This window comes from Rhinolophus sinicus, chromosome 15, assembly GCF_057876585.1.
Source record: "Rhinolophus sinicus isolate RSI-liver-muscle chromosome 15, RSI-T2T, whole genome shotgun sequence".
Classification (NCBI taxonomy): Eukaryota; Metazoa; Chordata; class Mammalia; order Chiroptera; family Rhinolophidae; genus Rhinolophus; species Rhinolophus sinicus.
The window spans coordinates 30,337,173-30,481,351 of NC_142515.1; the positions used below are offsets into that span (position 1 = coordinate 30,337,173).

General features: G+C 39.4%; 1 protein-coding gene, 1 long non-coding RNA gene and 1 pseudogene across 4 annotated transcripts; 1 reads left to right on the top strand and 2 right to left on the bottom strand.

Annotated features, from left to right (window-relative positions):
* Positions 1 to 2,015: 2,015 nt before the first annotated feature.
* Positions 2,016 to 7,965, bottom strand: LOC141572797 (uncharacterized). The gene is made up of 3 exons (XR_012498292.2): positions 7,835 to 7,965; positions 5,108 to 5,200; positions 2,016 to 3,945 (listed from the first exon to the last, which is right to left on the bottom strand). It is a non-coding gene; the product is annotated as an uncharacterized LOC141572797 (long non-coding RNA).
* A 10,205-nt stretch (positions 7,966 to 18,170) lies between these two features.
* PCGF5 (polycomb group ring finger 5) lies at positions 18,171 to 121,112 on the bottom strand. Of its 3 annotated transcripts, none has more exons than XM_074339397.2 (10): positions 120,976 to 121,112; positions 72,305 to 72,601; positions 53,033 to 53,129; positions 50,387 to 50,442; positions 50,225 to 50,284; positions 47,354 to 47,502; positions 40,086 to 40,184; positions 37,320 to 37,409; positions 30,354 to 30,413; positions 18,171 to 23,860 (listed from the first exon to the last, which is right to left on the bottom strand). In XM_074339397.2, exons 2-10 carry the CDS (start codon positions 72,414 to 72,416, stop codon positions 23,813 to 23,815), a joined length of 771 nt encoding a protein of 256 aa, XP_074195498.1. In that variant the 5' UTR covers positions 72,417 to 72,601; positions 120,976 to 121,112; the 3' UTR covers positions 18,171 to 23,812. The 3 variants fall into 3 exon arrangements, with proteins under 3 accessions (XP_074195498.1, XP_019594723.1, XP_019594733.1); XM_019739164.3 differs by lacking the exon at positions 120,976 to 121,112 and adding an exon at positions 74,606 to 74,977; XM_019739174.3 differs by lacking the exons at positions 30,354 to 30,413; positions 120,976 to 121,112 and adding an exon at positions 74,606 to 74,980.
* A 9,584-nt stretch (positions 121,113 to 130,696) lies between these two features.
* On the top strand, positions 130,697 to 136,005 carry LOC109450827 (ADP-ribose pyrophosphatase-like; annotated as a pseudogene).
* The last annotated feature ends 8,174 nt before the right edge of the window (positions 136,006 to 144,179 follow it).

Below are 144,179 nucleotides of genomic sequence, written 5' to 3' on the forward strand. Positions count from 1 at the left end.
CCATTCAAGCCCTAAGGTGGTCCTGAGGCTAGAGCGTTTGTTCCTGCAGGAGGTAGGCTGCTAAACCCAGCAGTCTCTAGGGGGCATCTTCTCCAGTGCTCACCTCAGAGGTGGCCATGGAGGCCAGGAGGCAAGGGAGGTCCTCCAGGAGAGCAGAACCCAGGATAGCCAGACTGGCTGGGTCATGGGCATAGTACTTGCTGTTCCTATTCTGCAGGAAATAGTATGTGCTGTGCATCAGTGACACCGGTCACTTTTCTGAGTGGGAGTTTTATTGGATTTATCTTATTTCTTCTTGGTGAGACTTCTGGTTATTTTCACTCATGGAGGGACCATGTGTATTTTGTAAAAGTATGAATGTGCTTTGAACATGTATTGAGCATGAGTGTGTCTGGAGGGATGTGGGAAAGCCAAAGAGGTGAACTGCGTAAGACAGTGGCTGGGTTGTTTTCATCCCAGTGATTTTTCTCCCTTTTTTCTTTCCCAGCAGAGCCATTGTGTTGTTTGAAAGTGACTCAGGCAAGGGGACTCTATTCCTGATTTTAGGGACAATTGCTGTTGTTTTGTGTGAAGTGTGGTAATCCCACTCCCCCTGCCATTGGTTGGTTTTATCAGTGGATTTGAATGTCATTCTGGCTGATGAGAAGTGTTGGGTTTCTAAGGAAATTTTCCAGGGAGAGAGAGCGAGAGTGAGAGCAAGAGAGAGAGACAGAGAGAGAGAGAGACAGAGAGAGAGACAGAGAGACAGAGAGACAGAGAGAGAGAGAGACAGAGAGAGAGAGAGAGAGAGAGAGAGAGAGAGAGAGAGAGAGAAAGAGAGAGAGAGAGGACATCTTCTTTTATGCAGGAAGTTGTCATTTCTGTATTATTTCTGGATATGACTCCTGGAATGGCTTCAGACTCCCTGGATCTCTAGGGTATTCTCCTATGGGCAGTTTGATACAGAGAGAATCCAGATCCTTGTTGATGTCATTGAACCAAGTTAACCCATCTCCAAACTTCTTGTGATGAAAAATAATGTTTGTATTATTGTTTAAACCAGTTGATTTGGGCTTGTAATTATTTGCATTTTAATTCCCATGGAGCATAAAGAAGGAAAACTACATTCCTCAAATTGTCTTTTATATCCCTGTGACAATATTGTAACTACTAATTTGTGCTTTCTAATCCTTTTACCTTGGCCCCATCGCACCCCCATCTAGCAATGATCAGTTCCCCCAGCTATATCTTTGAGTCTATTTCTGTCTTGTTTGTTTGTTTAATCTGTTCTTTAGAGTCCACATATAAGAGATCATATGGTATTTGTCTTTCTCCATCTGACTTATTTCACTTAGCATAATATTTTCTGGGTCCATCTATGTCATTGCAAATGGTAAGATTTCATTCTTCTTTATGGCCAAGTAATACTCTATTTTATAAATGTACCACCGTTTCTTTATCCAATCATCTATTGATGGGTGTTTCCATTGTTTCCATGTCTCAGCTATTGTGACTAGTGCTGCAATAAACATAGGGATACATATATTTTTTTGAATTAGTGTTTTGGATTTCTTTGGATAAACACCCAGGATTAGAATTGCTGGGTCATCAGGTAGTTCCACTTTCATTTTTTTGAGGAACCTCCATACTGTTTCCATAGTGGATAAACCAATCTGCTATCCCACCAAACGTGCACAAGGATTCCCTTTTCTCCACATCCTTGCCAGCACTTGTTTGTGGATTTATTAATAATAGCCATTCTGACCGGGGTGAGATGGTATCTCATTGTGGTTTTTGTTTGCATTTCTCCAATGATTAGTGGCATTGAGCATTTTTTCATATGTCTGTTGACCATCTGTATGTCCCCTTTAGAGAAATGTCTGTTCATGTCCACTGCCCATTTTTTAATTGTTTTTTTTTTTGGTTTTATTTTGTTTTTGGAATTGAGTTATATAAATTTTTTATGAATTTTGGATATCAACTTCTTATCAGACGTATCATTGGCAAATATCTTCTCATCGATAATGTTGTAAAGATTACGTAGGGTGTCAGATGGGCATTGGACTTATTAGGGAGACTATTTCATAGACTGTGTAGATGCCTGACCACAGTGCTAAAGCTGAAGTTGAATAATATTGAATGTCAACTATAATTAAACATATGCATATAAATATAGTCATGGGAGTACAGCATTGGGAATATAGTCAATGGAATTGTAAAAGCTACATACGGTGTCAGATGGGTCGTAGATTGGGGGTGTAATAACTTGGTGAGGGGTGTAAATGTCTAACTATCACATTGTTTTCTACATCTGAAACTCATAAAAAAAAGGAAGAAGAAGGAAAACTACAGGTATTGATGGAAATTTTATTCAGAATCTGTATCTCAGGGCTGGTGAGGAAAGGTCTGATAGAAGAGTCCTGTGGATAAATTACTGTTTGCCTGCTTGGTAAAAAATTAGATGAATGGTGTTGTCTTCCAGAAATCATGGTATAAATTGCACTAAAGAGTTATTTATCTGTAGAGTCACGGAATGCTCTTTGCTGAAATAAACAATATACTGTCTGATTAGGTTTTTGGAAGGGTCACTTTTGAGGAGAGCTGTGCCATGGTTTTCTTTCAGAAGCTCTATTCTGAACAAGGATAAGAGGCAGGTCATTTGTTGTTTTTCCTCCTTCATAGGAAAGAAGCAGCCTGTGTCTTCACTTGAGCTGAGCAGTATAATAATCTCAATAAAACTTCCAACTTCGTTATGTGCAATTTCTGTCGGCTGCAAAGTTCCAGGCAGCTTGCTGAATTAGATCTTTCGCCATCATGATCCATATATCATCAGGAGAACAAACAGCTCCTCATACGAGGTCCCCAGTACTGATCTCCAGCCTACTTTCCGTCAGTAAAAATAAGATTTAGAAGACAAAGCTGGGGATGCTACTCAGCAATGACAATGAACTACAACCCCATGAACAACATGGGTTTGTCTCACACATGGAAAAAAAGGCGGACACAAAACAGAACATGCTGTATGATTCCTTCAAGTACAAAAAGAGGCAAAACTAAACTTATGTCAGAAGTCAGGAGAGTGGCTACCTTGAGGTGGGGATATACTGCTGACAGGATATTCTGGGGATATTCTTCTGGGTTGCTGGAAATGCTCTGATTCTTAAGCTGGTATAGGTGACACAGGTGTGTGTATTTTCTGAAAAGTCATGATTGCTCAGTGCTTTGGGTTTTATATTTTTTGAATGCTATAATTCGATTAAAAGTTTGCTTAAAAAATTACCTAACTGACCCTTAGAGGATATCTGTGGAACTTCCCCTGCTAAGAAAGACCCAGGGTGGCAAAAAATGAGAAGTTAGAACTATTGCTTGTTTTCTCTTTTGTATTCATTTTAATCACTCTAATGCTGTTCAAACACCTGTTTTGGTCGGGGCTGTGGTTACAAGGGACAGAGCCAGAATTCCAAAGAGCTTCATCTCAAAGAGGACTTGGCTGAGTTAAAAATCTAAGGAAATACTGAAAAAACCAAGCCTGGGAAAGAACAGGGATAATGCAGATGGGTCTCAGGAATAACAAAAGCCAGTTTCTCCAAAAGCATGGAGAACCCTCTTCCTCGTCTCTGGCGCTCTGTCTATGTGTTGTCAGCCACCTTTTCTTTCATTACAGACTGTATCACTTCATGTGGCCAGAAACATTTGCACCAAGCTTTGTGCTGTGTACCTTCTAGCTTCAGCCATCAGAGGGAGACTCTCAGTATCAAATCCCAAAGAATCCCAAGCAAAGAAGTCAATAGCCCACCTTGGACTGGGTGTCAACTCTTGTCAACTCTTATTTGTCAGGTCCCATGAGAAACATGGTGGGATGGGAGCCACTTTCTAGAAAAACAAATACGGTGAGTGTTGGGCAGACAATCCTATAGATCTTCACTATAAAGATTCGCCTATTGTTTCCAAAGTAAAATAGAATTTCTGTAAGAAAAAAAAGAATACAGAATTAGGTTCACCCAATCCAAATTTCATTCAAATAATGTTACATATTTGAAAATATTTTCCATTCTTTTGAGCAACTTTGTTGAGGAGGCTAGCTCAGGCTAGTATGGTTGATTTTCTTTTTGGTGTTTGTCCCAGAAGGATGCTTGTTCTTGAGGATTCCTGAGGATCAGAGCCTCGTCTACATGTCAAAGATGGGGATAGAACAGGCATGATGCATGATTCCTACACGCCATGAAAAATGGCTGCAAACTGTGCCCTGGGGATTCATTCAGCCAGGAGTTCTGAAGCATCTTCTAGGCACCAAGCCCTCTGCAGGTGATAAGGGTATGAACATTCAAGACCTACTTTCTTCCTCTGGTTTTCGCTTAGTCTAACCAGAAGCTGTTTGAATTCTGCCATCATCTCAACCCATTTACACAAACCCTAATTTTTAAGACAGTTTTCTTTTCTCAGAATTAGCTAGGAAATGTTTTCAAAATCTGTATCATGCCCTTTGCATGTTAAAAGTAGCACACGAAGAGACATGTTTACGAGGGCTGGGAGTCAGACGGACATGGCTTTAAATCCAGGTTCCCCACTTGCTTAATATGCCACCTTGCAATGTATTCACTCTTCGTAAACCCATTTCCTCATCTGTAACCTGGGAATAGTACTGGAACCTACATCACAGGTTGTTGTGAGGATTAAGTGTGAGGAGTAAGTGAGGTTGTGAAGATTTACACACACAGCTTCCTGCACTCAGCTTGGCACACAGAAAGTGCTCCATCAACATTAGCTACCATGTGATCTCAGCGTTGCTGTAACTCCACATCTCTCTGAAGGCCCTGGGATCCTGCCTTCTTGTTTGTATCTGTGCCCTGGGCCTGTTAGACTAGGTGCTCTTCAAGGCAGGGCTGAGACTTCCCTATCTCTGTAATGCCCTCAGCAGTAGCCTGATGCCTCAATAAATGTGTGTGCAATAAACGTTTGCTGAATTGAATGTATGTGTATGTGTGTGTGACATTTACTGACCTTTGGTTTATTCGCTCACTCAAGAACCAGCAGCTCTGCAGACCGACTTTGTATGCAAATGATGTCAGAGTCACCCAATCTGCACCTGGGAAGACAGAAACCTGGAACTTTGTTTTCACAGGCTTACCTAATTGATGGAGGTGATGGTAGAATTTGGAAGTCCTGGAGGTGCGGCAATCCAGAGCACGGGGCCTCCAAGTTCAGCGTGCTTTAGAATCACCTAGAGGGTTTGGTAAAACACAGATTCCTGGGTCCCACCTCAGTAGATCTGGAGTGGGCCTGAGAATTTGCATTTCTAACAAGTTTCCAGGTGGTGCTGATGTTGCTGGCCTAGGACGATCCTTTGAGAAACGCCGGGCAATTTGAGCATTGCTTCTCATGCCCTACTCCACTTTAGAATCACCAGGTAGCTCCAGCAGAGGAGTGAAATCAGAATCTCTGAGGAGTGGGCCCCAGGCTGTGGGGTTGACCCTTGAACAACATGGGTTTGAATTGCATGAGTCCACTTATATGTGGCTTTTAAAATTCTGCGTTTCAGTGGACCCACATAGTTCCAGCTGGGCTATTCAGCTCTCCATATGATTCCAATTTTCATCCAGATTTCACAACCACCACATTGTGTCAACCAAGACAAATGAAAATATCAAGGGGCAGAGATAAGGGTCTGGGTGAGAACCTTAGACCTATGGAGTATGACCCCAAATTCCTATATGTCAGGCACTCAGTCATGACCAGTGCTGACTGCCAAATAGCAAAAGAAGCCCCACATAGTTATGGGAGGGATGCTCAGGTGTTGAAACAAGGAAATTTTTCAATTAGGCACGTGCAGCTGTGGAGAAAGCTACCAATGAAGAGCCTTCAGCATAAATGGGAAGCTCCTGGGTGGGCAGCAGTTACTCTGTCAGTTAAGATAACGCTCTGGCCAGGCCCAGTGCGCTCACTGTGGACTCTACAAAAGCAGGGACAGCTCGAGCGCAGAGACCCAGAAGGTCAACCTCACGGCCCATGAAATTCCCCGCACAAGCCTGCTTTTCCAGGTGCCACCGGAAAACGTCGCAGTTTTGTGGCTCGGTAAGTGCTCTTTTTTTCAATTCTTTTTCTGTTAAGTTTCCAAATGTACTTTGATGAAAATTTATCTCTAGTTGATTAATAACAGCCTATGTGTATGCAGCGCTTACATTTTTTGAGGTATTGTTCATGCATTATTTTACTGAACCCTTCTAAAAGCCTGTGAGTTACAGACTCGTATTATTGCAATTTTACAGGAAATGGAGGTCCAAAGTGGGTAACAGGCCCAAGGTCACACACATACTCAGCAAGTAGCAAAACCAAGATTCCAACGCAGGGTCTGGCTCCAGGGGCTTTCACTATCCCAGCAGTGCTCACAGTGGTGCAGTCTGGGGGACCCTAGTGTCTTAGAGATCCTTAAGGGGGCTCTAGAAGATCAAAACTATTTCCTTCTAAGACTAAGATGTCATTACATTTCACTCTCATTCTCAAAGAGGAAATTTCCAGCAAATATGTGATGTGTGATGAAATCATCGCTCTGTATATGCACTTGTGTAGTCCTGTGTTTTAAAATGTTCTCAGTTGTAATTTCTCCTCTGGTAAATATTGAAAGATATAACCTATATGAACACAAGATATAACCCCTGTAGTTCTCAACACCTGTAAGCGTTGTGACGGGGGTCCTGAGGGCAAAAAAGTTTGAGAGCCGGTACTGCCTCTGTGGTGATGGTCACCCTCCTGACGTGTCAGCCTGGAGGGACTTTGGTTCTCATCCAGCCCAGGGCCATCATGTCACAGCTTAGGAAACCAAGGTCCAGATTTCATGTGGTTCACAAAGCGGTCACCAGGGGCAACACCAGAACTATTAAAAGCACTGGGCCAACTTCTATGCATTTTAATTCTGTGAAACGATAAACGGAGGCATATTAAAAATGCTAAGAGTTTATTTGAGCAAACATCGATTTGAGTAAGGCAATAGCCAATCTAGCAGAGAGAAAGGAGCACCGAGGAGCTGTATAAAAACAAAGCCCTTTTATAGGTAGAAGGGAGCAGGAACAAAGAAGTTAATATGGGGCAAAGAAAGCAGGCTGGTGATTGCAGGGTTACTTTCCTGTGGTGGATGCTGGGGTCTGTCGGGCAGGTTACCTAATTCACGCTGAGGAGGTGATTCCTGATGGGACGGGAGAGCTGAAACTCTGAGTCCACGCTGTGTGGTGACCTGGGACTTAGCATAAGCAAGTCCATTTGGGGCCTGTTATCTTGTTGTTGTTGTTGTTGGTTTTTAACAATCCCCACTGATTTGGGATAAGGAGACTAGGCCGACCCTTTTCCACAGGTGTTCCTACATTGCCAGGTGATGCCCCCTCTGCCGGGTGATGCCCCTCCCCCCTCCCCCCTTCTGCTTTCTGTGGCACATTCTTAGGTGGAAAAAAGGCCGGGCCCCTAGTGGTTTTGAAATCTGGCCCCGATGTTCACTGTGCTCACACCAATCTCTCCTTTTAAGTAACAGTTCTTTCCTCAGAACATTTCAAATCAAATAGAAATCAAATATATGTACATATATCACTGTGGAATGGCACGCAGCAATCAGTTCCCTATTCATGCAAGCTGGTGACCAAGAGGCCCTGGTGCCCTGTGAAGGCAGCTGGGTGACAGGGACACTGTGTGGGAGGCTGGCCTCACGATTACCTGCTGTAAACAGCCTTTCAGAATTCTTCCTTTGGAGGATTTCCATACCTGAGAGATTGCTGGCATGAGGTTCTGTCGTTCTTTCCAAAGTAAAAGAGGTCTGCAAAGTTAAAGCAGGGATGAAAGCGCTGCAGGCTTAGGAGGCGGAGTGTCTTACCTCAGCTAGGGTTAGCTAGCAGGAAATTCGGGCACCGCTCTGACGGGGAACACCTCAGTCTTGCACGGCCCACGGTGGGGGCACACATCCTCTCCGTCTTCACCTTCAAGGTCCACCGGCTTCCTCCCGACTTGCCAGCAAAGGCAACAGAAATATTGCAGGCTGCTGACACCCCCTGGAGGCCAGTGTGGTGAAGTGTGACTCATCCTGGCATCTACTTCCCCCTTCTCCCCACCTTACACAGGCTACTGCCCAGGTCAGACTCCGCTGCCTATGCTGTCTCTTCCAGAATGTGTCTCTGACTCCCCTCCCCTCCCCTCCCCTCCCCTCCCCTCCCCTCCCCTCCCCTCCCCTCCCCTGTCCCCTCTCCTCCCCTGTCCCCTGTCCCCTGTCCCCTCTCCCCTCTCCCCTGTCCCCTCTCCCCTCTCCCCTCTCCCCACTCCCCACTTCCACTCTATCTCCCTCCCACGCACTCTCTCTCTCAATCCCACTCTCCCCCATCTCTCCCTCTCTCCCTCGATCCCCCTCTCCCCCAGCTCCCCACTTTTCCTCCATCTTCACTCTCACCCCCTCACTTCTCCCTCTCTTAGCGTAATACCCTCAAGACCCATCCATGTTGTTGCAAATGGCAAGATTTCCTTTTTTGAATTACTGAATAATATTCGTGTGTGTGTGTGTGTGTGTGTGTGTGTGTGTGACATTTTCTTTATTCATTTACCCATTGATGGGCACTTCCATGCCTTGGCTATTGTAAATAATGTTGCAATGTACATGGGGTACCTATATTTTTTTGAGTTAGTGTTTTTGTTTTCACTGGACAAATACCCAGGAGTAGAATTGCTGGATCACATGGTAATTCTATTTTTAAATTTTTGAGGAAGCTCCATACTGTTTTCCATAGTAGCTACACAAATTTACATTCCCACCAACAGTGCATAAGGGTTCCCTTTTTTCCACGTCCTTACCAACACTTGTTCTGCTATTGATTGTTGCTTTGCTATTGAGTTGTATTAATTTTTTTAATGTATTTTGGATATTAACAACTTATCAGATATATGATTTGTCAATATTCTCTCCAACTCAGTAGATTGCCTTTTCATTTTGTTGATGGTTTCCTTTGTTGTGCAGAAACTTTTTAGTCTGATATAGTCCTACTTGTTTATTTTTGCTTTTGTTGCCTCTGTGGTGTCAAATTCAAAAAATCATCACCAAGATTGATGTCAATGAGCTTACTGCCTGTATATTCTTCTAGGAGTTTAATGGTTTCAGGTCTTACGTTCAAGCCTTTAAAACCTTTTGAGTTAGTTTATGTGTATGGTGTAAGATAGTGGTTCATTGTCATTCTGTTGCATGTGGCTGTCCAGTTTTCTCAAAATCATTTATTGAAGAGACTGCTCCTTCCCTCTTGTGTTTTCTTGGCTTATACATGTATATTTTTAAATATACAATCCCCAATATATATTCCTGTGTATTCTTTCTCATTAATTAATTGACTATCTGTTCATGGGTTTATTTCTGGGGTCTCTATTCTGTTCCATTGATCTATGTGTCTGTTTTCATGCCAATCCCACACTATTTTGATTACTATAGCTTTGTAATATAGTTTGAAATTAGGAAATGTGATGCCTCTAGCTTTGTTCTTCTTTCTTAAGATTGCTCTGGCTATTTGTGGTCCTTTTTGGCTTCATACAAACAAATTTTAAGATTGTTTGTTTTATTTCTGTGGGAAAAAATGGCTTTGGAATTTTGATAGGGATTGCACTGAATCTATAGATTGCTTTGGATTAATGGCTACTTTTCTTGAGCACTTTCATATACTTCTCAGAACAATGCTGTCTTTTTAGTGTACCTAATGGGTAGGTAAGAAAACTGTGTCTTAGAGAGGCAAATAACTTGCCCAAAGCAAAAGGCAGAGAAACATTTGTACCCAGGTCTCTGACCACAAAGCCTGTGTTTTTAACCGCACATATTTGACTTGTTTTGCATAAAATCTCTTATCTTACAAAAACAACACATTGCTTGAAATTTATAAGCATGTCCCCCAACTCTCATTCCAGTAATTTTTCCATAGTCTACAATTTATGCCCTCCCCCTTCTTTTCTGTGGCTTGGAATTTTGTTCTCTGATAAAGTACAAATATCCTCTGTAAATTTCCCAGTCCACCAGGGGAACTCGGACTTAAGCAACAGTTGTAACTTGAGCTGATTCTTATGGGGGGACCAATGGAGAGAATTCACAAGTGCTGGTTGGCCCTGATGGGGCAAGGATATGACTTCCTGAGAGAGCCCCCAAGTGCTGCATGGGGCCGTGTTAGCTACAGCACTTAGAGAAAACTATATAGATTTTATCCTTTCTGAATTCACTTTTTATCCCTTTGTGTTTATTTCCTGATCCTTGACATACATTCAAACAATTCAGAACAGAATGAAGCTAAAAGTGAAAGTTTCTCTCTCTTGCTTCCTCCCCATCTCGAATCACATGCCTCATTTAATTTTTTGTAAATATTCTTCTTAAAATAAAATTCAATCACATCCTTTTCTACTTCCTAGGCTTATTCTTATGAACTTGTTTTTTAAAGAACATTTAACTTTCATCCACATCGGATGAAATCACATTAAGCTGTCATCACAGGAAAAGACAAGGGAAAGATGACAGATTTGTCTTTTATAAATAAAGATGACAGGTACGATCTCTGATTTTATAATCAGGGATTGAGTTGGAAATTGTTTAGGCTGTTAGCATTTGATTTCCATTAGCTTCTGGAAGTTAAATTAGCAAATTACGTTTTTTCATGGATCTTAATAAGAATCAAGTGTGCCTGCCTTCTTCCATTAAGAGTTCATTGAGTATCTTTCTAGTTGGCCATGCCCGTAGCCTGTTGGTGCAGGAAGGAAAAAAGCAAAACCACAGAAGTCACATATTATGTAACTTGACATGCAAGAACTGAGGCTCCCCAAACCTGGAACCATTAGGTCCAGGTGATAGGGACAAACATGCCCCCTCATTGCCTTCTCTGCTGGTCCCAAAAGTGGAAACCCCTAAGTTTTGGGGTCCTTTGACCTGACCAATTTCTCTCTGCTGTGGGCCTCAAATTTAGAAGTACCTCCATGAAGAAAAGGGGAGTCAGACTGTGTGTTCTTGGGTTTTGTGTCTCCTTTGCACTGCTGTGCATTGGTTCTACAGTAAAGCAAAAGGAAAGTTAAAAATAAACAGTAACCACAGAATACAGTGGAGGGCACATTTTTGCAGATCTTTCCCTAAGCTATAATATATTATACTTTTGTGGTTTTATGCAATTCTTCCAACTGCCTTAAACTATTTGGTGGTTAAACAGTTGTGACTCTTCAGTTACTGAGCATGTAATGTGACAGCACAATCTTCCTTGTTTGTTACTCAATGTGTTCTTGTTTAGCTCCAATTTTTGAATTGATAAACTTTATTCCAATATCAAGGTTTCTCTTAAAAAGCCCCATTTTTTTGTTTGTTTGTGTTTTTGTTACTTGAAGCTTGATCAGCTGAGAACTTTGAGCCTGTCAGGCTTTTCTACACTCGCATGGGGGGGCTTTGCTACTCATTTGCCATGAGAACCAACAATGTGGGGAACCTTGATTCAGGGCTACCAGACGGATACAGAGAATTTCAGAGTCCTCAGCACCCAGTTGCACATAAGAACATGCAGTGGGAGATGTGGAAGACAGATTTTATTAAAATGGCATTTTGTTTTTGAAACATGGATTCGTCCTTCATAAAAAATATGCATTGAGCACTTGTGTCTCAGGCACTGTTCTAAGCACAGGGGCAGAACCATGAGAAAAGATGGGCAAAGTCCTGGACCACAAGAAATTTACTTCCAGGTGAGGAGAGACAGATAATAAACAAACAAATTTATTATCGACAGTGTTGGAGTTTTGAAGTTTGAAACACAACATGCTCTTGTCACAAGTTCAGAAAATGCAGAGGAATATAAAGCAAAAAATGAGGTCACCTTCCCAAACTCCCTCCATCTCCTTTCTCACAGGTAACCACTATTATAATTGAATGTGTATTCTTCTGGATTTTTACCAGGCCTATACGAATACTGTTTGTATACTCATATTTATTGTGTGTGGGTGTGGGGGGATCATAATGTAGATATTGTGCCTCAACTTCCTTTTTCTTCCTTATCAAGATATTATATATGCAACCTTCCTCATCAGAGCATATAGATCTGCTGTGTTCTCTATAATGCTATAGTAGGATTAATTAATCCTTTCCTTTGTTGGTGGACATTTATTTACATTGTTTCTATTTTCTCGCCATTACAAAATATGTGGCCGTAAATAGTCTTTTGTATTCTGTCATTTGCAATAATAATAGTATTTCTATCAGCTAGAATCCTTCAGCCTGGATGTCTGGATCCAAGGGCATGGATAATAGATTGATTTTCTGATGGCGAAGTCATTTGAAAATCACATATGAGAAAAAAGGAAGGATCAGTGAAGAGTTATAAAAACAAAATGTCAGGAAAAGCAGCTCTTAGGGAAGAGTGCAAACAGAACAAGATAAGGGAATAACTGACCACAGAATGTGGTTGTCCAATCTCTTTGTTAGCCTCTCATGAACCCCCCATAAATTCCACAGTTGGACCAATTTATCTGATCTTAGCACTATGAAACTAGTGTCAGATGGTTCTTACTTGATGCTATTTGCCTTCATTCATACTACATGTTTTATGAAAGCCCAGTAAGCATTGCCAAAGTCAAACCATCAGACATGTATCCAGCTCGTCTATACATTACACTGAATGTCTTTCATTCAGTAAATATTCCTGCTGTGAGTCAGGCCCTGTGGTGGGTCCTGGAGATTCAGCGGTGAATCCAACAGACATCAGCATGGGAGCTAGCTATTAATCCAATCCCATATGCATAAAGTTGCACTGTGACGTGAGGAGGTATTTGAATCCTTTCAAAGCCTCTAACCCCATCATGGAGGGCTGGAAAGGTTTCCCTGAAGAAGGGGCTCCGGTGTTGAGACGGGAAGAGTTGACTCATTAGGTAACGATGACTAAGCCGAAGAAGGGTTGTTTGGAGTTACTTAGGTAAAGCTGAGGGGCAGTATAAGCAAAAGCTCAATAATGGGGAGAAACCAGTAAGGATAAGAGACACAAGAGAGCCAGGTGTGTCTGCATGGACCTTGTAGATTTTGACTATGATATTGTGATGTATAATAAGAAATATATTTTTGATCTTCCTCTCTGTTTCTGGCACTGAGTTCCTAAAACCCTTGGTATTTCCTAAGCGATTAGAGCAACGACAAAGGTGTCTTGATACTCATAACAAACCCCTTTCAACCACACACCTGAGTTTATGTTAATGAAGTGACTTTTGGAAAAGAAGGGGGGCTGGTTGTCAGGGAAACCAATCCTGTGATTGGAACTTCAGTCCCACCCCTGACCTCCTGGGAGGGGAGAGGGGCTGGAGGTTGTATTGATCACCAATGGCCAATGATTTGATCAATCAGCCTATGTAATGGAGCCTCCATAAAAACCCAAAGGACAAGCCTGAGAGCTTCTGGGTTGGTAAACGCACGAAGATGCTGGGAGGGTGGCAGGCTTGAAGATGGCATGGAAGCTCTTCACTCTTTCCCCCACACCTTGCCCTATGCATCTCTTCCATCTGGCTGTTCCTAAGTTTTATCCTTTTATAATAAACCAGTAATTGAGTAAGTAAAATGTTTTTCTAATTTCTGTGAGTTGCACTAGCAAATTAATCGAACCCAAGGAAGGGTTATTGGAACCTCCAATCTATAGCCGGTCAGTCAGAAGCACAGATGGCAACATGGACTTGCGGTTGACATCTGAAGGGGTGGGGGCAGTCTCGTAGGACAGAGCCCTTAACCTGTGGGATCTGACACTATCTCCAGGTAGGTAGTGTCACAGTTATGTTGAATTGTAGGACATCCAGCTGGTATCACAGAATTCGTTGCTCCCTCCCCAACACACACACTGGAATTGGGCATAGAATTGTTAATGACCATGCATGAGGCAAGATGAGGCTGGAGAAGTGGGCAGGGAGCAGAATATGAAGGTCCCCGTAGGCCATGTTAAGGATGTTGATTTATCCTAAGACCAATGGGAAGCCTTTAAAAGGCTCTGAGCAAGGGGTAGAGGGAAGTAGAGGATGGAGTAATATAATCAGATTTGCAATTTGAAAACATTGTTCTGGAAACACAGAATGTGTGTAAGGGGGAGTGTTGGTGAGAGACCATATGGGGACCAGATAAAAGGTTTTTACGGCAGTCCAGTCAACAGAACACAGTAGATCAGACTAGGCAGGAGGTAGACCAGATGTAGGCCACATGCAGAGACATTGAGGAGGGAAAGAGGCAGTGCTTGGTGGATGGGATGAAGGGTTAGGAAGAGGACTGTGTCAAGGACGATGCCCAGGTTTCAGGGATGGGGAACTGGGCAGATGGTAGAACCTTTCCCTGAGGCTGAGAGTACTGGGAAAAGACTGGGGAGAGAGAATCTTAACTTCTGCTTTGAAAATGTTTAGTTTAAGCTGTCAATGAAAGATCCAAGAGGAGCTTCCCAGTGGGCTGTTGGATATTAGGCTCTGGAGCTCAGAGGAGTGACAGGGTATGGAGAGACCATTCTGCAGGTCCTCTGAATAGATGTGGTTCTTGAAGCTGAGGGCCTAGGTGAGATCATGTTGGGAAGAGAGTATAGAGTCAGAAGAGAATCCAGGGCCAAGTCTGGAAGACCCCCCACAATTAAAGCCCCAGCAGAAGAAGGGAGGCATTTGCATGACCCTGAATGTAAATGCCTCCTGAAAATTTGCACCCTAGACATTTTACTTACTTGCACCTAGTTCCTTCCCTGATGGCCAAAAAGGAAGAATGAGAATCAGGAAAGAGTTGCATCATGAAAGCCAAGAGAAGAGAATTTTTTCAACAAGGAAGCAGTGGTCACCATTGTTGAAACCTGCAATGGGGACAAGTTGGGCACTGAAAAACCTGTTTGGAATTACCTGTGTGCCCAGGCACGGCATTTTGTGGTAGGTGGAGAGATGGCTATGTTGGAGGTGACCTCATCGTGATCTTGGCCTTACACTATTTTAGAGATCCCCCTGTGCCCTTCTCTTCCTTCACGATTCCAGACTGAGAAGCCCCGAGTGCTTGCATCCCTTCTCCTGGTCGTCTCCCACCCACTCCAAGCAGAGCCCACCTCCCTGCCCCTGCTCCTGCCACCCTCAGTGCTCCAGGCTTCCTAAGGAAGGGGTGGGGGTTTGGATGTGGGGGATCCTCTCCAGTTCCATGCCTTCTTCCCACCAGATTGGTCTGAATTCCCCACCGCCATCTAGAGCTTCACCCATGACCTAAAATTTTTTTACACTGAATTTAGGCACATTGTGGCTGGGGTAGGGGAGGATTTGTGCAAAGAAATCAACATTTCTCCATGGCTGTTTACGTTCATTTGACACTGGTTTGGGTGTTCTTACCGGGACTACTGCTCCCTGTTTCCATTTCTATTCTAGGCCCTACCTCTTTACAATCTATATTCTTCACAAAGCTCCCAGAGTGATCATTTAAAAACGTAAATAAGAATATGTCAATATCCTGATTAAAACCCTCCTATTGTGGTCAGAATAAAATACAAGCTTGTAAATAGAGGCAGTCCCTGCCTTCTTCTCCAGAATCCTCTCCCATCACGCTTCCTGTCACTCCCTCTGGCCACACTGGCTTTCTGCAGGTGGCTGGGCTCCATGGAGCTTGAACTGCTCTTTTTCCTCAGGAACGTTCTTTCCACTGCTCTTTGCCTGTCTAGCTCCAGCTTCTCTTTCATGTATCCACTTAAATGTGATTTTCTCAGAAAGGTCTGGACCTCCCATTCTTTCTCCTAGAATTTATTTTCTTCAGAACCCTTATTGCTCTTTTATTACGTATTTATTGTGTGTAATGTCGAGTCCTTCGCCATCCTGGAAGCTTCATTAGAATAAGGGTAGACTCTGTTTGGCTCACCAACTGTATCCCCAGATCCTACCACAGTGCCTGGTATAGGGTAGGTGCTCCGAACAGTGTGTTGACCACAGGAAGAACGTACATGCTGTGTCATCTTGGGCACACCGTGGCTGCCAGGTATTTATCTGCTATCTGATCCATCCCGGAGGGGCCAGGAGGGCCTGAGCACAATCTTCTCGTTCTCTCAAGAGCCAGACAGCCCGTGGCCCTGAGAACACAATCCCCTTTGTTAAAAGAAAGACCTGTGTTGGAGACCCCAATACATCTCTGGTGACTGTGAGTTTAGATTCACTTTCATGTTATTAAAATTGGGCTATGCATGCCTAGCTCATAGGTTGTTGTAATGATTAAGTGGGAGTGAGAGAAAGGAAAGGGAAGACACTTGTAAAGTGACTGCTTTGTGCTGACCCTGTGCTGGGTCCTTTCTGTATTAGCACATTGAATGGGATTGAGTTTTATGAGCCACCGTGTGATCGGACTAGCTCTCTAGGTAAGCAAGTTTTGCGTTATCTGACCGTCTTCTGGCTCACAGCAAATCGGAGAACACTGAGGTGACCTTGGATCGCAATCTGCAGATGATCAGATAGAGATGGCAGACAAGTGTGCCGTGCTTTAGTGTTTCCTGCAGTGTTTCTCTGAGCACTGGCTATGGCCTCTCGTTCCTCCACAAACCCATGGGATAAGTTGTTACTGTTCCTGCTTTACCAGTGAGGAAACAAGAGTCAGCTTGGTTAAGTCCACGGCCCCAAGTTTCACGACACAATGACCCTGCACTTGACTCTGCACGTGGAGCACCACATGACTGGGATGAACTGAATCGTGTCCTCCGTCGTGTGTTGAAGCCCTAACCTCTAGCATCTTAGAATGTACCTGCATTTGAGATACACCTTTAAAGAGGTAACTGAGGTCAGATGAGGTCATCAGGGCCAGGCTCTACTCCCGTATGACTGACACCCTGATAGAACGAGGAATGACACCAGGAGGCTGTTGGAGACTGTTGTTAGCATTGCCTCTTTCTGAAATTTGGATTCTTTCACTATGGTTTCATGGGTGCCAGTTACTATGCAGATGTGTTGTGTGAGGGTTGGGCTGTATCACATTGTCAGCATCCCTCTCAAAGCTCATAATCTAATGGGAGGACAAACATCAATTATGATAGTTGCGATAAAAGTGCTAAGTCTTACAGAAGAGTGAGAGTCTGGACAAGCCTGCTTGAGTTGATGGGACCTGAATTGGGTTTCGAAGGAGTAGGGCTTTGATTGGTGGGAGCTGGGGTAATCATTTGCTGCCCATTTCTCCTTTCTGGGCATGATTTGATGGTTACGGTGGCAATCCTGGCACCCCAAATCCCATGGCAGGGTTCTGTGTGTCCTGCAGCATTCCACGTGGCTTCCAGCAATACTGTCTGCACATTCCCTGGCCACATAAAAAGCAGAGGCTGGCTTCCTACCTTCTCAGGCCTAGCTGGAGTACAAGACTCCTCCTTACCTTTGTAAACTAGTGGGAAGATCAGAGCTGAGCATGTGTTGACAAAACACTAAGAACTGGTGAACTGGACCCCTTTCCTCAGTGGAAGTGTGGCAGAGATTGATTAGCAGGTCACAGAACTGTTTTCTCCTGGGGGCTTGACTACGTCCTCCAGGCTTCCCTGAGGCCTTCACCTCAGGTACAGGCCAATAAGTGCATTGGCATGTGATAAAATAATGTGTTACATCTTGAGCACTTCCCCTGCACAATCTTCAGGGTTCCTGCCCATTTTGCAACAGCCTTTGGAGAGGATGAAGGTAAAAGATGAAAGGAGTCAAATCTTGCTAAGTCAGAGGATAGCTACTTTCCCTCTCTCACTGAATGCCTGGGGTTTCTAGCCACCTCTATGGCAGCACTAACTAGGACAAGCTTCAGGCATCAAAGTAACAAGGAGGCAGAGATAGGGATCATTGCAACCTTCCTGACTTGAAAGTCTTACTTCAGCATAACTAGATTTCCTGAGGCAAGTATACACAAAGGTATTAATGAAACAAAGCTATTATCTAACTGGCTGAAGAAAGCAGTCTTGTAGTTCACTTGGGCCTTTCTTTGATTCTCAATTACATTCAAAGGATTATTTGGATTTAACAAAATAAGAAATTGTTCTAAAGTGTATGTCTGTGCATACTTCACATATTTTGAGGGGCATCTGCCATCTTAAAGCTAAATAGCTCAAGAATATTTAGAAAATGCTTATGATCTCAAATACTCAAAAAATTTCAATAAAACTTACTAGGATAGTACTCAATGGATACTTTTAAACTGAGGTTGCCATCTACAACTACTAATATTAAGGATCACAAACAATAAATTATGCAATCAAGTTTTTAATAACAAAGATACTATTTTTAACATGGTCAAATATACTTGGCTAAGTCCAGATTTTAAAAAACAAAAGTATCTAGCCCAACAGTACGACCATACAGCTTTGTACAGAACATTCCATAGATCAACAGAAAATACATTTGAGCACAAAAATAAAAAATATTTAGAGAATCTCTAAGCAGCATTTTATTTCTGCAAAACAGACATATATCTTGTACTGATTAAATATCTACAAGTGCTTTTCCTTTACAAAAATACATATATTCTTAATAGACTAAGTCATTAACAATGACCTGGTAATCTTTCACTTCAATTTGAATGATTTATAAGCTAAATCTTACAACCACAAAAAGGTTTTTCTTTGTATTAAGATGTTACCACTTTTGACAAAAAAAGCTTAAAATATTTTATATTTCAAAGGAAAATGAGCAACCTAACTGTACAGTGTATCCTATGACGGTTTTATGGAACGTGAGGGCTACTCTAGGAAGAACTGGTGCTTGCGGTTGTGTTGCCAGATGCAGGAAAGCAGCAGAGCCCTGGTGTTCTCCTCACAGGCTCCTGTCGTGGACCACAGCTCATAAGGACACTTAGGCCCCCATCCCCATTCTAAAAAATACAGCAAAAGAAAACTGACCCCGAACAATAGTAGGCTGATCCCATTACATTTCTAATATGTACAGCTCCTGCTCCAGTGGACCGATGTGAAGTCTGTGAATAATCTGCTTACTATCTCTACGTTGCCCAGGAATAGTTCATCTCATTTATACTACTAGGTTAATTTCTTATTCCATGAAGCTCTGGAAGATGGAGGAAAACTAGGCATAGTATTTAACATGTATCAGTTTCACTCGATTCTAGATTTAAAGATAATTAAAATTAAAAAAGCATTTCTGAGCAATGTCTCAGTGTAGAATCCTAGAAAAGGGGTGTAACAGGAATACAGACACATTTTAATGAGCATTTAAAATAAATTATTTTTAAGTTTAATTTCATAACTTTCTGAAAAGGAAGTGCTCATTTTAATTGTTTGAAAATATAGTAAGAAGAGCAAGTCAACACACTATTTGTGAAAACATTACACTAGGAAGAGAATCACTTTCAAATTATTGGGAAAATGCCATTGCTGTAGGAAAAAAATTATGAAAATCTTGTAATGTATATTTAAGTATATTTTAATGAACTTTCAATCTGATGTTTTTCCATCAAAATATTACTGAATTATATGTATAAAATAAATCCAGAATTGCTTAGCTATTTTGCGCTTTCAAAGAGTCTCTAGAATATTTAACATTTTTCAGTCTTTCATAAGCCAGATCTGGCAGACATGTTCCTTATTGTAGGGATATATAACTTAGTAATAGCATTTCACATTTTTGTGTTTCTAATCCAGGAAATTACAGTTATGGCAAACTCATTCATTTCTGCAATTCCCCTACAACCGACACCTGAATGTATAAAGCTTAGCCTACTACAAAATTATTTCAGAGCATGTAATTACTTTAGTGCGTCCATTCTTACCCTCCCCGAGGAGGTTTAGCCAGGTGGCCTATCAGAAAGGTGTCACAGTGGGAGCCTTACCTCTAAGGTGGCCGCAGAGGAGCTCCCAGGGAGAATGGTGTAAGCAGAGTGCTTAACTACATGTATATGCTCAGGATCTGAAACGCATTTTGCCAAATCTGGCTGTATGGCTAAATTTGAATAACAAAGTAATTGCTGAGAAACAAGACAAGGAGTTACTTTTTCAAGGAAAAAAATAGGCCATTATGAAAATTTTGCTTTTGAATACAGAAAAGGCATTGACATTTGAGTCCAACAGTAGGTACTGTTTTCTACACAAGCCTGTCAGCACTTTCACCACTCTGTCTTTAATAACATATTTCATATTACTAAGAACCCAGGAACCTTAAATAAGCATAATTTTTGTTTACAGTGCCTCCATGGAATAAAAAGCTTCTTAAATTAGAATTTAAATCTCAATTTCAACTTTCTTTTCAAAGTACAGATTTCTCCCACTTTTCATCCAGAGGGAGGCTATTTGTGTTTATCTCTTTCTCACCTTTGAGGATTTCCTAAGATCTGTCAAATGTGCTGGAAAAACGAGGAAGATATTTGAAACAAAGAGTGCTCTGATTATTGCAAGAACTGCACTTGATTGAGCTCACTATGAAAATTCAGTTTAAAACCTTTCTTTGGTGACAGTTTAGCAATTACTCAAGGTTATTATCTAATATAAAATTAAATTGCAATCTAAAAATTTCCAACCTCCAAACTGTTAAAACTGTCTCTCCAACATGGTTACTAATTACCAGTAAAATGTCTTTGGTGATATGTATTTTCTTACGAAAATCTTTAAAAAAGAGATTAACTTACGAGCGCCTATTTAAATATGAAATCATTCATAAGAGACAGGTACATATAACTCAAATTTTATGTAGTAAATCTAAAACAAAAATGCACAGTTGCAATGAGGCACTTTCTCTTAAATATTTCAATAAAGCTAAACAGTTCACAATATTATATAACATATCCTTTTTTTCTCTTAAAGAATCATTTAAATTTAGATTACATTTGAGTATATAATATACTTGAGCAAACTCATTACATTTATAAAATGTGGCATATTAGTATGGGACAGATTTTCAATGAATAAAGAAATAATATACTTTTCTAAAAGTAGGTAAAAGACACTACCCAAGATACCTGCGCCCCAGACTGAATGAGCTAATATTCCCTCATCAATGAGCTTTCTAGTTTACTTGTTTTTACTTCTTAAAAGTATTTTGTTAATTTAGAAAAAAGATCATATTCTGATATTTCTATTAACTGATGTGATTACTTCAGTTTTAAAGTGATGTCTATAAACCACAGGCCTTTATATCCAAGGTTCCTTGACCCTTTTACAAGTATGGTACCTGAGGCAGAGAAAACAGATTACAAAATCTTTTATGGAAGTAAAGTTCTTTCAGCTTGCTGCTTAAGAAACAATTAAAGAAAAACTTAATTTTATGTAGTCTCCAATTTTGTAAATTCACGTGATTATTCCTATAGCCTATTTATGGTTAGAGTTTATTTTACTAGCACCCTAAGTTTATAAAACTAGCCATAAAAGTTGTCTGTGTATTTTTTTTCTATACCTGTTTTCTTGCAAATTTCACAACCTGGCTTAGGGAATGATTAACTGGGGATTTAGTGTATTACTAGATATGAAAGTAGTCCCATACTTAGAAAATCATAAATATATCAAAAAGAGGTTGGTTGAAGAAGTTTGTGGTTCTAATAGTAATACCGTGTTACTCAGGACCATCATAAAATGTGTACCTTCCTCCAAATGACAACTGATGTCCTTCTTTATATAAGGTTTTTATATGTTTTGGCACATATTCCATTGCATTTCAGTAAAAATGTTAATGCACTAAAATATTTTGAACTCCTAATTGCTTCCAATACTATTTCCTTGGAAAATAGTGAAATTACGTATGATGAAGCAACAGGACAAATTTAGAGATCATGTATATAAAACTTATATAAGGTTGTAAGTTTTGGCTGAGGACCCCAAAACATCCAGGTCTCAGTTGTGGTTTTTTAAAATGCACTCTCAACGCATTTTGCATTGAGTCAATTAAAATTAACTTCCATATGTAAAACACTACTTCAATCACTGACCTGGATGTGACAAATTTATAATAAATTTTAAATTTTCTTAGGGATGTCAGTGAATTGGATTTCACAGCATAACAAAATAATTTCTGTAGCTAAAGAGTAATTGTTTTTGGTTGAGTGTAATGGTCTGTTCCAACCATTTAAAAAGAGTTAACAAAAATCTGCCTTTTAAATTTTGCTTGTGAGCCCTTCTAAGCACAAACACAATCTAACAAAATCAAAATTAAAGTACTGCCATAACCTTTTTTACAAAAGTCAGAACAAAACCAACAGAAAATTTTAATATAGACTTTTTGACTTGAAACAAAGATATCTGGAAAAAATCATGATATTTCAGCTTTTTATATTGTGAAATGCATCCAGATTTAGCTGTATTTTGTATGTTTCTCAGAGTTGTACAGTGTTTTATTTCTAAGAAGCATTTTGAGATTCAGAAGGCATTAATCTGTGATACATTTTACTGGAAAATGTAGCACATCTACCATGTATACAGTATAAAAACTATGTGTGTAACACACAGATTGTGCTCATGTCAGATTTCTTGAACAAATATTTTTCCTAACTTTCAAGGTTTCTTCCCAAGTTTCAGAGGTTAACCTGTTTTGAAACATTAATAAAACAATTTCCAAGTAAGTTTTTTGAAAACAACTGTAAATTTTAAAATGTTTAAAATGAAGTTCTTCATATAATTTAAGGTAACAAGACTGTCTTTGACTTGTAGACTAATCTCAAAATGAATGGAAGACTTAACAAAACTGCAAAATCGAGGACATTATCATAGCTCTGACCATAATGAATTTACGTATAAAACAGTAATCCCATTTCCCCCTGATTGTTGTAGGATCTAAAATGAAATAACCTCAAACCATTAATTTTGGTTAGCATATTTATCTACTATACTGCATTTATTCTATTTTATGCAAATGGTTTGGAAATGTGATAACTAACAGTTTTAATCTAAAAATGCTTTGAAATTTTTGAAATCCATATAATAGCTAATGTTATCTGCTCTAAAGAGTCTAATATTTAAAATCGTCATCACCCTCTGCATGCCACAATGACACACACCTAAGGCCAACTTAAAGAGAGAAACAATGTACTTATCAAATGAGAGCAACAATGTAATGATGCATCCATCAAATGGGTGTTACAGTAACATTTCATGAAGCAGCACCCACTTGTCATAAGGCATTATGAAGATGATTAACCTTACACATTAATTTTATTAGAAATAATGTGATCAGCTGCCAACATTTCGAATGGTTGTGAATCCAATTTCAGTTCTCCAAGAAGTCACATCCGTTTTCAATCTGGCGGGGCTCACATGCCCTCCTTGTGCAAGTGGTAGACGACACTGACAGATGACTTAAATGCCTACGATTACAGTGTGCTCTACATGTTAAAGAATAACTGGAATTCTTCCCCAAATGATTGAACTATTTTGCACACAAAAAGCTTACTGAGAACAGGACAGTGGCTCAAAAATCACTTTTCTAAATATATTTCCCATACAAAATAATTTCGAGATAGAATAATTATTAGTTTCTTGTGCAATACTCTATTTAAACAAGAATTAATGAAATAGTATGTGAAAACTGTAACACCACAAAAATTGAGCCATATTACTAGTGTAATCAAACATTAGAACAATCTTGGAACAAGCAAGCAAAATATTCAGAAGGCTAAATCATGGCTGCACATCTAACTGATTTCAACCATGACTTATATTGTACATTGTGAGACAGCACAAATAACTTATGCAGATGGTTCAGTAGCAGAATGGCACTTGGTTTGCTCTTAATAGAAACAACATAAATGCAACTGACAATGTAGAGACAGACAATGGCCTTATTTGCATGCTGAAAATCTTGTGTCCCTCTAGTCCACACACCGTTCGCTGTGCAATCTGTTGATGAGTAAACAAATAGTGCAGGATTCATCTCAGTGGGATCTAGGCCCCTTGGTCTAACCGAAATCAATTCTTGGTCGATACTGCAATACCATGGGATATGACTATAAAATAAAAACAGACAATGAATAAGGCTGTGTTTATATAAAAACAATATAGATTACATACAAAAGATTTTTTAAATTAAAGTTTATTGAGGTGACGATTGTTTAAGTTGGAAACAACCAAAGTGTCCTTTGATAGATGACTGGATAAAGATTTTAAGAATGTGGAAATAATTTCCAGTTTTTGCTGATACTAGTGAGTATATAACAAGATGACATTAAAACTTGCTATACATTTTAATTAAACTTATTGAGGTAATATTATATACATTTCAGCAGTACAACATTGTAATTTCTATCTGTATAGTGTATTGTGTGCTTACTACCCTAAGTCTAGTTTCCCCTTTACCCAATTTGCCCTCGCCCCTTCCCCTTTGGTAACAACCATTCTGTTGTCCGTATCTCTGAAAACCCTGTAGTTTTAAATTGCTATTATTTTTCTAGACTCAATTAAGTTTTCCACCATATCCAGCAAAGGTCAAGTTCAAAGCCCTACAGATGTCATACTGGTTGCATATGTAAAAAGTGCTAATATTAGGGAGACACAGGGCCTGTGGAGGATTGAAAGCTATAGCTCTCCTCAACGGCATTCAATCATTGACCTTGTGGGACTTAAACCTTGTAGGCCTGAACCAGACAAGTCCGCAGGCTGCATTCCCACAGAGCTATGCCTCAGTGCCCACTGAGTCACAAATGAACAAAGACACCCCCTGCTGTGAGTCTATGAAACTGGGGTCGTTCTCATAAACTACTTTTTTAAAAGTGAGTTTGATACCTTTTTTAGCATTTAAAAATGTTGAAAATTAAGTAGCCAATTTGTTACATGAAACACTTAGGTTTACTGCCTCCTTCCAATAGTCAGTTGATACTATGAAATATTTGGACTTGACTACTACATAATTGAACGGTTCAGACTGTCCTTCGTGTTGCTCTATGTAGAAAAGGTGCCATACATCAACAGACAGTAGAGAAGAAGCAGCTTCCTGCAGATAAATGGTATGTGCCACGCTGCTACTTCTGAGTCTGTTTTCACCCTGTATTTGCCTTCTATACGATGGAGGACCAATGGTTTTTGTTTTTTTCAAAGCTGTAGATTCCCTTTAAAATGAATTTTGAGGAGCTACTTTTATAAAACTACTGATTACCCCTTCATCTCAGTGTGGGTGAATGCAAAAATCCATGACAGAGAACTGTGTTTTCTTTCATGTAGATTAAAGGCATAGATTGGGATTCTGTAACCCTGAAAATGACCACTGCGTACTGATCACAGCTATAATACACACTAAGACACAGTGTGGAAATCCCTTTTACCATTAGCTCAGGATAGGACAGGACTGTGGAAATGAGAATTCCTAAGTCTCGCTCCTCCCAGGTGAAGTAAGGCGATGCCATTACCAGTTATCTAAGGGCTGGAGAAAAAGCCGCAGACAGGCTCTCAAGAGTTTCCATGGATGAAATAAATTTTGGTCTAAATTTTGTTTGCTTGTTTTTATTTTAAACTTTATTCTTGTTCCTTCTGAATGAGAGTATCTGGGAAGGGAGCACAGAAATCTGCATCTTATAAAACTCCCTGGGTTTCTTAAAGCCAGCCAGATTTGAAGACCACTACCCACACACCCAACCCTCACTCTACTGCTTCCCATTCTACCCAACCCCAGCCAGTCTTGCTCCTCATCATCATAATCCTTCCTGCTTTGCCTTCCATTTCTGACTTCTTGAATCTGCACACTTTCTGCAGATAATTAAGTCATTTGTATATATAGGTCATAATATATAGAATCCATCACCAATTTTACAAGGATGAAGATAGAAAGGGAAATAAAATGGTTTAGTTGTAAGTGGTCAGGATTTTCTGTTTTGGGATGAAAATGGTTTTGTTTTCCTCTCCAAGTAACCATGTGTTTGTTTTGTTCTATGACAACATATGTAGTTTAATAATTTCATTGAAATGTGTTACAGTGCTAGAAATTAAGCTTCAAGGTCTATTTGTGCTTCAGTTTGCTTTCTTACAATGAAATAGGGCATATCACTCCTTAGTGTTAAGTGATTGCACCGAATGGAGCTACATTTCATAGTTGCTAGTCCTCAGCCTCATCGCGTAAAACATAAAGAATAGATAGTTCCAAAATATATATTTCAAATGTGATAATGTTAGAAAATGATAAAATTACTTTGACTGATGTATTTTCTTAAAAAAAAACACACAAAAAAAAACTTGATCATAAAAGTACTGGCTTTACTATAGATTTGGAAAATACAGAAAAGCATCGAGGAAAAAAAGGAACATTTAAATGCTACCATCCAGAGATAACCACTGTATTTTTTTAGTGTATATCTCTCTAGTCTTTTTGTGTATGTATTTACTTTTTTTCCCAAACTGGAATCATAATACAAATGTTGTTTGGTTAAATACTTTTGTCTATTTAAGAATTTTGTCCATTTAAAAATTCTATAAACTTGTTTCTACATTACTTAATATGGTCCTATATGATCATTTTTAAAGGCTGTCTATAATGCCTTTATAGAAATGAACCATAAGTTATCAATAAATAGTTTTGCTGGACATTTTACTTTATTTTTTATTTTTTTTTGCTAATACAAATTAATCCCGACTCAATGATCTATGCTCGCCACTTTATCCCCGACCGCTGGGTAGGTTCCTAGAAGTGGAAATGCTGGTTCAAACAGCATACACATTTTAAAAGACTTCTTGATAAATACTGTCACACAAGAAAGTGGACTTCAGGAAAGCTGTTCTATTTTTACATTTCCAAAAAAAATTAAGTGCTCATTCTTCAAATAGCCTCATCAGTAATGAGTACTATTCTTTCCCCCCTCTTAATCTGGCAATTCAATAAGCATAAAATAGTACTTTATTTCTTCTTTCATCTCTTGACTTCTAAAGAAATAAGCCATTTTTGTCTGCTTATTAGCCAGTTTTGTTTCCTTCTTTTGTGACTTGCCTAATCATGTCTTTTGTTCAGTTTTTTATGGAAAGTTGAACAGATTGGTATAAATTCTGTATGTATTAAGGACATCAAACCTGTCTGTCATATATTGCTAACATTTCCTTATAGCATATTTGCCATGTACTTTTCAATATTAATAGTCAACTTGGTTTGTCTCTTTTTTCCTTTTACGTGTATAATGAGAAAGGCCATCCCCACTCTGAGATTTGTCATTCAACTGTATTTTCTTCTTTATCTTTGATGGTATCATTTTTAATATTCACCACTGTAAACCACGAGAAACTCATACGAGTATAATGTGACGTATGGATTGAATCCTGCCCCCCATCACCACCACCAATACTCTTAGTACAATTCATTGAAAACAAACCCTACTGGATCACAACTCACGCCCAACAACTACGTTCTAAGTCCACTGATCACCCTTGCCCACTGCCAGCTACTGTCTCTGCTCTGGTCCCACCGGCCTCCTTACAATCCTCAAACAACCAGACATGATCTGTCCTCTGGGTCTTTGGACTATGTTCCCTCAGCCTGGAGTGCCCTACCCCAGGTGTACACATGGCTACTTCCCTCATTTTTTGATTAAAAAATCACCACCTTAAAGAGGTCTTCTCTTGGTAATCTTATCTAAGTTATTCTATTTATTTACTCTTTCTTCTAACACTGTAAACTTTACTTGTTTATTTTTTGTCTGTTACCATCATTAGAGTGTAACTCTATAAGAGAAAAGGCTTTTTCTCATTTTTACTTCTGTGTCTCCAGGGCCTAACAGAGTGCCCAGTTCAGTGTTCAATAGGTATTTGTTAAATGAATCTTCTTTCACTAATTTGAAATACTCTTTACAGATTCATACATACTAACGTCTGTTCCTGAGCCATTCTTTTTATTCGTATGCCTATGTTTCAGTGAGGACTCTATTTCAATGACTTCAGCTTGAAAATGCATTTTAGTATGTGGAGGTGCACACGCCCGCTGATCACTCATTTAAAAATGTGACTGACCGGAAGCACTGGTTTATATTTGCTGATGAACTTTAGAATGACTGATTTTGTCAAGTTAAACAAGAAATGGGTTTAGAATCTTGTTAAATTTCATAATTTAATTATGGGGAGAACTGACATCTCTAATATTTTGTATACTATTTAAATTTCCTGTGTGAAGTGGTACTTTGGTTATGTATGAGGAGGTCTTTAATCTTAGGTAACATATGCTGAAGTATTTAGTGGTCTACTGTCATGATACTTGCCATTTTACTTTCAAATGCATCCACAAAGAAACTGTAGATATATTAATAAAGAGATTAATAAGATGAGAGGGGAAAAGGGGGCGCAGAAAATGTAGCAAAATGTTATTACTGGTAGACCTGCATAAAAGTAAATTCCTTTGTATTATTTTAACTTTTTGTTGTTTTGAAAATTTCCAAAATAAGAAGCTGATAGGAAAAGTAGTTCTTAACATTGAATTTTATCAAATGCCTTTTCAGCATCTACTGATGATTTTTATTTGACTGTGTGTGTGTGTGTTTGTGTGTATATATATAAAATGTTTCCAATATATAATGTGTAATTTCCCTCCCCTAATATTAAGATATTCTTGCATTTCTGATAAAACTACTATTAATATTTGGTTTTGGTTTATTCTTCTAGTATAATAGTTTAGTATATTTAGTATAATATCTATCATCTTTATATTTATATTCAAAATGAAATTTGATACTAGTTTTCTAATTGGGGTTCTCTGTCAGTTTTTGCTATCATGATTATGTTACCTCTGTAAAATGAATTTGGAAGAATTCAATTTTTTTCAATGATTTAAAACAATTTAGAATGGGAATGGTCTACTTCCTTGAAAATTTGAGAGACTGACCATAAAAGTATTTAGGTTTCCTTTGAGAAAGTAATTCTTTTAACAATTTTATGTCTTTCATGACTTAGTGATTTAAGTTTCCTTTCTTCTTGGGTGAATTTTGGTCCACTTGTAGTTTTCCTAGAAAATTGTCCATGTCAGGAATTCTCACAAAACTTAAAATTTTTAATAGTACAAAGCTATACACACATAATATTTGCTTATAATTAAAAAGTAATTAATTTTTTCCTTGAAATTTTCTGGCTGAATTTTGGCTAAAGGTGCATCCTATTAATTACAACTTTCTGACAGGAGTATAATCCATAATGAAGTGTTTAAGAAAGAAAAGGAAATTTGTGTGGATTATTGAAAATTTGGTCTTGCTCCAGTTGTTTTCTAATACTTTAGAGTTTAAGAACATCTTTATTTCTAAGGAAATAAACAGACATCAATGCCAAGAGTAAAAGCAAAAAGCCATGTATGTATGAATTACAGCTAAAGGTGGGGCATCACTACTATGCAATGCATCATTCCAAATCAGCTGTGAAGCTAAAATATCTGTACACTGCAGATATATACAAATCTCTCAGCTCAGTTACAGTATTTACATAATGTAAGGAGAAAGATGATTTTTTTTCCCCCAAAATGATTTTCTCTTGGCCTTTACAGTTGTTAAATTGCTTACCCCATTAGTAAAAAAAACAGTACTTAACCAGTGAGTATTAAAAAGCATGCATTTAAATGACTGGGGGGGATTCTGTATCATAGCACTAACAATAAAAATTGAGGGAAACTCTAGAGAAACTGCCAATTTAACATTTTCGATTAGTGATTTGAAGAGGTACTTTTAATAATTCACATACATTCATTTGTTCCAACCCTAAAACATTAGAGGTAAGATAGCTAGTTGAGTTTTATAATAATTACAATTTTCCTTTCTTGGCTCCAAGAAAATAAGAATGAAGACTAAATTCTGGAATAAAACAACAATGGGGATTTTTAAAAAACGTTATGATTAATCCATGGATGAAGGCTAATCACAGATCATCTCTATACTCAGCAGCAATCCTTACTATACCACCCTTAGTCTCTTCTATTTCCCCAATTTTTAAAATGTATTTTTATTAGATAAACTTTCCTCAGATGCACATTCAAGTATATCAGTGCATTATTAAATTAGCTCACTATCATTTCTGTATTAAAAGAGGTAACCCAAGTAAAGAACTTAGGGCAGGGCCTAGGAAGGAAGCTCACAATTGTACTCAGCTGTTGCTGTTATTTAGTTTCACCTCATCTGGCATTTTATCTTTCACTTGTGGGCGAATGATTAATTTTAAAAAGTAACACACAAAGAAGTGTTAAGTATGGAACTGAGATCCAATATGGAGCAGAGATTTCTCAAGAGCTGAAACTGGTAATTATTAGAAATTCTCGACTCAAAAAATGGCCTTAACATTTATAATTTCAGTTTTAGTGTAATAAAATTAGATATATTTCAAGAGAACTAAAATAACAGAAAACTTTGGGGACATAATTTGAAAAGAGGAAGTTCTGTAGCTCACATTAGTATTAGTTTTGCAAAGTTACATGTCTTAAGCACTTGAATTTGGGATGAAAGCAATCCCCTTTGTGGTGGCATCATTAGGGTCATATGTACAGTCGTGAGTGCCTCTTACCTGATATAAAGGGCCATCCTGAGAGCAGACTTGCAAGGCTGAGCAGTTCAGACACCGAAACTGCGGAGGAGATGAACTCATCAGATAAGAGGCATCCACAACTGGACACATATTTAAAACTGATTATTTAAATATTTTAACGTCAAACATGAGTTAACATTAATTTTAAGTAAACACTTTCCAAAATATGGTAGTTGCTTTTTGTAAAAAAATGATTTTAATAACTTAGTGATTGGTAAAATTTAGCTTGAAATAATTTTAGCATCTAAATATAAGTTTTGTTAATATTCTGCAAATATTATACCAAAATGGGCCTATCCGTTCCATCTCCTCTTCAAATACTAATTCCTGAGAAAACCCTTCAATACAGGAGGTGTATCCTCTTTCCTCCATCCCTTCCTGTGATTAGTCTCTTCTAGATCTCCTCCTCAAATACCTTCTGAGGTAACACTGTTTAGGGAGCTCAGAACTCGTGAGGGGCATGGAACCTGCCTCAACCTGGAGTGGGTCCATTTTCTGTTTTAGATTAGGTTCTTTATATTGCTCAGATTAGATTCTTAGTCTTCATATCTATTTTAATAGCATCAGATTGTGAGCTCCTTGAGTCCACACATCTTATTCATATTTTCAATCTTAACAGCTAACGCCCTGAATTGGCACATGGCAGCCACTCAAAAAATGTTTTGAGTAAATCAATGAATGAACATATTTTAAAACTACTGAGTTGGTTCATTTGTAAACTCACCAACTTTTAACAGTTTAACTATTCGTATATTTTTAAAGATCATTCCCAAATCTTGATTTCTCAATATTATGCTAAAAATAAATTTCAGTATTATGTTCAACATAATTAGGCATCTATGAATTCAACACTTCATGCCTCTACAGAATGAAAAAAAGCCCACATAAAAATATGACGTGTAAATTAACCAGGATAAATCTAACATCCCAGAGTGTTTTTTTAAAAAATATACTTTGAAAGAATACCTAAGTAAGCAATGATTAAAACAAATATATTGGCAGCCTTTTAAATAAAATTTTAGACATTTTTCATTTTCCCAGAGACTTGAGTCTAACATCTTTTCCTAGAAGTTAGTCCTGAAGTTCTGTACAGGGCTCATCTACATACCGCGAGACGTGCCCAGCACTATCTTTGGCAACGTTCCCCTTTCTAAACTCTGAAGAGTCCCCAAGCTCTGCCTGTTAGACTTTCCCTAACTATGCACGTCCTAAATGGCATTTCACAAGAATTAAGAGTTAAGGTAGAAACAGGCAATTCCATTAAGTGTTTTCCCCCATTCATCTCTATCAGTCAAGAGAGCTGTTTGCTTTTCCTAAAACTACTTGACAATTCAAAGAAAGCAAAGCAAGGCAAACGTGGTGAAGCAGTTTTAAACATGGACTGGCAGGGATGGCTGAAAGATAAAACCAACCAGGATTGTCTGGGAAAGAGGGTCTGTACTGAGAGCAGGTACTCAGCCTATCCAACAAAAGGTGAGCAGGAAGACCATGAGTTCATGATGACAGCTGACGCTGAACCGCAAGAGGTATTAACAGTAAGCGCTCAGGTGAGCCTAAGTGCAGGAGGAATGATGATAATAATAAAAGCTAACATAGATAAGCTATTAATAAAATAACTAACAATTATCATGGCAGGCACTCCGCTAAGTACTTTATTATATATTATTTTGTTAATGCTTACTAAAAATTTTCAAGGCAGGTATTGTTACCCAAATTTTAAGGGTCAAAAAGCTGAGGCAAAATTAGGAAGCAGGACACAACTGGGAGGAAACAGCCACAACACATATAACAAAAGATTAGTGTCCAGAATACATAAAGAGCTCCTAGAAGTCACTAAGAAAAAGACAAGCATCACATGGGAGAAAAACCAAAGCAATGAATATAAAAAGAAACTTCACAGAAGAAATACAAAACTGATAATATGCAGTGGTAAGGATGTCAGAAAATGGGTACTTTCATACATTATCGGTGTGCATATAAATTGCTAAATCTTTTTAGAGGACAATTTGTTAGTATCTATCAAAATTTAAAACATGCATATTCTGTAAATCCACATCTGTAATCCAGTCAATGAATATGCTTGCACAGGTGCAAAAAAAATCTATGCACTTGGATTGTATCTCACTGCTTGTAATGTCAAACAATTTGAAAGAAATCTAAATGTCCACTAAAGGAATGTGTTAATCAAATTATGGTACAGCCACATAAATGGCACAGCCACTTGTTACAAATATTTCAAAATTTACTGATTCTCCACATCAAGTGAAAAAGAGAAGTTGTAGAACACATATGATTCCATTTATGTTTCAAAAAATGTGATGAACACTGTGTGGACATTATAAACAGGATCTGTGTATTAGATTGCTGGTCAGTCCAGATAACTAATTCTGTAATTCTACATTCTCAGTTTATAGTTGTGGGAGCCACAGGGCAAGTCAGTGGTCATGGATCACACCTCCTCAATGCTATTACCCAAAGGATGGTCCAACGCTCAGATGCACGGGCATCCCCTGGGAGCTTGTTAGAAATGCAGAATCTTGGGCCCCACCCCAGACCTACTGAGTCAGGATCTGTGTTTCACCAAGATCCCCAGGTGATCTGTACTCACATTAAAGATTGAGAAGCACTGGTTTAAATAAAAAGTACATTTTCTCCCACTAATGAGCAAAAGATGAACCAACATTAAGAAGCCAATCTTGAGGATAACAATCTTGAGGCGGCAATATTGTTATGAACTGGAAAGTTTCTAAGAGTCAGCTAAGTTTGACAAGACAAGTTTGATTCCTAAAGATAAAAATCTTCCAACAATGCATCACAATGAAGACAAGGACCCAGAAACAGGAGGGACACAGAAAACAGGCTGAGCCTGCCCCAGGCTAAAGGAGAGTTGTGGCACAGATGCTGTGTGGGACAGGGAGCAATGGCACGCTCTTAAGAAATGGACACAAAATCGACTTTCCTGAGATCCCTCCTAGGAGTCTACAAACAGGACAAGGTAAAGAGGTGACTGGAATATGGAATATGCAGCCTGCCTGAGGCAGAAGAACCAGAGAGGCCGAGGTGGCATCCAACATGAGGAGGAAGAAAACCAGATTTTACTCAGAGACCCAAAAGGGTGAACACGAGATACCCCACAGTACTGACAGAAAAACCTGCAAGGTGCGAATTCCAGGCAAATCAACCTAGAAATGTAATTCAATGCCAAATCACAACCCTAGTCTCAAGCTCATCTGAAAAGATAAATAGGTAAAACCAACCAACAAAATTTTGAGAACGATAATATGCAGGTTTTCCCTAACAGATACTAATGTATATCATAAAACAACCTAGAAGGCCCAATTATTTGCCTTGTAGTTAGTTTGGACTTTATTCCAATTCATCCCAAAGAAAACGGACAACTGAGGGGTTCTAGACAGATTTTATATGATCAGATTTTTATAAAAGCTACATAATGTGTAATGCTAGTGCAGGTATAAGACCTGCTCAGAAGAACAAAACAGAATGTCCAGAAACATATATACATATGTATATATGTGTGTGTGTGTGGGTGTATACTATATATGTACTATATATATATACACACACACACACACACACACACATGCACACATATACATGTATATTTTTACAGAAGTGTATACACACACATACACATACGTAATAATGAGATAAAGTATGAAATATTCAATAAATTGTATTTCTGGCAAAGAAAAACACAAACAAAAAAAACACACCCCATTTAGATTAAGTTAGGGTCTTAGCCTTGCTATAGGTATATGTGTATAAATAAACAAATCCCGGGTGGATTAAAATGTTTAACATAAAAATGTACTAGAACAAGTGAAAGAACCACAAGTTAGACTCTAGTTTAGGAACTAAGCTGACCTCAGGTCAAGGCAGAGCCCATTGGCAATGCCAGGAAGTAGAGTAATGGGAGTTTTACAGACCTCCTGGCATCTTGCTGGCAATGCAGGGTAGAGATGGGAAGGTATGTGATTGCAATAAATATGCTAGTAGGGGCATAATCCAGAAATGATTGCTTTATTGCTAATTTGTCCATTCACTCTGTCAGAATTAATCAATTACTGTATTATAATAACTCATAATTAGAATAAGTGCAAAAAATTTTAACAGAAAACAATTGAAAAATTAAAATTCAAATAAACGAAATAATCTTTAGGATATATTTTGTGTAACTATTACCTTATAAAAATTTTTTTCATTCATTTTACTCTGCGAACATTTATAGAGTTACCTGCACTAGGCACTGCTCTCAGTGCTGAAACTCAGCAGTGAACAAATATAATCTCTGCTCTCAGATTACATTTTAACTGGGGAGACAAACAATAAACAAATAAGAGGCGTAGTACATCAGATGGTATAAAATACTACAGAAAACAGAAAGGCACGAAAAGACTGCCAAGCTGGAGTGGGAGAGGGGATTGTATTACTAAGCCAGATCAGAGGCCTCACTGAGAAGGTGATGTAAAAGCAAAATTCTTTGAGTAAAGGGGGTAAAAGGAGCAAATTAGGTGGATACTTGGGGAGGCCAGAGCAAGTCTGGCATGCTAGAAGAAACATAGGCCAGTGAGGCCAGAGTGCAGTGAGCCAGAGGAGGAGGAAAGGGTAAGATCAGAGAGGTGTCCGGGGAAAATCACGGGGGGTCTGTGTTTGTAGGTCCCTGGAAAGGCTTTGTCTTTTATCTAAATGATATAAGGTGTTACTGGAGGGCTCAAGATGGAGAACTGGCATGTTTTGACATCACTCTGGCTGCTGTGCTGGGTGAAGGTGGGAAGGGGGTAGGTGGCAGCAGGAGTGGGAGCATGGAGCACAGGTGGACTGATAGAAACCTGCAGAACAGTGACCATGGTCTGGATCAGAGCGTAGAAGTGGGGGCAGTAAGACATGCCAGGATTCCGAGTATAGTATTTTGTATAGTCTATGGTATATATATGGTAGAGAGGTCACAAAATTTGCTAAGGATGATAAAAGAAAAACTAATCAGAACTGGCTTCAGGGATTTTGGTCTGAGATACTGGAAAATGGAACTACTAATCTTAGAACTATTGAGATGTGAAGACTGAGGGGAAAACAGGTTGGAAGAGGGTAACAAACAAGAAACAGGTTTGTCATGCCAAAAAAAATGAAACTGGCTAATATATTACTTTACTGTTGCACTAAATATAATGTGGTAATTTTTCTATTATTGGTTTAGTTTTTAACTGAAAATCATGTAATACTGAACCATTTTTGAACCAACTTTGATTAAAACATGCTTTAAACAACTAAGGAATTTAAACTATTCAGAAATGTATAATCAGAAACATACTTGTAGTGAAGACTGATTTAACTGATGGTTTATTAATAATTTCTATGAATCAGCTCTTTCATTTTTGACATTAAAATAACTGGCAGTGTGGGTGACCTTTGGGGAGGGATCTTATCTTGTGAATGACGATTGAATACCAGACAGGTCATGCAGCGGATGACTACTTATATTTCTTCAACCTTAAGGCAAACCTATTCATAATGATGGTTTCAAGTACATACTGAAATACTATCAAAAAGAGCTAAAATTATATCAATGTGATATTAACATTATGTGTAATACCCCAATATCTAAGCCCCAACAGTTGGGTAAGAGAGAATTGACTATCTCTGTAATCTGTACCTGATACCTGAAACATTTTGGTTGGAAGGATTAAATGAGGGTGAATGTATGCACAACCATTTAAAAAACTAGAAAATGTCACAGAAAGGCTAGAAATTTACCAAATACAAAATTAGATTAAAAAAGAAAAGCCCAAGCGAGGTTTAATGAGCTCTTCAAGGGCACATAGCTAGTTGGTGACTACCTAGTACTAGAACATTTTCTTCTTCCTGGTCATGAAAATTCAGACTCACAAATAAGGCTTTACCCAACTGGGATTCAAATAGAAAAAAATAATGACTAAGAAGCTAGGTGCATCGTTTATTATTCTATCATATCATGCTATTTCTACTGAAAAATAGCCAAATATCTTACCCACTAAATAGAGCACACACACAAAAAAGGATTGAGGTTTGTTTTGTAACAGTTCTACGATGTTTACATTTGATATAAGTACCCTAAACACCACAAAATCGTAATGTCTGAAAGGACCCTGGAGGTCATTTAGTCCAACTTTCCAGTCAATCTTAATGTAATTCATGTAATCAGATTATGAAGAAAATTTCTGGTAGCATTATTACCATATTCCTCACTGCTATATATTAGCTTTATAAATCCATAGCCCCTGAAATTTCCCTAATATCAACATTACATATAACTCAGATAAGATATGCTTGAACCTTCTAAATAACTCTAATCCAAGATACAGTTCAAAGTATAAAATACTCCTTTTGGGTTTTCTGGATTTTCTTAGGTTTTCTCCTTTTAATCATTCTCCCATATTGTCTAAGACCTATAATAATAAGGCACAATAATCTAATCTGGCATCAGAAACCACTGTAAACTCACCCTTCAGTCCAATGTTATACTTTCAAAGCAAAGGAGGTACCTGAAAAAAAAAATCATCAAGATTCTACTCTATCTGTCCCCTCTACCATGACTAAAAAATATCTACTCCCATTCCATATAGTTAAAAGTTCTGGTATTTTATTGGGCTTTTTAAAAAATGCGAGTGCCGTCTTCTCTGTCTTGAGGTTAGTAGAGTTCTAAATATGTTTAGATGGGGCTTTAAACTCACCTTAAACATAACAAAACCACATTTAACACAGACCCTGGCTTGGTCTTGTACTTGAGATCAAGTATCATGGAGTTGTTAGGAGAAATAATAAGAGGAACCAGTTTCTTCTCTTCCCAACCTAGTTTGTTCTTTCAGTTTCTAAGTAATACAGTTAAATTTGAGTAACGTAATAACATGTAACTAAATATACACATAGGTAAATAGAAAAGCAATTTACGTTTTCGCCTCTTAGTCGCCATCTTGTCATGTAGATGAATTCCATAGTATGATCCTTCCCCATAATTTCACCATTGCACAGCACATCCAACTTTAAAAACAATAGTTATAGACACATTAACATAAGTAATTTTGAATTCATAACTGTTTTGCATGTTTTTTTTCCAATTTCAAAAAACATTCAAATAGTTGTAACAAAATAGATGTATTATCCATTACTTAAAAATAACACAGTATTTTTATTAAAGCACTGGTCCATCGCATACGTATTAATTCAGGTATAAGTACCATGAAGCAGTGTTTGCCTTGTCCCACATACCTGTATCTCAGGTTCATACATATAATTTTGAAATGTAGTATAAACTTTCTTAGTCCATGTCTCTCTCTGAAACCTTTGAGATTTTAGACATAAAGGGATTGCCTATTACTGAATCAGAAGAAACTGTGGAAACCTCACAGTTCCTCACAGCACTTTTGCCTTATGGATTTATTTCTCAGAATCCTTGCACCTTCCCAAGATTTGAAGGAGTTACTTATTTTTCATCTGTTTGTATTCGGAGAGGGCAAATGAATGAATGTGCATACATGATTTATGGGGCCTCTGAGGCATATGAGACTTTCCAGAAACTACCTAGAGCTAAGTTGACAGCCCAGTTTGCCCCATTCCACCAGCCTATGTCTCCTAGGGCTCTCCGGCCTCTCTGCTCTGCTTGGTAACTTGTATGAATAATTACAGGACCCCCTTCTCACCTACCACGGAACTTCAAAAAAGGGCTGTACTTATATCAATGCTCACTCTTTGTCTAGTGTTGCAGGAACCAAACTACCCCCCAAATCCTTAAGAAGGCCACAGGACTTGTGGTTCCGATTTACTAATTAAAAAAAGCATAATTAAAGGTTTATCACAGATCCCTATGAAAAAACAACATTTTGGTTCTCTAGCTATTAAAAGCAAACTGACAGGATTTAATGTAAAGGCTGGAAAGGGAGAAAAGCAGGTTTTAAACAGTTCTGTGTTTGGCTAAACAGAGAATGGAGTTTTGAACTTTAAGTCTGAAATAAACATACTTCTAATTATATTGGACAAATTATTAGCTAAATTATATGGATTTTTTTGATGATTTACAGTGACTTACATGAACCTCAAAATTTTTCAGACATTTTATATTTTTAAGTTCTTTTAAGAATAACACAAATAATTTCATTTTTTCCATCTTGTCCATAAAATAAATTCATAAACAAAGAAGTAATGGGACTTAGGATGCAATTCCTCATCAGGTATACTGCTTCTATTATTATTTAAAAACTAAACTATCCTGCCCCAATTAGCACTGTTGTTAACAGAATCTTTAGCTATCAAATATTTCATTAAATTATCCCTGCTACATGTTGGGCAGCAAATAAGGGGGGACCAGTATACTAAAAAGTATATCAAAAATTATAGGAAAAATTCTTTGCATTGGGCTAGATAAGGAGCTGTCAGTGGATTGAGTCTCTTCCCCTTCCATCTTTTCCTATAGAGAAATACAATATGTGCCAGCAGTAATATGGTATAAGGGTAATAGTTCTTTAAGCTCTAACAAATTCCTGAAAACTGGAAAGTAACTCAGTGAGTCACACTTAAAAGTAAGCAAATAAAATTGCATGTGGTATCTTCAAAGAATGGAATAAAACACAAAACCAAACCATAAAAACAATTTCATTTTTTATTTTCATTGCTGTTTCTATAAACTATTACCTTTTACTTTTACCAAGTACATAGGGCTTTCACTTTCACAAATTTTTTCCTAATGTAAAATTGATGTTTCTGGAAGTTTTTAAAATATATGTAGGACTAAACTATAGTAAGAATTAATTTTTAATCCACAGATTAATTAGTGATTTGGGAGCATTTTTTAAAGTTCAGGATCAGAGGCTTCTTCAAAAATACAGCTTTGCTACCTATCAATGCCTATGTTCAAATACTTCTGCTATGATGACTGTTCATACTAATATTGCTGTACATAAGCCTGAAAAACTATGTTGCCTTTGATATTTTTGTTAGAAAACTAGTCTTGATGTTTAGTTTTTTTGGATGCTATTATCAGAACCCAAAGGGGAGGAAAAGGTAATTAACACAAATTCTAAGATTGCCATTTGTGCAGATGAGAAATAACAGCCATGTTTCCTTATTATGTTATAATCATACTCCTAGGAACATAAACATTCTCTAGCTATTGAACACATTACAGGTTGTACTGTGATCAACATCAGGGCAATTTATTTCTCCTGTAAAGAAATTGGCAAAAACTAGGTTTCACCTAGTGCTAAGCAATATTACTTTTGCATATCATGGAATGAAAGGAGCGTTATAAAATCCCTTTTGAAAAAAAGGTGTTTTACACTCTAAAAAAGAAGTCTATAAAGAATTGGTAAAAAGGGGTTGCAAGGGTCTCAGATTGAAAAAAAAAGACACACCTTAAAGCATGTTGGCATAAAAAACAAACAAAAAGAATCCGTTTAACTGAGCTATTTATTTTGCGAATACTTAGTTATTTAAATATCTCCTCTAATTATAAAACAGTAAATGCATTAGTATCATGTTTTAGTCAGGATGTTAAATTAAAAAATACAGATTACATAGATGAAATATATAATATTTTAACATGAGAACCAGTTTCCACAAATTTTAGTTTGAATATATTCCCAGTTAATTTTTACTTATTTTGTTAGAATTTTACATCAGATCAGAATTACCAAAATGATCCAGATTGTACTATCAACTTACCTCATAAGAACTTGGAAGCTTTAGTTTTAAACTCAGAAATTTTTTAATAGTTCCCACAGTTACTCGTGTAGAACATCGAATGAATTTCTTCATTAAACCCTAAAGGAAATAAAGATTACTAATTAAAATATTCAACCTTGTTTTAAAGAAACCAAAGGGGTCATTTTCACTATCATTTTGAGTGTTTTCAAAATGTATTCTGAAAATGTTGCAATTTACAGCTCTTTAGTACTTCTGAGTAAAAATTTCCCCAATTCTTAGATACAGGACATTCTTCAAGAACGTACTATCACATGTACTAGGAAAATCCTGGCAAATTGACGATCTGCACACCTCTAGACACTTTGGTAAAGAACACATCATGAGTTTAACTGAAAACAAAGATCACAAAAAACATATAAAATATTATACAATGTCATTTCTGAAAGCATTAGGGACATTTTGAAAAAGTCTCATAACTTCTAAGTATTTTAAAAAGGAGCAGTGATTTCAAACGTGGCTTTAAGGAGCCCCAGGGGTCAATAGAGGCCAGTTAGGCCACAAGAGGCCCAGCAGCTAAGTCACGTGGAACGGACTCTTGGTTGGGAAGAAACATGCCCAGTCAGTGTTGGATGGGCTGTGGCACTTTACTAAAAAAAAAAATGTTCTATGTGCCTTGATTTTTCTCATTTCATCAGCAGCAGTAATTCACTCTTTAAGCTTGAACATCACTAACATGTAAGAACCAGTCCAGAATGGATACCCAAACTGAAAATGCGTCAAAATGAGGTTATAGACATGAGAAACACTAACCAATTTGTGAGACAAATTGACATGCCCAAACCTCAGAAGTTAGCAATACTAAAACAGAAACCAGGATTGGATCTTTTAAAGATACAACTATTACTTCTACTTGTATACAGAGGAAATTAGGTCAACAATTGGAAATGGTCTTAAATTAACTAAGTCAAAAGTAGAACTATCCAGTCAATATGTATTTCTCAGCAAATGTATTTCCAGAAAAACACCCATATTTCCTAGCAAAGACCAATAGAAATTAATCTATAAAGATACTTTGTCACAATTCAGATGGTAAAGTATCCACTGAAAGAAGTAGTTAAAAGTTACCTCTAAAGCAAAACATACTCTACCCATTTCAAACTGGAGACGGACATTGTAAACAGCATGAAAACAAAGGGATACATATACATGTAGATCTTCTCTGTTATTTGTTCACATCTCAACCACACCAAGGTTTCCTATCTATCTTCTTGCTCCAAATGGCATTTTATAGGTCCCAGTTAAGTTAGAGAATAATGTGAGGGAACTGGAAGACCCTCTAAGTGTATTCTCAACTGCAGAGAAATCTCAGGTTGTTAAAAGAAGCTGCAGAAATGACCATGAAACAATCTTTCAGAAAGTATTAATAATTATAGAAATGTCAGAAGAGTTAAGAGAAGATTTTAGAAATTAGGCAAAAGCTTATTTCTGGGATTCATAATTCAATAAGTTTGAAATCAATCTCTAACAAAATTCTAGCCTGGAATTTAATAATTTGTAAGTACTTAGAAAATAAAAATATAACAACTATGCATTCTCTGTCTATAGAAACCCTTTATAATTATACCAAATTACCCTTGTTTTTTAGCTAAGTATACTTGGGAATTGCTCTACAGATCTGAGAAGTAATCGACACATTTTAAGAGGAACAATGACAAATTAGAGTGTTCACTAGAACATGAGGAGGATGACGGGAAGAACCTTAAAGAGAGACCCTAAGAGCAGTGCTTTTTCCTTACCATTTTATTTCATAACACCCATAGAAAAGGGGGAAAATCTGTACTACACACAGGGAGGTAAAGGGAGGCTGATGCCTGGGGCAGTGGATGTGTAGCCCAGGCCCTGTTGAGCTGCCCTGGGGGAAGAACATTTCAGTATATTCTGTATATTTGTAGAAATATTATATGGAAAAAGATTTGTTTTGTGTTTCGAGAATGTTAACCTTTCCCTTTTATGAGATAATCCCCTTGCCTTGTAACCTGCTCCTTCCAACTCTGACCAGAACAGTTCAAAAAAGTCTTTCTGCTTTAATGTGGTTATCCTAGAGTACTATTTATCCCTCTGTTCTAGAGCTGAAATTAGACAGTGGTCCATTGCAAGTTAGACAGGCTTCCAATTCTAGGATACAATTCAACAAATTCTAGTTCTTACAATAATTAATGTTTTGACTATTCCAGGTCCCTTGGGTTTCTTTAAGACTTTTAAGATAGGCCTGCCAATTTCTGTAAAAAAAGATTGTTTTTTGCAGAACTTTGGTTAGGGTTTTCATTGAATTTGAAGAGTAATTTGTATAGGATTACTATCTTAACAATATTAAGTTTTCTAATCCATGAAGATGGGATTACTCCTTTATTTAGACCTTATTAATTTCTTTCAATATTTTGTAGTTTCCAGTGTATAAATATTACACTTTTTCTTGGTTAAATATATTACTAAGTATTTTATTCTTTTTGATGATATTATAAATGGAATTACTTTAATTTCATTTTTGGATTGTCATTCCAAGCTTATTCTTATATCCTGCAGCCTTGCTAATCTTGTTTATTAGCTGTAATAGTTTTTCTGTGAATTCCTAAGGATTTTATACACACACACACACACACACACACACACACACACACATATGATCATGCCATCTACAAACACAGTTTCACTTCTTTTCCAGTCTGATTTAATTTCTTTCTCTTGTCTAATCGCTCCAGCTAGAACCTCCAGTACAATGTTGAATAGAAGTGGTGAGAGCATACATCTTTGTCTTGTCTCTGATATTAGGGGAAAAGCTTTCAGTCTTTCACCATTAATAATGATAGCTGTGGGTTTTTTTGTAGATGCCTTTTATCAGGTTGAGGAAGTTCCCTTTTATTCCTAATTTGAGTGTTTTTTAACCAAAATATGTTGCTTTCTCTTCATTTACTGTCAAATGCTTTCTCTTCGTTTACTGAGATAACCATGTGGTCTTTCAGCCCTTTTTAAAAAAATTAATAGGGCATATCACCACTGATTAGTTTTTGTATGTTAGTCATGGTCTGTAATCCTTTTCATAAACTGCTACATTCAGTTTACTCTATTTTGCAATTTTTATTGTGGTAAAAAACATGTAACAAAATTTACCATCTTAACTATTTTTAAGTGCGTAATTCAGTAGTTCAGTATAGTTCAGTAGTGTCATGTATATTCGCATGTTGTGAAACATCTTCAGAATGTTTTCACTGTGACAAACTGAAACTCTATACTGATTAAATAACTCCCTTTTCCCCCTCCCCCTAGCTCCTGGTAACCATCATTCTACTTTCTGTTTCTATGAATTTGACTAAATGCCTCAAGTGGAATCACTTGTCTTTTTTTGTGACTGGCTTATTTCACTTAGCATAATGTCAAGTTCATCCATGTTGTAGGATGTGACAGGATTTCCTTCCTTTTTAAGGATGAGTAACATTCTATTGTATCTACCACATTTTGTTTATCCATTTATGTTGTTGGACATTTGGATTGCTTCTACCTCTTCTTGTGAATAATGCAGCTATAAACATGAGTGTCCAAATATCTTTTCAAGATTCTGCTTTCAATTCTTTTGGATATATATCCAGAAATGAGATTGCTAGATCACAGGGTAGTTCTGTTTTTAATTTTTCAAGGAAGCTCCATGCTGTTTTCCATAGAGGTTGTACATTTTACAATTTAACAACAGTGCACAAGGGTTCCTATGTCTCTATATCATCACTAACGCTTGCCATTTTCACACCCATCCTAATGGGTGTGCAGCAGTGTTACTGTGGTTTTGATGTGCATTGCTCTGGTGATTAGTGATGTTGAGCATCTTTTCGTATGCTTGTTAGCCATTTTTATATCATCTTTGGAGAAACGCCTATTTAACTCCTTTGCCCTATTTTTATTTAGATTGGATTATTTGTTGCTGAATTGTAGTTCTTTATATATTCTGGATATTAACCCCTTATCAGTATATGATTTGAAAATATTTTCTCCCACTCTGTAGGTTGCCTTTTCAGTCTGTTGATTGTGTCCTTTGATTCATAAAAGTTTTTATTGTGATGTCTTTGGTTTTGGTATCTGGGTAATATTGGCCTCATAGAACGAGTTGGGAAGTGTTCCTTCTTCTATCATTTGGAAGAGTTTATGAAAGATTGATGGTGTTAATTCTTCTTGAAACATTTGGGCTTTTCTTTGTGAGAACTTGTAAAAATTTTAAATTACTAATTTGATCGCTTTGCTTGTTATCGGTTTATTCAGATTTCTAATTCTTCTACTCAATTTTGGAAGTTTGTCTTTCTAGGAATTTTCCATTTTATTTATTTAAATTTTTGGAATACAGTTGTTTAGAGCATTCCCTTATAATCTTTTCTATTTTTGTAAAGTCACTAGAAATATCTTTTCATTCCTGATTTTAGTGAGTCTTTTTTCCCCTCAGTTTATCTAGCAAAAGGTTTGCCCATTTTGCTGATCTTCACAAAGAACAATGTTTTGGTTTCATTAATTTTCTCTGTTGCTTATCTATTCTACATGTTGGTACTCACACATGGTGGTACTCACACATGGTGGTACTCACACATGGTGGTACTCACACATGGTGGTACTCACACATGTCGGTACTCACACATGTCGGTACTCATACATGTCGGTACTCATACATGTTGGTACTCGCATGAAGCAATAAACGTTTGTTTTGAGAGGAGGGTTTACTGATGGGTATAATGGAAATACACTAATCAAGACAGAGGCTAGTTAGTGAAGGGTCTTGAATGCTAACATAAGGAATTAAGACTTTCTGTAACCCAGAAGGTGGCAAACTATGGCCACAGCCTTCAAACCAAATCTGGATGGCCACTACTTACGTTAAGTCAAGTTTTATTGGAACACAACCATGCCAGTTCATTTGCTATCATCTATGGCTGCTTTAGGGCTACAATGAGTAAGTTGAGTAGTTGCAACAGAGCCTAAAGTTATTTACTGCCTGACTCTGATATTGGCTTTGATTTTGGCCCTCACCCTCTGCCTTGCACACTCTCAGGTTGTGGCCTCAGCCTTCCATAATAAAAAAGAACACTTAAGAGACCAGTTTAAAAATCTGCATAAAAGGTGAGCAGCACTGCACTCAGGGAAATTTCGCAGGATTTATGATAGGTTGAAGGGAAAGAATAAAAAGTCAAAGATGACTCCAAGATTTTGAACATGTACGATTGGTTGAAAGATAGTACTGATAACTGAAACTGCATATTTGGAGTAAAGTTAGGTGAAAGTATAATGAATATGTCTTTAAACATGTGAAGTTTCAGGTGTTAGGGAAACTCCCAACTGGGATACTTAAAAATAGAAATATAATACTTCAACTTGGGAGAAATGGTAGGGTTGGAAATGGGGATTTAAACGTTCTTCACATAGTTAAAGCCACAAAAAAATGGAAGTGACCACCCAGGATGAATACAGAGAAAGCATAACTGAGTGGAGGACTAGATATTAGGATATACTCACATATATCAAGTAGGAGACAGGAAGAAGTAGAGCCAGTGGAAACAGTGTAAGAATGGCCAGAGAAAAAAGGGTGAGAAACAGATTAGCATAGCAGAAGTCATATAAGCTATGAAAGCTGTTTTAAGAATGAAGGCACAAAGAGGAAGAAACGTCTATAAAGGAAAGAGTAAATGGATAAAAGGTCAACTGTAATGGCGAAGTGTCAAAGATGTCTAAAAGAGGAGAATATCAAGGTGGATAGTTCATTTTTCAGATGATTTTCTAAAATTCATTGCTTTATAACTTTCAAACTAGAAATCCCACAGAGAAGTAAACTTTACATTTATTTATAAAGGTATTCAGCCTTCCCATTGATTTTTACAAGATAGTTCATGTATCAGAGATGATGATCACAATCTATAAAGAGCAGCCTCCCAAAAGGGGGATGACAGAAATGATTGGCAGTAAGAGAAAAATGAAGGTTATTAAAAACCCTGATGAATCAAAGGCAAAAAAGAAAGGGTATTCTACCAGAGCATAAAAAACAAAAAGAAGCCTGGGAAGAAAAATAGATACAATGGCCACTTCTCTAAAGATTGCTGTACTTTATTATATGTCATGTCCAACCAACCTCTATTAACTAAATCAACTATCTTACTGTATTATAACTGTTTGTGTAAGACCTCATCAAATTTCCTTCAATGAAAAAATTTTTGCATTACTTATATCTTCACTAATATCCACATAATGGATAAATATTCACTGAACCACTATGCTTATATATTTTTTTTGTTGCAAGATGCTGGGAACACTTGATTTGAAAAATTATTTGTTTTTAATTTCCTAATAGGAAAATGTCATTAAATGTATTAGTAAAAATTCAACCCATTGGCCTACAGATTACAGAGAAAGTAAAAGGAGACAATTTCCATGAACAAAACATGGAATACAAAGAGAGAAACAATATTTTCAATGGCTAACCTTTTCTAGGACAAAGTGACAAAAATCTAAGAGGTAAAGCAGTGAACATTTATAATGAAAACAAAAGTTACTTGCAATAAAAAATTGGAAGACATTATTTAAATAGCACCATTTAAAGACCAAGGAAAATCAATAAAAGTGAGTAGGTTGTTTTAAACTCTCTAGTATAGTGATCCTTGACAAAAAGGTTCAATTAGTAGCGAAACAGGATTAGAAATGGAGATTCTATAGGAAATACCTTAGAGCCTTCAAGGACTTTAGACGTTCACAAGCACTTTACGACATCCAATTTTACTCATAACCAATTAATTATATTATTGATAAAAATGTATAAGCCATAAGACATGAATAACTTTTTTTGAGTTGCAAATAAAAATACAGAAATAAAGGAGAAATTTAGAAGAGGATGATTAAAGGGTTGGAAACAAGGCTGACAAGAAATGATCTGAGTTGGTTACCACACTTAAAAGGGAAAAACAATGTATATGAACTCCCAACAAAAGTATAAAAGGAGGTGGAGAGGAGAAATAGAGGTGTGATTCTCTGCATTAGCCACTAGGTGGTGGCATTGTCCCAGGACGGTTCAGTTGTAGGGGGTTGGAAATCAGGTGCCTGGAGTAAGCAATTGCTTGGCCATTTGTAGGTATGGGACCGACTGTCAGAGAATGCATTCTACTTGATTAATAAAAACTTTGGAAGCAAACATTTTGAAACATTAGGAAAATTCAACAACAAATTATATAAAATGATTATAAAATGTACAACTGTACTTGTCCACTCACCTTTACTACATTGTCCCCTGATTGTCCATTATTTCGTAAACAATCTAGACATATAGCAATTTGTGGGTCACTTCTGTGATAGTCTTTATCATCTTGATTTTCATCACCTTCTTCATCTACTTTAGGTTTGTCAACTTTTGAAGTGTCATCTGCAAAATTTAAACAAAACTAAGTTATATATTACTCAAAGTTGATAAAGTTAAGCAGCAGTACACTAATCACTGGAACAAAAATCAACTTTAAAAAACATTTTAACAGTTTTTGATGAAGAATAACTGAAAATTTTAATATCTTTAAAATGTTCCACCCAACTCAACAATGGAAATATTTTAAAAACCATCAGTGACTTATTAACATAGCCTGAGATGGTTAGGCTCACTCAGATACCCAAATGAAAGACTCAGGACTAGCTATATTTGGTCAAAAAAATAATTGCAATTAGTGATTAGATCACTTAGAAAGTAGACAGGATATAAAAATACCTCCAAATTCTATATATATTCAAATTTAAAACCAAGTACTCTTTTCAAACTATAAAATATTCTTTCTTTAGGTTCACAAAATTTCAAATTAGTAATATTCATAAAATCAGCTAGTGAAATATGACTACAATGAATTGGCTTTTTAAACATGTACATACCATGTTTCCAAGAAAATAAGACGTAACTGGAAAATAAGCCCAAGCCATGATTTTTCAGGATGACAGCCCCTGAACATAAGCCCTAATGAGTATTTTGGAGCAAAAATTAATGTAAGACCGGTCTTATTTTGGGGGAAACACGGTAGCTATATAACTTGTTAAAACTCCATTAAAGAAATCAGAATAGTATACTTTATATCCAAACATATTTAATACCTGCAGCCTACATAGAATGCAACTATATTTGTTGGCTCATTCATTTGAGTGCCTTTAACTCTACGTTAGATATGCATTGTGAAAGGCTTGAGGGAGTAATACTAAAACTAGAGTGCCCTCGTCCTCATCCTCATACCAGTCAGGACATAGGAGATATAGGCAAGTAAAGAAAACAAACAGATGGAGAAGTAGGGTAAGGCCTTTGATGGAAGAGATACAACAGACCATGTGGGCACATAGAAGAGGTAATAAACTCAAACTTTGGGTGAAGTATTCCAGATAAAATATCGCTAAGCTGAAACTTGAAAGAATTAGCCAGCTAGAAAGAATTAGCCAGCTAAACATTATAGAAAAGCCCAGAAAAATTAACAGGTTAGCTCCTCTCTGATGACTGTAGTATATAAGCATTATGGTTATATCATAAAAAGCAGGTGGGTTCCTTTCTTCTGCATTCTTTCTTCTACATATTTACATGGAACCCACATAGACCGTAGCTGCCTTTTATGAACCAAACTTCCAGCTCCGAGAAAAGATCCCAATTCTCCACTGAAACTAAAGACCAAATATTATAATACTTTTAAAAAGAGAGAAAAATAATGGGAAAAGGGAGAGAAACATAAAGTAGGCTATAGTCCTTCCCAAGTCAGTCTATAAGATACACAGGGTCATGGACTAAACCCCCCATATAGCTTCTAATGACAATCCCCTGGGCTCCTGTCCTCTTGAAAAGGTAGTCAAAAATCGGAATATTTAGTCAACTTTATATTATCTATATTTTTGTTATAGTACTACTGTCTAAATTATAATTTACACTTGGGTAAACTAAGCCTTTAGTTAAGTCACTTTTTGCCAGGTTTGGATTCTTTGACCATTTTGTTGATATACATAAAAAATAATCCCTTATTACCTTAGCCCAGTCATTTGAAACCATTTTCAAACCCTCCCCTGCTATAGGAAGCCAGCTCTGCATAGTTAAGTTGAACAAATAAAACTATGATCCCCATTTTCCAGATGAAAAGAGACACATTTTCTCACCCATCTTAATGGTGTATAATTGACAATCCTATGATCTTATGGGAAAACCAGGGGTGGGAGATAGTATGTTGTACTTTTTTTTCCTTTGTGTGAACTATATACTTACAAAAAGCCTTTTCTTTGCTCAGTAAAATTTGCCACTTTGCTGAAATTATTAAAAATTTACTGACTGCTGAGTCTCTCGGGGCCCAAAAGTGAAATTTGGACACTTAGCATTGGTGATGGGAAAAATTCCCATAAGCATCTAGAACGATCTTTCAAATTCCAGGATATATAAAAATTTGTATCACTTGGGCTCCACCTAAGAAAACTTCATTCCAAGATCCCCTTGCTATGCTCTTAGCCACATCTCAGTTCCCTCTCCTATTCAAACAAACATGCAAAATAAAATAAATAAAACAAAACCCCTCACTGTTTAGTAGCAGGCTATGGCTATTTCTTACTTCGATTTCCTTTAGCTCTCCAGCAAATATTGTATAATCAGTAGTCAGTTTTCTGTTTTATCTCCTTTTTCTCTCTTCCCAAAGTCCATTTTCCTGTACAGTAGTACCTCGGTTTTCGAATGTCTCCGTTGACAAACATTTTGGTTTACGAACACCGTAAACCTGGAAGTGCTTCAGTTTTCTAATATGCCTTGGAAGTCGAACATGTCATGTGGCTTCTGCTGAGTGCAAGATCCTGAGGCCTAGCGGTTGGCTTTTTTCGAACGTTTCAGAACTCGAACTGTCTTCTGGAACGGATTACGTTCGAAAACCGAGGTACCACTGTTTTTCCTATTACCTTCAATTGGAGTGACTCCAGATTTACAAACATTTACATAAAAGGTACATAAGAGAAAGCTTCATAATATAAATAAAGGGGTACATGAATTTTCTACAGGAGAAATTTGAGCTTGAAGAGAGCGATTAGTTCATCAAAGCTACAAAAAAAACTAACCAATTTGAGAGATGCTGTCAGATACAGATATAAAAAAAAGTCACCTTGTCCATTTTCTTGAGGCTTATTTTTCTTCCAAAATTCAGATTCACGCTCAAGTTCTTCTAATTTAAAAGAAAAAAAATATATAAAAATAATAGAAACAATCATGAAATCTTTAATAGAAATGTTGATTTCATAAAACAAATCTGCAAGAAGCAACTTACGTTCTCGTAGTCCAGGGACCAGTTTAAATATGATTTCCTCTAACGTATTATCCAACCTTCCAAAGGGGAAAAGAGAATATGCTAACAATGAAGACATCAAAATCCAATATATAGTCTGAGATCTTTTTATGTATTACAAAATATAGAACATACAGTTTCAGCATATCTACTGTACAAACTCCTCTGTAGGCAGAGCACACCTATTTCTAGCCCTTTCCCACAGTGGTAGATTGATTACAAAAATGGTCCGAGGCCCCAGCTCTCCCTGTATCTACACCCTCTGAAGATAATTTTGAATTCTTCCCTTGATTAAGGAATGGAGTCTATCTTTTCCCTACCTCAAGAATATGGGTTAGCTTTGAAACGTGCTTAGGCCAACAGAATGTGGCACAAGTGATATAGTGCTTAGTTCAAAGCCTAAGCCTTAAGAGGCATTACATGTTTTTTTTTTTTTATTAAACTTATTGGGGTGACAATGGTTAGTAAAGTGACATAGGTTTCAAGAGTACAATTCTATAATACATCATCTATGAATCACATTGTGTGTTCACCACCCAGAGTCAGTTCTCCTTCCATCACCATATATTTGACCCCCTTTCACCCTCTTCTTTTTACATGCTTTGGTGTGCTCTGTCTCCTTTAGACTCCTGCCAACCACGAGAACAAGTCTGGAAGATAAGGCCCCATGTACATGAGAACCAAGCTGCCCTGCTGAGGCCATCCTAGACTAGCTCACTGACAGCCCATCTCTAATACGACAGAACCCAGGGGAGATGGATCAGCAGAGTGTCCTGCCCAACCAGCAGCTCACTGCAGTCACGTGAGTGAGCCCAGCCAAGACCAGAACCACCACCTAGATCTGTGAACCACTCAGACTTGCGAGGAATAAGAAATGCTTTTACTATTGTTTAAAGCATGACTTTTAGGGGTGGCTGGTTATTATGCAGCAATAACTGATACACTGACTGTCAAAATCTCTACTACAACTCTGGCTTTTTCCTATAAATGAAATAATCTCCATTCCTCTCTTCTGAGAAATTTAGACCAGTTAGTCATTCCCTCTAAGGGCAATGATGTATGTAACTTACCCTCAAATGGTTTAGAAAAAATATATAGAGTAAACATGCAAGCATATGACAAAACAAATGCAATTAAATGTTAACAATAGACTAATCTGGGTAAGGAGAACACAAGTGTTCTTTATACTATCTTTCTTTTTGTAGTTTTTAATTATTTCCAAATAAAAATTTAAAAAATATATATGATATACTTTAGCTAAGGGCTTAGATTTGATTAAACAGTGATTGGATTCCTTCAAGTATCTAACAGTCAAAACCAAAAAGTTAATTTGCTACAACACAGCACTGTAAAATGGAGTAGGTAAAAATTACTATTCATTACAGTTTTTGATAGAAGCATCAGGAAAAGATTTGACAGGAAAAGTTTGCTCTATTCTCCTCTAAATTACTTAAATCAGAGTGTCTCGCCCTCAGCACTACTGACATTTTGGGCTGGATCTTGGGGAAGGGAGGACTGTCCTGTGAATTGTAGGATGCTCAGTAGCATCCAGCATCCCCAGCCTCTACCGACTAGATGCCAGCAGCACCCACCCAGTCCTGACAATCAAAAATGCCTCCAGACATTGCTAAATGTACATGGAGGGCAGAGGGGAGAAAAATCACCCCTGGGTGAGAAGTACTGGTATAAATCCAACTAGCAGAAGCCTTCCTCAGGACTACAGACTACAGGAGACCAAAGGCTCTCAATGTTAGCACATATCAGAATTATCTGGAGGTCTTGCTAAATAAGAGGTTCCACTCTGAGTTTCTGATTCAGCAGGTCTCAGAACTGTCATTTCAAACAAGATACTAATAGTGTAGGGACCACACAGTGAAAATCAGGGCTAGACCTTTATCTGTAAATTACTCTAAATATAAGCACTAAAACAGAAGAAAAAAATGTGAAATGTAAGACTTGCAAATCCAGATTTACAGAATGATGGCAAACATCACACAGAAACGTGTTACATATAAGGCTACCTAGAGAAAATCTAGCTGTTTTCAGATGTGTACTTCCCTAAGATCCCATAGCTGATCTGTGATAGAGCTACGGTAGGAACAGTGGGAAGAAAATAGACAGGTTCAGTGGTGAGGACACCTGGCTGGAAGCTGGGAAGTGAAATTTAAGTTTGCTGAGACCTTAGACAAGATCATGGTAAATTTCAGTTTCCTAATCTGGAAAAAAGGGTTTGGATTAGGATCTTACAGACACTTCTGGCTGTAAAAACATATGAATAGACTTAAATAAATGGCAGTCATTTAAAAAAAAAAATCTGTAAGTTTTACATAAATGTCTGTGTACTCTTTTTTGAATATATGATTAATTAAAAAAATTAATAGCACCAAGAATAGTCTCCCTCACTATTAGTCTGCTCTGTCCACTACCATGTAGCTCAACGAAAGTAGTGTATTGTGTAGAATATTGAAACTCTAAAGTGAAATAAAATACTTAAAAATGAAAATCATAAAATTCATACAACCTAAATTAACTGAGTCAAGGCACCAACAAATATGATGTATAATAAAAATTATTAAGCATTTATATGATTTATTTAAGTTAGATGAGCTGTAAAATGCATTTACTTACCTCAACATTTCTAATGGATTTGTTTCATGAACTTGGTTGCCACACCTTGGACAATCATTGCTATCTTCAAAGTGCTGGACAATACAAGTCTTACAGACTAAGAAGAAAGAAGGTGTTAGGTTAAAATGCATCGTTTGAACTTAAACTGGATGCAATTAGAAATAGTCCCTAAAAATTACCTACTATATAGAGCACCATTCTTTAATCAAACTGTATAAAACCTTAAAATTGTAACACTGAAAATAAAAAACCCAACTGAAATAAAGCCTACTGCCACAATAAAAAGTATATACCATTTTGCTTATTGTTTTTCTTAAATACAGTCACAAACCAAATAATTTATTCATACTACTATAAAAAAGCTAGTTCATTTATATAAAACAGGTTTTTTTTTCATGGAAAGAAGCAGGACCCAAAAATGTAAAACCATTTAAGTCTACTTTTACTTCTTTTGCTAGAAATTTATTTGAATGCAAAATAAATAGTTCTTAAAAGAACTTGAGAGTTTTCAACATGTCTGGATTACTATTTATTGGCAGGGTGCCCCTGGGACAAACCAGGCACCACAATGGAACTTCTGTCCTTTGCAGTGTAAGAAGGGTCTGTACTTGCAGGTCCCATGATTCCATGAAGCACAAAGTATGTTAGTGGCATCAAGATGGTACACAAAGGCACAAGAGGTAAACTGGAAGAACAACTGAGAAACTGACACAGAAACATTAATATTTTAAATAAAGATTCTAAACAAAGATAACAGAAACAGGATTTGTGGATTTTTTGGCCACAATCTATGTAGCCTACATTTCCTCCAAATAATACTAATCTTTCTGGCTATGAATCTCTGTCACTTTTCCCATAAGCTTCTATTACCTACAATGCCAACTGTCTTGCACAAAAACCTTAGAAATATTTACAGCACCTGAGCTATAAAAAAAGTTTCAGCCAGTTCTCTATACCAATACCGCCTCCATTTCATTACCCTGTATAATCTGAAACTGCAGATCAGCTCCACCAAGCCCTCTGACAACTCCATGACAAACTATTTCCTTCCCCCTCATGCCCCACACTACCTAGAAGAAGTAAAATTTATCTAAATGACTGAGCAAGAGTAAACACTAAAGGATTCCTATCACTGAGATTAGGTCTGAAAATTCAAGCATATCACATATACTTGTAAGAACAACAATGGTCAGAGAAGAATTCTAGGTATCTAATTTTAAAATCATTAATACATATAGAGAATATCTTGGTATTTTCTTTCACTGAGTCAACACGTTTACTGAGGGCCAGACACAGTACTAGGAGTTGGAATTCAAGAATTGCAGGAAGAAACAAAACAAAGTCCATACCCTTATGGAGTTTATATTCTATTCGGGAAGGCAAACAAAGAATTTCATTAGTAATAAGTGAGATATTAAAAAAAAAAGGTGCACTGGGGTTGGCAGCTATTTTAGATAGCGTGATCAGGATAGGACTTTCTAAGAAGGTGACACCTGACCATATTTTTTGGTTGTTTAAGTACATCTGAATCCCATAATCTCTCCCCCTTTTTACCATTACATACAGCTATTGGGGTAACACCTCTTCACTACAATTCTCCCAAAATTTGGATGAAAGAGTATCAGAAAACCTTAAAAGTAAAAAGGCTTAGTTAGACTTCTGTCCTCCAAATCTCTTAGCCCAAAAAAGGTTCTAAAAAGTGTCTTCAAAAGTCAAACTAATGTTTGGGAAGGGAGAGCTGCTTTGTTAAGCCATGCTGAAGTGGAGGACAGAGAAGCAGAATTCCTTTAGAACATTGCTGGTATTTGCTCTTTCCCAGGGACACTAGGTAAGTCTCTGAAATGTGGGGGGAAAAGGAAAAAAAGGAGAGCTCAGAGGCAAGAATGAAGAGGTTTTACAAAGCCTGATCCTATCCTGGGTTCTCATCTTTGTTATTCAAAAGGTCTGTCATACTCAAGGGGTTCAAGAATTTCTGGTGATCTGTCTATCAGTCTTGGCCACATAGAGAGGCACGTGATACACCCAGAGCAAGCCCTCATCTGGGTCAGCCAACAGGGTCCAGGTAGAAAGAAGCCTTTCCTCCTGGGGGCAAAGATACTAATCTAGGTTGCTGAGAAAGAAATGTAAAGCTCATTCATCCAGAGGTACTCACAGTTTCAAGAATAAGGCTGTGTTAATTGCTTAAGGCCAAGGCAGCATCAGTGCCCAAGGCTGCCGATGGGGACTATTAATCTATATTCTAGATCTAAACTGTCAATATGGTAGCCACTAGCCACATGTGGCTCCTGAGCTCTTGAAATATTGCTAGTTCAAGTTAAGATGTGCTATAAGTGTAAAATGAAGCAGATTTCAAAGGCTAAGCATGAAAAAAACCTCAATTTTTTACATTAATTACATGTTGAAATGAGAATATTTTAGACACACTGGATTAAATATTAAAATTATTTTCATTTACTTTAAAAAAAAAATGGCTACTGGAACATTTTAAATTACTGAGGTGGCTCACACTTTATTTCTACTGAACAGTGCTCTTCTAGAGAGAGAGAGAAAGTCCCATCTGGAGGTGAATTTATATTTCACACCATTTCAGATACAGCTGTTATTCTACTTTTGCAGATGAAGAAGAGGTTCCCACAGGCCAGGTAACCGTCTACTCTGATGAATGGCAGCAGAGAGACTTGAATCTAGGTTTTCTGATATGAAAACACAAATTTTATATCAAAGTTTGAAGACTTTTTTTTTTAACTTTACAAAGGAAAATAATGGAAATACCGTCTCCCCCAAACATTTTTAGCACCTCTATTAAATCTAATGACCAAGTAAACATGACAGATGAGCCATCCCATAGGGCATAGGAATTTACCTTATTACATTAAGTGTTATATTAAAGGAACTTTAAAAATTTATTTTTCAGAGGCAAAGGCCAAGAAATTGTTCTTAATTTTTTTTCCAAATAGTTTTAAGGAAGAGAAAAATGTTGAAATATAATATTTTTACTCATTTTCATTTTTGTTCAAATGATTTGGTGGTGGTTGTCATCATAATCACTGACAGTGACAGGGTTTATGTAGCAGGCATCACCCTAATGCTTCAACATATATTTAATTCAACACAATAATTTAATCCTCATTACAATGCTATTAATTAGGTAATATTATTAGGCCTCTTACAGGTGGAGAAAATAAGTACAGAAGAACGTCAGCAATTTGCCAAAAATCATGGAGTCAGTAAGTGGTGAAAACCAAGATTTGAATCAAGAGGCCATTTTCTTAACCAATGCAATGCCTCTATGATACACTGTCTTCTAATTTTATTTCTATAGGTCTACAATATATTTTAAAAAAATGCCTTACCCCTTAATTTGGGAACCTTAAATATTAATATGTCTATTTCTAGAATCAGATCTCCTTTTAAACAGGGCATTTTGCACAAAATAGCCCTTTAAAGTAGCTTATTTATTTCTTTAAAAGACCCCTAGAATACATCTCTCACATGCATTTAAAAGCTGTTAAATAAAGCACCTTATGCAAGTTAGAACCTGAGAAAACCCATGCCAGAAGTTCAGGGAAACTGAAAAAAAGTGAAATGAGGATTTGCTTTCCCTCAGAGGTTTAAAAAACTCATTACTACAAAACCAAACCTTTATTCTTAGTTTATAATTTGGTTTATACCAGCTGTTAAACACATTTTTGAAATATCTTAAAGATTTAATGCCAAGCTCTCTAAATGCTCAACTGCTGTACTGGTTAACTCAACTGGTCCAAGATACAAAGGCCCCAGTCTGGGTTAAGACTATATGGAAACTAATTAGGATCTTCATTCTCACCACTCTCTCTGCAGACAGATTCTGTAGCCACAAGAAATACATGGGTCAGGAAGGGAGCTAGGTTCACCCAAGATATCCCCGGTTGAAAACAAATAGCAACAAGTGCTAAAATTTACTGTGCCCTAACCAAATATAGGCTCTGGGCTCAGGCTTGGTATGGATTTATAAAACAGTCTGGACTATTACTACCCACCTTTGGCAAATGAGGAATGTGGTACTAGAGAGCCTGAGCAGGCTGCCCACGGCTGCCCATAGCTGCCCAGCTGTGTAGCACAGACGGCATCCATCCCCAGGCTGTGCCACAACAGGCTTAAAACCCAAACCACTATGCAAGGCCTCATAAAGTCAGTAACATTTTGTCCTGGGCATCAAGATTTCATGTTTTTAACTCATCTTTATAATTAGCCATGGCAAACATCATGAAACTTCTGCCTAAAGCTTACCAAGTTAAATCTTTCCTTATACTACTTCTTAGATTTGAACTAGGTTGTTGCACAAATTAACAGAGAAAGAGTCATTGTGTCATCTAAAGCAGTGGTTCTCAAGTTGAAATGGACACCACAATCACGAAGAATTTTTTAAAAATAACTTATTCATGGGCCCCATCCCAAACGAATTAAAACAGAATCTGGGAGATTAGCACCAGGACTCTACTTTGCAAAGCTCTCCACTGACACAGCCAAAAGATAACTGGGAAAGTCTGGCCAAAGGAGGCCAGAAGCTGACCAAAAAGTCAGCTGGTACCTCTCTTAGGTGGCCCCATTCCAGAATTTGGCCCTCTGCCAAATCATAATCAGAAGTCACTTTACTGTTCACCATTAGAAAAGCACTATCACAGGACAAAATATAATCAAAAGAACACGGGATTAACGTACCCTCTCCCTAAAACGCAGATTTACATGAGAAGCCAAGGCAGTACGTACGGCACAGTAGCTCCATCTTGAGGCAGAGCGCCTGGATCCGAATCTCAGTTCTGCTATTAGGCACATTACTTACTCTGGGCTTCTATGTACAAGGGAGAGAAGGGTACCGATCTCACAGCGTTATGAGGATTAAACGAGATAATATATGTAAAATATGTACATGAGCATCTGGTAACTTGTAAATACTCAGTAAATGTAAGCTATAATTATAAATTAGATCACTAGATGAGCATAAAATCATAACAAGGAGAATCAGAGTAACAGAATACTGAATGGCATCAGACTATGATTAATCTGATACATCCATTCTACACAACAGATGCTCTTGCTAAGAGAACCTGAAATGTCTATCATGTATTGGTATTAATATTCTGCAGCTATGTCTACCTTAGAGAGAGTCTTGCAACTCAAGTATGGTATTTTCAACACATTTCTTCACCTGAATGAGAACTGCCAATCTTTGCATGTATGATACTTCTTTTTCTGGGGTAGAAAGCGCAGGATTGGCTACACTTCTCCATTACACATTCCTTAACTTTATGTGTTTAACATAATTCCACCACTTGTCTAGGAGCTACCTTGTTCTGTCTCTTCTTGATCACTTTGCACATACCTAACCTGAAGCACTATTACATGTTGATTTCGTAGTTTAATTAATAGAGGGCTATCACACTTCTTTGTTTTCAAATTTTTGAAGGGAGGAGGGTTTGTCACGACAGGTACAAGGACCATTTGTTGTTGCTATCTTGGATGTATGGTCCACCCACATCTTCATGTATCGCAGAGAGCTAGCTTCCCAGCTTTGACGACACAAAGTAATCTACACAAATTTCTCTTCTTGAGCACTGATTCTGCTATTACTGACAATAAACCAGTAATAGTCTTTTCTCTCATGTCCTTGGTGTTGTCATTCATGAGTCATGTTCTGTTTATTAAAAGTGATCAAATGCTGACTTCTTTTAAAATCATCCTAATGTGTTGGTTTTCTGTCAATACAGAAGCATGTTTTTTCTTCTTTCCTTAACACATCACTATCTTTATGTGCTCTTCTTGATTAACACTGATTTGATAACTTTATTGAAAACTTTTATCTATTGATCTGCTAATAGTTTATAAGTAAACTGTGGTCATCTGCAAAGAGAAGAGGCATCAGTTTCCTGATTTTGATATATATTCTTACATGTGAGACTGACAATATTTTTTTAAAAGTTTTCCAGAATAGCTGTAATGTGCTTCCATGAGACAGTATCTCCTGGTTTTACTTATACAAGACACTTGTGAACATTTTTCTTCTCTTATGTTATAAATGACACACTTCTTTCAAAGGCTTACATGAGTTGCAATTTCATGAAGACCACTAAGCATTACTCTCTACTGAGAAGACTGCTTTACTCTTGTTTTGCCATGACAGAGGAACAAGCAGCAAAGCAGAACTTGAAGAGGGTCAGGACAGAGTTTTGGGATTTAAATATGGTAGGGGGATCTTAGATCAAGCAGGCCAGGAGACCAAAAGATCCAGGAAGGCTGGACTTCAATAGACAGGCTTATGGAGTTAAGCAGGACTCCAAGGTCAGGGCAGAGTCTGGTAGCTCAGTGAGTGCAGCAATGCACTCGTTCCCCCTTCCTCCCCCATCAATATAAATTCCGTGATCAATCAGAATAATCCCTTCCTCATACACACTCCCTCAATAGCTCTGCTCTTTTCTACCTCTCTCCTCTTTCACCGCACTCAGTTGAACTATTACCCCTGGCTATATCCAACATACTCTGCTTCTACAAGATTACAACTGAACAGTATGGGAGAAAAGCATGCACCATGCTGATTGATTGTTCACCTGAAGTTCATGACCATGAACCTCAAGTAGGTCCTTCATCGGCCAGGCGGTCATACTCAACGCACCAAGTCCATTATGCTCTTCATCAATACTTCATACCTTCTCCTCTCTCCTCAAATCCCCAACATATCCTCCCCCAACCTCTCTCTCCACTGATGATCTTGCTTCCCCTTTTACTGAAAACAAAAGGAAAAAACTAAAGAAAATTCGTACCACCACACCTACTCACTAGCACCTATACTTTGTGCTCTTGCCTGTTTCCAGAATTTTCCTGTGCCTATCTAAAGATAATCTCTGTTCCGTGCACTAGATCCGCTCCCAATGACCTAAGAACACTGCTCCAGTATTCTCTCCTTTCACCTATGTTAGTCTTTTGCTATCTACTGAAGCTTCCCATCAACATTCAACCATATTCACCATCTTTAAAAACAAAAACGAAACTTCTGTTGACCCTACTTCTGTCAGCTATCACTCCATTTCAGGGATGCCCATGCTCATTCTCTACAATTCCTCTGTTCCCATTCTTTTTTCACTTTCTTTACCTTTATCAAGATGAAATACTTACATAATCATAGTACAATTATCAAAACCAGGAAATTAAAAATTTCCAACCTCTCACACCTATCCAGACTTTCATTCCCTACCACTCCATCGAAACGCTCCACGAGACTGCCCATGACCTCCGTGTTGCTAAGTCTAGTGCTCTATTCTAGTCCCATCTTACTCAACACAGCGGACCGAGCTGCTCCTCCTCCTCCTCCACTGTGTGTGTACTATGCTTCCCAGGATCCCACGCTTAGTTTTCTTCCTGCCTCACTGACTCCTCCTTCTCAGTGCCCCCAAGCTCAGTCCTCGGTCCTCTTCTCTATCTACACTCACTCCCTTGGTGCTCTGTTTCCATATGGTCTATATGCTGATACTCTCCAGACTCATATGTCCAACTCCCAACTGGGCACCTCCATTTGGCTGTCTCATACGTTATGTGCAATTTCCAAAAACAGCCTCCTGATATTCCACCCCCAGCCTTCCCTATATGATTAGATGACATCTTCATCCCTCAAGCTTCTCAGGCCCCAAATCTTTAAGATTGACTTGACTCCTTTTTCTTTTAGGACCCCCCACATATTTCATTAGCAAATATGGCTTTACCTTCAAAATACTGTGTTTTCCCCCCAAATAAGACCAGGTCTTATGTTAATTTTTGCTCCACAAGACGCATTAGGGTTTATGTTCAGGGGATGTCATCCTGAAAAATCATGTTAGGGCTTATTTTCGGGGAAACACGGTATAACCAGAATCTGACCACTTTTACCACTACCACCACCTTGGTGCAAACCATCACCACCTCTTGTCTGGATTATTACAACAGCCTCTTTACAGGTCTGTTTTCAATAGTAGTTTGAATGATGCTTTTAAATATAAATCCAACCATGTCATTCCTCTACTCCAAACTTCTGCCTGACATGGGCATTTCTCTCAGAGTAAAAGCCCAAACCCTTAAAACAGCCCTATGAGAACTGCGCTGTGCCTGTGGCCCACGCCCACCCCCATCACCTCTCTATACACTCCCCACTCACTGCTGTCTGGCCATACTGGCCTCTTGGCCATTTCTCAACATGCCAGGCACACCTGCCTTACAGCCTTTGCTCTTGCTATTCCTTCTACCTGAAATACCCTTCCCTCAGATATGTGATAGGCTCAGGCCTTTACCTCCTTACATCTGTTCAAATGTCATCTTCTTAATGAGGCTTACCCTGAACACAGACTTATTTTAAATGTGAACCCTTTCCCACTGGCTGTGGATTCCCCGTACACAGCACTGACTCTCCCCTTTTCTACAGCACTTACCACCTTCTAACCTACACTATGATTCACTTTATTGCCCTCTACGTTGCCTAATGTACCCCAGGTGCCCAGAACTGTACCTGGAGGAGGAGCTGCTCAGTATATATTTGTAGAATAATGAGGATACAAGGGTTAGGAATAGTAAAGGGAGCCACGATTCTAGGGCTTACAAGTGTACTATTGTAGTCAAATCAGAAATCAGCCTACATTTTCAAAATAAAGCAAGGGAAGAGATTCTGAGTTTACCAGTAATTTTTTTTTGACAACTAAAATGAGTTAATTTAATATAAACTAAAATCTATTTTAGTTTTCTAAAATACAATGATCAATTTCTATTAACAGAGTAAAGAAATGTCAGTAGTTCAGCCTTCTGAGGGAACACAACGTTTGTTTGCTGGTTTTTAAATTTTTGATACAATATATTAGTCTGGTAAAAACCAATACGTTATGAAGCATCCATAGTTATGAAGTCTTCAAAGAATCGAAACAGAAATTATCTTTTGTCTTCTCTACAGGATAGACTATACTTGTTCTTAATGTTTACATTTTTGCTAGACTCTTAAACATACCTGTACAGTGACCATGATTTCTAACTCTGAATACTTACATATTTTATATTACATTTAAAAAAATCTGTCAGTGGTATCAGTTCCAACTCATTCTGACCTAGATATAATTTATTCTCAGGAGCCAATATGAAAAACAATTTCATTTTTCATTTGTTATCCCCTAGTTTTCTTTTAGTGCCTACTATGCTTTCAGCTGTTTAAACATTCTTTACTATCTAATGCATCTTTTCCTAAGCTAAAAGAACCACACATTTCATATAATTCTTCTATAACATCATTATAATAATAGATGACACCTAAATTGGTTAAGAATTATACTTTCTTATTTAAAGAGAATCATAATTACTTTCATGAACGCGAGACTAGTTTCTGCCAAAATACTATTTGAAACATGTAACATCAGTAAAAAATGACCTCATTTCTAGTACAACCTAAAATGTTATTATTTGCACCCAGTGAGACTTTAAATAGAACTTCTGTTTAGGTCTTTGATTTTTTTTCATTTTTCCTTTTAAAAAGATAATTTATTTAAACAAACAAACACAAAACAGTTCACCCATTTCTCCCCTGCCTCTGGCAACGACCAATCTGTTATCTGTATCAGCTTGGGTTTAAAAAATAATTTTTTTAGGTTCTACTTAAAAGCGAGATCATATGGTATTTTTCTTCCTCCAATTTATTTCATTTAGCATAACATCCATCTATGTTGTCATAAATGGCAAGATTTCATTCTTGTAAGTGAATATTCCATTGTGTATGTGTGTGTACATATATACATAAACATACCATATATATACGTATGTAGGTGTGTGTGTGGGGGTGGGTGGGGTGGGTGTGCGTGTGCATGTGTGTGTATATATATGTATATATTGTGTTTCCCCGAAAATAAGACCTACCCCAAAAATAAGCCCAGTTAAGATCATCAACCAGATGGACGCATTTAGTACGTTATGACAATGTTCCAGAAGAAGATAACATGACTGTATTTGAATAAATGTAGATTTTTGTACATGAAAAAATAAGACATCCCCTGAAAATAAGCCCTAATGGAGCAAAAATTAATGTAAGACCCGGTCTTATTTTCGAGGAAACATGGTGTGTGTGTGTGTGTGTGTGTGTATTTTTTCTTTATTCTTTATTCGTTGATGGACACCTAGGGTGTTTCCATATCTTGGCTACTGTAAATAATGCTGCAACGACTATGAGTGTACATATATATCTTTTCGAGCTAATGGCTTTTTGTGTGTTTTTTTTCAGATAAATACCCAGAAATAGAATTGCTGGATCATACGGTAGTTCAATTTTTAATATTTTAAGGAAACTCCATACTGTTTTCCATAGTAGCTACAACAATTTACAATCCTACCAACAGTGCACAAGGGTTCCCTTTTCTCCACATCCTTGCCAACATTTATTTCTTGTTTTTGATAATCGCCATTCTAACAGGTGGGAGGTGATACTGCATTACCATTTTGATTTTCATTTCCCTGATGATTAGTGATGTTGAGCACTTTTTAATGTATCTGTTGGCCATCTATATATCTTCTTTGGAAAAATGTTTATTCAGATCATCTGCCCTTTTTTTTTTTTTTTTTTTTTTTTTGCTATTGAGTTGTATGAGTTCTTTATATATTTTGGATATTAGCCCCTTATCAGATATGTGATTTGCAATTGTTTTCTCCCATTCAGTAGGTTGCCTTTTCATTTTGTTGGTTTCCTATGCTGTGCAAAAGAAGCTTTTTAGTTTGATGTAGTCCTACGTTTATCTTTGCTTGTTTCCTTTTGCTTTTGGTGTTAAGATTCAAAAAATCATCTCCAAGACCTACATCAAGAAACTTACTGCCTATGACCTCTGCTACAGAGTTTTATGGTTTCAGATCTTACATTCAAGTATTTAATTCATTTTGAGTTAATTTTTGTGTATGATGTAAAAAAACCCAAAAAACAGCGGTCCAGTTTCATTCTTTGGCATGAGGCTGTACAATTTTCCTAACACAATTTATTGAAGAAACTGTTCTTTTCCCATTTTATATTCTTGTCTTCTTTGTTGTAAATTGACCCTACAGGTGTGTTTACTTCTGGGCTCTCTATTCTGTTTCATTGATCTATGTGTCTGTTTTTATGCCAGTCCCATGCTGTTTTAATTACTATACCTTTGTAATATAGTTTGAAATCAGGGCGCATGATGCCTCCAATCTTCTTTCTCAAGATTGCTTTAGCTATTTGGCTTCTTTTATGGTTCCATACAAATTTTAGGATTGTTTGTTCCATTTCTCTGAAAAATGCCATTGGGATTTTAATAGGGATTGCACTTAATCTGTAGATTACTTTGGTTAGTATGGAAATTTTAACAATATTAATTCTTCCAATCCATGAGCACGGAATATCTTTCCATTTATTTGTTTTCTCTTCAATTCTTGTATTAATGCCTGTAGTTTTCAACACACAGTTCTTTTACCTCCTTGGTTAAATTTTCCCAGATAGTTTATTCTTTTTGATGCAATTTTAAATGGAATTGTTTTCTTCATTTCTCTTTCTGATAGTTTGGTGTTAGTATATAGAAATGCAACAGATTATGATGTATTGATTTTGTATCCTGCAACATTACTGAATTAATTTATTAGTTCTAACAGTTTTTTATTCCATAGGCCTTTGATTTTTATTCTATAAACAAGTCCTGATGCTAAAAATCAAATTTTATAAAGAATACATTTTTAGAAAGTTCAACTTATATATTTTCTTCATTATAATGGCTACTTATTCAGAATCAATGATAAATTCAGATCCTGACTGGGTACATGACGAAAGGTATACAATCATGAAAACAGAAGAGTCTTGTTATATATGCATTTTAAATTCACGTTAAAGAAATTTTAGAAAATATAGCCAAGCAGAAAGAAGAAAAAATAAAATTGGGGAAATGAAATGACAATTTATTATGGAGATGTGCTTCAGTCAGCTATCCAGGATTCAGAACCCAGCTCTAGCATTTATTAGCTGTATTACCTAACCTTTCTGTGTCTTGTCTCTGTGAAAAACACTGGACTAAGAATCTGAAATGCTCTGTCCTCAAACCTTCTCATAGCTTGCTCCTTTCCATCATTTTGGTCTCTGCTCAAATGGTAACTCCCAAGAAAGACCTTTTTGTTTTATTTTTCTTCATAGCATATTACACATAGCACCTTAAATTATACTGTTCACTTGCTACTGCCTGTCTCCTATTAGAATATAAATTCTAGGAGGGCACAGACTATGCCTGTCTTGTTCACTGCTGTGTTCCCACTGTCTAAAATAAAGACTGTCACAATGTAGGTGCTAATAAACATTTCAATGATTAAGTAATACCACCTAACTAGAAGGGTCCTGGGAAGATTAAATAGACAATGAATGTAAAGCTCATGACCCCAAATAGGACAAACATTCAATAAATCAAAGCTATTAGTTTAATTTTTTATTAGCATTTATTTTAATTACTGTATGATTATAAGTACAAACTGCCTAATTCAAGAGATGTTTAAATGTCTGGTACAGAGCGGTGCTTCTCAAACTTCAGTGCACCAGAGAATCACCTGAAGAGCTCGTTATCATACAGATTTCTGGCCTTCTCCCCAGAGATTGATTCAGTGGGTCTACAGGAAGGTCCACAAATTTCTAACAAGTTCCCAGGTGATGCTGCTGGTGGATGCTGCTAGTCTGGAGACTGCACTTTGAATAATATTTTTAAACATTGAGTATCAATGTATCAAAACTTCCCTATACCTTAGTTAAATACTTGTGTATTTATAAGTTATTCAAAAACAGTAAGTGGCCGGTAGTACTTAAATTTTACCACGTTATGATTAAGTTATTCCCTCATTCTTACATATTACCACATAAAATCACTAAGTCCCTTAATGGTCACATCAATTATATTTAAGGGCAAAAGAAAGAAAACTTTCCTGTCTTGTACCACAGAATTCTATGTCTATAATCTTCCCTTTTTTCTGAGGAAAGAATCATTAGATTCTTAAAAAGAAATTTAACCACAAAAGTTAAGCACCAATGCACTGTATTCTTCACAGTTTAATTGCTGGACCAAAGCTCCTTTGTTCTTAGTTTAAATGAAAAGTTTTCATTTTAAGTCAATAAGGTTATTGACTTATACAACCACCAGCAAATACACTGTAAGCAACCTCAGAAAGTTTCTCAGGACCCTGGCACAAGAGATAGAGCATCCCTTAATCTAGAGCCATCAATCTCTAGTCCCCATTCCAGCGTCTCCCTACTTAAGACCCAACAAGACTCGCACTTATATTTTGGAAGACAGTTTGTCAAAATTCCTAATTCCTAACCAACACTGCCTACATACCTTTCAATCTACATATCACTGCATTTGAATATTTGAAAGGAAAAACACACAAAACAATCAACTGATTGGCTACTTTATTTATTCATTTAAGCTTTTATTGAGCCCTCAGGTACCTTAGTATCTGTACTAAGGATACACTTAATTCAAATCTATCTGTAGTAACAGATGGGTGGCGTATCTTGGAGGAGATGAGTTTTGAAGGATGGGTAATTGCTAGCCAGGCATACAGGAGAAGTGCATTCCAAGCAGAACAAGCTGCTGAACCAAGTATTTGCGTGTGCGCGCGTGTATGTGTGTTGGGTGGTGGCACAGAAGTCAGTCACACCTAAGCAGCTTTAATTTCTCCTGAGGGAAATAGGGTATTTTTAGGAAATTTTGGGTCAGCTGAAGAGTGATGAAGACAGCAAGCTGTTTAAAAGACCACCACTATGACATAGGTTAGGAGTGGGCTGTAGTGACTTCGGTGAGAATGAGGGCCTGAATAAGAACAGTCATAGGCGGATGGGAATTAACGGACAGACTGAAGAGATATTAAAGAGAGAAAGCAGACAGGACCTTGTCCCTGTTTTGTTAGTGAGGGTAAAGAGAGTGAAGTGTACAGCACATTTCTTGTTTGGACAACTGAGTACTGGAATTCCATTCATTCATTTTAAGGTATGATGAGTTCCAAGTGGACATCCAGTAGGATTCTGAAGCTTAGAGGAAAGGGATATGCCAGAAATAAAGATTTGGGAGATATCAGTACAGATAGCTAATGTCTCAGAGTAGATGAGCTCATACAGAAAAGAAAAAGATAGATCCAAATACACATGTAGAAATTTCTTGGCTTATGAGAAGTTTTTCTTGAAAGAATTTAAGTTCCAAATTTACTTTGTTATTTACCACTCTACCCCAGTGGCTAGCAAAGTGCCCAACATCTAATTATTTTAAATAATTCAATAATTATTTGTGTGAACATGTTTATTTCCTTAGGTTTGTTGGGTTGTTAAAATTATCGATTTGGCCTGTAACCATATTCATGTAGATTTCACTCCTCCAGCATTAAGTGATCATTTAACGCTAAAAACTCATTTGTTGTAAATTTTTACCTTATTTTAAAATTGTATCTTTTCATCAACTGTCCTTGGGCTACTGAAGGGAAGGCCAAGCCTTCCCTTTTATAAGCCTTTTCCCCTCAACTCTTCGCCAGGAGACTAGGACACAGTCTGCCCGGCCATCTCTGCCTCCCCCTGCCTTCCAGGGGGCCTGCCTCCTCCTCCTCCTTCCACCCAGCTGGAGTACTGAGAACATCACAGGCTGCTGCACGCAGCCACCCAGTGGGTGCTTTTGGTCCTTCTTTCTACATCTACAGGGAAGCTAGGCAGTGTTAGTTCTAGACCTTCTCAATGGGAGAATGGGACAGCAACCACCTATCTGATTTGAGGAGAAAGAGCCGAATTGTGTTTGCAGAGTATTTTGAAAGAAGAGTAAAGGTACTTCACATATTATTCATATCAAAGCAGGGAGAGCCACTCATGATCCCTACTTCCCACCCCAATGCACCTCTGCTGCAGCCAGGCCCCAAAACTAACATCCCTACCTAGTAAGGCCTAGGGCCTATGGCTTTAGGAATTTCAGAAAACACTTTAGTTTCTTCTCTTGCATTCCATTCTTCTACAATATCCTGACACATACCTATTATATCATTCTGTTTCATTATTTTCATCACAATTATCAGCATCCAATTTTATTTTGGATAAAATTGCTTAATTTGATTACTCTTTCCTCACTTGACCAGCAAGTCCAGAAGGGCAGATTCCATGCCTGGTTTTGCTCACCAATAATAAAGCTCTATTTACATATTTCAAATTTGAACAAGACCAAAATCTTTATATTTATTATTAGTTTTTATAATAAGAACCATTATTTACTCGTATTTATTGTATAATCATAAAACTGTATAGTCTTTGTACAAAGTTATCTTCATAAGATATTCTTTCTATATGACTAAGTCAAAATTGAAAATAATGCAGGTTACCACAATGTCACTTAACGCTTCTTACTTTCCTCCTGTCCCATTTGGCCATCTTACTTTTCTATTTTATACTGATGCCAAACCACAATACCACTATATCAGTCCCACATTATATGAGGTGTGATTAAAAAATACAGTGTTTCAATTTTAAAAAAATATTACAGTAAAAGAAACATTGCCATTAATTCGCCTTAAAATACTCGCTTTTGCTTCGAACTTACTGCATCATTTTTGCCACTTTCTGAAGCAGTTCTGGAAGTTCTCTTTCGTGTCTTTAGTTGCACTGTCGTGGCTGCCTCGATGTCCTGAATCGATTCAAAACGTTTCTCTTTCATGGTCATTTTGACTTTGGGGAAGAGTCAGAAGTCGCACGGTGCCAGATCCGGTGAATAAGGTAGATGAGGACACACCATAATGTATTTATTTGACAGAAATTGTTGTACCAGAAGCAATGTGTGACATGAGCGCTGTCGTGATGGAAGATCAAATCATTTGTCCATTTCATGTTAATGCATTTTTCATGATCCATGACTTACAGCACACTTTTAAACACACCTTCTCTCAACCATAGCTCACATCTGACTGACTGCACCAAACAAGGTGAAACTTATCACACACTGTTACTAAGATTCAACATATCACTTTCTGTCTTGAAGATCTCTGCCTTTCTGTTGGATGGCACTCAGCAGTAGCATTTACTGTATTTTGTAATCACAACGGGAAAGGCTCCATGTCACACATCACTTCTGGTATGGCACTTTCTGTCAAAAACATTACAGTGTGTCCTCATCCACCTTATTCACAGGATCTGGCACCATGAGACTGCTGGCTCTTCCCCAAAGTCACAATGATGCAGGACACTGAGGCAGCCACGACAGCATGACTAAAGACACTCATGAAAGAGGACTTCCAAAACTGCTTCAGAAAGTGGTAAGAACAATGGGATAAGTGTGTTTGAAGCGAGGGGGAGTATTTTGAGGGGGATTGATGGCAATGTGTCTTTTACTGTAATAACTTTTTAAAATTTAAACATTCACTGTATTGTTTGATCATACCTCATATATAAGAAAACCAAGTAACATCAAACACCAGCCAATGACTAAGGAACTCTGCTTTGTAGTACTATTTATTTTATCAACAAAAATTAGGGGATATTTTGCAAGTGGGATAGTTTTTGCCTTATTATAAGCCCTAATATAACTACAAACAACAATAACAAAAAACCACGTGGAAATCCATGGACTGGAAAGTGCATCAAGATCAGCACTACGTAATCCTTGGGTCTCCTCAGACACTGCGTTGAGTAGCTGACTCCTTCATCTTTTACTCTGTTCTGTGTTCTCGGTTGATGATAAAAGGCCACATTTATGATTTTACACGATCTTTTAATCACACTTCTGCCATGTTCATTCTCTCTCAGTAAAGGGGCCCGATGACTGCCAAGGGGTTTTTCAGGCCAGAATGACTTATGCAGACGGTCATTTACCCCTTTAGATCTTAAAATGCTGTTGCAAAAATAAACATAACCCTTGCTTATACACTGATTGCTTATACTTGTAGAATCTTTTGTTTTCCCTCCTAAAAAGTGACACTTAAGTTGGGACTTCATTGCGTTCCAAATAAAATTTTTCTTTCAGAAGAAGAGATACAAAATCTGCATTATACAGGTAGAAAGAGAATTTGTGCTTTCTTCACATCTCCCAAACAACTGGCAGTTATTGTTGGACACATTCAAATATAACAACAATGTACAAATGTTAGAAGCAGCAAAACAGTCTACGGACCACGTCCAGGTACCATGCTTGGTACAGTGGGAAACATGGAAGTATAAGACAAAGTCCCCATCATCTTTCAGCTGACCTGTAGGAATAGCCTTCGAACTGATTTGCTCTTCCTTGAACCTGCCAAGGGCATTCCCACCTCAAGACCTTACACTTCATTTTCCCTTTGCCTAGAATGCTCTTTCCACATATTCACAGAGCTCAATCCCTTCAGGTTTCTGTTCAATGCCATCACATCAAAGAGGTTGCTCATGACACTCTATATAAAACAACCCCATCTCTCCTGTCTACCGGCCTTCTTTGTTCCTCTTCATAGCATTTATCACTAATATGGCACATATACGTATTTATTATTAGTTTCCCCTAAAACTTCGTAAGAGCAAAGATTTTACTATCTGGTTCACTACAGGGCAAAAGTATATTAGTTGCCCATAGTTAATTGCCAATTGAATGGCATGGGTCAATAATACCCCAAAGGAGTATATACCAGCATCACCTGGAGAGGTTTTCCAAAATACACCTGCCCAAACTGCGCCACACCTTCACAGGTTGAGTTCTGAGTGCATGTATATGTTTAAACAGCTTCCTAGGTGATTCCATTTATTATTATTATTATTATTATTATTATTATTATTATTGTAAAATACATATAACATAAAATTTGCCATGCTAACCATTTCCATGTATTGCCTTATTATAAGCCCTAATGGGTATTGATTCTGTTTTGCACCCTATTTAAAATAAGTAGTTCAGCAGAGCTGAAAAACAGGATTTTTTTTTTTTAAAAAGGTACCATTTTATCTTAGAAAGAACACAGGCTTTGGAGTTAAATACAGATCTACTACTCATTAGCTGTGGGACTTGGCAAGGTATTTCACTCTTAGTTTCTACTCCCACAAAATGAAGATAATCTCCATACCCTCTTTCTCTCCCCACATCCACTCATCCACTTCAAACTGCTTCAAAGTTACTGTAAAAGTAAAAATAAAAGCAAATATATATATATATATATATATATATATGAAGTAATATATATATATATATATATATGAATGAAGTATGTACTTTTGTACACATAATAGATATTAAGTTAGAACTTACTGGAATTAGTTTCATTAAAATAGAAAAATAAATTCATAATAGCAGAAAAACAAAAAGTATGTGAAATCCTGGCACAAGTGGCTATAAAAGTTTCTCTTCCTCTACTGACAGGACAGGTAAGAAAAAGAAACTTGTTAGGAGTTCCACAGATATGATCATATTAAAACAGTTCTCAAACTTGAGAGTACTTCAGAATTACCTGGAGAGCTTGTTCAACAGGACCACTGGGCCCACTCCCAGAATTTCTGATTCAGTAATTTTGGGGTGGGGCCTGACAGGTTCCCAGGTGAAGCTGAGGCTGCTGCTTATTAGTCAAAGGTTATAAAGTTCGCGTATACAAGATGAGTAAGTCCTAGAGAGCTACTGTACAGCATAATGCCTATAGTTAACAATACTGTGTTATATATTTAAAATTTTCTAACAGGATATATTTAATGTTGTGTTCTCATCGCAAAAATAATAATAAATAAGAGCATGGGAGGAAACTTTTGGAGGTGATAAGTAGGTATATGGCACAGATGTGGTGAAGGTTTCAAGGGTGTACACATATCTCTAAACTCATCAAGTTGTATACATTAAATATGCACAGCTTTTTGGTATATGTGCTGCCGAAGCGAGCACAAATATGTACAGCTTTTTGTATGTCAACCATACCTCAATAAAGTGGTTAAAAAAAACCCAATTGAAAGTATGCATATTCTAATAAAACCCGAGTAGATTAATTCCTTCAGTACAATTTTTAAAATAAAAAATAGTTTACTTTTTGAAAAACTATAACCAATAATATGCTTATGATTTTTAGTACGTTTTAAAATCTGATAAATCAACTATTACAATTTAAATACAAGAATAACTTCATGCCACTTGTATCCCAATGACAAATTCAATCCTGAAAACATATTTAAAGAAATTCTTAGAATACTCATCGTTTTAAAAGTTAAAATCTAGATAAAAACAAAATGTGGTAGTTTTAAAACAGCAAGTGTGACCCAAGCAAGTGTGATGGGTACATGACATAAAGATAACTTACAGGTATGGAGGCATTCCGTCACTGTAGTTGGCTTGATCAGGTACCCTTTACAGATATAGCAGGTGATGTAAGGATTGAAATCTTTCACCAAGTGTTTCCTTTGGGTAGCCATTCGTAGTTAGCTAGGACTGGCTTTAGTAGTTCAGGCAAAGAAGGGTTTTAAGTGGATGAAAGTCTGATCCCAGGAGCTGGAATGAAGAGTTCCCAACTGGATATCCTGAGGCATGAGAACTATCATCCAGATCTATCATGAGATCGCTGGTCATCACTCCTTTTGGTGGTTCTGCTTTCCCATATCTGTTTCCGCAATAACGTAAAAGACGAGAAAAAGGTGTCAAATTCTTCACACTGTATTAGTATCATTATATTAGCAGCAAGTGTTACATGTTCCAAACTGGATGAACAAGTGAATAGAACATTTCCCTCACTGTAACATTAATTTGAAACCTGCTACAATTTAATTCAGAACAATGACAAACTCATCCAATCCTGGAGCCTCAACTATCACCTCTGCACAAATGATATCCAAGGCTATTAACCCCAGTTTTGGTATCTCTACTCCTTCAGTAATACATTTTAACTATCTGCTTGGCTGCTCTATTAGGAGTTCCTGTGAATACAAGTTAAAGGATTCAAAATTGAGGTAATTATCGTGCCTATTAAAATGTTCCCTATTTCCATCTTGTACCCCACATCCAGTCAGTAGTCAAATCAAGTTGATGTCCTTTTCCACTCCATCCGCAGCCACCCTACCAGTATATTACATCTCCACCTTCAGTCCATCTTATATTCTGCTGCCAGGTTAGGAAAGAATGTCAAAGAAAGAATGACAAAGAATGTCAGTGTCTCATCTTAATGTTTAAATTTCTTAGCTTGTCATCTATGCATAAGACTCTCCTCAGGCTGACCTTAACATACCCTTCAACATTCAGGAAAACTGAAAGCATCACTCACTCTCTCCCACAGTCCGCTCTGCAGGCTCTATGCCCAGGATTCAACAAGCTCTTCCTCTCTTCTGTCTAGATACTACCCACCCCTTCTCTAGTGCTATCCTCACAGTAATCTTTCCACGGTTTTTAACCCTTATTCCTGTTACACTTTTTAAAAACATATTTTGATTTATAGTTACATAGTTTTTATCTCTATTAGACCGCAAAAATCTTTGATAGATTTTGATAAATTTAGTAAATGTATAACCTGGGCAATGTAACTTATCCTCTTTTTGTTCTTTTAATTGTAAAATGAAAAGAGGGTCAGCCTCCTAAAGTGGTGAGGATTAAATCAGACAATATACATAGAGCTAGCACACAGTAAAAACTGTTAACTTTTTTCCAGAAAAGTTTAGCATAGGTAGTTGGCTTGTACATAAAGTTACTTTAAAAAAAGTTTTAAACGTTTCATGTAATAAACGTGTCCTCTTACAAAACATGACATGAAAAACGGATTGATATCCTAAGCTCATTCTGAAAAACAGAAACTTTTCTATCTTAGCTATCCACTCATAGGTAAGTCTAAATGAAGGAATCATTCCATTCACACATCACCATTGAGAATGTGCACGTAATACGTTCTGCGTGTTTATCATCCTGTCCGCTGGGGAAATCGTGTGGCTGGTGTAACAACAGAAAGAGAGCATAATTCACAGACAGGGGGTCTGGGCTCTGGTCCTTAGCCCTGTTTGACCTTCAGCAAAGCATTTAGTATCCGTGCCCGGGTCTCGGCCTCCTCCCTTACACACCGGGATTAACGGCCCTGCCTTTCCCACAGGTTTGCCAGGAAGCCTCAAGTAAGCGAAAGTTCTCTAAAAGAAGAAACGCACGGTCCCCGACCTGGGGTGGGTATTACGGTCGTAAACCACAGAGCCCTGTCACCAAGACAGAAAGGAAGCAAGTGTGTGCAGTGCCCGGCCAGGGGCGGCAGGGAACTTTTCCGCGTCCTGCGGCGGCGGGACCCCGCGATACCGCCCTGGGCGGTCCAAGCACAAGTCCGCCCCGCCCGCCCCGCAGGTGCCCGGGCCCCGCGGACGCGCCGTTCAGGCCGGGCCGGACGCTCCGCCTCTCCCGTGGCCGGGCGCCCGCAGCCCGCCGCCTTCTCCGTCCCCGAGAGGAGGCCGCGCCCCGAAGACCCCAAAGTCCGGCCGCCCACCCGCGCCTCCGAAGGACTCTCCCGGTTCCAGACCCGGCCGACCTCGGCAGGTGCCTGGAGATGCCGCTCCGGCTCCCGGCGCAAACTTGGGCGGGGAGCGCGGGGGCGGCTGGGGTCCCGGCCCCCCGGCCGCTCTCAAGCCCGCCCGGTACCTACCCGGCGGCCGCCGCTGCTCCTCGCCCGCCAGCGCGCCGGCCTCACAGGGAAGGAAAGTGAAAGAGAAACAGCGCCCGCCGCGGCCTGGCCGGTCCCGGCGCCCCGACCGCCCTCCCCCTGCAGGCGGGAGCGCGCCGGCTCCGCGGGGCCACTAGGCTATGGCCCGATAGGGCGCGGCGGGCCTCAGGGCCCAGGGCCGGTGCCGCCTCCAAGGGCAACTCCACCCCCTTTCAACCGCCGGCGCCGCTGGCCGGCCACGCCCCCGGCGCCACGCCCGCAGGCCACGCCCGCCAGCCCGCGCTCCTCGCAGGTGCCGCGGCCACCCCTCCCGCCCTGCAGCCGCAGCTCCAGTGCGACACGTAGCTTTAGCCAAATTTTATCTCGGTTCTTCTCTCCACCAGCAACCCCTCCCGGTTGTTTTCATCGTAACAATGTCTGGGATATGTTCCCTGGCAGATTTAAAAACAATGGTCAGTGTTGAGAATGAGTCACCGTAAGAAATTGTCTACTGGGCTGCGTCTTCCCCAAACCAATCCCACCTGTGTTGGGCGCGGCCCTTGATTTGCACCTTATTTAAAAATCACTAACAAACTTATTACTGTGGGGTGGGTCCAGAGAGCATGATTGTTGACAACTGTAAGCAAGCAGGACTGCAGTGAGGGTGGGGGGGGTTTTAGAGGAAAGGTAAATATTTATGACTTTGCAAGAGTCAAAACAAAAACCCAATGGACTTTGAGATCTACAAAAGACTATGCTTTGCAAAAAGTGTCTTCAAATCATGTATTAAAAGGATTCCTCAAAGTCATTCAATCCTCTTCTGCATTCCACAAATTTACAAATTTCTACTACAGCCACTATTTTGCTAAACATAAATTAAACCTGGTTCTTTGCGTCTTAAAAAACGTAATCCAGTAATCCTATGGTTGCAGGCAAATCAGTGTGGTCTTCACTGGTAAAGCAAAAGTTAAAACTAACATCCTAAAGGGAATCAGGAAAGAGCAGCTTTCAATCTTGTGTAGTATTAGAAAGAGAAAAAGGTGTTGCAATTACATCATCTTTGCTTTTATAGAAGTGAGCGCAGTGATGGCTCCTGAGTGGGGGGCGGGAATTAATGCAACTGTAACCTGCTTTAACTCCAGTTGACCGGAATCACCTGGTCTTCCTTGTTACCAGAGTGATAGATTGTGAAGACGGCTCTAGTGGCAAATCAATGAACCCAATGACCACCAGTCCAGCAGCTGTACTGGTGTTCACCAATCCAGCTCAAATTTAAAATACACCAAAAAGGAGACCAGGACAGCTTTTTAAAATATCCAATTTATAATTAAACTTACATAGAGTGGACAAAACATTTAAAATGACCATTTTTAATATAGCAGGAGCGATACATTTTCTGACACAGCTTTCCATGACCACATTTTTAAGGCAAAAGTACTCATCCCAATTTCCAACTTGGGTCAATTTCAATTAAGTCACAGCAGTCACACTGAGCACAGAAAACAAGTCAATGATGTGTTATAAATGACTTTATAACAGAAGGATTTCTTCAGATCTTTCATCTTGGAGACTAAACGGATGAATATGTGAAAAGTCACCCTATTTCTAGTGTATTTAAAATATGGAATGGAAGATACTACTGTATATACTACATATACATATATACAACATATACAGTATGACTTGGTATTTTCCTATTTTGTATGTGACCTTATTATAAATATATTCTTAAAGATTAATACTTAAGTCCAGGGGGCTTATCTGTGATTGGTGATCAACATTGTAAGTGGGGTTAATTAGCATTCCCTGAGGAAATGAGTTTGAGGATGGATATTAGAAGGACTTATATTAGCAATGGAGGTAGGGAAGTCATGAATATGCTATAGAGCAGTACCTGAAGAGAAAGGTGGAGGTGGGCGGCCATAATCAAAAGTACTAATGGTGGACTTGGGGATGGCGGAGAGAATTACAACCTTTGTAAGGAAATCTGTACTTTGTGTCTCTAGAGGCAGCATGGTTTGTAAAAAATGTTCAGCGGTTTCTCCTTTCCCCATTTCAGCAACCACCCCACCTTTCCCATTGCAAGAAAAAAAAATGCACAAACACAAAAAAGAAACACAAAACAAACAAATAAAAAACTGAAACCCCTGTCTGGTTAAAAATAATAATAAAACGCAAGAGAGAATGTTACAAAGGGGGAAGTTATCTGACCTAGGTTTAAATTCTAAGCAATCAAACATAAGACTTTCATTCAGCTCCTGTGTTGCCTCTCCTCCCCTGGGACTGCTTTCCAGTAACTCACCCATTAGTCCCTTGGTTCTGACTGTGGGGCCTGGAACAAACCATAGCAGCCTCATATGAGGGGGAGGCTCTGATAACAAATCTCAAGTACCAGTGAGACCCTCAAGTAAACAAAGGCCTGGAAGCAACTTGATATACAAGACCAGGAAAAAGAAAAGACAGATAAAAGAATCATAGCTGGGAGTCCCCTTATCACTAATCTACTTCAGCTTTCTCATTTTACAGATGTAGAAACCAAGATCCCTAGAAGTGGCAAATTCATAATTACAAAGCTGATTATGGTAAAGCCAAGACCAAAACAAAGGTGCCAATTCAATATTATTTATGCCTCTCAACAGAAGCAAATCCAAGAATTTAAGGGACCTCTGTATACAAACAATTAACGTAAAGAAAACAAAGGAACAAAGGGAGAGACAAATGGAGGAAGAAAAGGAGGGAAATAATCGCCTAGGTGGTAGTTAATAGTGAAGTGGCCACTGGTAATTTCCTATCAAAGAAGCATAATCCCAAAGCAATGACTTATTTCACTTGATTATTGACCGAGATTTGTCCAGGGAACCACAAATGGCTCTTGATAACCCTCAAAACTATTTGGAGCTACCTGTGTACCTAACAAATGTTTTCATTACTTTACATTTTATGTCTAGATTTTTATTTCAGTTAAGGCTGGGCAATGGATGGGTAATTCTATACTGAAAAGTTCACATTCCTTCCTTGTTTAATAAATATATTTTCAATGAACTGTTGTTTGATGGCATAACACTTAAAATAAGGTGGTATCTTTACATTGCCCTGAAAAATTAAATAAGATGACTTTTTCATTATTGAAAATTATATATCTAAGTATGCTATTTAATCTTTTAACATGGAATATCTCTAACATGAAACTACCCTCTGTAATCTAAAAGTCTTCTTACAGAGATTTTAGAACATATTAAAAGTTCAAGTGTCCTACTGGGCCCAGATGTATTTATTTTAAGGCCATGGATATTATAGCTCAAAATCTATGACTGCCTAAAATCAATGATGGAGGAATGGGAGGGAAACAGAGAACTGAAGGACTTCCAATCACCCTGGACCATGTCTCTTTTTCTCTTAATGCACCCCTCCTCTGCAATCAATAATTCCCAAGGACTCTCTCTACTAAATGTCTCTTGAATCCTTCCACTTAACCTGCCCTGGTTCAGATTACTATCATCTCTACCCTCCATTACTTCAATGAACTCTTCAGCAGAGTCTCCCTACAGCTCTCACTGCCAAACCATTCTCCACAGCACAGCCTGAGGACTCTTTCTAACTACAAATGTGATCACGCTGCTCCCTCACTTAAAAAAACTCTTGTTCTTAGGATAAAGCCAAACACTTAAGCCTGTCCCAGGTCCCTGTCACTTCTATAGCCTCTCCCTTGAACTCCATGCTGCAGCCCTAATGAAACTTTTTATCCTCTGGCTAGAGAGATGGGTCTTCTTTCAAATGAGCACCTTGTCCCGAATCTCTCACCTCTCCTCCCCCTTGCTAAATCTGGCCAACTCTTATTTATTGTTTCGGTATCAACTGCTTTCAAAGGCCACCTTCCTGGACACCCCAAAGCTGCATAAGTTTCCTCAATATACATACACCACACACATAACAACTTGTACTAATTCTCTCAAGGCCCTCATAGCATTGTGTTGGGTTACCTGGTTTACTTGCCGGAACCTCTACTAGCGTGTAAGTCCTGCGGATGCATCACTTGGCTGTGCACCCCTAGCAGAGCGGATGGCAAACGGTAAGCATTTAAATAAATATTGACTGAAAAGCTCAATAATTGCACACACTCTAAGACACATCCTGTGCATTCTTTCATTGGTTTCTTCTTGGAGGGATCTTTACAAAAGATGTGTTAAGGCATAATCCCTGCCCTCTAGGACAACTAATTAAAATCACACCAGGGAGTAGAGACTTAGCCACAAGAAATAATTATGGAGCCATACACCAAATTTATTAATAAAGTGTTAAATGGAACATGATCAAATGACAAAAATTCCAATTGGAAAGATGGAGTACCATGGGTGGTCTAGAAATTAGTCCTACATGTTTAAGACTGCCAGTTACAAAGGCAGCAAGGCAAAAGACCAAAAGCTATGATGATGAAAAATAAATGAGAAAGCCAGAAAAAAAATTAAGTCAATATACTAAAAGTGAGTACAGATAAATAGCTTTAGGCATAAGGACAAGATTACTCTGTGAAAGACTGCAACCAGTTAAATATTTTAAAATGCTTTAAATACATTATGCTAAAGAAACAGACTGACAATTTTTTCTTTTCCTTTGAGAAGCAGAAAAACTAGCTGCATTTTCCTTACTGTGATGTCAACAGTTGGCTGGAGCAAGTTCCATTTTTACTTGCTCAGAACAAAAACTGTAACTGAAAAACTAGGTACAGACTATAAGGAAGAACTAGACTTACTCCAGTCATCAGGGCTATGATATTTTAAAACATTACAGAACCACAGCTGTTATTCTGGGAGGTCAGACTAAATCTCTGAGGATCATAAATGAACAAATAACTTAAATGCAGAAACTAAGACTACGTATTCCGTTAAATCTGAATATAGATGATTTCTAAATTAGGAGTGATTGTAGAGGCGTTAGGAAGAAAAAAAAGCCCTACCAAAAAGAAGATATGAAATTTAATTGGGGCAAATGCATTACTGAAACTTAGTAACATAAACATTCAAATACCAGAGGAGATTAGGCACATGAATTGAAAAAGTCCTGATTTTACAGGTAGCGATAGTGTAGAAGAAAGGACACTAAACTCAGGGTCAAGAGAACCTAGTTTTCAGTCAGAGCAAGTCGCTTAACTTCCTTTGGCTTCATTTTCTTCCTATGAAAATTGAGATTATTTTCTTAATCACTGGTCTACAGGGAAGATTCTCTATATTTACTTATGTGTTGTTAGAATGAGCACATAAAAGATTAAATGAGACGAGGCTATTGTTTTATAAATTGTAAACTGTAAAGAACTGTAAAACACATAAGGTATAAGTAGTAATTTGAAGCAGTTGAATACTACCTAGTAATCCTGTACCACCCAGTAGAGGTCCTGATACAAAGATGTATCCAAGCAATGTCTGTGGAATGAATAAGACACACCAGGCATGGCAGTGGAGCTAGGACACAGAAGAAAAGAAGGCACGCAATGGTCAGAAAGTACTTCTTCCTCTGCATTCAATATGTATCACACCCCATTTTAAAAATCAAGATGGGGCAATTCAAAATTATACAAAGAAAACTAGTTCCCCCAAAATGCTTAATAATTGGGGTTAGTTCAACACTGCAGAAGTGGTGTGTTCAATCTCTATTCACTCCCCTCAAATGAAGAAGTAGCAGAAATGTTTTCCATTAAAATGCAAATTCTCCAGGCAGGGTCATCATTTAGTCCTGTGAGCTATCTCTTGAGCAATATTGGTTCCCAGCTGGCCAGGATTAGTAGACTTCTTAGTCCATAGGATAGAAGAAAGACCAGGGAAGGACAGGAGGCTTTAGTTATGAATTAACACTTTGCCAGGGTATTAACTGCAACACTTTGCTGGCTGGGAGGGAGGCTGGAGAGCCAGCAGGAGGAAAGAAAGACTATCTGAAAGAGGATGGCAAACCACCAAAGACGACATTCTCTCTTGTACATCACAATTCTGTCTTGCATCAAACACAACAACAAAAAAACTACTCTTGAAAACAAAAGGCATATGAGTGTTGTCTTCAACTATTCAAAGACTTAATGACCAAGATACTGGTTGATTTTTGTGTAGGTTTGCAGAAAAGCTAAGAGAAAACTGGCCTAAATTAAAGCAGGGGAAATTAGCTATTATGTAAGATAGACATTCTTAATTCTTAACTTTCAGGGTGATCAGCTGTACAACAGTCTCAGAAGCTGTGATAACTTGTCCTTGATAGTTTAGGAAGAAAGAAACAATATTTGTCTTCAACGGTTTCTTCAACTATGTCGGCTGAAAGAGGTTATCCTAGTGTACTGGAAAAGCTCCCACCAGTTATCAAACCTTCCTTTGGTAGCTTCTTAATGAGAAGCTGAAAAACGCACCAGTATCAAAGCATCTTAGAGGATGACGAGAATACAAGATGGCTTCATAGAAAAGTGGTTAACAGAGCACAAACTCCGTGAGGGCAAGGCTTTTAGCATTACTGCTATATCCCTTGAAACACGTCTAAAACATAATCGGTTGTTATTAAATATTTGTTGAGTGAATGAATGAACAAGCAAATAAATGAAATCTGACTCTGCAGTCAAGACTGCTCACTTTCAAATCCTGGCACAATCTCTTACTGGCTGTGTCATAGGCAAAGAACTATTCTGTGTCTCAGTTTTCTCACCACTTAAATGGATATAATAAAAGTACATATCTCAGGAGTTTTTAAGAGAATTATATGAAACAATACAAATAATGCACTTAGTACATAGTAAACAAGCAAATGCTTGCTGAATTAATTTTAAGAATTTCCTGTCTATACCCTCTCCTGCTATTTGGACAAAACAATGAAAAATTAGGACATAACTTAAGGCCTGATGACAAATACTTAGAATAAATGCCTGAGTACCATTTGTTTGCTTTTAGGACGTACATGGAGGCAACAGTTAGTCACCTAACTTTCCTGCCAGGTGCCCTTCCTCCCCCTACAAGAATTTTAAAATAACATTTCTCTCTAAGTGGTAAATGAGTAAAATATGAAAATCATGGCTTAAATTACTCATCTCAAGATGAAATAAAGAAATAGCACATACACAGACGTCTAAAGAGTTGTGTGAACACTCAAAACTCTTACTAAGTGACCCGGCTACAGTCTTAGGGATTCAGGACTGAAATGTGACTATATTTAGTAAACTAAAACCTAATCAATTACATTGCGTCCTGTCTGCAATAACTTTGTGTAAATAGGAAAAGAATGATGAGCAAGAAGCACACAAAAGGGACGTGCAGAGGCCAAGATGTGGGCAGTGTGTAGGCAACACCGTCTTGGACAGGGAGACACTGAAGTTGGCAAACTCTGAACTAATTACCAGAGAAGTGTGCCTGGTCCTACCAGGAGTGGGTCAGAGGCCTGAATCGTCATCCTTCATCTTTGGCTCGGACTCTAATGCCCACAAAGTAATTTTCTGAGTATTAATTGTGTTCTCTTATACCAAACTACTGGAAGCCAATACCTGAACTGCAATGTTAATATTTTTTGTGACTATTATTCCACTGTAAATTTTAAGATCTTGCTTTTGAGTTTTAATTTACTAATATCATGATGTTATCCTGTACTCTTCAGAGAAAGATGTGCCATTTTAGAGTTGAGGACATTGAAAAGAGTTGATCAGCTTACCCTGGACCCAGTCAAGGGGTGAATCAGTCAGGAACAAAGCTGGACTCTTCCTACTTCTGAAAAGCACATTTCCTTCAATTAAAAAAATGATGGATAAGCTAGTCACAAAAGGACAGCTATTACATGATTCCACTTATATGAGGTACGTCGAGTAGTTGAATTCACAGAGACAGAAAATAGAATGGTGGTATCAGGGACTGGGGGGAGGGGTTTGCCATAATCTGATCTTTCTCCTATGTGACAATGAAGAAAGTCTACCAACAAAGAGAAAAGGAATATTAAACAAAAACATTCTCTTCTGTTTGCAGATTTAGTCTCCTCTGACTTCAAGATACCAAACAGTCCTAGTGGCACTTAAAGAGAAGCTATTTTCCCATTCTATCTGGGATTCTAGAATGCTGATCTAAGAAAACACAGGGTTTCACAGAGTAAAGTACCTGCTTACGTATGTGGAGATAGCGCTGCCAGCTGGCCTGACCTGGGCAAGTCATGCTGGACGGTGTGTATATGTCCACTCCAGCTTCCCTGTGGCCAGCTTGCAGCCTGGTCTGAGAAGAGGCTTGAATGACAGGGTGGTGAGAATTCACCATCCCATCTCCTCTGAAGGACAGCAGCTGCAATAAGGAAGGTCATGTTTGAAATAAGGATACTGCAGCCGTGGGAACTAGATTTGGCCGGACAGCCTAAGGAGAAAAAAGGATGCTTCTAATTCTCTGATGCTAAACAAAGGAATTCATGCAGCTGACGCGTACTGATGATATTCTCCCCTTCTAGCTTTTTGGATGACTGTTATATGCAAATCAAGAAGAATCTGTGAACAGGGTAAAACAGTCTCAAAGTACTTTTCAAACAAGTCCTCAAGACTGAAGTCCATTCACTACCTATATTGTTGAATTACAAAAGGGGAGGCTTTGATATTTGAGCATTTAAATACCAGCATTTTAATTTACTAAATTAAGAAAACTGCAGAAAAATCCAAGGAAGAAAAGTAATTACATGTATTCACTTATGCTTTTAAAAGATGAGTTTTGTCAAGAATTGTTGTTCTTGATTTCAACAGCTTACAATGACACCACACTTCCTAAAAACTTTAGCATGGTGCTTATCACCTATACTGACACAGAAGTTCATTGGAACTTGATGGTTACAAATTTGTAGATTACCATTTCCTTTACAGTATTTCCTGAACAATTTATTCTTTAACCCTATTTTACCAATGAAGTCTGAAGTTTTAAGTGGAGTATTCATTTATACTGGGAAAGGAAAGAATTTCTGTAATTAGAAACTGAACTTATAAACATAGGCATGAATATCTGTATGAAGGCTTTATGTCGTGTACGTTAATTCACTTTAGAAGTATCCAATAATATACTAGTCATTAATAAAACTGAATAAATAGAACTTTGCTTTTAAGTTAACATTTATAATACCCATAGTCAACAATGTTTCATACTTCTATACTTTGTTTATTAATGTCATTATTTCAACACGCCACATTAAACACACACACTTAACACACGTTAAGTATTAAGTGTTAAAGATAGCATAGATTTATTCTAAATGCCTGTTATGAGTTGAATTGTGTCCTCCCCTAAAAGACATGATGTTGAAGTCCTAACCCCTGGTACCTGTGAATATGACCTTATTCGGAAATAGGGACTTTGAAGGTATAATCAAGGTACAATGAGGTCATACCATAGCAGCTGGGCTCCTAACCCAATAGGACTAGTGTCCTTATGAGAGCAGGAGACAGACAGACAGGGAGAATGCCGTGTGAAGACACAGAGGCACAGAGAGAAGATGACCATATGACGACACAGGCAGAGAATGGAGCAGCAGCACCAGAACTGCGTGTTGTAGGAGAGGGGAATAAATGCAATTTCGGACGCACTTAATTCCAGATATTCTTTTTGATCAGTTCAAAGGAATCTGATATAGATTAATACTGACATCACCAGGTACTGAACTAATTTGTGTTACATATAGCTGAATAATCAGAGATTACTTGATACATACATACATGCATATGTGTATACATTATGTATGTATACACATATGCATAGTATATTTTAAAGACTGCATGGACTAAGAACTACAGAGAGGTATTTCTTCTTACAGCACACTCACTTTTAACTGATTGTCTCTTTTCTGTTTTATAAGACACAGATATCATCAAGACTAATGAAGAACTGTTGGTGTCGGTAAACGCATGGCATTATATTTGGAGCACTATACCAGAACTATTAGCATTTATAAGCCTTAACCCTTGAAACTACTTAAACTGCACATAAGAACACTCTATAGCATATACGGAAACATCTATAATATTCAGAATCAAAATATAGGCAAGTAGCACTTAGCAAAGTAAAACGTACTGTGATAAACAAAAATGTGTTTTGTAACGTTATCCTTTGAAGATACTGTTTCTTCATGTAGTGGAATGCTCGTGTGGTAAAAATTTTCATACAATTTCCACCATGAAGACAGGGCTGAAGTACAACTTATTCATATCTTTACAAAGACAAGCTTAGTAAAAATTCAAACTTCTGATTAGATAAATCAAACTTACCATACTTTCAGCTAAAAAATCTTACAGTCAAAAAAAGAAAGCTTCAAGGAATGGTATGAAAAGAATTCCTGCTTTTATACAGAGAGTGCTGCCTTCCATTTTCTTATCCACCCAAAGTGTAAACACAGCAAACAGAATTAGCATGAATGAGTTACCTAAGTCAGGCACCACAATTATTGTAGGGATATTCAGAGTTATTTTCCATTTTGATTTATTCAGATTAAATTCTCTGTTTCATCCTGGTCAGCACAGCCACTTCTGGGTACACAATATAAAGTATTAACCAAGCAACAGAAAGGCAAGCAAACAAACTTCCAGTTACTTCTGGCCCAATAATTCACTTCCTCTAACTGACCAGCATAAGCGTTCTCTGTTATTAGGGGACACTGCCAATCACTGTGACCAAGAATGATCATTCCTAAAATCTGTGAAATGGAGATGGAGTGAAACCAGAATGGCTTAGCTCAACACATCACCTTGTACCCTTTCCCATCCCTTCCTGTAGAGGCTGGAGACAGTGGTGACACCTCTCATTTCCCATCTTCAACTCCATCCAGGCAAAAGGCCACTCCACAACGCCTCTTCAAGCTTCCACCCATGATGCTTTCAACAAAGGAAAAGCTATGTTGCATATCAATGTCAGCTTCCTACAGCAAAGCTGCCACTACTTTTCCCTCCCCCTTGCCGAACAACTAATGGTGTAGTGAGTTCTCCCAAGGACCCAGCACCGTGCTACGCACTTCATGTGATTATTTCTTTTACCCTTACAGCAACCCTGTGATGTAAATAAAATCATTGTCCTCACTTTACAGATGAGGAAACCGTGGCGTAGAGAGTTTGCCTGACACCCAGGCCCACACAGCTCAGGGAGAATGCAGGCGGGAGTGGAACCCAGCACCCCGGCTGCAGGCCCCTGCCTGTGCTGCTGCCTGACCAGCCTCCAGGCCACTGGGGTGTGCAGTAGGAGAATGCGTCTGGCACCACACAAGCTTTGCCTCCTTCTCTCCATTCTTTCCAACACAGAACCTCTACTCCACAAATGGACCAGGCTTCTCCCCGTTCGGCAAATACCATGTGAACCCCAACCTCTAGCCTTTGCTTATGCTGCTCCCCACTAAATGGAATGCTCCGTCTCCTTCTCACCATCCATTAAGGCCAACCGCGATTCCACGTCTTCCCAAATGGTTCCTTCCTCCAGCCTTTCCACCTCATCTGAGTCTCGCCTTTCTGCTAGAGGTCCATGCACCTGTTATTTAACAAGTGTAGTATTGATGTTTCGTGTTTCTGCAGTCTATCAGGTCAGAGAGCAAACAACTTCAAGGCAGAGACAGGGAGGTCCCAGCACAGGTGAACCCAGCAGATGCTCGATAATAAACGCTGGCTGAATTTATAATACCCTCTTAGCAATACAATGAGTAAAATTAACGCAGCATGCTGTCATGTCTAAGAAATCATCTCAAAATGTTTTGGGTAAAATTAAAGGTGCGCATACCTTCCAGAGTATTCTTCAACCTAACAACCAATTCCCCCAGTTGATCACGTCAACGAAGTAGGCACTTCTGTGTTTGGATACAGCAAGTCAGTCCACGCATATGTGCGCGCATAAACAGACAGGGACTGACATTCGAGCACTCTTCAAACACAGCCCTAGAATATAATGAGGGATCCAAGTTTGTTGGAATCAAAATGATGTTTTGAAAAAGCTGGTAAGATGGGAAATGAAAATAAAATGCACCAGTTGCCATTCCTGTTTGCTTTGGATCATTTATTTAACCAACGCTTCCTAGTACTCCCGTGTTAAACACTGTTTGGGGCGCTGTGAAGGATGCTGACACAGCCCTCCTAAGTTGCTTCTGTGAAGACGCTCACCTGTCTGAGAATTTGTCAATGTCAGAATGAGATATTCTTCTACATCGGAATGCGAGAATAAGTGAAACTTGCTCGCCTATTCACTACTATCACCAGAATTCACACACGGTTTTGAGACGTTATGAAGATACAGAGAGATCTGGGTCGGAATCTGAAACATTTCTGATTTTCAGTAACTTTTTTAAAAAAAAGTGATTACAGGAGAGACCAAATAACAGAAAGCAGGTGTGATCTACTTGGTACCAGGTGTCTAGCACTCAACGTGCTGAAACAGCCTTTCTCTTTTCCATAGGGACTTGGGTCCACACCCATGGCCAAGCTCCTGAATATCCTAATAGTGTCGTGTAAGACCATAGGTCCTGCCAGCCCCATGCTTCTACAGCAACTATGGAACCTCCATTGCACAATCACCTCTTACCAAGCTAAGCCAATTATGCTGTTTGATATTAGAAATCTTCAGGTGGCATCCTCTAACAAAGAAAATATAAAATGTATCTACTTGTTTATGTATCTAACTAGGAGATTTCCAGGTGAGCTTTTTAGAGGTAATGTTTTCATAGCGTGGCTATATAAACACCCTCTGTAACACGTTACTTAGAGAAGGGGAATAAAATCCCTGCTAACTCCACATAGTTCCATGAGCATGTAAGCATGTGCTGGAACCAAGAAACGGATCCCAAGAGCTACGGCACTTTCTGGTAGAGCAGGGGGCTCTAGCAGCAGGCAGATTCCTTTGCAAAGAGTGGAAGAGTGCCTCGCATCCCTCAGCAGGGAAGTTGGGGCCAGCCAACTTCTGGAAAGAAGGAGCAGCTAAGAGACAGTACTGGGACATATGTAGTTGTGAATCTTGCATAAGTCAGAAACCACCCAAGCTTTACCCAAGTCTAATACTAACGTGTTTCCCCAAAAGTAAGACCTAGCCGGACCATCAGCTCTAATGCAAAAATTAATATAAGACCCAGTATTACATTATATTATACCTGGTCTTACCTTATATTGATTTTTGGTCCAAAAGATGCATTAGAGCTGATGGTCCGGCTAGGTCTTATTTTTGGGGAAACGTGGTATCTATCTAAACGCCAGAAATAGCAAAAGATACAAATAGTAGAGATCAAAACAAACAACACACCAAAACAGAACATTCATTTTGGAATTTTACAGATTTTAAGTAAGTTGGTACGTGCACACTGATTCCACACTCATTCATTCCCCAGTCCTTATTAGTAGCTGCTAACCTAGGATGACTATATAATTTTGTATCAACAAGCGTCTTAGTCTGTTCAAGCTGCTATAACAAAATACCACACACTGGGAGGCTTATAAACAACAGACATGTATTTTTCACAGTTCCGGAGGCCGTAAATTGGAGATCAGGGTGCCAGCACAGTTGTGTTCTCGTGAGAGAACCTGTCTGCCTCCAAGTTGCAGACAGCAGACTACCGTTGTATCCTCACATGGCCAAGGGCAGTGCAGAGGAAGCAAGGTCTCTGTGAATTCTAAGGGCACTAATCCATTTCACGAGGACCCCACCCTCACGACTTCCCTTAATCCTAATGACCTCCCTAAGGCCCACCTCCTGATACCATCCTATTAGGCGGTAGGATATCAACATATGAATTTGGGGAGTCACAAACAGTCCATAATATTAGGTGCCCTCTGATTTCTGATGCGTCCTCTAAGACTTCCACAGAGGGATGCTTTTAATGGTAGATCCCATCCATGCTTAATAAAACGAAGGGGGAATGTAAAACTCAGATGACAGATGGGTAAATGACATTATGTCAGGGGAAAAAAAAAGGATTACTGATAAAAATGTAAACAGATTAAACAAGATTACTAAGCAATACAAAATATCACGTACATTTGGAATTTTTATGAATGTAGTGGTCGCAAACTGCAGATGGCCAGAGTGGCAACAACAATCTGTCTAGAAATGGCTTTAAAAGGGAAAAATAAAATTATATGACCAAAAGCCAATGACAGGAAGCTCATTATTCCCGCAGAGAAAAAAATACAGAATACTTATTTATTTATTTTTTTTTCTAATGAGGAGAGCTCCAATTGCCTAACTTCCCTTCGTACCAATAAAGTTCGGTCTTGACTCATGGAGAATGCTGGTAGTGACACATCCTCCACTGAGGCTGTCACTATTTCCCCGTCCCAGGTATCAGGAGTTGAAGTCAGCTCCCTCAGAAGTCAGGATTTCTAGAGAAATGCAGGCATGAATGAGGGGAATACAGGATTCCTCTTACCAGGATTTCTAAGCATCAAGTAGCTGGGGTGTGGCTCTTCCCCCACCCCCCCCACCCCCCCACAGAGCTCATACACACTTCAAAAAATCAGTGTCTTCTATGTTAATGAGGCAAAGTGTTCATCCTAACACGTGGAAAGTGAGACATGCTTTAAGTCTTTCAGATCAGCCTACAGACTCCTACACCTTTGCTACTTCAACTGCAGTCCCCAGACCATCAGCACCAGCATTGCCAGGGAGCTTGTTAGGAACACAGCAGCTGGGGCCCCAGGTGATTCCTACGCGATTAAAATCTCAGAAGCACTGTGGATGTACTAAAAATATTTCTTACTCCTGGGACTACATATTTCTCTCCCCAGCTGCTAGGGATCGGTGCAGTCAGATAGGCCAACCTGACCATATGAGCATCAAAGTGAATGATGGTAATGGATCATAACCCACTGATTTTACAGAAAAGAATCCAAGCACCCCTATTTATAATAAGGAAATAAACAAATGGGTAAAGAGAAAGCTCTTCTTTACAATAGAATGCCAACGTATAAATACATAAGGAATGAAAGTGTTAGAAAATCATCATTTTGCAATCACCATTGTTATAATGGATTAAGGCAAGAATCTCCAGAGATCCTAAAACCATTAGGTGAAAGTGTGCTGGGGAATAGGATAGTTACATAGTTGTGTAGTATCTCTCAACAGAACACTTCTGAGTTACACAGGGAAAAAGGTACCTTCACAATGAAGAAATCTGTTGGACACCATCTAAACCAAGTGAGCAAATCTAATGTCATTTCTAACATGACCACCTGACATCACCACCTGCTGAGGTGATGAACTTAGGAGGATAGGATGTCATTTACGAAATATTTCTGCTAAAAATGCATAACCTAACTCTAATCATGAGGAAATATAAAATAAGCCCACACTGAGGGACATTTTACAAAATAAATGGCCTGTGTTTTTCAAAAAATGTTAATGTCATGAAAGACAAAGAAAAACTGAGAAAGATTAAAGAGGCTTGATAACTAAATGCAATGTGATCCTGGACTGTTTCCTAGATTGAGATTTCCTTCCTGTTGTTACATGTATATTTTGTTATAAAAGATGTCTATGAGATAGGTCTATTGTATTAATGTTACATTTCTGAATATGGTAATTGTATCTCCTTTTTAGCTATTTAGAGGTGAAGGGTCATACCTGCAACATAAATAGTTCAGTGAGAACTGTAATAATATGCATACCCAGAGAGAGAAAGCGAATGTGGCAAAATGTCAACAAATGGTAAATCTAAGGTAAAGGTATGTGGATGTTCATTATTCCAGCAACTTTTCTGTAGATTTTGAATTTATCAAAATAGCAAGTTAGAAATAGAAAAAAACAAAACAAAACAAAAAAATAGTAAAAGATCAAAAAGTAATATGATCACAAATGGCCCCCACCCCACAACCTTCTAGTAAAATACTATCACCAACTGCACTCTGTCCCCACCCAAAGTGGTCTTGAAATTGAATACAAGTAAATGACAGGCTGAAAAAAATTCCTCTTTAAAAAATTTTTTAGGAAAAAGCACTTTCTAGGCTAAAAGCCCCTTCTTTGAAAACATACCTTCTAATTCCTTCTATAATGCTCCATGACATGTTATCACAGGAATGAAGCAACCAAAGACCCTGTTCTCATGGAGCGTATATTCTATTATAGGAGAAGGAAACAGACAATGAACTAATAAACAATGTCATGTAGTTTAAGTACTATAAGGAAAAAAAATAAAGCTGAGTGGGACTGCAGGGGAGTGCTGTTTAAAACAGGGTGATCAGAGGAAGTCCATAGTCAGGTGACAGTGGCCTGAAAGAGATGAGGGACTAAACTATGCAGATAACTGGGGAAAGAATATACTAGGCAGAAGACATAGCATGTGCAAAGGCACTGAGGCAGGATCCTCCTCAGGCTAGAGCAGAGAGAGCAAGGAAGAGAGGTTAGGAGATGCGGTTATGCAGGCCTTCTATAGGCCATTATCAACTTTCTTGTTTCCTCTGATAAGCTGATTGCTGTGTCCCAGCTTTTCTATCTGTCCAAAGTCCCGCTTGCTCTGGACAGCCAACTCTGCAGTCCCATAACAAAGGGACCACTGAGGGAAAACAGCCAAGTTTCCTATGCAAGTGTGTAAAGGCTGTGCAGGCTTCCCCTTTCTGCTAACTCCATCTCAGGTTATTTCTTGCATATCCTAGGGAATACACTCTCTAACTCTTTTCTTTCTTCCACTCTCTCTTAACCCTCAAAAGTCTCAAAAATGTTCTCTTTGGTTTGGGAGGTTAAGAAAATATGAGCCCTATCATAGTAGATTAGCTTAAGAGTTATACTGATAACATCCAGTGCTGGTTTTCACAGAAATCATTATCCATTCTGGATATTAACTTTGAAGGGGATTGAAGCACAATAAAGCATTAGCGCCATGAGCATAAAAAACATCTTTGAAAATGCCCAGAAAGTACTTCAGAAAACAACTCTACCTACCTCTCCATTCTCCTTCAATCAAACTCACATTTCTTCATGGTCTGCTGTTGAGCTCCCTAAAGGCACAGGTCATCCTGTTCAGACTTTTGTTCCTAGTGACAAGCACAGAGCCTGGCATGTAGTAGTTCTTCAATAAATACTTGTGGGACTATTTTGTAGGTAAAGATTAAAAAGCTAATTTCTTGATCAGCTGATGAGGGTTGCCAAATGTTTATATGCCGTGGCTTTCATCCCTATTAACTGCAAATACATCATGAATGATTCAGACGCAGTCTGATGCAGGGCGTGCTGCTTAGCCCATAGTAGGAGCTGCCTACGTATTTGATGGATGGAGGAAGGGTTAGATGGATGACTGACCATGAATCCAACAGGAGTTATGTGGGCCAGCTTGTGAAACTCATCATTTATAAACTCCTCATTTATAACATTCTTTGTAGAGGGGGAAAAAAATGTACCTTGAGCTTGGTTCATAACAACTAGTTTATAAATGGACTTTGGGATACAACTTTGTCATTTGTAATATTGATTATCTGAGACAGTAAATATGGTTTTACTCATAAACTATTTGCGAGGGATTTAGAGTGCCATGACTGGTTTGGGGAGGGGTGAGCTAAGCTGAAGGTATATAGAGATGAAAATTTTCTAGTAATTTGGAAACTCAGAAAAAAGAAAATTAATACAATAATATGCTTTCAAACTATTTGGGAGCAACTGTGCTCAAGGATGAATGACGTGGAGAATCAAAGAAATGAAAATTTTTGCCCACCTTAGTGACTCTAGTGAGAGGTAGAAATATATTCGGTGATTTAAAAATAATTATATTTATAAATCTAATGTCACTGGAGTGGAAGGACTAGGATTCTAAATCTGTATGACGTACAATTTGGTTGACCCATAAATTTTTAAAGTTGTTGATACGGATAAAAATTATAAATTTACTAGATTGTACACACACACGTTTCTTAAACTTGGGGACCTACACAATATCAAATCAATATCAAAAGTACTCATTTTCAGAAAAAGAAGCTGAGACAGTAAAAGGGGTACGAATTTGAGAGAGAGAAAGGGCAGAGCAACAGTGAACTGGGAGTGGTGGCGCTTTGGCTGTGTACAACTAATTGGTTTTATCCTCTGAGCTATCCCTCACAGCAATTTCTACGTTCCTGCGTTTTGGCATCTTCCAAGGCTTCTGAGAACCAAAAGTTTGTCTGGATAGAAATCGCTCTACCATTTCATATCAATGTATTTCCCGTTTTGGTAATTTCCAAACGGGCTAATTGAAACAAAATGCAGTAGAGAGAATGAAGAGTGTGATACAGGTGACTAATAAGAGAACTTAAAGGATAGGTTATGTATCCAGGATGAAACATCCAATCACATTCAGCACTCTCGGCATTTAGAATTATCTGTCTATTGTCAAGTTCTAAATGTGTTCCTTGCTTTCTAATGGAGTGAAAGTGAGCGTACAGTGATTCGGTCACCCCAGAAATATTTGTTGAGGGCCTATCATGTACCAGGTATTTTTCCAGGTTTCTGGAACACAGTTAAGCAGACATGACTCTGTCCTCGTGGAGCTTACATTCTAAGAGAATTAAATATCAATTAAATTAAACTATCGAGAAAATATAAGTTAAGGCTTTCTAAAACAGTTGAAAGCAAACTTCTAATAAAAGGAAGAGGGACTAATAGAAAAAGTTCTTTATGAAAGTCTCAGGATCACATAACTTTAACAATCCAATTGACTTTAGGGTCATAAGTTCCATTTATTACCCAATGCTGGTATCCTAAGATGACACTAACACATAGCTTTCTTTCCCATTGCAAGGCTTGTCAGAAGATTTAATGAGTGAAGTGTGGACAGAAATGTAAACAAATCAAACATTATATTCATAATTCTAATAATCTTTTTAAAAGATTTTTATTAAAATATAACTAACATACAATATCATACTAGTTTCAGGTATACATGACAGTTATTCAGCATTTATATACCTAAGGAAATGACACCACGGTAAGTCCAGCAACCATCTGACACCGTACACATTCTCACAATATTATTGATTATATCCCCTATGCTGTATATTACATCCCCACGACTTATTTATTTTATTTATTTTATATCTGAAAATTTGAACCTCTTATTCCCCTTCACCTTGAACCTCTTATTCCCCCCTTTTAATTTCTCAATTATAGTTAACATTCAATATTATTTTATATTAATTTCAGGTGTACAGCATAGTGGTTAAATATTTATACAATTTAAGAAATGATCCTAGTGACTAGTCTGGTACTCACCTAGCACTATAAATAGTTATTACCATATTGACGATATGCTCTACTTTACATCCCCATGAGTATTTTGTAACTACCAAATTGTACTTCTTAATCCCTTCACCTTTCTCACCCTGCCCCCCAACCCCTCGCATCTATCACCCCAATAAATCTAGTACCCATCTGACACCATACATAAGCATTACATTATTGACCATATTCCTTATTCTATACTCTATATCTCCTTGACTACTGTGTAACAGCCAATCTGTACTTCTTAATCCTGTCCCCTTTCACCACCCCCCCCTTCACCCTTCTCATCTGGCAACTACCAAAATGTTCTCTGTATCTATGAGTTTATTTTGTTCTTTAGATTCCACATATAAGCAAAATCACATTGTATCTGTCTTTCTCTGTCTGACATACTTAACTCAGCACAATACCCTCCAGGTCCATCCACTGTAGATGGCAAGAACTCATTCCCTTCCCTGGCTGAGCAATATTCCATTGTATATATGTACCACCTACTCTTTACCCATTCAACCACTGACAGACACCCAGGCTACCTCCACATCTTGGCCATTGTAAACAATGCTGCAATGAATCTATGGATGCACACATTCCCCAAAGGAGTGTGTTGGGTTTCTTTGAATAAATACCCAGAAGTGGGATTACTGGGTCGTTCTTTGTCTCTTGTTACAGTCTTTGTTTTAAAGTCTATTTTGTCTGGTATAACTGTTGCTATCCCAGTTTTTTCTTTTTAATGTCCATTTTCATGAAATATCTTTTTCCCATCCCTTTACTTTGTCTGTGTGTGCCTTTCGATCTGAAGTAAGTCTCTTGTAGGCAGCGCATACAAGTAAGTCTCTTGTAGGCAGTCTCTTGTAGTTTTCTTATCCAGTCACCCTATCTTTTGATTGTGGTATTTAATCCATTTACACTGAAAGTAATTGTTGATAGATATGTAGTTATTGCCATTTTGTTATTCATATTTTTGATCTTTTTTTTTCTTTGTCTTCTTAAAGAAGTCTCTCTAAGATTCCTTGTAATGCTGGTTTTGTGATAATTCCTTTAGCTTTTTCATGTCTGGGAAATTCTTTATTTGTTCTTCAATTTTAAATGATAGCATTGCTGGGTAGAGTAATCTTGGTTGTACGTCCTTTCTTTTCATCGCTGAATGTTTCACGCCATTCCGTTCTAGCCTGCAAAGTTTCTGTTGAGAAATCAGCTGATAGTCCCTTGTTGAAGTTTTCCCTGAGATCATCGAGCATCCTAATAACAAGTTTTGAACTTTGAATCTAATACGTTGCTTGTCTCCATTTTGTTTCGTTCATTTTCTAGAGCTTTGTTCTGTTCTTTTATTTGGGACACATTTCTGTATCTCCCCATTTTTGGCTGCCTCCCTGTGTTTTATTCTATTATTAAGTAGAGCTGCCATGTCTCCTGGTTTTTAGTAGAGTGGCCTTATGCAGTAGGTGTCTTGTAGGGCCCAGTGGCCATGTGCTCCAGGTGTGTCTCTTGTGTGGGTTGTGTGTGCCCTCCTGTTGTAGTTGACCCTTGGTTGCTACTGGCATATCAATGGGAGGGAGGGATTCTCAGGCTGATTGGTTGTGAGGACTGGCCATTGACTACAGTGGAGGAGCTGTTGTGTAGTGCTTGACCCTAAAGAGCAGAATTTGTTTTAGTGGGGCTCTGGTGCCTGCCCAGTCTGCCCTTTGGGTACGTTACCCTTGGAGGTGGCTGGGTGATTGTTCCGCTTAGCTTGGTCCAAAGCTGGCCACCAAGTGTTCCATCCCCAGGGCCTCCTGGCAGGGGCTTTGTCTCAAGCTAAATGCAGCTGCAGCCTATGCTCTGCCCAGGGCCACCTGCGATGAACCACAAAACAATTTGCAGATGGCATGCAACCTGTACTAGGTTTAGAGATATCTGAGAGAAGCCAAGTCACAAACCAAGGGCGGCTGCCACTAGTGCCAAACTTAGGGTTGCTCACCCAGAGGTACAGGACATGCCAAAGCCAGATGCTGTTTTGGCTTTTGTGAACTTTTGAGAGATTTTAGGAGAGTCCGCAGCATGAACCAAGACTGGCCATTTGTATGAAAAAGCTACTGGATGCAGCTTGGGTATGCTTCAATGTTGGATGGGAAAGGGTCTCATGGAATCACCAGGGTGGGGCAGATAAATGGCATTAGCCAGCTTGATGGAAACTCAAATATAGTGGTCACCTGCGTCTGCATGCCATGAGCAGGGAAGGCTCAACAAAGAAAAAATGGTTTCCTCCATCAGGAACAAAGCTACCCCTCCAGGCCTTATCCTACAGCCAGACAACTCAGTTCCTCCCTGTGTATCCCTGGTGCCTTTCCAGTTGCTGCCCCAGAGCAGGAACTCAAAGTGAGAGAGTCCATCAGTAAGTCCCCGTAGGGGCCCTTCAAGAGGAGTACCTGGGACTGCAGCTGCCCTCATCTCGCTCAGCCACAATCTCCACTGGATTTCACAGCCAGAAGTTATGGGGATTTCTCTCCCCAGTACTGGAACCCAGGACTGGGAGCCTGGTGTAGGGCTGGGACCCCTCGCTCCTCCAAGAGGCACCTCTGCAGCTGAGATACCCCTCCTGATTTTTACTGGTCACACGGGTGTGTGTGACCAGCCCGTTCCACGTCTCTGCCTCTCCTACCAGTCTCAAGGTGGCTTCATCTGTATGTTCTTAGTTGTACGGCTTCTGTTCAGTTAGACTTCAGGCAATTCTCAATGATGGTTGTTCTACAGCTTAGTTTTAATTTCGATGTGGTTGTGAGATGAGGCAAGCACAGCATTTACCTACTTTGCCATCTTGACTGGAAATTCCTCTAAACAATTTCTTTATAAAAGCAAATAACTATTCAAAAACATGTTTAAATCTTATCATTATCTCATTTGTAGCTCTAGTTGCATGAAATAGAACATTTTCACAATTTTTGAGGCCATGCTTCTACAAACTCAACTACAATAAACAGCAACTAGCTGTATAATCACATTATGAAAAACTGTATAAGTGTTACATTAACTTACACTGATGTAACACATATTTCAGAAATGTGAGTTTTGCTGAAATCATTAGGTGCATAATTACACCTAGCCTAAAACAATCACGTTTGAAACTTTTAACTACCTATATCTGTTTCTGTTCTTCATAGAATGCCTACATTAAAATAATAAAAGACCTATATAAAATATATTTCAATGTTGAAATCACAATGGAAAGCAAACAACATTTTTAGAGAAACGAGAAAATAGTAAGAAAGGAAATTTCCTTTGACAGGCAGCTGGTTCATAAGGATACAATTTTCAATAAGTTAAAAATGTGACTCTTATACACACATAAACTGAGTATGTGTCAAAATGTATTTAAATCATTAAGAAGGAAACCAGCAAGATGATACATCTGATTAGTGTAGTACAGGAAAGATTGAAGTATATATAGTCAATGAATGACAGAATACTGAAATAAGATTGCTAATTTAGATGTAAAACTGGTTAATGTACTATATAGGTCAATGAAATTCTAAACTTTGGGGGTCATCTTCTTTATTAGACAGAAATCACTTGCAAGTTATCAATCTACAATTAACATCTAACTGAACAGAATCTGGGTCCTAATCAATAGTAAATTAAATGAAAGTACATTTCCCTAGAGAATTATGTGATCCTTGGCTGGGTATGTCTGACAATGCTCCAGTATTAACACTAAAAGGATATGCAACCACTCTTGTGCCTTATTCCCAAGGATTGGGTAATTTTTCTTAACACTAATAAACACTAATAAACAGCTACACAAAACACTCCTGCATGGGTTAGTCTTGATAATGGCATGCTCCAGAGACCTAAATTAGCCCTTAAGATTCTTACCATGTTTCCCTGAAAACAAGACCTAGCCGGACAATCAGCTCTAATGCATCTTTTGGAGCAAAAATTAATATAAGACCCGGTCTTATGAGTTTGTATTATTAGCCCCATTTTTCGATGAATAAACAAAATCACAGAGAATTAAATTAACTATCCCAAGATCACAATGGTGGTGGTATTCAAATCAAGGTTATTTAGCTTCAGAGCCCATAGCTTTAACCACTGTGCTACATCAAAGGAGAAAACAGAAGAATTATAAAAACAGACATACTACTACTACTATTAATAATGGCACTTGTATGGCATTTTTTATGTGCAGGCACTATTCTAAGTAATGAACATATAAAAACTTATTTATTTCTCATGATAATCCTATGAGTTAATAAGTACAATTATTATTCCCAATTTACAGAATAAGAAACTGAGGTAAAGACCAGTCAAGTACTTGCTCAAGGTCACAATGCTAATAAGATGCAAGGCTGGGATACAAACCTGGACAGTCTGCCTCCCAAGTCCTAGACCTGCCTTGACACCACGCTGCTTCTTATAACTAAAAAGCACAGTGTAAGTAAACAGTCCTAATTCTTCAGAATCTCTGAGGTTGGAAATCACCACATTAAAGCACAGAACCGTAACTAAATGTTCATTACTATAATCAAAAAATCATCAAGAACAGATTAAAAGGTTTTCATTCAGCCTTGTTACAAAGGCAAAAAGGTAACACACTTCAGCAAAATTTCATCCAAGACGAGTTTTTAAAAAAATGTTTTTCTGGAAAACTAACTCAATATAGAAGAAATGAGGTGTTACAGTAGCTTTTAAAAATCCTTCTATAGAAATTGTTTTTGTTCTTGAAGCTTTGGGGTTTCTCAGAATCCCTCTGGGGCTGTGGGTGGTTGAGGGAGGAGAGGAGAAGATAGGACCCACTCCACTTTCAAATGAGTAGCTCTGTTTATATTTTTTACATACTGGGTTTCCCCATAAACTTTCACTTTGATGGAACCTAGGCTCCCATGAGAACTTGGTCTGAGTGGGCAGCCCTTCTCAGCTTTATGAAGCCTCCCCCAACCCTTACCCAGTACTCCAAAGTAGTAATTCACAGCACTTCTCTTGCTTCTCGAATCCCATGCCCTCATCATTCTCCCACTTGACCTTACCTTTCCCTTCTCCTCTGTCAACAATAGTCAGGACCACAGCTAACGTTTATCAAACTCCTTCTACACAGCAGGCTCTAGGTCAAATGTTTTTACATCAATTACCTCACAGAATGCACTCAACCCCTAAGACCTGGTTTCTACTACTGGCCCTATTGTACAGAGGAGGAGGAAACTGAGGCTTAATTTGCCCACTATCCAATGACCTCTAAGTGAAGGAAGTCGGATGAAAAACTAGACGGCTCACTCCGAAGGCCCCCAATTCGTAACCAGTATGCTATTCTGCCTCAGTCCACATGGATCCATGTTCAAACTTCCACTGAGACTCTGTTCCAGACTCAATCTTTGAAAAACAAAACAAGTAACAGCTTTCCTTCTGGAGCAGCTCTTTATAGCAGCCCCTCAGTATTGAGATATGCAATGTATAGCTTTCGATACAAACTCATCCACACAGTTGCTGGGAATGCTTTTGAAATCTTCCTTTATATTCTTTCGGATACGTATGTGTGCTTGGCCCTCCAACTAGACTTTTTCTCAAAAAGAGGGACTGGGTGCCTCACTCTCCTCACTGGATTACTTAGAACAGGTTTGGGCGCAGTGTAAACAGATGTTCAATCGTCAGCGTAAAGAGCCCTGGCAGGTACAGGACACCGGAGTTCTAGTCTACTTTTGGGCAATAGCTTTTAGAAGACGCTGCCATTGTCTTCCACTCCCTCCTGTGTCCTCAAGACTCACCTCTATAGGTGAACACCTGTGGCTTTTCCTCTGGCTCTGCAAGCAGGCTGGGCCCACTCAGACATAGCTGGGGACGCAGGGCAGTTAGTGCCTCCAGGAAACAGCCCTCAGTCAAGGATGGATGGGGAAGTATCCCAGCTTCCTCGCCCTTTGGGTAGGAGAACGCTAAAGGACGCGCACGGCTTCCCTGAGGTCCCTCAAGGGACTGAGCTCCAGGTCTCCACTGCAGTAATTCTCCTGAAAATGTACTTTTACTGGCTTCCTTCTCTTCCCTATCCCACTTGCCCACTTCCCTGCTGACATTTCTGGGGAGAACCTCTCAAATAAACCACTTACTCTCAAATCCGTGTCTTGGGGTCTGTTTCTTGGGAAACCAAGCTGAGATTTCCTCCCCTTTATTACTCCATTTCTCCATCCATTAAACCAGAGGTCTGGATAGAGGGTGTCTATGGCCTCTTCAGGCTCTAACATCCTATGCTTTCAATGAAATAAAGCAAATTTAAATATTAAACTGAAGCTGACAATGGAAGTTACTTCTTAACTAAAACCTGCATTCTATCTCGGAGCCGTAGCTGAAATGCACCTACGTTCATGTGGAAGAAGCTGAGAGGCACTGCCTAGACCCGCCCCCCATCCATACACACCCCGCACCGCAGATCCCCCTTCAGAAGCCATCGCTCTTCTAGCACTTGGTGGGGCTGCTGTCGGTCTCTGCAAGGATGGCCTCAGCTGTAGAGATCCTTTTGCCCAAGGGTATCCACTTTCCCAAGGTGGCCAACATTCAATGACTGAGGGATACTGGAGTGTAAAGGCTCAGCCATCTCAGCCCAAGTCAAGACAACTCTGAAGAGCCATTCTAGCTCCAGAGCTCCCGCGGGGCCAACCAAGGTCACTGTTGGGCCTGTATACCACTCAGCTTTGCCTCCTGCCTCCTGCCTCCTGCTTCCTTCCTACCCTTTGAAGACGACTCCCTAATAAACATCCTGAGTGCTAAACTCCCCCTCAGCTTCTGCTGCCCAGGGAACCCAACCTGTAACAATTACATTCAAAATTTTGTTTATTATGTCATGAAAGTTATAGACTCAGGAACTTTGCCTGTGGAAGCAGGGCTGTTCCTTTTAAGGCTGTAAGACCAGAAAGTGGTAGAAATGAGGAAAAGGGGCTAAGTTTTTAATAAAATAGGAATGAGGCAGATGTAAACTAGCTATGTATGAGATGCAGTTTCGGTTTCTGAATAAAAACAAGAAATACATAAAAGGTCAGCATAGTCAGTGAAACTGAAAGCTGAGAACTCAGATGAGGCAGTCACAGAGGGTGAGGAAAAAGAGAAATCTCTCACGGAGAAGGAAAACAAGAATGGCCTTGCCAAGGAGAAGCAGACTAAACATACCAAACACACCCAGTTCAAAAATCACAGGATTGAAACAACCCATCTGAAAGAGGACCCTTTATTTCGAGGGACTACATCCAATTCTAGGGATCATGCCATGGTATGACAAAGGCACATGCCATCCTGGGAATTCCCACTAATTAAGCTCAGGACTGGGTCGTACTACTGAAGAGGCTGGGGAGATTCCCATGTGCTCTCATTAGGTAAGGCCTTTATTGAGAACTCTCCCAACAATACTGAAAGATGGGTCTCCCCCCCACGGGCAGACCTGTCCCCTGGAGGGAAAGCCAGTGATGGTGATCTGCCAGTGGTGCTATCTGGTCATCTCTTCTGCTGGGCTGTCATCTCCTCTGCTGGAGAGGAGGGTAAGTGGAATTCAAAATGAGGAGGTTAGGAAAGGTGTCACTGAGAAGGTGACATCTGGGCAAAGACCAAAAAGCGATGAGGCGTTAGTCCTGCGGTTATCTGAAGGAAGGGTGGCTATGCAGAGAGAAATGCAAGTGCCATGGCAGGAGCCATGATGATGCCCAAGGAACAGCAAGGGTGCCAGCGTGGCTGAGGGGGCACTGAGGTCAGGGAGATGAGGGCATTGTAAGGACTGTGGCATCTACCTGGAGAAGATGGGAAGCCATGGGAACATAATTGGGTAGACTGATATGATCTGACGCTTCTATTCCCCTTCTCTACACTGATTTGTTTCCATAGCATTTCTCACCATCTGACAAATTACACGTTATATATTTATTGACTGCCTCAACCTATTGGAATACAAGCTCCGTGAAGGCAGACATTTTTCACCTGTCCTGTTCACTGCTATAGATTCCCCCAATGTCTGGCACTTAGTAGATAATCAACATTTAGTTAATGAATGAATGAACGAATGAATGAATCACCTTGAGAGGAACCTGAACAATTATTTTCCAAATGGTAATATGAACGTGGACAAAGAGAAGAATGTTTTTGCTTCCTTGGAAGGTCTGTGCTTCCATCAGTGTTGTGAAGCCTAAACAACAAATCCTTACTTATGAATGATCCTCTTTCAGGCACCCAGGAGAGGCCAGAAAACCAAATGTTTCTAATTTCGACAAACTGGATACCTTGATGCAGAGGAAAACCACAGAAGCATCAGCAGTTTAGAAGGTTTACATTTATTAATTGATCCATTAAACACATATTGAGCAACAACTGTCTACGAGATGCTCCATAATGAGGTTTAAAATGAATAGGATTTCACAGCTACTGCCTTTCTGGGTGCTATAAGCAGGCCATTCTCAATGCAGGAGGGAAGAAGTGTGCGGTGGGGGAGCGTCTACAAACTACTCTAGTTCCCTCTTTGTCAGTCTGGAGAATTTCCTTTGAAAATCACTGACCTAGGTGATTCTTAGTGGTGCCTTCTGTGTGCATCTTACTTAAACTGTCAGCAGCAGTTGTCACATGCCATTGCTCCCTCTTCCTTGATATGCTTTCCTCCCTTGCCTTCCAGGACACCACCCTAACTTCGTTTGCCCCCTACCAATTGCCTAATCATTCGGGGTGTGCTTTGCTATTTCCTTCTTTCTCTCTGACCTCCTGAAGTTGAGTGCCAAATGTTTCAACGTTTTGTCCTCTTCTCTATCTCAACTCATTCTATCTGATCTCATTCAGTCCCATGGCTTTAAATACCATCTCTATGCGTTCAACATCCAGACCTCTCTCCTCACCTCCAGACTCATATCCATCTGCTTAATCTGTGTATTAGTTTTCTATGGCTGTTGTAACAAATTACCACAAATTTAACAGCTTAAGACAACACAAAGTTATTACCGTATAATCCTGTAGGTGAGATAAGGGTCTCGCTGAGCTAAAATCAGATGTTGGCTGGGTTGTGTTCCTTTCTCAAGACTCTAGGGGAGGATTCCTTTTTTTTTCTCACCACATCCAGCTTCTAGAGGCCACCTACATTCCTCGACCCATGGTCCCCTTCCTCTAACTTCAAAGCCAGCAACGTTGCATCTCTCTGACTATTCTTCTCCAGTCACATTTCCCTCTGACCAGCACAGGAAAGGTTCTCCACTTTTCAGGACTTGTGTAATGAGGTTGGGTCCACCCAAGATATTCTGTCCATCTCAAGATCCTTAACTTAATCACACTGACCAAGCCCTTCTTGCTACCTAAGACAACATAGTCACAGGTTCTGGAGATTAGGATGTGGGCATCTTGGGGGCCGTTACTCTGCCTACCCCACTCTGCATCTCCAAATGGATTTCTAACAGATACCTCACCCTTGGTATGTCCAAATCAAACTCCAATGTCCCCCCCACCCCAGATCTCCTCCACTCACAGCTTTCCACATCTGAGTTGACAGTAACTTCATCTTTCCAGTTGTTCTGGCCCCACACTATAGAATCATCTTTGACTCCTCTCTCTCATATCCTATCTCTGAGTCATGAGGATATAGACTTTACCTTCAAAATATGTCTAGAATGTAACCATTTATCATCTCCACCACCACTGGTCTAAGCCACCACCATGTTGTGTCAGGATTTCTGTTATCACTTCCTAATTGGTCTCCCAGCTTCTGCCCAACAGTCTATTTTCAGAGCGGCCAGCATGATCCTTTTAAAAATTAAGTCAAATCATATTGCTTTGGTGATCAAAATGTTGTGATGCCTCCCCAGCTCATTTGGAATAAAAGCCAAAGCTATGTCTCCACCCTCCACCCTAGTTGCCTGTCTGACCTCACCTCCTGACACTCAATCCCTTGCTCTCTCCATTCCAGCCACACTGGCAATGTGCTATCCCTCTAACACTCCAGGTAGACCTCCCTTTAGGATGTGGTTCTTCTTATTCTCTCTGCCTGCAATACTCTTTCCCTGATACCCTCAGCTAACTTCCTCGCACCCTATATTAGACTTCTGTTGCTGCCGTGAGCAATTACTACAGACTCAGTGGCTTAAAACAACACCCATTTAATTTCTCATAGTTCTGTAGGTCAGATGTCGTTACAGGATGGCTTGGCTAGTCCACAGCTTAGCATCTCATAAGGTCAAAATCAAGGTGTCAACAGGACTGCATTCCTCTTTGGGGGCTTTGGGGATAAACCTGCTTCCAGGCTCATTCAGGTTGTTGACTGGATTCAGTTTCTTGCAGCTACAGGACTGAAGCTGCTTTGCTGGCTGTCAGTCAGAGGCTGGTCTTTGCTCCAAGAGGCTGCCCTCGTCTTCCTCATGCTTTCCACATGGACCCCCTCCAGCACTGGTGGGTTGAGGCTCTCCCACATTTTGAACCACTCCAACTTCAGCCACATCTGTCTGACTCACACCACTACTTTTAAGGGAACACTGATTAGATTGTGCCACGTGGATAATCCAGGATCACCTCCATATAGGAAGGTCTGTAACTTCAAGCTGGAAAGTCCCTTTTGCCTCTTGAATGAATAAATAAACTTATCCTATCCAAGAACATTCTCTAACCCCAGTTCCTCAGATTGCTTTTAGCATCAACAGTTTGAAAACACTAAATTGGAACACAGATTCTTAACTGATAAGGAATATGTGTAAATATAAAAAACTGATCCCTATTGCCCCATAGCTAAGATCAACTTAGAATCTAACTTAACTTAGTTCTCAGTAATAAAAACACACAATAATTCTGGCTGGAGAAAAAGTTTAATTATTATTTCTACAAAATAAGAACACTTTATTTGTATGCAAGTATACAAGCAAAACAAATTGAGTTGTTGAGTTAATCTGGTCTCAAAATGCACAAAAAAATAAATGGACTAAAATCATTGTAAAAGCTTTTAAAAAAATCTCTATAAATGCTTGTGGGGTGGAAACTGAACCATACTGGTTTCAGGAAGTACCAGGAGAAAAGACTGAGACTTGCTGAAGTTTGAGACTTAAGATTGCCATCAGTCAGTTTAGGGCTGGAGAGAGGATGAAAAAGCTATAAAGGGGAAAAATAAATAAAATAATTTTGGAACCAAAAGCATTTTAGAAATCAAATCAAAATTGTATAGAGGAGGAAGCTGAGGCTCAGAGAGGGCAAGTGACTTGTCTAATCTCCCACAGCTAGTCAGTGATATGATACTATGGATATATATTATTATAAAATAAAGAGAGTGAAAATTCAATTTCTGTAAGCATATCAAAGGGTTGGCTCCAGCACGGGTGCTCAGACAGGGAGACTCTGCCTACCAGCACTGAACTTGGCCAAACTCAGTCAAGACATCTCATTTCAGACAGGGGACAGTCCCTGAGGGGCATGGCACGGCCACAGACCTTGTAACCTCAGAATGATTCGAGGAGAACCCCTTAGGACATCACTGCACTGAAGACAGGCTTATGATGCAACACATCAAGAAATCAAAGGGCTTGGGGATACAATGTAATAATGTCTGACTAATTTACCTGTATGTCAATAGAGAAAAATAACTGTTACCTAAGAATCTTGACAGAATCTGTAAGTATTTATAGATATGGATTTGTTGCCTGCAGAAAGGCAAAAATGAAGGAAAGCATATTCTAAGGGAAGACTAAATAAGACATATTTTGAATGGGATCTCACACAAACACAAAGATAGCAGGAACTAATGCAAAATCGTTTCTAAATTTACCAAATCACCACCTTCTGCTTTTTGAATACCTACAACAAGAGTGAAAAAAAGCACAAAAATCCAGATCTATATTTACAACAAGAGACAAGAGCTTGTTTGTTTGGTATTTCTTCAGACAATCTTTCACTCACTTTGAATACTTGGCATTCCAGAAAAAAAAAAAAAGAAATTGGTTTATGAAGGCAGTGTGCACAGTGATTTACTCAATGGGCGAGCATCAATGTTATGCAAAAGGAGAAAATAAGTCTATTTTTGGAGTCACCAATCAACTTCCCTCACCATGGTTACCAACTGTGTTTCATAACTTTCCAGAATCACAGATGATTCAAAATGACCTTGGTCATTTTGAGACCAAATCTCGTAGTTTATACATGGGGAAACTAAAGCTAAGAGAGGTGGGAAAGATTGTCTGACACCACAGTCGTTCATGACACATCACAATAGAACTCAAATCTCCTCACTGCCTAGGAAAAATCATTACCTCAGGAAAAAAAGGTACTCCTTAATTTCTCTCTGGGTGTTAGTAATTTGTCAACTATGTGATATTGTTTGAGCAGTTAAAATCGCCATATGTTTCTACATGTTTGGGAAAAACCTTTGAAAATTACATTTGTATACTCATAACTTCAATACAACTTGAAAATATAGATGTGTTCAATACTGGCTCAGATGTTTCTCAAGGTTTAAACCTGTCTCCTACTAGGCAAGGAAGCCCGCCTGAAAGAGAACAGATAAAGCATGTGCCCTGTGCAGGTCTTTCTGATGTTTGTTATCCCAGACATTTTATAGGCATACTCTTTGATCTCTTTAACTGTCTCCCATTTTCATGTAGATATGTATGTATATATGTATGTATACACACATGCACATACATATGTATATCTGGAAAGATCTTATTAACTTGGATATTTGGTAGCGGTAGATCAGACGAAAAATTAAAAGCAATAGAATTTTTCACGTCATATATTATGTGGAATTCACTTTTAAAATGACCCTTATCCTGCAAGAACAGATTCTCAACACTTCAGAGAAATCTTGTATTGATTCGTCCCGCATTTATTATGGGTGTCTGCTACATGCCAGGCCCTGTGTTATGAACTGGGACACCAAAAGATCACACCCCTGCTCTTGCTGCGTTCACAGTCTAGTAGAGGCAGGTATGGACGGATACTTGTCATGGCTTGGTACGTGCAATAATAGTGGCTGGTTAATGGAACGATGGGGACAGAATGGAAGGAGATGACCAAATACCACCGGGGTGACAAGAGAATGTCTAGAGAGAGGAGAAAATTATCAACAGAGCTTCTTAAAGAAAGACAAGGATTGTTCCAGGCAAAGATAAGAGATGCATCTTAGATGGAGGACCCAGCATATGCAAAAGTAGAGACCAGACGCGGAATGGCTTAGTCAGGCAGCTGGCAGAATGCAAGGCCCCATCTCCTCCACACCTGTATATACTACACCTGCAGCCAATGCTAGGTGGTCTCACTTTACACCCCTCCTCACCTAGCTCAGGACACTTTCACTGCCACCCAGCAATCATACTTCAAGTCCTTTGGGCTACCTACTCTCTCACTCTCCTAAACCATTCTTACACGCCTTTACCTTTCTTTCAAGCCTCCAATATTTCCTCCCCAGTCCTCAACCTCAGTTAAGAAAGGAATAAACTGCTATCTAGGGAAGTAACAGGTGGTGGAGTGGAGAAAAGGTAGGGCCGGATTAGAAGGTTCTACATGACACTCTGGAGATCTGGACTTTATCCTCAGGTGGATTTACCTCTACCGGAGAGGATTCTGGCAGAAGGACTGTAAGGGATAAGGCCGGAGGGAGCAAGGTCCAGTGAGGAAATTAATGTGAATGAGAATTAACTGAAGCCAGTGGCCATGAGGTAGACATGATAATGTTAAGGAAATAAAATCAAAGGCCTATTTTGTGATTGAATGGTGGGGAGGTGGAGGAGAGGATTTCAATTTCTTAGCAGCACAATTATATTTAATTTTAATCTGCTGGTTTTAAAGCTTATTGTCTCCAAGAAATTATAATTAACATGGTTTTAATATAAATCAAATTGCATTATCTGCTTCCAGGATCATGCTTATAATAACAAAACAGTAACATCTGAACTGAGCTAAGGCCTATGATTTTTGAGCAAATCTAATCATCAATCTGCCATTAGCATTGAAACTCATGAGAACAGCAACTGTCCCTTCATCAGGATAATAAGTCACTCAATTTCTAGGACAAGTTAGGACCCAAAAGTAAATGTATAGAAAATACTCTGAAGTTTTCTAAATAATTGGCAAATGAAAAATACAAATACTAGAATCCTGGCTATGCAGAAACTTTGCAAGAGCACATATTTATAAGTAAACATACACATAGGGATAGTAAGAAGTAAATTTATAGACTTCTCTGGAGAAAAAATAAAGATCAAGTTTATAATTTTCCTATGATCTCTTACTAAAAGAGGATAGAAAACAGAAGGATCCCCTGAATAGATACCAACTTTGTATGTGCTCATCTCTTCAAATATCAGATGACATCAGGATTTCAATGAAAAGGCCATTTTTCCCTCAGGTATGCCCCCTCTGATAGCCACCTCCACCCCATCTACAGAAATCCAGGAAGACTCCCTTCTCCATGGACTGTATCCATAAAGCAGGTGTATCCGTATCATAAAGGCTCTATAAGGTGCTTCCCAGATGGCTGAAAACATCCACATGTGAACAGCTTTACACAGAGTCACGGCAAAAGTGTGCAGAGCTCATGACAGTGGTTCTCAATCCTATTTGCACGGTAGTATCACTTGGGGAGTTCACACACACACACACACACACACACACACACACACACGCACGTCTGGGCCCCACTCTAGACCAATTAAACCAACATTATTAACGATAGGTCCCAGAAGCTGCCAAATGATTCTACAGAGAAACCTGGGTTAGAACCATCAGCTAGAATCTTGCTTCCCTAAGATGAGCAGCATCCTCTGGGAACTTATTAGAAATGCAGACTCTCAGGTCCCATCTGAGACCAAGCGAATTCGAATCTGCAATGCAATGCCATCCCGAGTGATTTGTGAGCACATTCAAGTGTGAGATGCACTGGCCTGGAAGAGTCTGGCACGAAGCGGGCGAGCTCTAAAGAAGACTTACGGATGAGATGAGTCAATCCCTCACCTTAAAGATCACACTTTGGCCCAGCGGTATAAATGCATGAGGGGTAAAGTAATCCCTCAGAAACCAGTCAGGACAGCTCCCTGCATACTGGACAGAAAGCTGGAGGTAAGTCCTGTCACTGTACAGAGCAGGGCATCGGCTTGATATGAAACAGTTACAAGGAGGTCACTGACACACTCCACTTGCCAGAGCAGCTGAATCTAGGGAGGCAGGAAATGGGACTGGGGGAAAGGTTCAAGGGCAACTTGTACTATGTCGGTCATTATTGATATTTTTAAAAATCTAAAGTTAGGTAGGTCTTTTTTAAATGTAGTTTTTCCGTGAGGTCTGAAATGATTCCCTCATCCACATAACAAACATTTCTTCTTTGAGGCAGACAAAAATCTCTTTAATCAAAGGCCAAGGCAACAAGACCTCTAACCTTGGGAAATTACATAATTCTTACATTCTTTCATCTCTTGCGTGCTAATCACCTGTCTAAGAATTCCCTCACAGAAAACTAGAGAGCTATGAACACTGTTGATGATCTCAGGTGCAAAATGGAAAGGCTGCTACTGGTGAGCATTTGGTAGACCACAGCTAGAGGTGTCACGGGAGATAAAAGAACTTGAGGGCAACTTGAAGGTGCAACTGATTTAGCCCCAAGCGGCAACATGGAAGGTAAAGAAATGAAATGTTATTAAGTTCAAATGTCCTGGAACTTGAGCTTTAAAATTACTCCATCAGAAGTTAAAGATGAGGTCATCAATTAGTTTCTGCAAAACAATAGGAAACAAATATTGGCTCTCTGTACAGCCATTCTGTTCTCATTATTCACAGCCATCCAAATGACCTCTCTCACGTCTCCCCCTTTCTCTCCTCCTACTCTTCTGACCCGAAATAGACCATGTACCTTCAAAACAAAGACAGAGAAGATCTGACGTGAAGCAGAAGCAGTGAGAGAGGATAGGAAGAATAAAAGAAACATTTAAGAAACAGAAGCAAAGGTGTTTGCACTCCTTGGCGAGGAGTTAGCCCTACCTATACATCAGAAGCAGCTGGGGTTCTTTTAAAAATTACTGATTCCCTGGGGCCCACCTAAAGCTTAGTAAGTTAGAATATTGGGGTGGAGGGAGTCATTTAAACTTTTTCAAAGCTCCCTCAAATGATTCAGAGACAGAGCATGGCTGGAATCACAGTCGTGAGGGAGGAGTCTAACTTCAAAATATTTCTTAACTTCTAATATATGTATATTTCAAAGCTCTGGATCCATGTAAATCATTCCCTAATCCACTTATTAGTACTGCATTACCTTTTTTCCCTACTAATTTTAGTTTTACCAACACAACCCAGGCAAATTATTTAAAACTCACAGTACTACCAGGCATAAAATGAAAACACAGCAGTAACCTGTGTCACCTCTCCACCTACCCCCAAACCCACTTCCCAAAGGCAAACTACTTTAAGAACATTTAACTATCTCTTTTGATATTTAATTATATATTCCTAATATACATACACTGATATTTCTTGATTTATTACTTTTCAACTTTAATGTAGTAATTCATATAATTACATATGTCCTGTTATGTACTAACTTATCCTCTTCCAGTTTCCTAACATGTCACCATTTTTTCCCAGCCTCTCATGTATGCTTAGCGTTGGTAGTCTGTATGGTTTAGTACTGTTGTACCAATTGTTATTAAAATACTTCCACACCAGGTGACCTCAAACCCTCGTAGGGACCTTCCCTGCCTCCATTTCTCATAATCTTGCAGACAAAGGGCTAACATTTGATACAGCAGGGAGCTTCCAGCGCACTCCCACTCTATAGCAGACCTGTGCCCTGATTGGTCAGTGTCTGGGCTTCCACTTGTTAAACATTTGGAATATTGTCCCTTGGTGTGGCCATGTGATTGGCCAAAAGTGGCCAACTTTTGCCACTGAAATGGGAGTGAAAGTGATGTGTGCCACTTCCAGGCTTGGGCTTTAAACCTTTGCCTCTCATTGTTCCATCCCTTTCTCATGAGCTGGAACACAGACATGCTGCCACCAGGTTTTAACCAAACAGATCAGAACAATGTCTTAGAGGTGGCAGAGCAGCAAGATGGAAGGAATCTGGGTTCCTAAACAGCTGCAAGGATCAGAGACATCAACTCACTTGAACTGTCACGAGATAAAAAATAAATTTCTTTAAGTCACAGTCCCGTGGAATCTCTATTATAGCAGCTTAATCTTACACTCTAGGATACTAGGGATTCATATTATTATGACCTATGTTAATATTATTATCTGCTGAGCCAATTTCACTCTGTGTATATTTTCCTGTGCTATTTATTTTTCTGGAGTTTATAACTGCCCTTTTTTATTGACCAGGTTTTTTTTTCCATCAATAATTCATCCCACATACTTCACAGGAAATGGAAAGCCCCTCTGAAAAATATTTTATACTTGGTCAAATGTATCAGGTCATCTATCAGTTCTGTTTTTGTTTTCATTTGGAAATTCCCGGAGTGGATCTTCCCCATTCTGATGTGGGCTGGCTTCTCTCTAGGGCTGCTGCACTGCTGTCATCTTGAAATTTCTCTTCACTGTCATCCTAGAACTTTCTTTTGCTTTTCTTCTGTGTTTGATGCCGTTTCCAGAATCCCATATATTCTTCTTTCTTGGTTTATGTCCACTTGATATTTTGTGTTGGAAATTCTAGATTGAGAATCATTTCCCTCAAAATTCTGAAGGAATTAATCCATTGTCCAGGTTCCTGTGCCGCTGTTAATAAATCTGGTGCCATTCCAAGTCCCAATCGTTCTGCATATGATCTGGGTTCCCCACCCCCCACAGGATTTAAGATATTCCCATTTTCCTTAGTATCTTGATATTTTATAATGATAGTCTTATACATTGGTCATGGAGATCTTTTTTCATTCATTCTCCTATTTTGTGAAATGTTTTAATCTACAAATGTATATACTTCAGCTCTGGGAAAATTCTTGTATTACTTCTTCAGTAATTTCCTTTACTTTTCTTCGTAGTTTCTTTCTGGAACTCTTATTATTATATAATATAATGCCTGCTGAACTGATCTTCTAAATCTTCTCCTTTTTCTGTTTTTGCTTTTATTTCTACTTTATCTTCTCGTCCTTCCAATGATTTTTTTTTTGCCATCATACTTTTAATTCCCAAGATCTTTATCTTATTCTCTGATTATCACTTTTTTTTACAGCCCCATCTTATTGCATTAATTACATGTGGGTTGGTTTTATTTTCATTTTTCTTCTTCTCCTTGCACTTATGTTTCCTCCATGATTTTTTTTCTCATGTGTTCTGGTTTCTGCTTTTTTTATTGAATGCTTTCTTTAAATGTCTCATATTCACTGGCTATTTATTTGTATTTAAGAGCAAAGCACTAGAAAGCTGATTGCACGTTCCATGTTCATGGAGTAGAGGAAGTAGGGTTGTTGACTAGTGGGTTCACTGTAGGAAGAATGGGCAGTAAGTCAATTTTTTCATTGTGGGACCTCAAACGTCAGTATCTATAGAACTTTTCTCTAGAGCTGTTCATTTTACCCAAAGAAGAGTCCTTCAATATTCTGCCTGGGTTGGTAATTACGACTACCCCAGGATTTGGGGTGGGTGAAAAGAGCATAGGTCCTTACTGTTTGGTTTGCGTGATTTCATTCAATTCCTCTGTTTTCAGTTGAGCATTTCATCCTTCTCTTATTTTTATCCTGGTATCCCTAAATCCAGAACCATTCATTTACTTCAATTTCTCCAGAGGAAAAAATGTCCAGCCTCTGGCGGACTTCATCTTACTGTATGAGATGGAGGAAGTGAACTAAGGGTCTGGCTCCTTTTATAGATTTTCAATCAATCCCTTATTGTCAGCCCCATGACCCCCTCCAAAGCCTCTAATTTCAGAGTTTTTGGGGGATTCTGGAGGATAAATTGGCTGTTTCTTCCCAGGGTCTACTTCCAACCTCTTTTAAGGGCACTAATGTATCAACTTTCTCCACTATACTAAGTCAGTTGGTACAGGTCTGTTTGCATTTCATCTTCCAAAAATCGGTTGGAATCTCCCATCTGCTGTTGCCCCTTTACAAGTTTACTATCACAATAGTGGTGTTTTGGGAGGGATTGACAGTAAACACATGTTCAGTCTACCAAATTCTAATCTGAAGCCCCAATAACTAAATCTTACAACATAGAAACTGTCCCAAAAGATGAGCCTTTTCAATTTTTTAAACACTCTCATTTTTCTGTTTCTATAGACATACCTGATTAAGATACTTTTCCAACTCTTTTAATGTTTATCATCATTTTCTTTTTTAGTCATAAAAAAAAAAAATATTCAAGAAAATCCTTTTCTGGATACCACAAAAGACTTTTGATTTACTGACTCATTAATTTAGTCTTAAAAGATAGAATTTAGAACACTACATTATAATTAAACAAAGAAAACACAGATTTTTCAAGCTTTAAAGCTGTTTCCTTTGACTCCTTCTTGCCATTTCAAATCTAGCCTATGGTGGCCTGAGCTGAGAGGCATTTGCCTCAGTAGGTGATCAAGTCCTTTCCAGGAAGACCCCTGCCAACGGCATAGAGTCACCATCAACACTGGAGTCTTAGCTGTTTTGCTTCTAAAGATCAGCAAAGGAGGGATGATAAGAATGTTAAAAAAAATGAAGCATGAGGACTTTTCTCTCATCCAAAGAAAGGTTCACAACTTTTCCATTCTATGCAAAGGACACAAATCTGAAGACTCTTAGCCTGAAGATTTTGATAGTTAAGGCTGAAAACCTAAGACTTGCCCTAAACACTAAATTCGTGGTTATAGAAATAAGAAATAACTTGAGTCAAAATAAGAAAAAATTAATATTACACCTTTGATCTAATTCCACTCAAAAGCAGCACATATTCTGGACTATCGTTACTTTTTATTGCCTCCTGCTACTACTCATGACTTCCCTGAAAGAAATCCAAGCATCTAACAAAGAAAAATGATTCCTAAGGGGGAAAAAAACTAAAACTGTTCTATTTTTTGAGCTGGATGGTAGTTACATGGATGTTCACTTTTTATAATTCATTGAACTGTACATTTACATTTCGAAAGTTGTATATGTTATATCTTACAATAAAAAGACTTTTAATAGTTAAAAAAGAAATAAACAAAAAGACAGAAATTTTATTTGTCATGAAACATGGCGCTTTAATCTCACTTGGCCAGAATTATTATACACACTGACATGGGTAACGGGAGAAAAATCATCGTGATTTACTTTATGTGACTAAACCAGAGTCCCATCAAATTCCAATAGTCATCTTAGTTATTTTATTTGAAACCCTTTATTAAAAGAAAAGTTCTTAAACTTTGTAGTTTACCTTGCATCCCTTATGGTAATATTGACACCTTTGCACAACACTATTTATTTGCAAAGAGCTTCCATATCACATGCCTGCAAAACAGAGCAGATACTATTTTCTTCCCATGCTGCATATGAGGAAACTGAGGTACTTAATAGTTAATTGGTAAAATCACTAATAGTGACAGAATCAGGACTAATTCCAAGAGTCATATATTCCAATTAAGGGGTCCTTAAACATTTTATGAGGAGAAAGAACTTTGCAGTCTTCCAAAGTGCTGAATTAAAAAACACGGTATAAAAGCTGGTGGTTTCTGCTATGATATCTATGAGTTTCCTGAGACTCCCAGAAGGAAGGAAAGATCCACTGGGTATGGCTGTGAAATTGATTAACTAAGGACCTATGTTCAAAACATTTGGAGTCATTACACTCACTTCTAGTTAACATAAAAATGTACTTCTGCCTTACAAGTTAGTTTAACTCAAATGCAAGCAAAGTTACGAGTGTTCAATAACATTATGTTCAAGGGGGAACAAATGCCTCTTTCCCACTAAGTTCCCAAAGGAGGGGTATTCCCAATCCACTCATGTCTTCTTGCTCTACACCATATTCTTCCTCACAGAGGTGGAGCAACTTAGGTGGTCTGTGTGTGACAGCCATGGATGTTTCTCAGTTCTCAAATGGATGCCGTTTTTCTATCAAACATATCAGGCATGACAGATTTGGCCTCTTTCTCACTACCTGGACAGTGAAAGGCAGAAACCTGGATGTTTCTGCTCTGCAGCCTTAACCTTGCCGTCCAGTAGGTTGTTCTAAGCGTAGATTAAGGGATAGAGGTTGCACAAGACCATTTTGGGCTTCCAACTAAGCTGTATCTTCCAATCTAGGCTTCATCGATAGTGAAATTAGTGTTTTGTCTATCTGCTGACTCTTCTGTTCTTTACTTGATGGGGAAGAACTGGTGCTTTTCATGGTTCCTCCTCGAAGATGCCATTGCCTGCCTTTCGGTTAGAAGTCAGAGTACATGGCTTCAACTCCACAAGTCTCCGCAGTGGATTTCTGTGCTCACAAAGCCTGGTGTGCTACAAGCAGTGGGCAAGCTATATGGTGAGGAACCTTTCTAAGATTTTATTCAGTGGGTACTCTAATTACTTCGTCTGCCTTGGAAGGCAATACTGACCCGAGATTTAGGGATTCTGGTTCTTTCCAGAGCCAGCTCTGCCTCATGTCTTACAAACGGGGTGAATTGCAATCTTTCTAGAAAATCTTTGAAAGACTTTAGCTTCCTCTTCTTTTAAATGAAGGAATAACTTCGCTATCTTTAAGGTACTTTCTAACCCTATGGACTAAAAGCTTAGAAAAGTTTTAATAAATACATTCCAGAACGTTTTAAACAGACACTGACATTGATATACATAATCATTTCAACACCTTGGCCTCATAGCTCCTGAAGATCAATGAGCTTCTACCTCATGCCTGAGTCACTTCACCAACCTCAAGTCCAGCCACACTTTGAATTTACATCATCACTCATAACTGATCCCTCAGTGATGATAAGCTACTCCCAAATTTCTTCATACCCTTCGCACTAGCCCCAGAACCACCCCTCCACCTTCCCATTTCTCTTTCCTTTGTTCCTGCCGAACCAGCCACTATACATGATAATCTCACATCTCCTGCTCCTTCTCCCAGGCCCTCAACACTCTAGTTTCACTTGCCTTCCTACTTAACTGAGAACCCCCATGGAGTTGGCCGTTTCCATGATACTCACACCATCTCCACTTCCAACTGTCTGAGCATTGCTGGAGAAAGTCATAAATACAGGGAAGATCCATTCTATCCAAGGCTAAGGCCTTTTAGCAACTTGTTGGGCCCTCATCATGATTGGCTCCGTGTCTCACTCAGATCCATAGCTGTTCCAAACCCTTCCCACTCTCCTCCACCTCCCAACTTTCCCCCTAATTCCCTACTTACTTTCAGCAAATCAACTGGCCTCCTGTTATCTGGTTTTTCCCCAATAGAAGGAAATCAACCCATTTCATATGCAGCCACCCTCCCTCCCCACTTCCAACTTTCTTCTCTAAATCTCAGTTTCTCTTTGCCTTCATTTAACTTCTTTTCCCCTCCATGTCACATCTGTTGTCCCATGAATAACTACACCTGTGTGATGACCAGGGTCATCAAATAATTCATCATTCAAAAAGGGGCTTTCTTTTAAAATAAAAAAAGTATTATTTGTCCAACTATCTGTTCAAATATTATCTCATAATTAAACTGGGATAACAGGTATGAACCGAGGCTGGCCTGGGCAATCCAGATGTACAGTTACGCTACCTTGTTCCTATCCCTCCTACTTGTGGAGGGGCTGGTCCATTAATTACCCTCCCACTTCCTCTCTTGATATTCAGTTCCTTCCTCTCCGCTGACAGCCACAACATTCTTGGGCTTTTTTTATGGTTTTGTTTTTAAGCACGTTTCACTGGCACTCTCATTGGCTCAAGTCCTTGTCCTCTTAGATTTCCACAGTCCAATCAGAGCTTACACTTACTCTCTCCATTTCCTGCCCATTCTGACACTCCTTAGGTACCTGGCTGACATCTGCCTCCACTGCCCAAATGACCCTGATCCTCAACGGCAATTGACAACGGTCTCATTGACAAATCTAATGACATTTTCCCAGTCTTCCATCTCGGCCCCTCTACCCTATCAGCCTCCTCCAAATTCTCCTTTCTCACCTTTATAAAATTTGATCTTTTCCTTGTTCTCCTTCTGCTTCTTTCTTCTCAGCATTCTATCAGCCTCTATCTATATTTCCCTCCAAGCAGGCAAATACTGGTTTTTCTAAGGCCCTACCCTGGTCTTTTATTCTTCTCCCCCACACTCTGACCCCTTCTTACCATCTCCCTTCATAAGGATGCCCCGACACCTTCCTCTATTTTTAATGGCTCTCACCCATCTGGATGGCCTATAGGCATAAAAACTGAGAAGTTGAAATATTCAAGTTAACTTTGTATTCATTATAGAATATATAAAATAATGAAAATGTACTTAACATCATCAACATTTTATATTAAATTCTTAGGAAGGCCTAGAAACTAACCATTTTTGCAATTCCTCTTGTTAGATCAATACGAGTCATTTTATTTAAACTAAAATTGCAGCAGAATTGTGCATTCTTTATTGGTCCCTTAAGCTACAGAGATGGACAAAATCTTAGAGATCATTTAATTCCCCTCCCATCCCAACCACCAATTCTCCAGTTGAGAAAACTGAAGCTTGGAGACATGAAGCTGTTCCCATGGTCACATAAATCAGAAGTCATAATTATAGCTGTTACCATTTATTAAGGACCTAATGTATACCAGGCACTTTACATATGTTATCCCAGTCTCACAAATCATCCTTCAGGGTAAGCGGTGTTACCCCCACTTTAGAGAGGAGAGAATGCTCAAAAAAGTTAGGTAACTTGCTACAGAGAGCCAGCCCTGTTTGTTAGGGGCAGAGCTGAGCTTCAGCCCCAAGTCTACCTGGCTATAAAGTCTAGGCTTTTCTACTTGGACACTGTGACAGGTGTCTTTCCTACTGATTCTCCAGTGAATAATTATGCTAGCTAGCATACATACACTTATAAGTTGTAAACCATTTTGTTTGAAATCCTGGAGTCATGAACACTAAACAGTAGCTTCATTACTGAAGTTTTAAGGTTAATTACTGCCAACATTCTGAGTCTCGTCAGAAAGCTTCTTCAATCTGGAAAACAGGTAAGTTTTCCTGCGTTTTCAATTCTCAAGTATATTTTCAACTTAAAATACATTTGTCCAACCACATCCAACAAGGATTTGTTAAGTCCCTAAATGCCCATGGCACAGGGGAGGGTATAAGGTTAAATAAGATAATAGTTTTACTCTCTGAGAGTTCACAAGCAAGAGGCAGACAACCAACTAATGGTAGGAGCCACTCTTCCCTCATCTATGGGAGCTCTTGCTAATCCAGGTACTTCCAACAAGAAGTCAGGACCCTTGTTTTTCATCCCTACCCTGCATGTTGGGCAAGTAATCGCACCATGCCTTAGTTTTCTCAGTAAACGGATTGCTAAAAAGGAATGAACTGTGCCAAGAAATGTCAAAGTCACTTTTAGCTTTAAATTTCTATCATCTCTGAGCTCACTCTTGAGATTATACTTCTGAAAGGGATCACAGCTACTGTTATGGAAAGGAAACTGCTGGATGCCCACTCCTTAGCAGTGACTTCAGAGATACAGAATTCTGAATATACTACTATAAGATTAAAGGTGACCAATATGTCTCCAAAGATTATTATTTATAATATAAAGTTTACTAATGTTTACCCTCCAAGAGGAAGTATTAAGCACTACGTTCAAATCGTTCTTCCATTATACCATTGGCTTACTAGTATATCTGTAATTCTTTACAATGCATTTAATGTTTAAAATATCATTTTAAGTAATTTCTATCTACTCTTCTGTGGAGTTATCAATATTATCAACAACACAGAAGAGTTAAGGCCTCTGCAGGGATGTAAAGCTTGTATTCGTTTAGATAAATTAATACTTCATACTAAATGCTGCCTACTGTGGACCTTCCCAAACTGCAGGTAAATTTGAGGTTGGTGCACATACAGTGCGGAGAGAAGACTAGAAATATCAGTATTTTAAATACGAGTGGAAACATATAGTAAGTGGGAAATTGACTTTGCTGATTCCATTTCAATGCCTTGTACTTTTTTTCAACTAGCACAGCTAATATTTTTAATTATCCATTGACTTATACAGTAACATACTTTTTCTTGACAAAACTCCACATTATCTTTCTTCATACTCAGCATCTTAGGACATGATGTTCAAACACATCTTGTGCTGTAAGTTAACGGCACAGAGGAAGTCAATTGATCAAAAAAATTGGAAGAAAAACTGACACCTGTACCATGTTAGTGCCTTGCCCACAAAAGGCACTGAATTTCAACTGTCAAAGATATTCCCACCAAGAAATCAGGAAAAGGGAATTTATTCATTCATTAGTCAACAAATACTGAATGCCTAATATATGTCAGGCATAGTTCTAGGTGCTAAAATTACAGCAGTGAACAACACAGGCAAAAATCTCTGCCGGAGGGGAGCTTGCATTCTAGTGCAGAGAGACAGGTCTTACAAGATACCTAAATAAAATCATTTCGGGTAGTGATGAAATGCTATGAAGAAAATGAAATAGGACTGGGGGTGGTTCTTGGAGTGAGGGGTGAAAAGCTACTTAAGGCAATCAAGGCCTTGCTGAGCAGAGTCCTAAGTGATGAGAAAACTTCACTCTTACTCATTCAAGTTGGGGGTGGCATGGGAAGGAGTCAAGTTAGTCTTTCAGAGTGGTCACAGTGATCAAAAATTTCTGTACTAATGGCGAACCAGGTTCCTATTAGGATTTGGCTTAAAAGAAAAGAAAAACTAAATCTTTAAGTAAGATTCCTCTACCTAGGAGCCACTTACTTTTTTTTAAGATCCACTACTTTTTAAGTTTTTGCTAATTACTTCAGCGGTACTTACGCAGAAGCAATTACTAGAGGGATTTTTTTCTGAGCCCAATACCTCACTTGACACCATCCAAATTCTGAATGAGACAGGCAGGACCCAGTCCTGCAGCGAATCAGAGCTCTCCACCGACTCATTAATGCAGCCAGGTGGAATTGTAACCCTTCCAAGAACGTGAAACAAGCTTCGGGAAATCTGGGGAGGCTGACACCCCCAAAGTTCCCCCAAATCGTGGAAGGGGCGAAAAAAATAAACCGCCACCCTTTTGCATTAACTCTTCCCCGCCCCTCCAGGCGTCATCGCTGCAGAAGGGCCGCTGTCCCCGGGTCAGAGGCAACCGGCGAGTACGCGCGCATGTGTACCCCGCATGAATCATCGGTGCCGGTGCTGGGTCCGCGGGGCGATGATTCATTCACCGCTCTGGAGCTCACGGCCACACGTTCCCGGCGTACTATGACGGCCGCACACGCAGCTTCCTTAATATTAAACAAATGTTTCAAAGTACAAACGCCTGCAGCCAGAAACATGTAGACCCAGGCCAAGCGGCAGAGAGGAAAGGCACGTTTCGGCCGCTGCCCCAGTGCTCCGGGGTCCAGGAGGGGAGCGGCGGGCACGTCCGTCTGCCCCTCCGGACCCCACCCCCACTTCACCCCGGCAAGCGCCCTGGCCGCGCCCGCAGGGGGCGCGGAGGGCGCACAGGTGGGTCCCCGCCCAGCCCTGCCTCCTGCCCCTCCCGCCACTCGCGGCAGGCCGACGCTTGCTCGCCAACGCGCCTCCCGCTAGCCCCTTTCCTCTCCGTGACATCTTATATAATAACCCGAGCGAATCAAAACGGAAGCGACGCGCGCTGCCGGGGCCTGTCCCCCAGTCGGGACCAGATGCTCGCGCCCCCAGCCCACGGCCCCCGAACTAGGCGCCGGGGCGCGCGGCTCCCGGGCGGGGGGAAGGGCCCGAGCGCCGACTCGGCTCGTCCCTACTCGGAGAAGGCGCTGCTGTGGCCGGTCCCCGTCTGAAAGCTGCGAGCGTCACCAACTGCGTCAGCTTCTTCAAACACATTTCATGGTCTTTCTCCAGCCAGGGAGCCGGCTGCTCCCGTGGCGGGGCCGCGGCCAGGGCTGGAAGGAGCCCCTCTGGGGAGGAGAAAGTTCCTCGAGGCCCTCCCTCGTCCGCACCGCGCCCGGCCCCGCCGCGCCGCCCGCCCCTCCCCGCGCGCCGCCCGCCCAGCCGCGCAGCCCGCCAGCCAGCACCAATGTCAGGTTGGGCAACTTGTGACCCCCGGGCGCCGGGCCGTCCCCTCCCGCCCACTAGGCTTGCTCGGCGCCGGGGGCCTCCCCTGGCCCGGCGGAAAACAGCGACGCCAGAAACTTCCCCGGGCCGCGCCGGGTGGGGAAGCCGCCCGGGTCCCCGCGCATCGCCCTTACCTTGCTCTCGAGAGGCCACGATCCTGGCGGGCGGCGCGGGGCGCGTGGTGCGCGAGCGCGCGCGCGCGTGGGGCGGTAGGTGAGGGAGCCCGCGTCGGCGGGGGCGGGGCGGGGCGGCGGGGGTGCGAGTGGCGCGGGGCGGGGGGCTGGGCCGGCGGGGCGGGCGGGCGCGAGGAGAGCAGAGCAGGCGGCGGCAGCGGCGGCGGCGGCGGCGGGCGCAAGGCGAGCGCGCCGAGGGGGCGGAGGAGTTGCCGTGGGTTTGTTTACGCATTGCTGCCCGGCTCGGGGCACAGCCCGCACTCCCTGATTGGCCACAAACTGGGGCACAGCCTCTCGCCGCCGCCTGCCCGGCCTCCTCGAACAGCCGCCGCGCAACTCCGGGAGCGCCCTGCCCGGTACGGCCACCGGCAGAGCCCGGGCCTGGAGGGGACGACCCGCAGCGGCTGCTGGGGGTGGTGGTGGGGCAGCCGTGGAGCCACACGTTGGCCCAGGGCTCGCAATTACCCACCTGTAGTGACCCGACCTTGGCAAGGAGAAATTGGAAACTTCTGAGGCTGGAGACTTCGTATCATTCAGACTTAGAAGGGGCACTTTTTCCCCCTCGCAGAGAAAGCTTGCCCTTGAACGGATAGAAAAGCAGCTCAAATGTTAATACGCCCTTTTGGCGATGGTCAAACCGATGCCTCCTGTATAAGCTATCCCAGAGAGTTCACAGTTCCTTCCCCTGCCTCCAGCTTCTCTGCTGGACAGTAATCTGTCCCTGGCTCAGCATTCAAAGTTGCCATCCCAGAAGTGATTGTGCCACATGATGCTCAAGATCCTCTGATGACTCCTCATGTCCTCAAACCCCAATTCCTTAGTATGGGAGTCTTCCATGGCTGGGCCTTTCAGTCTCCTCTCTACTGCCCACTGTCACCCGCATTACCCTTGTCTACAGACAACACCTTAGATGCCTCTGTCCTTTCACAACTGATTTTGATCCTGCTCTGTTCTCTGCCAGGAAACCAGAAAACCCGATAGCTCCCTCCACCTGCCAAACCCTCATAGACTCAGCTTGTCTGCCATCTCTGTGCAGCCTCCCCCATCCTCACTCAGAATAGCCCCTTGTGGCTGGCATCAGTCTGGCTTGAAGGTTAGTGGTGTGCCTACTCTGTGTGTGTGGATTCCTTAAGTAAGAACAGAAGCCTGGTTTTAACAGGGCTCTGGAGATGGAAGAGATGAACTCTGTAAGAATAAAGTTGTCACTGAGTGTCTGGAGTCTCTATCAAGAGAGTCTCCGGATAGTTCACAAACCTTATCATGCAAAAAAGCAAACACTGCCAAAAATTGAGAATGCCCTCTATTTGTCTGGTGTCTCTGTGTCTTCCTACCACACTTAGCTGTGTGCCCTCTATACCCATAATGGGCATTTAATAACCCTGGGAGAGATTTCTGGTCAAGATGGCACAGTAGGTAAACAGTGTACTTATATCCTCTCACGTCCACATCAAAATTACAACTAAACTACAGAATAACCATCACTGAGAATTGCTTGAAGTCTAGCTGTACAACTGAGGACATATAGACGAAGCCACCTTGAAACTGATAGAAGGGGCAGAGACATAGAACGGGCTGGTCCCACACCTGTGTGTGGCAGTTAAAAATCAGGAGGGCTATCTCGGCTGCAGAGGTCCCCCTGAGGAGAAAAGGGATCTCAGCCCCACACGGTCTCCCCAGCCCAGGGTTCCAGTGTTGAGAAGATAAGTCCCCATAACTTCTGGCTGTGAAAACCAGCAGAGATTGTGGCTGAGTGAAACAGAGGGCTGCCAAAGACCCACGCATTTCTCTTAAAGGGCCCATGCACAGACTTACTCACTGACAGCCTCACGTGCTCTGAACTTCAGCACTGGGGAAGCAGCTTAAAAGGCGCAAAGAACATATGGGGAGGAACTGAATTGTTGGGCTGCAGGGTGAGGGCTGGTGGGACAGCTTCCTCCCAGACGGAAGTGCTGATGGAATCCATTGCTCCTTGTTGAGCCCTCCCCGCTCCCAGCATACAAACGCAAGTAGGCACCATATCTGAGTTTCCATCAACCTGGCTAACACTGTTCGCCCTGCCCTGGGTCTCCCAGACACCCAGACCGTTTCCAGTGGCTTTTCCATACAAACGGCTTGTCTTGGCTCATGTTTCAGATTTTCCTAAAATCTCTCAAAGGTTCACAAACTCCAAACAAGTGGCATCTGGCCTCGGTATGCTTTATACCTCTTGTTGAGTAGCCCCAAGACTGGCCTTGGTGGCAGTTGGCCTCAGTTCAAGGTGTGGCCTCTCCCACGCACCTCCAAGCCCAATTTAGGTGGTAACCATCTGCAGATTGATTTGTGGCTCATTCTAGATTGCCCCAGGCAGGGCACTGGTTGCGCCTGAATTTGGTCTGTGGCAGTGCCCTTCCCAGAACCAGCACAGTAACTGGCTTTGACTGAGCCAATTCACCACCCATCTGCCTCCTCAGACGACAAACCCAAAGAGCAGACTGGGCAGCACCAGAACCCTGCTAGGGAGAATCCTGCTCCCTGTAGGGTCAGGCCCTACACAACAGCTCCTTCACTGTAGTTGTGGTCAGTCTTCAAAATCAATCAGCCTGAGGTTCAATCCCTCCCACGGACTTGCCAACAGCAGCCAAGGCTCAGCTATAACAGGAGGGCACACACAACCCACACAAGGGACATACCTGGAGTACCTGGCTCAAGTGACAAGGGAGACTAAGCTCCTGGACTCCGCAGGACTTACTATACAAAGCCACTCTCCTAAAACCAGGAGATATAGCAGCTCTGCCTAATACATAGAAACAAACACAGGGAGGCAGTCAAAATTGGGAAACTAAGGAATATATCCCAAATAAAAGAACAGAACAAAGTTCAGAAAAAGAACTAAACAAAATGGAGATAAGCAATCTACCGATGCAGAGTTCAAAACACTAGTTATAAAGGTGCTCAATGATCTCAATGATAGCTTCAACGAAGAGATAGGAAACATAAAAAAAGAACCAGTGAGAAATAAAAGACTACAATAACTTAAATGAAGAATACATTAGAGGGAATCAACAGTAGGTTAGATGAAGCAGAGGACTGAATCGGTGATTTCAAAGGTACGGTAGCAGAAAACTACCAATCAGAACAGCAAAAAGGGAAAAGAATCCAAAAAAAATAGAGTTTAAGGGCCCTTTGTGACAACATCAAGTGTACCGATATTCTCATCATAGGGGTATCAGAAGGAGAAGAGAGAGAGCAAGGAATTGAAAACCTGTTTGAAGAAATAATGACTGAAAACTTCCCTAACCTGGTGAAGGAACTAGACATGCAAGCCCAGGAAGTACAGACAGTCCCAAACAAGATGAACCCAAAGAGGCCCACCAAGACACATTATAATTAAAATGCCAAAGTTAAAGGCAAAAATCTTAAAAGCAGCAAGAGAAAAACAGTTAATTACCTACAAGGGAGCTCTGTAAGACTGTCAGCTGATTCTCAACAGAAACTATACAGGCCAGAAGGGACACATGAAATATCAGTGATGAAAACCAAGGAGAGAGAAAGAAATTCCCAGACAACAAAAAGCTAAAGGAGTTCACTACCACCAAACCAGTAATACAAGAGATGTTAAAGGGACTTCTTGAAGGAGGGGAAGGAGGAGAAGGGGGAGGAGGAGGAAAAGGAGGGGGAGGGGAAGGAGAAAGATCACCCAAAACACTACTTTGAAGGGACATGTGCACCCTTCATTGCAGCATTATTTACAATAGCCAAGATATGGAGGCAACCTGGGTTGACCATCAATAGATGAATGGATAAAGAAGAGGTAGTACATATATATACTGGAATATTACTCAGCAGTAAAAAAGAATGAAATCTTGCCATCTGCAACAACATGGATGGACCTAGAGGATGTCATGCCGAGCGGAGTAAGTCAGACAGAGAAAGACAAATACCATATAATTGCACTTATATGTGGAATCTGAAGAACAAAATAAACAAGCAAACAAAACAGAAGCAAACTCATAGATAAAGAGAACATTTTGAGGGTTGCCATATGGGAGGGGGATTGGGAGGGTGGGTAAAAAAGGGAAGGGATTAAGAAGTACAAACTGGTAGTTACAAAATAGTCATGAGGGTGTAAAGTATAGCATAAGGAGTATAGTCAATAATATTAACTATGTATGGTGTCAGATGGGCTCTAGACTTATTGAGGTGATCACCTTGTAAGTTATATAAATGTCTAATCACTATGTTGTACGCTTGAAACTAATTGCAAGTCAACTGTAAGTGAAAAATTAAAAAGTATTAAAAATAATAAATAACCCTGGAAGAAATAAAACTCAGGTGTTCTTTAAGCTAAGGCTCAAGGTGATCGATGTCAATATAGTAAATCCTGAAGGAATAGATGTGAGTGGCCATGAACCTAGTCATTTTATAGATAATTTTTAAGCTAAGAGTCCCTCAACTCTGACAACTAGTGTCACTCTCCAATCAAACCCTGGAGAAATAGACCCTGACCCTTCCTGACTCTTGGGATGGTTGGATTTCTTTCTCTCTAGATGCGCTGCTGCCAGTCCCACTGGGAAAGTTGTCTTTGAACTCTGAGGGTGAATCCAAATGAAAGTAAAGTTTTCTTTCCCAGATAATTCAATAATGATAATTTAATGCAATGACTTAGTTACAAAGGTATTGAAAGAACTAGAAGTACAACCAGGGGAAGGTGAGGCAATCCTGAGATTAGCAACTGCTGGATGCATCTCCTCCCCTAGGGCTGGAGGGACAAGGGGAATAGGATGCCAGAACCATGGAAGGCTTGCCCACTGGGAGCTGGGGCCAAGACGCAAGTGCAACTACTGCTGGCGATGCCTTTTAAAGCAGAGAGAGGGAGAAATCCCCTGGCTTCTTCCTTCCTCCAACCCTCCAGGGCCACAAAGCAGTAGAAAACAGGAGAAGCCAATGGATGAGATGACAGAGTGCAGGGGTCAGAGCAGAGCAGGGGAAGGAGAATGGATCTGAGAGCATAGTGGCAAGTCACTGGCACTCGGGCTTGGGTGCTACACCTGTTTACCTCTGGGACTCTTTCCCAAGGTCAGATTCTGCAGGGGCAGCACACACTTTTTCTCTCTGAGCCTCAGAATTCCCTTTTTCTTTCCCTCTCGGCGCTTTTGCTTCCATTTCTCCTTTTATCTTCTTCTCTCCCATAATTCCCTTCCATCTCCTTTTCCTCTCTTACTTTTCTATCTCTGACTCTCCTTTTTCTCTTTGTGTTCCCATATACCTTCTCCTGACTTATCTTTTTCCCACTGAGTCTCTTCTCACCTCTGCTTGTCTTATTCCTTCCTGGGCAGGATGGCAGCCTTCTTCAGCATGACAGAGATGAGAGGTTCCCATGGTAGGTAGAATTTGGAAGTAACGTGTTTCCCTGAAAATGAGACCTAGCCAGGACATCAGCTCTAATGCGTCTTTTGGAGCAAAAATTAATATAAGACCTGGTCTTATATTTTATATTGTATTGTATTGTATTGTATTATGCCTGGTCTTATATTAAAATAAGACCGGGTCTTATATTAATTTTTGCTCCAAAAGACACATTAGAGCTGATGGTCCAGCTAGGTCTTATTTTCGGGGAAACATGGTATATTATTGCCCATCTGGACACTGTGCTAGATATTGCACATGTTATCTCATTTAGTTTTCCACTCGCATTTACTAGCTGGGCACCACTGACTATAACTTTGGTGGCTTTACTGTTGCCTGTCACAGAGAAGACTTTCCTAGTGCAGGTCACCCACAGCGCTGCTGACAGTTCTCCTACTTTTCCTATAAGTGTCTCCCTCCACATTTTCTTCATCCTATCCCACATGTTTTTCTTTCATTAGCACAGATATTTCTCCCAAATTCCAACCCCCTACAGTCTAATACATCTCCACCCTAAACCTCCAATGACTGAGAATGGCTATTTGGAGGAGGTGGCATTTCAGCTGGCTTTTGAAAAATGAGTAGGATTTTAATAAATGGAGATTGAGGAAGTACATTTTTGGTAGAACAGTGAATAATATGATCCAACTTGACTGAAGCACAAGAGATGGCTAGGAAGTAAGACCAGATTTCAGAAATTTGTTTTTAGATCCCAGGTCTCTAAGACAGACTACTCAAAAACACAGATTAACACTAACTCTATTTAAAGTAGAGATATAATTCATACAATTAGAATCATAACATTTTAAAGCCAGGAAGAAAGCTAGACATCGTCTGATTCAACTTGTCCGTTTTTAAGTGAGGGAACTGAAGCCTAAGAGGTTACCGGAGTAACATGGTGGTTAAACATGGACACTAGAGTTTGACTACCTATATTCAAATTCCTGCTTTGACAAATGTTAGGCTCTATGACCTTGAACTTATTTGTGTTTAAGTTTTCTTATCTATAAAATAGGGAAAATGATAGAATCCACCTTAATAGGTTGTTGTGAGAATCAATTTTTTTCCCCATGTAAAACATGTGGCATGGTACCTGGCGTATAGTCAGTCTCCAATAAATATAAGTGACTATTACTATGATCCCCTGTGCCTATTCAGGTAGTACTCAGGACCAGAGCCAGAAATAGTCCTCCAAAGTCTTTTAAGCCACAATTGAGTAATCTCCATTATTAGAAGTTATGTCTTAGGGTGCTTGTCGAATGCCTCCTGTGAAAATATGGTGCTCGTCTGGTCTGCTATTTAAAGAAGTTCTCAGTTACCCTTCTAGCTCCCATTCCTCTACGTTTCCTGCTCTACCACCAGCCTCAGCAATCCTGCTGTGCATACTTTGAAGTTCTAAGACAGGAGGGGGACGTGAAAAATGAGCAATGGACATATATTTCATAGTCAACATAGTTACAATTCTGATATAGTCAAATATTACTAATTTAAATTCAAAGGACCAAAAATGGTTGAATTAAAGACATTTGAAGTATCTGTCATTCCTCAGCCTACAGAGGATCAAACCTACCAGCTTAAATTTTGATAATTTCTTAGGGGAACTCACTGGGACCAAGAAAAGGCCATCCTCTAATTGAGCGTCCAATCCTTCAACAAACTTGTGATGGAAGAGAATCTTCTTTGTCCCTCCATCTTTCCTTTCTGAGTCCCTGGTCCCACTTTTCAAAACTTCGTGTAGTCTGCTCTGGGAACTATAAGCCTCTTGAGGCAATGAACCACAATTTACTTATCTTTTTATCTCTCAAACTCAGTATCTGGAGCAGAACAGGTGCCCACATGTTGTTGAACTGACTGATATGAGCAATGCCACACATACCAAAGGATCCTTCTCTCCTCCCCCTTCAAATCTTTGTCTCCTCAGTTGACTGTCTAGTTGTCAGTCAACTGAGGAGACAAAGATTTGAAGGGGGAGGAGAGAAGGATCCTTTAGCTCGTTGTCAGCCCGCTACACTAATTCACTGGAAAGCATGACAGCAGTTGAATGTAAAATAAATGTACATTTTACAATACAAGCTACATTTGAAAGGGCTTATTTTAATGGTGTGAATCCAGGCAGTATTTTAAGAAAGTCAGGAAGACATTTTGGGGGCAGCGGGACTGTCCTAACATCTTCACATCCCACCCCACAAACTGAAGTTTATCTCCTCTATCAATAAAGGCTGTTTGACTTTTATTGTTTCACATTTTTACTGTGGGGACAGAGCCAGGAGTGCAGTTTCCAGGCTCTCGGCCTCACATGCAAAGGTGCTGGCTCAGGTAGTAAATGGCCATCAACTGTGATTAGATGGCCATCAGCTGTGGCTAGTTGGCCATCAACTGTAACCAGTGAGCCATTGGCCACTAATATAACTGCTGTGGCTATGCTAGCAGAAAAATGGGGGCTAGCAAGAAGATGGTGGCTCAGCTAGCAAGCAGCGGAGTGTGGATTGCAGATTGCAGAGAAGCGGATTGCTAGCAAGTGACATTGTTTGGCAGAGACAAGTGGATGGCAATTTGCGGATAGTGTGGCTCCTTGCCTCCTGTGTCTCCAACCCAGCCACCAGCGAGAATGTAGTGGTGTGACTGCCCTATCCATGGCTCCGTCAGTGTTCCTTTTTGGCCTCACCATGTCCTGTGCTCTTATGTGGGGAGCGGGAGCTGAGACCCCGCAGGCCGCCCCACACTACACATGACGCAGCGAGCAGGATCTCCCGCATGACATTTACTTTAGATGTCTTAGATTAATTTGTAGATGGCCTCCATTCTATACGGCTGTGTTAATTATCCTGCCTACGTCATTTCTTAAAAGGCAAATCTTTAAATCTTAAAAAAGTCAACGCTTGTCCTAGCTTTCTCTTTTACTTCAAAGCAGACTGATGACGCAATAGTTTGATCCCTCACTGACTCTTGAATCCCTGAAATCTTCCTTCTATTTCCTCTATTTCATTTACATACTTCCTCTATGAAGCTGGGAGGAATCCAAAGGATTAATTCTAGACCAACTCCTCATTTTATAGAAGAAAAACCTGAAGCACAGAGATGTCAGTGGCAGAATCTCGAGCTCCCAAAGGACTCATCCCAGGCCCCTGCCCCTAAAGGTGAAGTCCTTGTTGCCAACTGTCCTTCTGATCTCTCTTTTTTTGCCTGTCACTACCATCTTTTTGGGCCTGTTAGGATTAAATGGTTGATCTTTGACTCTCTCTTCTCTTCAGGCCTCCTCTTCATTCCAAGGTGTCTTTCTCACTTGTCTTTCTAGTCTGAACTGGCCCACGGTTCAGGGCATTTTCTCTTTACAACTGTGTTACTACAATAGGTGGCTAATGGTTTCGTTGTCTCTCTCTCACCTCTTCCTCTTATAGCACGACCATCTTCATATAACTCAATTTTTTTACAGTTGTTATAAAATGGTGCCATTTCCCATACAAAATCAAATTCAACATGCATTTAGACTATCAATAAAATACTAATTTATTACTGTTAAGCCTTTCGAATTCTGAAACATATACCAGTAACTAGCTGTGTGACCTTGGGCAAACTATTTAACTTCTGTGAACCGCAATGTCCTCAGTCTGTTAATTGGTGTTGTTAGTATATGTGCCTAACTCACAGGACATTTGAGAATTAGAATAGTAAATGTAAAGTGATTGATAATAATAGTTGTAATAGCTAATATTTGTTGACCAGGCATTATTCTAAGCTCTTTGGACCTTGCATTGGACCAGGCATTATTCTAAGCTCTTTAAATGAATTATCTCATATTGATTCTACAACATAGATTCCACTGTTATTTCTAGATGAGACAACTGAGACCCAAAGGAGTTTAAAAACTTTCCCAAGATCAATAAGCCAAGAAGTGGCTGAGCCAGGATTCAAAACTGGGCAGTCAAACCTGGGCAAATTTATTTGTCACATACTGATACATGGAAAACACTTAATAAATGGTAGTTATTTTATTGTTGTTGTTTGTTATCAATATTATCACCTTAAAGAGAGGAGAAAATCTTTTCTCTGCTTTCCTTCCAAATTTCTTTCAGAAGTTGAACCTTAGCATAATTTTAAGAAGAGCTGGATAATACATGATAATCCAATCTGTTGGATACTACTTGTTTCTACTTCCCAAAGAGAAACTGAAAGATGGTTAGGGATTCTTGCACTGCTGGGGTCCTACAATCACCCTGGTCCTCCCCATCCCCACTCTGCCCTCCAATATGCTTGATAAAATGGGGATCACATATGCGATCTATGACCCAGGACTGGCCAAAAATGTCTTCTCTGATTGTGCTCATAGAATAGTTTCTTTACGGCTTTCTCATGGATGGGACCAGAACATTGTTTGTGCCTAGCTCTATTTGTGGGTCTGCCTCAGACATTTCTGCCTCAGAAGACAATTTAGGAAAGAGAATTTCCCCAGTAGCATCCCAGAAAATAATTCTTTTAGTCTCTAGCATTTCAATTCCTTCCCTTAGGGCATCTTTTGAACCATGATCATCAAATGGTCTGATTTAACTGATACATTCATTCCCTTTGATGATGCTAAAAGCAAAACAAAACCCCTCATTACTGATTTTGATGTCCCTTTCTAGGAGTTCTATGAATTATGCTTTGGCCCACTGTATTTCTGCATTGGACTTGACACACTATGCCTTCTCTGCTCCCTTGTTTTCCTGAGGTGTCTTTTGCCCCCTGAGCATCTGGTTGTTTATTTCTGAACATTTGGTCTTTTTGATTCATCAAGGCTTAAAAAGTGACTTTTGCCTTCCAATAATGAGATTTTCATAGATCCTCGAATCATAAAATGTTAAAGCCAGAAGGACTTTAACAGATAACAGAGGTCATTCGATTCCTTTTATAGTAAGGAACCAAGACCCAGAGAAGCCAAGTATCAGATGCAAAGCTACACAGCCTACGATGGGGCTAGAACCAGACCCAATATTTCTGCTTCATTTATTTCTTATGAGTTAGATTATGATCCTTGGAAATAATAATATGAGAGGTTCACAAGTATTTTTTCCCACAGTTTGTGTTTTCACATCAGTGATTTTCCTAATACATTTCCGGGCAGCTCAGAGGAATAATAATTCCATGATTGCAAAAATGCCACCATAAGAAGACATGAATTACAGAGCTGGGACTGTGTCTCTTAATGATCATCTTTCTTTTCCAGTGGTACCTTGTACAGTGCACACAGCAAATTCTCAACGATGATGATGATGATGATGATGATGATGATGATGGTGGTGATGATGATGATGGTGGTGGTGGTGGTTAATGATGACCAGGTCTCATATTTCTCTGTTCTCAGTTCTTTTCTACCACTTTGTTCTCAATAGTCCCAGCTATTTCTGGGTTTCAAGCCTTCTGAAAGCCTGGCTCATTTAGCTTAGAGTTCTTCATGAGGGTGATAGGTGGGTATTTGGTAGCTGCCTTCCACCGTGATGCAGGTGATAACTTCAAATGGTTAGAGACCTACCCCTAAGCACAGACACACATTCTAAAACTTTTCTAAACTTCAGGAAGTGTGCTCCTAAAATAATACCAGCTACTGCATAAAAGCATTGTCTGGTCAGGTAGTTTGCAAAATACCAGATAAAACAAAATTAAACAGTTTAGGGTTGATTAGTTTTGTTTTTACTGGAATTCATTGGATCTTTAAAATACTAATGTGAATCCTGAATTTCTAAGGGAGGGTGGTGAAATATGTAGGATTTCCCCAAATATATTTGACCATCAAATCGTTTATTCCTTAAACATCCTTCTCATGGGACTAGTGTAACATGGAGTAAACTTTGGGAAATGTTAAATACCCTTTGAGTTTCAATTAGAGTATACAGCACTCCATTTGTTCTAAAACCATCTATTTCAAATGTTAAGATACCTCTCCCTAGGGTTTGTTTTCTTAGATACAATGACTTAGCCTGTACCTCTTCTTCTCATTATTTATTTTTTCAGGACCTAGATGCTGTTATTTCTCAGCCTAAATTTCTCCAGAAAAAGAAATCATAGGTTGTTTGACCGATGTGAGCTACTCAATGCCCATAATTATTTCAACTATCCTGTTCTAATGTACTTGGCTTTTAAGGTGTGGGGTCAAAAAGTTAACGAACGGTAACTGTACTAATGACAACTAGCATTTTTCAGTGTGTACGGTAGGGCCGGTATTGTGCTAACTGCTTTACATCCCACTTGCCACACCCTATAAAGAGAGATGTTTCTATTTCCATTTCACACAAAAGGACACTGAAATGACCTTAAGTAACTGCCCAAGAAGGTCCCATTTAAGGCTGGGAAGCTGGGATTTGAACCTGATTGTGTTCAACTCTTAAGGGTTACCCGGCACTGCTCTTTCACTATTAGTTCTATTTTTTTAATGTAACTACTGCCTCCCCAACCAGAATCCTTTCAGGGTAGTGGCCACATGAGCCAGACCTGAGTCCAATCTTCTGTGCTTCACACAGCACCTGTCATGCTGTAGCCAGTATTCCTTTGAAAACAAAGATACAATAACTCATCTAAGCCAGTCAGCTACTAAATGATGAGCCCGGATTGGAAACCATCTCCCACACCACACGCATTACGCTTCATGGATTTCTCACTAGGACCATGCTCCGTACACCAAGGGAGCACTCCCTCCCCTTCTAGCCACACTCACGAGGCTTTGAGCGTCCCAAACAAAGAATTTTGTCTTCTCCAACACATTCATTCTGCCCTCTCCCAGAGAGCTGTTCTAGACCTAGTGAACTAAATCTATCCATAATGGCTGGAACCCTGGTCAGTAAGCAAGAAATCACTTTTCTTGGTGTGTATGAATTTTGTTCGCAGTGTTTGGACGATTTTCTCAACCCAAGCACTTTGCTTTTGAAAGCTGTATCAGATGTGGAAATCTTTCAACCCAAAATGAAAACATGAAGACTTCCCATGGGGGTGCTGGGCGGGGTTTGTCGTGCGCCCCCCACCTGCAGGACTGCACCATTGGCCCCGCTCGGTCTTGGCACCCCGGGGTAGCTGTCGAAGAGCCCCACCTGAGCAACTGAAATCCTTGCGGGCTGTTGCATAGTGGATGGCTGGATACCACCCGGCAAAGGCTTTAGCAACAGTATCTCTCCCCGTGACTGTGGCCTCTGTGGTAGGCAGGCCCCGCAGCTGCCCGCAAATCCCCCGTGGGTTTCCTCCAAATTTCATCATGTCAGATTCGAATGGCACTGCTGAGAACCCCCGCAAGAAGGCCAGGACATCTCCGTACCCAGGCTCTAAAGTGGAGTGAAGCCAGGTCTCCCACGAGAAAGTGAGTTGGCTGGTTGCGTGGCCAGACTACAAGCCTGTCGAGTACACTGCCAGCTCTGTCTTGGCCCAGCTCACGTGGGCAGACACCCTGGTAGGTGAAAGAAACTTCTGTTCCTTAACAAAAAGGATGGATGTGTTGAGAGAAGGAGCCAGAATGATTTGTAGGAAGATGAAAATGGTAGACCTAGAAATCCTGCAGGTCGGGCAGAGCTGGTTGGCTGAGGGCTTTGGGGGGCGTTGGGGTCCCAATCATGCTGCAGATCTCATCTTAACCAGGTGGGAAAAGGAGAGTAAGGAAAATAAAATTATCCACCCTGTTTCCGGGAAAAGCATCCTGCAATTTGTAGCCATCAAAAGGAAGGGCTGTGGAGAATGGGCCATCCCAGGCAGGATGGTGGATCCAGGAGAGAAGATCAGTGTCACACAGAAGAGAGAATTTGGTGAGGAGCCCTTGAACTCCTTACAGAAATCCAGAGCAGAAATACAGGAATCGGAGAAACAATTGCACATACTATTCAGCCAGGAACACTTTGTTGTCTATTAATGCGATGCGGATGAGCCTCAGAACATGGATAATGGGTGGAGAGAGACAGAGGAAGGTGAAGTAATGGATTATTGTGGGGACAAAGCCCCAAAGAGCAGTTTCCAGGCTCTCGGCCTCATATGGAGGGGTGCTGGCTCGGGTAGTAGATGGCCGTCAGCTGTGGCTGGTTGGCCATCAGCTATAACCATTGAGCCGTTGGCCACTAATATAACTGCTGTGGCTACGGAGGAGAGTAGAGGAGCAGAGTCGAGGAGAGTGGAGGAGAGTCGTCGGTCGGTTGGCAGAAAAGCGGAGAGCAGGTCGCACCTCCTGTGAACCCAGCCTCCCGTGAGACCATAGTGGTATGACTTCCCTACCTATGGCTCCGTGGGTGTTCCTTTTGGGCCTGGCCACATCCTGTGTTCTTATGTGGGGAGCGGGACCAGAGACCCCGCCAGACGCCCCCCACGACAATCATCTTCCTCTGGAAGCTGGCGATGATGTCAAGAAAGCAAAATGGGTGGACATTAATGATAAAATCAAGCTTTATGCCAGCTACTCTCAACTTATTCAACTTGTGGCTAAGAAACGAGGTGCCCACTGGAGTGAGAAAATGTACCCTGACTTCCATGGATGGCAGCTTGGAGTCTCATGTGAGCCCAAGGCCCTCAAATGAACGTGGGTGGATAAGAAGCCAAGAGCCCAGAACTCTCACTGAACAGGACAGGGAGGGTCACTTCTTCTGGTGATTGTTTCTAAAACTATTCACAGTATGAAGGCTTTGCATCAGGGAATAATACCAAGTATGTCAAAAAATACAAGTGGGCACTTTGGTCAATGTTGCTCAAACAGTAGTTCGCCATAATCAGAAGTGTCTGGATGCTGATGGTAACCACTTTGAGCACCTCTTGTAATTGCAGAAGTCAAACGTGACTTATATTCATCTTGTGTTATCAGCATATATTGAACGATGCAATCTGAATACAGTTTTTTCCTTTCTTAAATGTGTATACATTTTTTGTCACCCTCTATATCAGACAAATATGGGGGAATCACAAACTTTTTGGCTTTCCAACTGGAAGAAGAGGAATATAGTCGCCTGTTGTATATGTTGTATACAAGACTTTAACCAAATTATGCAACTAATGCTCTTTGAAGAACTATGGATAAAGCAACGATAACTTCTTACCAACCACTACTTTTCAGCCAGCTTGCATTTGTCAGTTCTTTCTTATAATGTGTTAAATTATGAGCTAGTCTAATGTATAATCTGATTTTTTGGATAACATTTGTTTTTCAAATTTAGCTTTATGTGGTCTTGTATTTGTTGCTTTCAAGTATGGAAACTCTCTGATTATACTTGTTTTTAGAACCTTCAGTTTTATGGGAAAAGTTCCATCTCTATTTTAGTCTGTGAGAATCAAGTACTCATGAACCAGAAAGAAAAAATGCAGTGACAAAATGAGCTGAATATCCAGTCCTCTGGTTATCAGAACTGTTTCTGTCTGAACAGAATAGACTAAGCTAAAGACATATGTTGCATTTCAGAAGATGAGACCTTCATTTCAGAAGATCCTAAAAATGCGAAATCTGTCATGAGGAAGTCTTTATCAGGAGATGTATGTAATCTCAGCCTAATAAAAATACAATTCACACCTACCTTTTCTTCCTTAAACAGACACACACACACACACACACACACACACACACACACACACACACCACAGACACCGTAATCATTGCAAATCCCTGAAATAACGAAGGTTTAGGTTTAGTGTCTCAAATTTAACATATCCAAAACAGAATTCTTGATTTTTTTCCCCCAAGAAAACTGTTCTTGTATCTCTCTTCCCTGGTAATTGGCATCCAAATCCACCCAAGTTGCACAAGAAATTAAGGTATTAGCCTAGATTCCTTGCTTTCCCTCAACTCCTACATCCAATCTACCTACAAAATTCAGTCAACTTGACCTCCAACGAAACAGATCCAGAATCACTCACTGCTTTCCACCTCGACTGACCACCCTACTCAAACCACCATCCCTCCTTCTATAGACTATTGCCTCCTAGCAGGCCTCCTGCCTTCGATTCTTGTCTTCCTGGAGGTTATTTTCCACAAAAACATGACATGACATTTTCCACCCCTCTTAAAACCATCCAATGGTTCCCTTTTTTACATAGAATAGAACACAAACTCCTTACCCAGGCCTACCTATTCTGGATGATGCCTATGCTTTAGTCTGACCTGGTCACATTCCACCCTGAGCTAGTCTAGACTTTCTCTTCCCGGCATACTTCATATTTGCTTCTCCCCCAGGGTGTTTGCTTTACTTTTCCCCGTCTAGAATGTCCTTCCCTATCTTTACAAAGTCAGTCTGATCTCATTCAAATAACACTTCCTTGAAAAGATATTTTTTTGGCCACCAAATCTGAAATAGCCCACCCGATCCATTTCTACTCCTGTACCCTGTTTTATTTTCTATGTAGTATTTAGTACCATCTGAAATTATCCTGTATAATTTTGTCTACTTACAAGAGAGTCTAGGAATTTTTCTGTGTTGTTAACTGCTATACCCACAGTATCTAGAATAGTGTCTGGCATGTCAACAAATTATTTGCTGCTGTTAACAGTCTTCTATGTATTCTTCTCTCGTTTAAAAAAATTATAAATGTGATGACATTACACTTGGCCTAACTTTCTTATTTAAAAAATTTTATTTTGAAATAATTTTAGACTTAATAAAAATGTTGCAAAAATAGTACACAGAATTCCTGTATAATTCTTCACTCAGCTTCCACAAATGCTGAGAACTTAGCATTGAACTACTTATTCACGTAGTACAATTATTACAATTATTGAAACCTGAAAATTAACATTGATTTAATACTTTTTACTGTTAACTAGCTATAGAGCTCATTCAAAATTTACTCATCATCCCACTAATGTCCTTTCTCTGTTCTAGAATCCAAGGATTCCACCTTTCACTTAAGTGCCGTGTCTCCTTTATTTCCTCCAATCTGCGAAAGTTCCTCAAGTTTTTTTTTGTTTGTTTGTTTCATGACCTTGACACTTTTCAAAGTACTGGCCACTTTTTTACGAATGTCTGTATCATATTTATTTGCACATCCCCAGTGTCTGATCCAGAGTAGGTACTCAGTAAACGTCTGCCAAAAAGAACTGAAGAGACATGAGGTTTTCCATACTCAACTCTGCAGTTTACCTGCTAACATTTCTCAGGCTTCTTGCCTTAATCCAAAAGTATTTGTATTGGTGCAACTTCCTGCCACTTTCCACTCCTGGTCAAGGTTGGGCAATTGTTCACTTTGATGAATCATTCCAGTTACTCTCAGCACGCTGCTGAACATTGTTTTCTTTTTATCAGGGTCTTTATCAAATAGGGTGACAGACTGTTGAAAGTAAAATTATGGGGAATTACAAAGTGCAAGGGTGGCAAGGGTGACTTCATTACTTGCTTAAAGTTTGATCCACTGTATCCCTGTGTTCATCCCTTTTCCCTTCTGTCTAGTAATACCAGTAACAGGTACATTTAGTCAGTGCCAAGCACTGTGGATACATCATCCCTAATGCTTTCTTGTCAGGACCAAATGAAACATTTTAAGTCAACCTTTTATGAAGTCAAGAAAAAAATCTTCCTATGTCACTTCAAACTAGCAGCTTTGTGAGAGTAGAAGCTATACTTTCCTTCCTTTTCAACATGTTCTATAGCTGCTATATATTTAGAAAGATGCTGAATGAATATAAAAGTTAAACATTTTTTTCCTTTACAATTAAATAATTTAGAATGAAGTAAGGAGTCAATACTAATAAAAGCCATTTTATTCAGCTCCAATGAGTTTTGTAACGCTGAAGTTTGCATATGACAGTATACTTTCTAGGAGAGAAAAATTTTGCCTTTTGAGAGTTCTTGAAAGCTTTTGATAGTATACACTTTGAAAAGGGAAGAATGTCAAGGCTTTCCTCATGGTTATACGTTATGTGGGAAGATCAAATTTCAATGTACTAAGTTTTGCTCCTGGATTTGTCACTAACCAGCTATAGGAACTTGGGCAAGTTGCTTCACCTATCCAAATTTCCTTGTAGTTTATAATTCTATAAGTGTTAAATTGATATGTGTAATAATTTTATATGTATATTATTGGAGAGAGTGTATAGATTTACACATTTATAAATATTATACATTTATAAAAGGCAACTTTTTCAAAATAGGAATAAGGATTTACACATGGAAGAAACCTGAATCCTGCTATGACTGGAATTTCTTTAAGAATAGTTGAAGTTGGTGTATTAGTTATATATTTCTATTTAGCAACATTACCTCAATATATGGCCTAAAACAATACACATTTATTGTGTCAGTTTCTGTGGATCAGGAATCTGAGCACAGCTGAGATGCTTTAGGTTATCATAAGGCCACAATCAAGGTGTTAACTTAGGGCTGCTGTCTTATCTGAGGCTTGACTGTGGAAGGATCTGCCTCCATGCTTATGTAATTGTTGGCAGCATTCAATTCATTCCAGGCTGTTGCACTGAGGGCCTCAGTTTCTCGGCTGTAAATCAGAGGCTGACTTCAGTTGCTTGCTACTTGGCCCTCTTCATTGGCCAGCTCACAGCATGACAGCTTGCTTTCCCAAAGCCAAGAAGAGAGAGTTTCCTAGCATAATGGGTTACCGTGTTATGTAATGTAGTCATGTGCATGTATTCATGTACAGCCTGTCACCTTTGCTGTATTCCATTGGTTAGAAGCAAGTCGCAGGTCCCATCAATACTCAAGAGGAGGGGATCACATAAAGCATGAATACCAGGATGTTGGGATCATGGGGACCACCCTAGAGTCTATCTGCCACAATTGGAAATTTACAAAATGGATGTGAGTAGTAGAGTAGGGTGGAATTCTAGGAGCCACCCGACCTCCAAAACATGCCCACGTATAAACCTTGCAACAAGGAAAGCATCCTGCTTCTCTCTTAGTCTCCGTTTCAGAAAATGCTACTATCCGTAGCTCAGTCCTCAAACGTAGGCGATACCTTTGACTCTCTGTTCTCTCTAGCCAGCCCACCCTCCAATCTAAACCACAAAACCCATACTAAACATGACTTCTCTCTCTATTTCCACTGTTTCCCCACCATTCCCAGTTATCACTCCTTCCCCCAAACATCGTTTGACTGTACCTCTCAACTGGGCTTCTGGATTCCACTCTTGTCCTCCCTTATGACCCACTCTTCATACAGCAGCCAGAGTATCTTTTCTTAAAACAAAAATCATATCATGTTATTCTCCTGCTTAAAATCTTCCATTGACTTCCTACTGAATGCAAGTTCCAAACTCTCTTTATCTGACCTCTGCCCTTTTCTCTAACCTCATCTGTTTCATTACATTTCTCTTTATACACAACTAATTGTTTAATTGTTATAATGACATATATTTTAGATTTCATAATCTAAAACTAATTTAAAGTAAATAAAATTAGTATTATTAAATACTATAACAAAGAATACAATATCACTTGAACAGGGTAAAGTAAATTTTAATAAAGTTAAGCACTTGAGGCTAATTTTTTTTTGAATGAAAGAAACATTATTTAGCAATTATAGCTTTATGGCTACTGCATCCTGTATCAGACAATTTGGTCCAAAATGAGATACCCTAAATGAGATGAACGTTTGAAATAATATAAATTCCCAACTTAAACTACTAATATAGATTGAACCTAAGTAACAGAACAGGTTTATCTACAAAGTGGTGAGTTTGATTATTTCAGAGGGGGCAAGCAAAATGTGTTATATATGTGGCTTATTAGTTGAGCTTAATCAAAATTTAAAGTTATAAAATCATGTCCATAATGAAATCTAAAAGTAGGGTTACACACTTATACAAGTTAATTTTCTTACATTTCTAACTGATTAAAACCAGGAAAATTCACTTTCTAATTATCTGGAGCCAATGTATTCATTTATCATTTATCATAGATTATCCAAACCACCTAGGTATGTTCCCCCAGATGAGTTACAATGAGAGAGCACAGCCTTTAGAGAGAGAGTGACTAGAATTGAATCTGGATTCTACAGCTCAGTAGCTGACTGACTTTGTTCGGTATATTCAAACTTTCTGAGCCTCAGTTCCCTCATAAGTAAAAAGGGATACTCTCTCAGAGTTATTTCAAGGATGAAATGAGGCAACTTATTTATTGGCACATTGCAGATACTCAGTATATGTTATTTTCTCTTTTTTTTTCAATCACTGCTTGTCTAATCAATCCAAAGTACGATAAATTGGTCTGCTTTCCATTTCCATTCCCATTATGTTAAACCTGGGATCAACTTGGGCAGAAGAAAAAAAATGAAAAAAATATCATAAAGGCAGAATCACCAAGACTAATCTGACATAGAAGAAGAATGAGACAGAAGCCACGTAGGAGTCTAAGATTCCAGTTGGAAGTAATAACTTACATAGGAAAGCTGAAGGAATTTGTGTTTATTTGTGGATTAGTAAATCATGGAAAATAACAGGACACTTTTTGGTAAATGATATTATTTACTTATTGAATAATCTATGCTGCTGTTCTCTCCTCTGCATTTTAAATGTAATGAATATTAATTTGAAATAGAAAATCTGTGTGGTTGTCAGGGTACTTTAGAAAATTAATTGTCAAGTATTGAATTTAATGCAAACTCATTACTTACATTTTTCATCAGAAGTAGTTTTTTTTATCAGATGAGTATTCTTTCACTATCATTTCATTTCCAGAGTAGCAGGGCCTTTTGATTATTTTCAGATTACCTTTGGGAGAAAAGACATTGCAGTTACTTGCAATTTAATAAATTCTTTTATGGTTTCTCACTTTAGGATGCTGTTAGATTGTGTTGGCATGGTATAGGAAGAATCTTATATTTATAAGTTCTGCAAACTCTTGGTGGTTTTTAATGTTGTCATAGAGTCTAAAATATCACTGCATAATTTTTTATTGTGGAGAGGCACTGTTTCATTAACTTAGGCTGATTTGGTTAATAACCTACCAAAATAAACTCAATGAAAACTCTTTCATTTCCTTTTTTAACCCTGAAAGCAACAGCTTTTTCCTTGGTTTACCATGATGTGGAATAATAAAAAATATATATTGGTCTCTGCCCCTACTTCCTGGCATGAAACTACTAAAACCCTTGTGATTTCCTAAGTGATAAAAGCAGTAGGAGCATCTTTTGTTCTAATGACGTGACTTTAGGTGACTCCTGGATGGCTCTTGGATGGGGCTGGTCATCAGAAAAACCAAGCCATGATTAGAAGCTTGGAATTTTCAGCCCTGCCCTGTCCCCCATCCTTCAGAGAGGGGAAAGGAGCTGGAAATGGAGTTAAAAATTGATCATGGCTACGTGAGGAAGCCTCCATAAGATCCCAATAGTACAGGGTTCAGAGAGCTTCCAAGTGGGTGAACACATCCATATACTGGGAGGATGACACAAGCCAACTCCATAGAGACAGAAGATCTTGTGTTAAGGACCCTCCCAGACTTTGCTCTGTATATCTCTTCATCTGGCTATTCATCTGTATCTTTTATCATGTCTTTTAATATACTGCTAAACATAAGTAAGTGTTTCCCTGAGTTCTGTGAGACACTCTAGCAAATTAACCAAACCAAGGAGGGGGTCATGGGAGCCTCAGATTTCTAGCCTGTTGGTCAGAAGCACAGGTGATAACCTGGGCTTGTGGCTGATATCTAAAGTGTGTGAGTATGGGGGGGGGGGAGGGCAGTCTTGTGGGACTGAGCCCTTAACCTGTGGGATCTGAGTTATCTGCCCGTAGATATTATCAGAATTGAGTTAAATTGTAGGACACCCAGCTGGTGTCGGTGAAAACTACTTGCTGTCGAGAAAAACCTCCACACCTTTGGTGACCATAAACGAAGTGCTTTCTGTGAGTAGTAAAGGAAACTCACAGGGAAGAAACACAGTAGGGAAGAAGTGGGTTTTCCCTTACAAAGAAGGTAGACTGAGCTGAATTTTTCAATACACATGAACACTCCAATTTTCTCTTCCATTTGGGTTTATTGACAGGTACGGTGACCAACTGTCCCAGTTTGCTCAGGAGTGCCCTGGTTTTAGCACTGAAAATGCCATGTCCTTGGAAACTCCTCAGCCCTGGGCAAACCAGCACAGTTGGTCACTCTATCAGGTTTGTTAGGCAAAAATATTTGAGTACCTACTATATGTCAGACATTAGAGTTACAGTGATGAGCAAAACATACACTGTACCTGCCGTCATGAAACTTAGAAATAGGCAACTAGTTCATCCATAGCACATGGAAATTGAACTGAGATGAATAAGCAGACAGGGGTAGACTGGGCTTTGACTGTAGTGATTGTTGTTTTTTAAATTTTCATTTTTTAATTGGTTACTACTGTTATGCAGGAAGATCTTATTGATTTCTATATATTGATCTTGTATCCTGCCAACATGTTTAAATCTCTTAAACTTACAATGTATTTTAGATGCTCTTGGATTTTTCTGTATTATACAATCATATTATTTGTGAATGACATTATTTTTTTTTTATTTTGGCCTTTCTAATTGTTTTACATATTATTTTTCTTATGTTATCGTACTGACTAGGACTTCCAGAAGTTAATGAATAGAAATCGTCATGGTGGATGTCCCAATCTTGTTCCTCACTTTAAAGGGAAAATTCTACATGTTAACATAACTATGATATTAGATGTGTTTTTCTATTTAAGATAACCATTATCAGGCTAAAGTTTGCTTCTGTTCCTGTTTGCTAAACACTTTATTAGAAATTCCCGTTGAATTTTATTGAATATTTTTTCTTCATCTACTAAGACAATTAGAAACATTTTCCCTTTATTCTGTTAATAGAAAAATCTGTGTGACACATTTCACGTGTTCTTGGGATAACCCAAGTTTTCCATGATATTGTGTGTGTGTGAAAATAGACAAAACACCAAATCTGAAATGATAACTATCTCTCAGAAGTGAGATGAGTGGGAGGATATGATGGGGACCTTTTTTACTTAATATATATCTTGTGTACACTTTCAGTTTTTGAAAAAGGATATGTATCACTTTGATAATTGAGAAGTCTTGCTAGAAAAGTACCAGCAAGAAGATTGAGGATCAGGGTGGGGTCCTGATCTGAGTGCCCACCTCGGAAATGCTGGGATAGTCATGCAGTCTGTCAGGACTCCTGTTTACATGGGGGACTCTATTCCTGGGATAAATGGTGAAGGAACGTTGAGGCTGATAGTCAGATTCTAGGATACTTGGGTCATATAGCTCAACAGAGAGGAGACAGAGAATTGTCCAACCTCTGGGATCAGTATGCCTCCAGGAAGGCGGAGCAGTTACTGTGAGGAGAAAGAATATATTTGTAAGTGCTCAATACACGGAGGGTGCTGACTCTTAAGTTGTTTCTCCCACTTCCATGCCTACTCTGCAGAGCTTTTACCGTGTCCCTCTCCTGAGCGGCTAAGCAAAAGAGACAGGCCATCTTGAGAACTTAAAAATAACTGTAATTGACCACTCTCTCAGACCTCAAAGACTGGGTAAACATATTGTCTCAACTTCTAGAACTTCTTCAATGATGTCCGTGAGGGCAGTAGAGCCCATTGCCAAAGGCACTAGAAGGCATGTGCACAGCATTAGGATGCAGTGGGGTTCCAGGCATGCATTAGAAGAAGCAGTGCAGAGTGACAACAGTCAAAGAACCTGCCAGAAGGGCACACACTGGGCAGTACAGGGTGTCAAATATGACCTCTTGAGATGGAGGGTCACAAATGCCCTTGTACTTGTTACCCAAGCCTCATGATGCCAAGACTGGTACAGCTCAGGGAAACAAGGGTTACACAAAAAGGGGGAGGAGAACCTGAAGGCACAGTCACCTTTAATAATGCTGTTATGGCAACAGGAG

Bases quoted from the DNA above. Each gene is read 5' to 3' on its own strand.
- PCGF5 (XM_074339397.2), bottom strand. From the start codon at position 72,416: ATGGCTACCCAAAGGAAACACTTGGTGAAAGATTTCAATCCTTACATC. The intron at 50,285-50,386 runs GTAAGTTGCTTC...CTTTTAAATTAG, and splicing joins GGTCCCTGGACTACGAGAAC to AAGAACTTGAGCGTGAATCT. The intron at 30,414-37,319 runs GTAAATTGCTTT...TCTCCTCCGCAG, and splicing joins GGCGACTAAGAGGCGAAAAC to TTTCGGTGTCTGAACTGCTC.